This window comes from Cervus canadensis, chromosome 32 (assembly GCF_019320065.1).
Source record: "Cervus canadensis isolate Bull #8, Minnesota chromosome 32, ASM1932006v1, whole genome shotgun sequence".
In the NCBI taxonomy this organism is placed as follows: Eukaryota; Metazoa; Chordata; class Mammalia; order Artiodactyla; family Cervidae; genus Cervus; species Cervus canadensis.
The window spans coordinates 13,753,568-13,875,463 of record NC_057417.1 but is presented as its reverse complement, the minus strand read 5'-3'; the positions used below and the strand labels follow the sequence as shown (position 1 = coordinate 13,875,463).

Here is a 121,896-nt window from a genome sequence, read left to right as displayed (position 1 = left end):
ACTGTGACCAATTATCTAATACCAGTTATTTTAGTATTAGACCAAAAAAATTACATTAGAATATTTACTTTTAAAAAATCCTCAGATACTGTGCCAAACATATTTACCAGGTATGTATCAAATATCCACTCATTCATTCATGTTTATTTGCCTATCATAAATACCAGGTGCTAGGAATACAGCTCTCAAAGAAATTGAGGTCCTTATAAATTTAATCTGGACTAGCTATTTGCCGTGTTCAAAACACTTGAGTAGTCTGTACGCCACATAGGAAAATGGTTCTGTGCTTAAGCACAACATGCAAAGATCTGTGACAGTGATCCTATCCTCTAAATTATCAGGGAAAACGTTACTGGGGAGAGTGGCATTTAAAGAGAGACAACTGCTGACCCAAACCATCTGAACAGATAAGAACAGTAAAAGAAAAGATAAAAAGGAAAAGAAAAAAAAATGAGGGAAAAAAAAAAGAGGAAAGGAAATCATGTTATAGACCTAATATGTACTCTTATCAGAAAGGTATCTGGATATATTTTACATCATTGAGTAAGACAGTTGGACAATGAACAGTATTGCCTATCTAATTCCATTTATTAATATGTTTACATATGTACATTTAAATATACATTCACACTGGCATTTTCAACATAGGTAAAGATTCATTCCAAACTGAGCCACTTTCTCAGGGGTGGGGTTATGGGAGAAATTTTTGTTTTCTACTTGACATTTTTTTATTGTGTTGCTTGGAATTTTTACATGTGTACGTTATGGTGATTACTTTTGAAAGAAACATTTACATTTGAGAAAATTTGCTCAAAAGTCAAATGGGGTACACTGCCAGTAGTAAGCTTCCCATCAAAAGAGGTATTCAAGCAGGAGTCGGGGGAGCCTGAAGCAGAGGCTGTGATAGGGATTGGATTAGTCATCTCTGAGACCCAGAGGCTCACCTTGGGATTCCGGACTGAGTTTCACATCTAAAAATATTCTTACCTAGTGTCTGGGGAGCCAGTGGGCTTGAGTGTTGGTTTGTGATTTGGCTTTCTGTTGCTCCGAGTGGGACCCTGCTGCTCTGAGCTAATCTCATGCAGTTTCAATGGGCCCCAAGGTTAACCTCACTGGCAAAGTTTGCATCTCCTTTTCCAGCTTGCTTTGCTGAGCTCTGGGCACTGCTAGGAAGCCAGTGGGGCATGCCCAGGCCATGTTCTCCACATCAGGACTGACCTTTTAGGAAAGGAGATGGGGAGGGAGTGATGACGTGGGTCCCCACCACCCATGGTGATAAGAGTCCTTGTTCTTTCTCCTGCCCTTGAAGGACAGCCATGGAGCTGCGCTGGATGTCTCTCCTGCTGGTAGCCTCTTGTGTCGGCACTGTCCAGGGCTCACCAAAGATGAATGGCAAGAATGAGAGCATTGACATGTCCCAGCCCTTGCATATCCTTGTGGAGGAAAACTTGATGGTGCTAACACCTCCTGGCCTGACTCAGATGCTGAACGAGACGCGCTTCCTGATGGTGCTCTTCCGTGAGTGTCCCCCACTCCTGGGCAATGGGTGGTGGGTGGGCTGAGACCTGCCTCCCTTTCTTCTGGCAGCCAGAGGAATTTTAAGTATTGCTAAACAGGTGGCGCTGGTGGAAAAGAACCTGCCTGCCTGTGCAGGAGACATAAGTGACGTGGGTTCAATCCCTGGGTTGGGAAGATCCCCTGGAGAAGGAAATGGCAACCCACTCCAGTATTCTTGCCTGAAAAATCCCATGGGCAGAGGAGCCTGGCAGGCTACCGTCCATGGGGTCCACAAAGAGGTGGACACAACAGAAGCAACTTAGCACAAATACATGAGAACACATTTCAATAATAATTTTAAAAATAGCATCATCCTTAATTTCCAGATGAGAGTACTGAGGTCCAGAGAAATTAAGTCATTTGCAAGACACTATTTTGCCTCTTCGGTCTTGATTTGTATCTGGCTCCTCTGTTCCACTGAAGGCAAGAAGCCAGGATTTACCTTCAGGTGTCTTTACCATTCCGAACCTTAGTTTTCTCCTCTGTAAAATAGGTATAAACACAAGCGCCACATTGGATTATTGTAAAGACAAAATAAGTTGTTAAGTTGCTAAATAATATTGTAAGTTGCTGGGACACAGTTATGGGCACTGTGGAGATTTTTAGATCATCAGCTTTTTCATCTGAATTTTGCATGCCTACTTTTATTCTTCAGATTTTGCATCAGCAGGCATTTTGATGGAGGAAACAGACTTCTTTTTCCTGAGACATTGACACAGACCCATGTCTGTGCTCTGAGATAGGATGGAAGGGATGTTCATAACAACTTTCACATAGCAAGCACTTAGAGTGTGGCAGGAACTGTCCTTAGAGCCCCACTAAATGTTCTCACATACTCTTCATAATCACCCGGTGTACTGCCACTATTTGCCTCCCTATTTGGGGACATTTCATAATTGAAATTCAATTTACATCTGCTCTTGAAAAACCAAAAGATCTGGAAGCCCTGGCTTACATTCCTATAATGTGACAGTTGGCTGGAGCTGAGTGACAATTTCCCCCTTGTGATCAGAAAAAACACACTTGTCTGTTTGCCACATTCCTAGTCAGCCAGCCCCACATAGTCACACCCCTGCCTCACCCCTCTAGCATCTGAGTTTCTGTCTTCTGCCTGAAATTCAGGCCTCCCAGCCCCTTCCTCAACTACTGTCTCTTCTCATTTGATACATTCTCTCTGAGTTACACCACTTCAGTGGGGTGGTCTTTGCATCAGCAGGCATTTTGTGCCAGTGACAGTATCAGTAGCTCAGTTACCATGGATCCCATTGCTTCCTCAACTGACGTGTGCAGCCACTTCATAGCAACATACAACAAAAACATTCTTTTTGTGCCCTTAACCTTCGTAGTTCCCAGGAGAGAAAATCGAATTGGGTCATTTTGCCTCCTTCCAACTTTCACCCTTATGGCAGAAAGTGAAGAAGAACTAAAGAGCCTCTTGATGAAAGTGAAAGAGGAGAGTGAAAAAGTTGGCTTAAAGCTCAACATTCAGAAAACGAAGATCATGGCATCAGGTCCCATCACTTCATGGCAAATAGATGGGGAAACAGTGGAAACAGTGGCTGACTTTATTTTTCTGGGCTCCAAAATCACTGCAGATGGTGATTGCAGCCATGAAATTAAAAGACACTTACTCCTTGGAAGGAAAGTTATAACCAACCTAGACAGCACATTAAAAAGCAGAGACATTAGTTTGTCAACAAAGGTCCATCTAGTCAAGGCTATGGTTTTTCCAGTGGTCATGTATGGATGTGAGAGCTGGACCCATAAAGAAAGCTGAGCAAGAAGAATTGATGCTTTTGAACTGTGGTGTTGGAGAAGACTCTTGAGAGTCCCTTGGACTGCAAGGAGATCCAACCAGTCCATCCTAAAGGAGATCAGTCCTGGGGGTGTTCATTGGAAAGACTGATGTTGAAGCTGAAACTCCAGTATTTTGGCCACCTGATGCGAAGGGCTGACTCATTTGAAAAGACCCTGATGTTGGGAAAGATTGAAGGCAGGAGGAGAAGGGGACGACAGCGGATGAGATGGTTGGATGGCATCACTGACTAAATGGACATGAGTTTGGGTAAACTCTGGGAGTTGGTGATGGACAGGGAGGCCTGGTGTGCTGCGGTTCATGGGGTCGCAAAGAATCGGACACGGCTGAGCAACTGAACTGAACTGAACATGAAGTGTACCTATTGTGTAAAGTTCTATCAAAATAATTCCAAGCCTCTGACCTCCATCCAGTTCAGGCTGTTAATGGTTTGTTTCCTTCAAAGTGTCAGAATGCACACCTGATTTTGCTTCCAGCCCATGGAGCAAGACCTAGGTGAGATCCAGTTTGGACCATTTTCTTTATAGGAGCCTATGAGCAGGACATAATTTCCATCTTACTGAACTACTCCTCCAGCTGGTTCCCTACCTCCCTCATCCACATCAAGACTTGGGTCACCACTTGGACATTTGGTTCATGGTTCTTTTCTCAGGGAAGAATTGAGAACTCTACAGCTGCTCTACCTGCTGTGGCTTGTGAGTTAATGGTTTGCACAGGTCAGCCGTCTAAGCCATCTTCTCTTTTTTGCTGCAAACTTAATCCCTGAATCCTGGACCACCAGTGGAGATATTGAAGGATTTAGAGCCACACACTTTGCATGCACACACCACAACACTCATTTATGCTTCCAAAATGACACAGCAGGTGGACAAGCCTGGGTAACCTATCCTATCTGTGTGAGAAGGCAGGACTCTGTCCATGACCACTCTGCTTTAATCAGGGCAGAAGGGCAAGTTCATGGTTCTTTGGGATGTTGACGTTTTATAACTTAGGGATTGACATTGCGCCTGGGGCTATGAAGGGAGCCAATCCATTTTATATTCTTTAATTTTACCTAATAACAACCAATTTGAATACTTTAAAGTCTTCCCACCAGCAGATATTTCAATTCGGTGAACACCGGCAGAGATGCTATCTAAAAGACACTCAAACTCATTTCATTTGAAAATTTGATTCCTTCAAATACGCAGTTTAAATAAAAATGAATTCTCAAAAGCTGGCAGACCCTTTAAAATGACCTTTGGAAAAACGAATCTCTTAGGACGAGCATTATAAAAGTGGTTTTTTGTTTTGTTTGTTTTGTTTTTTTCCAGGAGTAAATGGCTCTTTACAAAAAGGTCTTTCCAATATTGTCCCAGGGAAATACTGTCCTGGTAACTATCAAATCCTTAGCTGCTGCCCAGTTTCTCATTTCTCCAAGGACTTCAGGTTCAAGAACCAACACTCAGAGGCATCTTTTCTCTTGGATATCTCACACATCTCAATGTCACATGTGTCCAAAATAGACCTCAACATCTTTACTTGATTTGCTTTTTCTCACATCCTGGCTTGATTGACAGCATGACTATCTTTATAATGTCAAAGTCAGAAATCCTAGATCATTCTTGACTCCTTTCTAGTCTCATCTCTAATCTCTCACTGAGTCCTATTGAAACTACCTCCCGAAGCCCTCTGCAATTTCCAGTCCTCCCCATTCCCCCCGCTATAACTGCTATAGTTATGACCTCATCATTCTCTCCCTGAACCACTGTGGCATCTTCTAGATCAGGGGTAGGAACTGGGCCACACAGCAGGAGGTGAGTGGTGGGTGAGCAAGCAAAGCTTCATCTGTATTTACAGCCATTCCTCATTATTCACGTTACTGCCTGAGCTCTACCTTCTGTCATGTCACTGACGGCATTAGATTCTCATAGGAGCACAAACCCTACTGTGAATTGCACGTGCAAGGGGTCTAGGTTGTGTGTTCTGAGAATCTAATGCCTGATGAGCTGAGGCAGAGATCCTAATAAATCAATTGCTTGCAGACTCATCAAAACCCTATCAGTGAGTGGCAAGAGACAATTAAGCTGCATCTGGGGGCAGACTTTATAGTGGCAAGTGAGGTGAATTTCTTCAATTGTACAATTGCACCTTGGTGGCAGGTTTTAAGTCAGAATCCGACACTTATTTTAGTCCATGCATGGCCTGCCCATTTTATTTACCACTTCTGTCTCTGCCTCTTTTCCACACTGTGAGTTTATCTCAGTCACAGTTTTGGCAAACTCACAAGCTAATTCTAGCCAAAATGAGTAAAAAAATGAGTGTCACTGGGGAGCTTCTTTGAAAAGAGGGAAAGACTGAATTATGAGATAGCAGAATATTCTAAGACTGCCAACAAAAAGAAAGCCGCATTTACAAGAAAATATCAAGAGACTTATGTTACAGGCTCATTGCAACAGGTGATTTATATTCTCTAAGCTTACTTTATATGGTGACCAGCTATCCAACAAAGCCATGAAATCTTCAAAACTGCTTTGCCACACGGAGACTTAGCACGCTGCATTAAAAGACAAGCCTTTGGAGCCTTTCAAAAGAAAAAATGTGAACAGGAAGAACAGAAGTGATTATTGAAGGCCACTGCGCCTTCAAACATGTCTGCACTGACAACATCGTTCTTAGAGGCTAAAATGCACATCTGATTGGATCACTCCCTAATTGAAAATCCCAAAGTCTCCAAACTCCTTAACATAGCTACAGTGTCCTTTGCTTGATTTAACCCAGGCCTACTTTTCCATTCCACTTGAAGTCTGTGCTCTACACCCTGAGTGTGGCTACCAGGTTGGTCACACTGGCCCTGGCCTCCTGGCCTTTACACTTGAGGTTCACTCTACTTATAGTGTCCTTCCTGACCTTCTTCAGCTAGATTATGAGGTTTAAGTTCATGAAGTTGCCTTGTCAAGAGGCTGTGTTCACCTCCCTCCCACCTAGGCTCTGGCATGCTCACTCAGGGTTATGAAAACCCTGCTATTCATAACATTTGCCACACTGCTTTGAAACTGCTTTTAAACTTGTGAGTTCCACAGGGGACAAGGGTCAAAACTGATTCATCTCTTGATTGCTAACATCTAGGATTGTGCCTGGAGCACAGTAGGCGTTTGGAGATGTTGATAAATAAATGAGCTTTCCTTTGGCCCACAGTGTTCTCCATAAAGGAGACAAGAGAAAAGGAAAAGCTACATTTAGTGGAGGAGGCCAAAATGAAACTTAATAGGAGCTGTCTGTAGGTTCATTGATTAGTCTTCCCTAAGGCAGAGGTGGCAAGGGTCTGCCTTGGGAGCAGATTAGATGATGTAGATGGTATAGAAATGAGGATGGTGAAGAGGATGGCAATGATGGCGATAATGGGGCAATCATCATGATGAAAATGAGGAAGACCATTTACTCAGACCTGTATTCCAGGCACTGGGCTTGTTCTCATTGTCCCTGTCTTATATTATGAAGTAAATAAAGTCTCAGAAAGGTTTAGGATTTGCCCAAAATTATACAACTGGTAAGTGATGAGGCCTGGATTGCAGACCAGGTCTAACACTCAATTCTTCTTAAACAGTGCTGATAATTGAAACATTCATTCATTAAACATTTATTGAATATTTATTATATGCCAGATCTATTCTAGGCACTGAATGGTAAGCCAAACAGACACCCTTGCTTTACGGATCTTTTATCCTGGAGAGGGGAGTGAAAATGAAAGTGAAAGTTGCTCAGTTGTGTCCGACTCTCCGTGGACTATACGGTTCATGGAATTCTCCAGGCCAGAACACTGGAGTGGGTAGCCTTTCCCTTCTCCAGGGGATCCTTCCAACCCAGGGTTCGGACCCAGGTCTCCCGCATTGCAAGTGGATTCTTTACCAGCTGAGCCACAAGGGAAGCCCAAGAACACTGGAGCGGGTAGCCTATCCCTTCACCAGCAGATCTTCCCAACCTAGGAATCAAACCAAGGTCTCCTGCATTGCAGGTGGATTCTTTACCAGGTGAGCCACAAGAGAAGCTCAGAGAGAGGAGACTCAAGATAAAATGATGCAGAAATGAAAAATGTAGCATATCTTAAGGGTAGACGTACTATGGAGAAAAACAGAGCAGAGCCCTTAGGAAGTACAAAGAGTGGTGCAAGTGGGACTGTGGTTATGTACAGGGTAGCCAGAGAAGGCTTTCCTGTGAAGATGGAAATTGAACAAAGACGTGAAGGCAGTAAAACAGCAACCTGAGAAAATTTCAGGCAGAAGGAACAGCAAGTGCAAAGGCCCTGAGGTGGGAATGGGCAGAGTGGCTAAGCTGAGTTGCTGAAGAGAAAAGTAGTGGGAAATAAGATCAGAAGGGTAAGGAGCAGATCAGTAGAGTTTTGTAGGCCTTTTCAATGGTCAAAGAAACTTGCTGGCTGGACCCTGAGGAGCTGGGAGTTGGAGACCATCCTGAAGTCCTTATCACCTGTGAGCACTGTAAAGCATCCTATGGAATGGGGAGAGTATTGTACTCATGATCCTTTTCCATGCTTGATCTTGAACTCGGTCTAAAGTGGGGTTTCTCATCCTTAGCACTGTTGACATTTCTGCTGGCTAATTCTTAGCGCTGTCTCTCTATGTATGTGTGTGTGAGATGGGGGAGGAGGGTGTCTTGTGCACTGTGGGATATTTAGTAGCATCCCTTGCTTTTACCAACTCAGTGCTGGTAGCATTCCAGATGTGACAACCAATAATGTCTCCAGATAGCGCCCAATGTGCCCTGTTGAGAACCACAGTCTAAAGAAAGGCAGACTCCAGCTCCCTGTGCTGGGAGCTAATCTCCAGTCCCTACACTCACACCTTCCCCATCCATCAGCCCCTCTCCTGACCCACATCCACTGCTCCAAAAAGGGAGCATGGGGTTACCTAGTAAAGACCCAGGCAAACATTGATTCTAGGTCCATTAGCCATTAACACATTCACACACTAGGCCCACTGTCAAGAGCCACTGCCGACTCTAATGGGACCCTGGGTACAATTTGCTCAACCCCAAAACCCACGAGAGAGCCACAGAATAGGCCTCAGCCTTGTTTGGATGGCTTGTCACCCTTGTCTTCCTTTCCCCAGGAACCAGATTTGCTGAAAACCCTGATAACTACATAGGATCCTTCCTCCCCAGAGAACATCTGGTCAGAGCGAGACCATGAATTTCCCCCATGTTATCATAATGCTTAATGTTTATTGGGCACTTCTGTATCAGAGCTTTGCATACCTTGGCTTACTATGTAGGCTTATTCTAAGGTATGGAAACTATCACTATCCCCATTCTCTAGGTGAAGAAGCTAAGGTTCAGAGATGTTTAAAAAACACCTTTCCTGGACCACAGGTGCTGTAAGCCACCATAACTGTCTCTCATTTATGAAACCTAAGGAAATCATGTTCATTGAATATCTGGTATGTGCCAGACAATGGACCCTAGTTAGAACCTGAAGAGGGCTAAAACTGAAGGAGCTCCCAGCAAAGGGCTCCCTGCCCATCCACAGTCCACTGGGCACTGCTTTGCCCAGGTTCCAATGTACAGCTGAATTGACTCCATGCCCCATGAGACATAGTCACCAAGACCTGAGGATGTATGCACTCATTTCAGCTTTACACGCTTGGCATTCAAGGATCCAGAGGTAAACATTGATTTGCAAATTTTAAAAAGATAGAAACTAGTAAACAGGACTGGACTTAAAAAGTAGATTTGTTTCTCCAGAGTCTATCTGCTCTGATATGAACCACCCAGAGCAGGGGAGATTGGAAACTCACCCCTCCAGGGAAAAAGAGTATTTTTTCTAGTCTGGCTTGCCTACAAGGTCAGTTAGAGCATGGAGTTTGGAGTCAGCCAGGCTTGGAGCTGAGTCTTGGCCTAATGCTTACTAGCTGTGAGACTTCTGGGTTTCTGTTTCCTCATCTAACATTCCTCACCTGTAATAGTAGATGACTCCTAGGCTTATTCTGAGGACTAATCAAGATAATGCACATAACATTTAGCAACGTACTTGGCATAGTAAGTGACCAATAAATGCTGTTATCTTGTTATCAATACTACCATCATCATCACAATGATTACCATCATCATCACTGTCATCATCCTTCTGGTTGCTCGGGTCAAAATGTCAGAGTCATCCTTGATTTCTTTCATTTACAATATTCCACCTCCAATCCATCAATAAATAAACCTTGTCAATTCCTCCTTCAAGACCCCTCAAGGCTCTGACCACTTCTCACCCCTTCCATTGCTACTCCCCTGATTCAAGCCATTAAACTTTCTCATCTGTATTATTACAGTGGTCTCCAGCTGGCCTCCTTTTTTCTCTGTGGTCCAATCTCCAGGTAACATTCAAAACAATCCAGTAAAAATGTAAGTCATCACATCTAACACGGCTCCAAACCCTCTAGTACATTTCCACAAGCTTCAGAGGAAAGACCAAAGTCTATTCAGTGATCTACAAGGCCTGTGTCAACTGACCTCATCCCAGTTCATTCTGCGCCAGACCCAGTGGACTTCTTGTCATCCCTCAGACATGTTGATGTTCTCTTACTTCAAGGCCTTTGTTCATATGGCTCCTTTGCCTGGAACTCTCTCTCTCTCCTGTGAGTGAGCACACAGCTTGCTCCCTCATCTTCTTCAATCTTTATTAAAATGTTCCATCCTCTTCTCAGTGACACCTCCTTTTACCTCCCAACTTAAACTCCATTCCCAGACACTCCCAACTTCCATATCTGTTTGTTTTTTCTCCATAGCACTTAGCTTCTAACATAGAATACAGCCTGTTTCTTTACTGTCTACCTTTTCCAATGAGAGCAGTGATTTTTACCAGTCTGTTCATTGTTAAGTCCCCAATACCTAAAATACTTCCTGGCACATGGGAGATTCTAAAAAAGATTTGTTAGATGAGTGAATGAATGAATCCCATTACTGTAACGAGTAGGTCCCATCCATCCAACTCTCACGCCCCAGTGGTTACAGTCTCTTTCTCTCACTTCCATGCTAGACACCAAAAAGCACTGGGCTATGGGTGGAACCTCAAAAACTCCACTGTTTGGGCAATCATTCCAAGTGTTTCTCTTGTCCCAAGCTTAGAAACTCAGATTTGGATGTTATGTCAATCAGCAGCCCTGAGCCAGGCATGGCCAAATCTGTGAGGAAGCCAGAGGAGAGGCCTGCAGGCCAGAGCTGCTGGCAACAGGCCCAACCCCTGCTGGTGGTGAGGGATGGGGTGTTGAAGGCAATGCGGGTGACAAAGCAGGCAGTGGACAGGCACTCTACAAGGGAGAAGAAAAGTCACACTTCCTGTCCATTGATTGAGAGTTTAATGAAAGTGACCATTCTCATTTGGGTTCCATCACCGGAGCAGTGTGCTGACTGGCAATGGGGCATGTGCCAGTTGTCCCAGGCCTGGCTTTCTGGGTTTTGCTTTACAAAAGCACTCTCTCTTGTACTTGGAACTTGCCCATGGCAGTGGAAGTGACTTGCACTGGTTTTAAATGCTCCAGATGGACAAAGGAGTTTGAGGAACATAAAGCATTCTGGCTTAAAAGGGAATCAATGACCCCCTGCCCTGGCTCAACCCACCTGCTGCAGACACTGGGCTGTGAGAGCCAGTGAGGGGCCCACAGTCTCATGACATTGTCAGGAGGAAGGGAGACAAACGTGATTGCCTTTCAGCCCCTCCCACTTAGGCCAGGAAGTCTACTGCTGCTGGGATAGCATGCTAGGCCCCCAGGGCTCTTTCCAGAAAAGGGCCCCTCACGTCTACTTCCAGCCCACCGCCTGGCAATGTGAGAGGCCAAGGAATCCTGATCAATAGTGTCAGATCTCTTCAACACGCCGGACCAAGGAGATGAGCTGGGTGGGTAGGGGGCCATCATAACCTCCCCCCACCCCCTTACCCTTCTCACATCTGGTCTCGTTTTCACAAGCATGTCCCCTGCCGTATTACATGTAGATACGGGCAAATGAAGGGGCAGAACCTGTTCTGTTAGATCCAGGAACTTCCACCAGGTGGTGCTCATTCTCCCTCTCTCTCCATGCCCCACCCACCCCCTTCTCTCTCTTTTTCTCTCCTCTCACCTCCCTCCTCCTCACTCTCTCTCTCCCTCTACTATGATTTCTGACAGAATTTTTACCCTAATAACAGTATTAATAAGAAGGCCTTATATACTGACCAAGTGCCAGGCCTGATGCTAAGGACAGGCCCAGTGGAGGTTAGAGAGCAAGCCCCCAAGCCAGAGCGAGTGAGTCCCATCCTGCTACTCCTCCTATTGCCATGCAGCTTTGGGCAAATAAGTCATTTCAATTATGCAACAGTTTCCTCCTCTATCACAGTGAGATAATAATAGCCATACCTACCACCATAGAAGCTTCTCTGGTGGCTCAGATGTAAAGAATCTGCCTGGAATGTGAGAGACCCAGGTTCGATCCCTGGGTTGGGAAGATCCCTTGGAGAAGGAAATGGCAACCCACCCCAGTATTCTTGCCTGGAGAATTATGTGGACGGGGGTGGGCTACAGTCCATGGGGTTTCAAAGAGTCAGACATGACTGAGTGCATCTAACACACACACACACACACACACACACACACACACCCCATAGGGGTACTAGGAGGATTCAGTGGCTTAATCCCCATAAACCTCTTAGAAAGTAATAAGCACTATATAATTGATTGTTAAATCTTTTGACTCAGCTTCACAAAGCAACCACTATTTCCCCACTTTATTGATGAGGCATGTGGGTCTTTAAGAAATTAAATTGCCCAAAGTTGTATTGTTTCCAGTGTTGCTGAACCCAAAAAAAACCTGATTCATATCTCCCAAACTGATCAGTTTCATGAACTGTGATATCCTGTCACATTTCTGAATCTACCCATTAGCAGTGGAGCATGAGAAAAACCCAGGAGTTAAGCAGGGCTTAACTTTAAAAAAAAGTCTTAACAAAGGCTTAAACTTAACAAAGCCTCCTCCTTGGGAGATGGGATGGAGGAGAGGTTCTAGTGAGTTCTGTCTTCTTATTGGCTCTTTCAGATAATCCATCCTCAAAGCAATCCAGGAGCTTAGCTGAGGAGCTGGGCAAAGCCGTGGAGATCATGGGCAAAGGCAAGAATGGGATTGGCTTTGGCAAAGTGGACATCACAGTTGAGAAGGAACTTCGGAAGGAGTTTGATGTCAAGAAGGCCCCAGAGTTGAAGCTGTTTTTTGAGGGCAACAGATCACAGCCCATCAGCTGCCAAGGTAATGGTATTTGTGTGTCAATCAAAGGAATGCTAACTATGGAAACACAAAAATCTATATTTCAGTGGTTTAACAGAATTACAAGTTTATGTCTTGCTTGCACCGAACCCAGTTGTAGCAAGGTTGGCTGTGGGGCTTCTGGTCTACACAATCTTTCAAGGACCCAAGTCCCTTTCAGCCTGTGGCACTATCCTCCCCTAGGACCTCCGATTCTCTGACTGTTTCCTCTGTGTCTGGCCAGAAGTTGGTGCTGGGAGGCAGAGGAGTGCCACCAGTGGGGTCCATAGCCCAGACCTGGAGGTGGTGAATATCACTTCTATTCTCATCCCATTGACCTGAATTCAGTTATGTGGCTCCATCCAACTGAAAGACTGGGAATTAAGGCCCCGCTCTATGACCATAAGGAAAAAAATAGATTTTGGTGGACATGTACTTACTTCCACCATATCTGAGCTGGTGGGCCCTGGAGGCACATGAGATGGTGCAGTGAGGTACATGGTTTCTAAACTAAAAAGACCAGAGTGAGTTCCCAGCTTAACTAACTCCCCACTCCCACTGCACTCTTCCACTTTAGAATGATCTTGATGCAGTCTCAGCCAAGGAAGCACTGACTGATCAAAAGGGAGACTGGGAGGTGCTAGACAAAGATGAGTATGGGACAGGGTGACTACTAAACTAGAAGCTAAAGCTTCTGTCACCATCCATTTCATTAACTCATCCACCCACTTATTCCATACCCTTTTTATTAAGAACCTAACATGTACCAAGCCCCACCTTTTAAAAATATTCATTTATTTTTATTTATTTGGCTGCACCGGATTTTAGTTGTGGCATGTGGAATCTAGTTCCCTGAACAGGGATTGAACCCAGGCTCCCTGCATTAGGAGCATAGAGTCTTAGCCCCTGGACCATCTGGGAAATCCCTCAAGCCCTATCTTAATGTCGGGGAATTTTGAAGAATTTTGTGTCTCAGTGTGACACATAGTAGGTCTTAATTTTTAAAAAGTGTTAAATATATGGAGAAGCTAAAGGTAAAGGGGAGAAAGGAAAGATATATCCATTTGAATGCAGAGTTCCCAAGAATAGCTAGGAGAAACAAGAAAGCCTTCCTAAATGAACAAAGCAAAGAAACAGAGGGAAAAAAATAGAATGGGAAAGACTAGAAATCTCTTCAAGAAAATTAGAGACACCAAGGGAATATTTCATGCAAAGATGGGCACAATAAAGGAGAGAAACTATATGGATCTAACAGAAGCAGAAGATAGTAAGAAGTGGCAAAAATACACAGAAGAACTATACAAAAAAGATCTTCATGACTCGGAAAACCACTATGGAGTGATCACTCACCTAGAGCCAGACATCCTGGAGTGTGAAGTCAAGTGGGCTTTAAGAAGCATCACTACGAACAAAGCAAGTGGAAGTGATGGAATTCCAGTTGAGCTATTTCAAATCCTAAAAGATGATGCTGTGAAAGTGCTGCACTCAACATGCCAACAAATTTGGAAAACTCAGCAGTGGCCTCAGGACTGGAAAAGGTCAGTTTTAATCCCAATCCCAAAGAAAGGCAATGCCAAAGAATGCTCAAACTACCACACAATTGCACTCATCTCACACGCTAGCAAAGTAATGCTCAAAATTCTCCAAGCCAGGTTTCAACAGTACGTGAACCGTGAACTTCCAGATGTTCAAGTTGGATTTAGAAAAGGCAGAGGAACCAGAGATCAAATTGCCAACATCTGTTGGATCATCAAAAAAGCAAGAGAGTTCCAGAAAAACATCTACTTTGTGTGGATCACAACAAACTGTGGAAAATTCTTAGAGATGGGAGTAGCAGACCACCTTACTTGCCTGCTTAGAAATCTGTATGCAGGTCAAGAAGCAACACTTAGAACTGGACATGGAACAACAGACTGGTTCCAAATTGGAGGAAGAGTACATCAAGGCTGTATATAGTCATCTTGCTTACTCAACTTATATGCAGAGTACATCATGCGAAATGCCAGGCTGGATGAGGCACAAGCTGGAATCAATATTGCCAGGAGAAATATCAATAACCTCAGATACGCAGATAACACCACCATAATGGCAGAAAGTGAAGAAGAACTAAAGAGCCTCTTGATCAAAGTGAAAGAAGAGAGTGAAATAGTTGGCTTAAAATTCAACATTCAACAAACTAAGATCATGGCATCCAGTCCCATCACTTCACGGCAAATAGATGGGAGGGAAACAACGGAAATAATGACAGACTTTATTTTGTTGGGCTCTAAAATCACAGCAGATGGTGACTGCAGCCGTGAAATTAAAAGATTCTTGCTCCTTGGAAGGAAAGTTATGACCAAACCAGACAGCGTATTAAAAAGCAGACATTACTTTGTCAATAAAGGTTCATCTAGTCAAGGCTATGGTTTTTCCAGTGGTCATATACGGATGTGAGAGTTGGACTATAAAGAAAGCTGAGTGCAGAAGAATTGATGCTTTTGAACTGTGGTGTTGGAGAAGACTCTTGAGAGTCTTCCTAAGGGAAATTGGTCCTGGGTGTTCATTGGAAGGACTGATGTTGAAGCTGAAACTCCAATACCTTGGTCACCTGATGCGAAGGGCTAATTCATTTGAAAAGACCCTGATGCTGGGAAAGATTGAGGGCAGGAGGAGAAGGGGATGACAGAAGATGAGATGGCTGAATGGCATCACCAACTCGATGGACATGAGTTTGGGTAGATTCTGGGAGTTGGTGATGGACAGGGAGACCTCGTGTGCTGTTGTTTATGGGGTCGCAAAGAGTCGGACATGACTGAGCAAGTGAACTGAACTGAATGTGTAGATAAATTGATAGATGGATGGAATAAAACTGATGAACACAGAAATGCCCAACACAACCCTTCCTATATTAGTAGAATGTTCCCATTGTGTATGTTGAATGATTGAATCACAGAAAACTGAGTCTGTCTTTTGCAGGGCCCAGCATTCAGCATGTTTGCAAAAATCCTATTTGAGAGTGGTTGCAAGAACCAAAGGGGAGGAGTGGAGAGGGCCACCATGTGCAGGGGCTGCAGGCTGCCTTGCGGTTCTCAGAACAGACGCAGAGTATGAGATGCCTCAGGGCAGATTGCATAAAAGACTTGGAGCCTCCTCCCAGCTGGTTTGTAGGAGGGTGGTGTGTGAGGGAGTAAGAGAAAGAGATGAGGAGAGAGGAAAGGAGTGAGAGAAAGGGTAAAGACTGCTGCTTCCTATGCATTGATAACCCTCCATGGCTACCCACTGACCTAAGTGAGGAGCCCTTTGTGATGTGTTGGTTCAGAGGAGGGCTGTGAAAAAAATAAAAGCCCGAAGTTACTTTGTCAAAGTACATATCTGCTCATGGAGTTACGCAGCCTCTTGGGATGCCCTCACATCCTAAAGGACAGGTGAGGTCCACTCCACTTAAGGGTAAAAAGGTTATAGCATAGCCACTTCCAGACTGTCTGAGCCCTCTTTGTGCTGGGAGCCAGTGCCTGGAACCTCCTCGTCATTCAGGAAGTGTCACCATCACCTCCTCCAGGAAGTCTCCCCTGATTGCCTGGGTCATGGTGCCTGCCCTGTTCCTGTGGTCCCACAGTAACTGTCCTTCCTTCTCAAAGATCTTACCTCTCACCTGAGAGCACAGGACAGAATCCAATCTCACTTCCTTTCCTGGGGTCTCTGAAAAGGCTACCAGAGCTGGTTGACACTGTGACTTCAAATCCTAACTATGTACCTGAGGAGCAGCCACTCCCTCCCATCGAATTCTGATTTCTTCATCTGTGAAGTGTGGATAGCAAAGATATCTACCTCAGAGGGTTCCTGGGAAGAAAGATAAGTGCACATGTCTGAAGCATTTGCTGTGTTACAGATACTGTTCTAGGCCCCTCTCAGATGTCATGACACAGTGTAGGAGGTGCTTTTACAGGTGGGGAAAATAAGGTGCAGAGAGTGGAATAACCCTCAAGGCTCCCCAGCTAATAAGCAGTGAGATTTGCAAACATTTTCTCTAAAGGACCAGAAAGTAAATATTTCAGGCTTTACAGGCCAGTCTCTGTTGCAACAATTTAACTCTGCTGATGCTCTGAAAAAGGAGCCATACACAAACAGATGTGGCTCTGTCCCAATAAAAATAACTTATAAAATTAGATGGCTGGTCAGATTTGGCCCATGGGCTATAGTTGACGGATCCTTCCTGCACATTGTTCTGTCCTCTAAGTAAATGGCAGGTGTGGTTATTATTGTTCAATCACTCAGTCGTGTCCAACTCTGTGACCCCATGGACTGCACTACACCAGGCTTCCCTGTCCATCACCAACTCCCGGAGCTTGCTCAAACTCATGTCCATTGAGTCAGCGATGCCATCCAATCACTTCATCCTTGGTCATCTCCTTCTCCTCCTGCCTTCAATCTTTACCCGCATCAGGGTCTTTTCTAATGACTTCGCTCTTCGCATCAGGTGGCCAAGGTAATGGAGCTTCAACTTCAGCATCAGTCCTCCCAATGAATATTCGGGGTTGATTTCTTTTAGGATTGACTGGTTTGATCTCCTTGCAGTCCAACGGACTCTCAAGAGTCTTCTCCAAAACCACAGTTTAAAGAATGTGGTTATTATTATCCTCAGACTGTTACTTTTCTGACCCTAGTCCAGGGCCTGGAATGCTTAGGTTTTTAATGCATATTTTGTGTTTGAATGGGGTGGTATTAGAAGGTCCCCACCGCAGCAGGCTTGGAGTAAAGAAGCCAGCTCTCATTTGTACTAGGCTTAACCATCTCCTTCTTTCTCAGTATGACCCTCAGCCATGGAAAGAGGCAATGGGATACTGGGATGCAGTCAGGGCCCAGATTTTAGGATGAGTACTAGCTGTGAAAACTTGAGGCAGCCTTGATCTGTCACTTCCTAAAAAGAATGATTTGTGCCAATTCTGCCACTTGACAGGCCTTCCTGAGCCAAGCGGGTGATGGTACTTTACCGGCCTCCTACACTGTGACTTCTATGAAAACTTCCCTCAGATGTAGGTTGGGTTTAGTCCTTGTTGAGTCAAATTCAGGTTCTCCTCTGGTCTCCAAGGACTGATGGTGGGAGACTTGGCTTTGACCATCTCCTTTGAGGGAGGGAGATTCAGGCTGCCTCCAGGCCCTCAATTAATGATGCATTCACAGCTTGTGCCTGGAAATATGCAGCAGAGTGACGGCCCCAGTTAATTATTGACACAACATTCACACCTCAGTTGTCACTGTGTCCTCTGGCTCAGAGCCGAGCAACAGGAGAGGCACCCGCATAGCAGGGACAGTGCCCGACACTCAAAAACAAACTGTTTGCCAGGTTCAGAGCTATCTCAGTCCCATGGGGCCCAGGGGGCCAAGTGGAGTTCATCCATCCTAGAGAAGAGGGTTCAAGATCAAGTTCCCTCAAACAGAGTTGTCTAATGATTCATTCACCTCGTTCATTCATTCCATGATTTCCTGAGCACCTACTATGAACCAGACATCACAAGATGTAGGGGGAGGAAAACTTTTCCTTTCTTCCCTTCGAGGTTCTTTGGGTGGTCTAATAATTAAATTTACATAAGAGAGATTAACGAAAGAAAAATTAATTTCATATGTACAGGAGTCCCAAAGATTTGAGGCTAAAAAGAAGTGATCAAAGTAGCTAGATTTTATATCTTTTAGACAAAGAAACAATAAAGTTGTGAACAATTGACAAGAAAAAGGGGTTGGAGCTTGGGGTAGAAAATTAGTGAGGAAGTAACCAGGTTTGTTTATATAGCCTTCTTGACCTTAAATCCCTATGAGTGGTAATAAGGATGTCATCTATCCTGCTAGTATTGGGATGGTACCGCCACATGGGAGATTTATTTCCTGCTTTCAGAGGGATAAAGAAGAGTCAGAACATCTTTTTTGCACAGGCTGTTTCTCAAGTACCTTTAATTCAAAATAATATGCCCAAGTAGTAGAATTTGAGGTGGCATATTCTGTTATCCCTCAGGAGCTACTGAGAAAGTTAGCAAAAACTCATAACCTCAGAAACAGATTCAGTGAAGAAAATACAACAGGTCATAATACAGAGAATGATTGAAAGGAGAGTAGGAAAAGACCAAACTGAGGATTAAATAGGCAGGATGAGATGCACTTGAGAGCTGAGAGGAAAGGACAGTCCAGGCAGAGGGACTGGTGGATCCCAAGTCCGGTGTGCTGGAAGACAAGGGTATGACTGGAGCGTGGACTCAGAGAGAGGGTAGCACAGAGGGAAATCAGAGCAAGGGTTCTGATGACCTGAAATGCAAACTCATTTGGAGGGATTTTATTCACCTTTTTTGGTATTTTCAGAATTTCTAAGCTAATTTCTTTCAGGTCACTTAAAAAAAATAACTTTTTCAGGCAAAGCCTTTAGGAGAAAGTTTTTTTTTTTTTTTTTCATGATGTGAGGCTCTATCTTCCTAAAAGATGGCTTGGACCACTGTGAAAATAGAATCTTAACCTTGGGCTGGTATCTGGGTTGGGGGGGGATGACTGCTGTGAGTCTAACCATGGTCTGAGGACGACATAATGCCTCCCCACCCACTCTGTTCCTTGAGACCACCACATCATCCTCTTATGAACTTTCAGAGGCCTGACTCACCGTGACTTTTTTAATGGCCTAATCTGTATCTACTGAAGCTGGACATTGTGTCCCCATGACCAGAAATTCTTCTCTTGGGCATGTACCCAACAGAAGTGCATATAATGTGCCCCTAGAGACATGCCCAAGAATTAATTCTTAACAGCCCCAACCTGTAAACAAACCAAATGCCCATTAATAAGGAATGGATAAATAAGTCATTCACACAACAGAGTGCTACACAGCAGTGGGAATGAATCTCAAAGTACAACATGGAGGAATCTCACATGTGCACTGAAGCCAGATCCTCAAACATATACTGTGTGACTCTGTTTATATGCAGTTCAAGAACAAGCTGTTAGAAGCTAGGATAATTGTCACTTATAGTTACCTCTAGGTGACAGTAGGGTAGAGGCTTGGAGGGGGCACATGGGGACTTCTAAGGGGCTGATAATTTTCTATTTCTTTATCTGGGTGGTATTTGCACATGTCTGTTCATTTTATGAACAGTCAAACTGTATATTATAATTTGTGTACCTTTCTCCACGTAAACATACTTCATTAGAAATTTTTTAAAGGCCTGATGTTCTTAGGAAAGGTAAGTAAAGACCCTCAGTGCCCTTTTCAGTCAATTTAACAATAATGTCTTTTTCAGACAATTTAGCAACTCAGTGTGCATTCCTCAAGCCCCAGGCTGCAATTCCTCCTGCCACAGGGCCTTTGCACAGCCTGTTTTCTCTGCCTTTCCTTCTCTAGCTGCTTCCTGTTAACTCCTATGTATCCTTCAGTTTTCAGCTCATAAGGGATTTCCTCCAGGATTTCCTCCTCAACTTCACAGTGTAGGTCATGTATCTTTTCTACTGGGCCACAGAATTTTGCTTTTCAATGCTAACTTTGGCTGTGATTACATACTTTTTTATGCAGTTATTTGACAATTATCTTCCTCAACAGAATGAGAGCTGCATAGCAGAGGCAAGGTCTTATTTCTGTTCACCATTTTATTCCCAGGACCAAACACAGCACTCTAACACAGCACTCCAATGCATATTTATCAAATGAATGAATGAGTGAGGGAATGAATCATGAGGGAATAAAGGCCTTTTTATGTCATACAAAGCAAATCACAACTAACATTGCTCTAGCTCATAAATTCATTTTAAATGATCCGTTCTATTCTATTAGTCTTTGACAGAAAATATTTTAATTACCTGCCATTATATAACATCCATGATCCTAGCAAGCACAGTCCATTTGTAGCCTTGTGTACATTTTGGCAGACTATTATGTCTCCCAGATATGGTAGATGTGTCTCAATTTTAGAAGCTTTCTGTATGCTTGGCATTTCCTATATGATAGCTGAGAAATGGAAGTCAGGATCGATGACCTTAGAGGACATCCATGTCTCAGCAAAGGAATGGGAGACACAGGGAGATAATGGAATTTTCCTGAGGGTGCAGAACTAGCTGGTCTTTTTATTTACCTTTAAAATTTTTATGTTTTAAAAAATAAATCCATCTCACTTTGAATGGTGAATAAAAAAACACGGCTGGGCATGCTTCCTCCTGGGTTTGATTCCCAGGTTCACTAGTGGGGTAGCCAACAGCAAGTTGAAACCTCAATATGTATCCCATAGGGTTACCATGGAGATGTAATACATGCAAAATGCTCAGCATAGTGCCTGGTCCTTGGTAAGTGTTCAGTAAAGTTTAGTTGTTATTAAAGTTTACATCCTTGGGCCTCAGGTTGAGGAAGAGAGGAAGAATTGACCTTGGCTTTCAAGGGGTGGGAATCTAAGGCAAGCAGTTGCTACTCATTTAACTTGGGGAAGATAGGCCTTGCTCCAGTTCAAGGGGAAACTTCTGTGGGATCCATTTAATTGTACCTCTCTCTCCAGGAGTGGTTGAATCTACTGCCTTGGTTGTTTGGTTGAGAAGACAAATTAGCCAGAAAGCATTTCTGTTCTCTGACAGCAGTGAGATAGCAGAATTTGTGAATTCCAGGCCCTTGGTCATCGTCGGTTTCTTCCAGGTACTGCATTCAAGAGGTGGGAGGGGGCTTCTTAGTTGCTAAGGATTCTGTGTCTGGGAGGGTGGGTGGGGTGAAGAGAGGTCTTCCATTTAGGTTAAATCCATGCCCATTCTTCCTTTTTCAATGAGTGGTTTTCTGGGAAAACTGGAAGGATAAAAAATAAACAAAAAGTGGAAGCTGAACAAGTGAAAGGCAGGAGGAGCTAACTACAAAGGCAGACAGTAATGGGAAGAGAGAAGAGGCGATTAATATATTTTGAACTAGTTTTGATAGTATAACTTATCTTTTTGAGGTCCACTTAGAACATCAACGAATAATAAATGATTTTCAAATTGCCCTTGCTTTTGGAGAATGAGTTTCTTATACATCTTTGTTCATTTCCTATAACTTTGATGACTCCTCCCTTTTTCTGAGTAGAAATCAGAACTTTGGGGTTATATTTATTTATACACGGGAAGAATTTGTACTTTTTTCTCTTCCATTTTACATTTTGACATTGTTTTTGGCTGCAATTTTCTTTCAAGCTAAAGAATGAAGGCTGAAACTACAGTCATATCTTAATATGAAGTTCATATTTGCTACTACACGTGATTAAATCAATGGCTTCTTCTGAAGGCAATTAAGGACTGTGTGTGCATGTGTGCTTAGTCACTCAGTTGTGTCCAACTCTTTGCAACCCCACTGACTATAGTCTGCCAGGCTCCTCTGTCCATGGGGATTCTCCAGGCAAGAATATTGGAGTAGGTTGCCATACCCTCCTCCAGGGGATCTTCCCAACCCAGGGATTGAAACCAGGTCTCCCACCTTGCAGGCAGATTCTTTACCATCTGAGCCACCAGGGAAGCCCATTTAAGGACTAAATGTTATTAATAAAGAGTCTCAACAACTGTGTTAGTACAGCCTTCACCCTCATACTTGGAAAAGGTCAAGTTTATCAATTCTCTCTGTTTATCTCTGTGGATTTGACTATTTTGGCCTTAGTCATAGCCATAGAGGAGAAGGCAATGACAACCCACTCCAGTACTCTTGCCTGGAGAATCCCATGGATGGAGGAGCCTGGTAGGCTGCAGCCTATGGGGTCGCACAGAGTCGGACACGACTGATGTGACTTAGCAGCAGCAGCAGCAGCAGTGTAGCCATAGAAGTATTCTGGGTATGAAACATCCATGAAGGTGGATTTAGGTAGCCTACCAAAACCACAGAACTTGGAAAGGTGAAGAGATGAGTTAGTCACCATTTTCACCCTGTCCTTAAAATTGCCAGACATTCTGCTTTCTGTTGAAGCCTCATCAAACATCTCTTCCCAAATAGGACTTAGAGGAAGAAGTAGCGGAGTTGTTCTATGATATGATCAAAGACTTTCCAGAGCTAACGTTTGGAGCGATATTGATTAGACATGCCATTGGGCGTTACCATGTCACCCTTGACAGTGTTATAGTGTTCAAAAAGGTAAGACTTGAGTTTTATTGCTAGTGAGGGGTCTCTAGTTCAAAATAATGAACCATGCATGGGCTTTGGGTGTAAATTCTGGTTCTGCACTTGTGAACTAAATGGCATTGACCAGTTGGTTTCTGGGAAATCAGTCTCTAGACGTCTCTCTGACCTTTCCAGCCATTTCCCATTGGGAGCTCCTCCTTTCCTTAACCAGTAAATGCCATTAATTAAGGCTTAGTCTTCTGCCCTGCATTTTCTTCTGGTCCATCCTAGCTTCCCCATCAATCCATATACCCATGATTTACAAATCTCCATCTCCAACCAGACTTCTCTGATCTCCAGGCTTTTAAATCCACCACCAGATGTCTCAACATGGTCAAGCCTAAAGTCATGATCTCCCTTCTAAATCCTCTTCTGGTATTCTCTTTCCCTTTTTGTGAATAGCAGAAACATTTATTCCACCCAGCAGTCACTGAAGAAAAGTGAAGTTCAAAAAAATTTCTTTTATTATCTTCTCAGTTATAAATAAAAATAGGCATTTTTATCAAAGAAGACATACACATGGCACATGAACACAATATAAATGTTCAACATCATGAATCCTAGGGAAATGTGATCATCTCATAGTGAGATGTCACCATCACTCCCAACTCCTCTGTAAACAAAATCAGAACACCTAGGCATCATTCTAACACCTCCCTCTTTTCCATCCCTCCTAACCAATCCATCAGCTCAATCCCATTGATTTTTAAATTTAAAATATTCCATGAATCTGTCCACTTCTTTCTACTGCTACCATCATAGATCAAGTGACCATTCATATCCCACAGCCTAGTGCCACATACATTCAACTGGTCTGCCACATTTTATCTCATCCTCTAAAGAGATATCTTTTCAAAATTAAAATCTGATTGTTATTTTTCTCCTTCTAATTGAAAGACCTTTAACAGCTTCCTGTAATTTTTAGGATAAATATGAGTCTTTGATGTGGCCCACAAGGCTTTCCACAGTCTAACCTTTATTACAAACTTTCCTCCTCTCCCTCTCTGGGATCTAGATCCGAGCCGCTCAATATAGCAACCACTAGTCACATGTGACTATTTACTTTAACATTAAAATTTTAGTTCTTCAATCAAACTAGCTATTAGTAGATAGTGGCTACTGTATTTAATATCATTGATTTATAGAGCAAATCCATCATCTCAGAAAACTCTACTGAAATGTCACTTTAGACTCTGTAGTTTGGTTCCTGGAATATGCATTATTCCCTCCCTACACAACACTAAATCCTTACAATAACCATATAACTTAAAGACATGGCTCAGAGAGGTTAGGTTACTTGCTCAAGGCCACACAGGAAGTAGATGAAAAGATCCAGATGCTGGTTGACTTCTCATAGGGAAGACTGTGAGCCACTGTGTTTTACTTAGGCCCATGGAAGTCACTGAAAGATTCCAAGCTAGAGAATAAAATAACCTGATTTGTGTTTTTGAATGGAGAGTCCAGACTCTTCCAACATAGAGTCCAGAAGTAGATCCAAATGCATACTGAAATTTAGTATTTAATAAAGATGATATTTTAGACTAGTAGGCAGACTATGTTATTCAGTGACTAGCATTGAGAGAATTGGGTAGCCATTTGAAAAAAGAAAGCTAAAGCTAAATCCATGTCATTCCTGCCACCAAATTAAATTTCAGATTGACCCTTAATTTAAAAATATAACAATGAAACTAGTTGAAAGACTAGAAATGCCATAAGAGAATTTGCTTTGTAACCTTGGAGGGAGGGGAAGAGTCCCTTTATGAAGCATGACAGAAACCCTAGAAAATAGGAAAAGAAACCACTGATAAATTTGGACCATACAAAAAAATGTTAAATTCTGAAGAATAAGTGAAGGTCACTCAGTCATGTCCAACTCTTTGCAACCCCGTGGACTACACAGTCCATGGAATTCTCCAGGCTAGAATACTGGAGTGGGTAGTTGTTCCCTTCTCCAGGGGATCTTCCCAACCCAGGGATCAAACCCAGGTCTCCCGCAGTGCAAGTAGTTTCTTTACAAGCTGAGCTACCAGGGAAGCCCTCTGCAGAACAAACCCAGTCACAAAATAAAAAACAAAACAGCAAAGTTGGCATTGCATTTAGGAGAGATTTGGTCTATGTTAATGGTTAAGAACATGGGCACTAGAGTCAGATTGCCTGAACTGGAATTTTGGCTCCACGTCTTACTTAGCTCCACATCTAGCTTAACAACCCCGGGCAAGTCACTTCACTCCTCTGTGCCTCAATTTTCTCAACTATAAAATGGGCAAAATAATAGTGTATGGCTCAATGAGATGTTATGAGGATTAAATGAGTTAATACATACAACATGTTTAGAACTGTGGCTGGTACAACTTGAGCTCTCCGTAAGTTTAATTAGTATTATTAAACTACTATTACGACCAGACAGGAGAGTAGGCTGTATCTAGAGGACAACAGGGCTTATGTTTAAGAAAGAGTCATGTTAATTTTATATCCTGCAACTTTACTATATTCATTGATTAGCTCTAGTAATTTTCTGGTAGAGTCTTTAGGGTTTTCTATGTAGAGGATCATGTCATCTGCAAACAGGGAGAGTTTCACTTCTTCTTTTCCTATCTGGATTCCTTTTACTTCTTTTTCTTCTCTGATTGCTGTGGCCAACACTTCCAAACTATGTTGAATAGTAGTGGTGAGAGTGGGCACCCTTGTCTTGTTCCTGATTTTAGGGGAAATGCTTTCAATTTTTCACCATTGAGGGTAATGCTTGCTGTGGGTTTGTCATATATAGATTTTAATATGTTGAGGTATGCTCCTTCTGTAAGCCAGAAAGATAAAGACCAATACAGTATACTAACACATATATATGGAATTTAGAAAGATGGTAACGATAACCCTATATGCAAAACAGAAAAAGAGACACAGATGTACAGAACAGACTTTTGGACTCTGTGGGAGAAGGCGAGGGTGGGATGTTCTGAGAGAACAGCATTGAAACAAGTATACTATCCAGGGTGAAACAGATTACCAGTCCAGGTTGGATGCATGAGACAAGTGCTCGGGGCTGGTGCACTGGGAAGACCCAGAGGGATGGGGTGGGGAGGGAGGTGGGGGTGGGGATCGGGATGGGGAATACGTGTAAATCCATGGCTGATTCATGTCAATGTATGGCAAAAACCACTACAATATTGTAAAGTAATTAGCCTCCAACTAATAAAAATAAATGGCGGGGGGGGGGGGGGGAAGAAAGAGTCGCATTTTAACAACATCACTCTGGCTGAACTTTAGGGGACAGATTGAAGGGAAGCAGGGGAATAAGTGGGAAGACTATTAGGAAACCATTGTAGGAACCCAGGGAATATGTATGGACTAGAGGTTGGAACTGGTATAGATGTAGAGAAGGAGATGGAGTAGAGAGAAATTAGGAGATGGCTACTTTTTTCTCCTTCCTCCACAGACTTTGATCCTGTGCTACAGAGAATTTATATAATTTCCTGTGTTAATCCAGGTCCTTCTGAGAAGCAGTCATTAAGCAGGATTAGTCATGCAAAAATTAGGGGAAATGCCTGTGAAGGAAAACAGAGAGGGAGCTGGGGAAACTTATCAGACCATGATGCAGATCTGACCCTTAGTAGGAAGGAAGGTGAAATGGAAGTCTTTGATTGCAGTGTAATCCTAAGAAAGTTCATCAAAGTCCTCCATAAGAAAAGTCCTGCAACTCCCAGAAATGGGCTTGCCTTGATATCCTTGAAAAATTCATTGGTTAGGAGCAGTGTGTGAAAAACTCCTCAGCATCAGCACAAATACATTGACAAGATTTCAGAGAAAGGCAGATGGGGCTGTCAGTCATCTATACTCCCTGCTCTGTAGACCAGAGGTTTTCATGGCTTCCCCATACCCATATTCCACCCTCAGGTTAGTCTGCTTGGATGTCTATATTTATTAAGTATCTAGATTATATGTCACACCTGTTACCATGGTGTTTCCCTTTTATCCAAGGTGAAAATTGTGCTATTTACATTTACTAAGTGGTTATGTCATGGATGCTACTGCCCTCTAATGTTTTTCTTCTTTTGTCCAAGGGAAGAATTGTGAACCGCCAGGAGCTTATTAATGACAATGTCAACAAACAAATCCTCAATAAACTCATAAAAGAACAACTCACAGATTTTGTCATTGAATACAACACTGAGGTCCGTGAGCAAAGGGTCTCAGGAGGAGGGTAGCTTCAGTAGCTGTGTGCACAGAATGACTTGTTTTCTTTTTAATTTCAGAATAGGGATTTGATTTACGAATTGAACATCCTGAATCACATGTTGCTCTTTGTCTCCAAAAGCTCCGAGTCATTTCGTATGATAATGCAGCATTACAAGTTGGCATCGAAGATATTCCAAAACAAGGTTTGTGGAAGTTGCCACTGCTTTTTAGGGTTCTTCGGATAGGAATCAAAGTCCTGTAGACCCTGATGCCATCCATCTGCTTTGCTGATTGTAAATGAATCTAAGAAGAATTGGCATATTCGTTTGCATACCACTCTCCTGATTTGCAGTCTTCTTTTGGCCCAGTGTCTCTTTCTTACCAAAGCTTTGCTTTTTCTTAAGAAGTCTACTATGGTAACACGATTGTTTCGGCTTTTTTTTTGATGGACCAAGCTCTGCTAAGAGTGGGTGACTGCACTGCTGCTAGAATTTGGCCTGGAGGAGAGGGGAAGTCAAGACCTGAGGTCAGGGACTGTGAAAAGCCTGAAGATGTGAAACAGTACAGACAGCAGTTGCTGGGGTTCTAGGATTCAGCATCAACAGGCTTCGGTCCAAATTCTCATCCTCTTACAAGTGATTTTGTCTTAGATGAGTTTAATGTCTCAGGCTCAGTCACTTTCAGTGAAAAACGGGGAATTAGAGCAAGAATTAGAAGTGTTTTATGTAAAGCAGTGAGCAAATGTACAATAAACAGTGCTTACTTTTATTATCATTAGAAACACATCAGTGTTTCCTAAGTATTATATCCATATTTATGTAGTTACCACCATCTGGATTATGGAGGCTATTTACTTCCTTTTCCTCTTTATTTTTATAAAGAAGTAAGGTAAGAAAATTATTCTGAAATTTAAACAAAACAATTAAAAACTTTGAAGACTCAAATGAACACATAATAAAGCCACTATGCACGCACATATTTAAAGTCCATGCTACACCCCACCTCATTATTCTCCAGGAAAGTTGTTCTAATTACAGAAACATCTGTTGTAAATACATTCCTCTGTGTGTGTGTATGTGTGTGTGTGTGTATGCATGCACACATACACATGTGCTTAGTCGTGTCCTACTCATTGCGACCCATGGACTGCAGCCCTCCAGGCTCCTCTGTCCATGGGATTTCACAGGCAAGAATGCTGGAGTGGCTTGCCAGTTCCTTCTCCAGGGAATCTTTCCAACCCAGGGATCCAACCTGCCTGTCTTATGTCTCCTGCATTGGCAGGTGGGTTCTTTATCCCTAGCACAACCTGAGAAGCAGTACATTCCTGGTTTATTCAATTTTAACTTAGATTTTTTATGTAATTAAATTGATTACAATCTGATTGCTTTTCCACTATTTTTGTTATAATGGTCAATTTGTTGTTGCTTAGTCACTAAGAGAAGTGAAAGACAAAGCAGAAAAAGAAAACATACCCATCTGATTGCAGAGTTTCAGAGAATAGCAAGGAGAGAGAAGAAAGCTTTCTTAAGTGAACAATGCAAAAAAAAAAAAAAAAAAAAATAGAAGAAAACAATAGAATGGGAAAGACTAGAGATCTCTTCAAGAAAATTATAGATACCAAAGGAACATTTCATGCAAAGATAGACACAATAAAGGACAGAAATGATATGGACCTAACAGAAGCAGAAGACAGTAAGAAGAAGTGGCAAGAATACACAAGATCTATGCAAAAAAGATCTTAATGACCCAGATAACTACGATGGTGTGATCACTCACCTAGAGCCAGACATGCTGGAGTGTGAAGTCAAGTGGGCCTTAGGAAGTATCACTGTGAACAAAGCTAGAGGAGGTGATGGAATTCCAGTTGAGCTATTTCAAATCCTAAAAGATGATGCTGGGAAAGTGCTGCACTCAACATGCCAGCAAATTTGGAAAACTCAGCAGTGGCCACAGGACTGGAAAATGTCAGTTTTCATTCCAATCCCAAAAAGGGCAATACCAAAGAATATTCAAACTGTTGCACAATGGCACTCATTTCACATACTAGCAAAGTAATGCTCAAAATCCTTCAAGGTAGGCTTCAACAATATGTGAACTGAGAACTTCTAGATGTTCAAGCTGGATTTAGAAAAGGCAGATTTACCAGAGATCGAACTTCCAACATCCTCTGGATCATAGAAAAAGCAAGAGAGTTCCAGAAAAACATCTATTCCTGTTTAATTAACTGTGCTAAATCTTTTGACTGTGTAGATCTCAACAAACAGTGGAAAATTCTTAAAAAGATGGGAATACCAGACCACCTGACCTACCTTGTGAGATACTTGTACGTAGGTCAAGGAGCAACAGTTAGACCTGTACATGGAACAACTGACTAGTTCAAAATTGAGAAAGGAGTACTTCAAGGCTGTATATTGTCACCCTGCTTATTTAACTTATATGCAGAGAGAGTGCATCATGAGAAATGCCAGGCTAGATGAAGCACAAGCCAGAATCAAGATTGCCAGGATAAATATCAACAACCTCAGATACAAAGATGACACCACCCTTATGGAAGAAAGTGAACAGGAAATAAAAAGCCTCTTGATGAAGGTGAAAGAGGAGAGTGGAAAAGCTAGCTTACAACTCAACATTCAGAAAACTAAAATCATGGCATCCGGTCCCATCACTTCATGGCAAATAGATGGGGAAACAATGGAAACAGTGACAGACTTTATTTTCTGGGCTCCAAAATCACTGTGGATAGTAACTGCAGCCATGAAACTAAAAGATGCTTGCTCCTTGGAAAAAAAGCAATGACAGACCTAGACAGTGTATTAAAAAAGTAGAGACATCACTTTGCTGACAAAGGTCCATATAGTCAAAGCTATGGTTTTTCCTGTAGTCATGTATGGATGTGAGAGCTGGACAATAAAAAAAGCTGAGCACCGATGAATTGATACTTTTGACCTGTGGTGTTGGAGAAGACTCTTGAGAGGCCCTTGAACAGCAAGGAGATCAAACCAGTCATTTCCAAAGGAACTCAACCCTAAATATTCATTGGAAGGACTGATGCTGAAACTGAAGCTCCAATACTCTGGCCACCTGATGTGAAGAGCTGATTCATAGATTCATTGAAAAGACCCTGATGCTGGGAAAGATTGAAGGCAGGAGGAGAAGGCAATGACAGAGGGTGAGATGGTTCAATGGCATGACTGATTAAATGGATATAAGTTTGAGCAAACTCCAGGAGATGGTGAAGGACAGGAAAGTCTGGTGTGCTGTAGTCCATGGGGTGGCAAAGAGTTGTGCATGACTGAGCAACAAGTCGCTGAGTCATATCGGACTCTCTTTTGACCCCATGGACTGTAGCCCCCCAGGCTTTTCTGTCCATGAACTCTCCCAGCAAAAATACTGAAGTAGGTTGCCATTTTCCTCTCCAGGGGAATCTTCCTGACCCAGGGGTTGAACGCCCATCTCCTGAATCATCAGGCAGATTCTTTACCACTGAGCCACCAGGGAAGCATAATTGCTTAGCCATAATTCTTCTAGATTAATTTTTTAATTTATCTCTTTAATCTAGATGGAATTTATTTTGGCATGTATCAAATGGATTGAGGTTGTTGATTGCCTTTATCCCATTTAGCAAGCTTGCTGAATGTCATTCATTGATTGTGCTCCATTTTCGAGGCAAAGAGATGCAGTTGCATACATATTATTCCAACAGGTCATGCCCCTTATCTTGTTCTCCTCTAACAAATGTCTATTGAAAATATACGTGGTTTTAATATGTCCACTTTGTTTTTCACTCTCTCCCCAGCACCTGGAAGACTGTCTGACACACAGTAGGACTCTTAATATTTTGAATCATGAATGACCTGAGAATGTCCAAATCCAGGATCTTCAAGCGCCTCTAAATGGTCTCCTTCTTCCACACTTCCTTCTTATCTACAACCCGAGTGGTCTTTTAAAATTATCACCATGTCACACTCTGGCTTATTATCCTCAGCAACTTCTCATCTCTTTCATATCAACCCCCGGCTCCTCACTGTAGATCTGACCTCATCTCTCACCATCTCCCATGACTCTCTCCCTTATGGTGCTGTAGCCACACTGGGCTGCCTATCTGTTCTAGAACACTCTAAGCATTCCCCATCCCCCCACCCAGGCCTTTTCAGTGACAGTTTTCACTGCTTAAATAAGTGCTCCCCTGACTAGTTACTCATCACTCAGATCCAAGCTCAGATGTCACCCCCTCAGATACGCTTCCTGACCTTCTTACAAAATATTGAGCCCCATGTCACCCTATCTGTGCAGTCACTCTCTCACCATGCCCTGTCTCATTATCCAGTTGGCACTCACTCATTGCTATCTAATCGACTAATTTCTTTACTCATTTCTTGCCTGTCTTCTCCACTAGAACGTGAGCTCCATGAAGGCATGAGTTTTGTCTACCTTGTATCCCCAGTACTTAGTAAAATTCCTAGTAGCCACTCCGCAAATAGGTGTAGAATGCATGGTTGAATGAGTTATGAATTTCCTAGATGGAAGAATAATTTACAGTAATAATGAGTTGACATGTACTGAGCAATTTCTACCTCCCAGTCACTGAACTAAGCCTTTTATATACAGTGTCCTATTTCCTTCTCACAGCAACCCTGTAATGCGGATACTATTATAATGATCATTTACAGATTAGAAAAACTGTAGCACATAGAGGGGAAGTTACTATGTTGCCCAAGGAATTGAGATGAAAGCTCAGGACCTCCTGACTTCCTGCAGTTGTATGAATGCTGTCTTGCACAAGGATGGTGAAACCAGGATGACAGCTCATGCCTGTCTATGCAGCGATGTTCAGGACTGCACCTGATGGAAAGGAGCCTTTACAGAGGTGCTCCATAGACACTGCTCTCTGCATTTCATTAAGTGCCTTTCCAGGCTTCCCTGGTGGCCCAGACAGCCAAGAATCTGCCTGCAATGCAGGGGACTCAGATTCTGTCTCTGGGTCAGGAAGACCCCCCGGAGAAGGGAATGGCTACCCACTCCAGTATTCTTGCCTGGAGAATTCCATGGACAGAGGAACCTGACGGGCTATAGTCCATGGGGTTACAAAGAGTCGGACACGACTGAGCAACTCAACTCAAACTACTGCTACTACAAGTGCCCTCCCGTAGCTCCCCACAGTTTCTCCCCCTCACCCTTTTCATACCTACAGTCCAGACAGACATGGGTTTCATTTGATTTGGCAGATCCTTTTCATCCTTGTGGATACAGATGTGCCCAGAAATAGACGTGTCTTCAAATACTTCCAGATCTCAGATGTCGATGTCCCATGTATCCAAATCCTAAACTTAAGCTCCGATGCGAGGTACAAAATGCCTTTCGAGGAAATAACCTACGAAAACCTCCAGCGTTTCGGCCAGAGCTTCCTGAGTAGAAAGGCTAAGGTAAGCCTGTCCTTGGATAACATTTATTCAGAACCTCACAATAATTCTTTTTTGGCTGTGCTGGGTCTTCATTGTTTCACTTAGGCTTTCTCTAGTTGTCAGTAAGCGGTGCCGACTCTTCATTGTGATGCTCAGGCTTCTCATTGTGTTGGCTTCTCTTATTTCCCGATATAGGTTCTTAGGCAAGCTTGGCTTCAGTAGTTGTGGTGCACAACCTTAGTTGCCCTGAAGCATGTGGAATCTTCCTTGACCAGTGATCGAACCCATGTCCCCTGCATTGGCAGGCAGATTCTTATCCACTGTGCCACCAGGGAGGTCCTCAAAATAATCATTTTTCTGTCAGTCTGCTGGCTTTGGTCATCTGAATGGAAAGGTCAATCTTACGGTTCCTGTGATGAAATACCTGCATCTCCCCATCTCAAATCTATTCAAATTTTCATGTGTCCTGACCTTATAATTCCACCATTAATTTGTTATTCTTAAAATCAAGACATTTTCTCTATAGGAATCTCCAGTTGAAATAAGCACTCCCAGCCTGGCATCCTCTCAAAGTAGGTTCTTATTCTTCTTTCAGACTCTAAAGTGAAAGATTTACTTGGGCACAGGGTAGATGCTTGCTTGGGGGAGAAGATGGGGTGGCATATATGGAGCAAACAGGACTTAACCTCAAAGAGCTTCAGGGACTCAGGAGGAGAGGCTTCAAAAAGAGGGCTACAAACACTATGTTGCCCCATTACATAACCACCTGCTATTTATTTAGCTCTTGCTATATCCTCAACCGCCCTTCTGAGTTACTTTCTGCTGAGTTAGGTGATCATATTATTTATTTTTCCAAATGCGGACACTTTTGAGAGTAACGGGAGCATTCTTTGGAAGTATTCTAAATGGCAGGAATAAATTGGGACACTGCAGGCAAACAGGAACGTATGATAACCATATTTTGGAAGGCTCCCTCTACTAATGTCCATCCCCCACAAACACTGCTTCCTCTGTATCCTTCTCAAATGAAAGCTGTCTTTTCTTTTATGTACAGCATTGTCACACACCAGTAGGTAAGACTGGTGTCCTCCATGCCACTTCTAAACCATTTCTCCTCCTCCTGCCTTTAAAAACCCCAAATTCTTTAGATTCCATGCCTTTGGACTTTAGACCACCAGCTCCTGCCTCCCGCGGCTGTTCTGATCACTTCCCTTTCACTTTCTGAGGATGCAGGCATGCCCTCCATCCCTATTCTGTCTTCACTTACAGAGCTGTCAATATCCAAAACCCTCATCTCTTCTCCAGTAATGGTGTGTCCATACCCTCTCAGCCACCTGCTCTTATGGCCATACTCTAGAGATGGCAGCCCCTCTGAAAGCCTGATTTCACCCTTCCTGTCCTCTCGGTTCCCATCTCTAGTAGCCACATGGCTACAACCCCTTACCCTTTTCATGGTTCCAGCCTCCTGATCTCATTTCTTAATCTCTTTAGTGCCCTTCTTTGTTAACTTGGATTCCATGTCCATCGCTCTGATGATGATTCCCTTAACTCCTCCATCCCTTCCACCTTCTACCTCCTCTACATCCTGTAGCATTTCCCAGGCAAAATCACAACTCCAGTTGAACCCACTTAACTTTCCTACTGTTTCCCGGCCAATCCTGGAGAAAAAGAACATCACCCTGAGGCAGGCTGGCTTCATGGAGTCACAAACCAAACCTCCTGTGGGCTCTTAGAAATGTTCTGACATTTATAGAAATTTCACTTAATGTGTTCATTCTCTTAATCTTGGAGTCTATTTCTCCTCAACCTCATTCCTCCTTTCAGTTTCAGTGTTCTAATATATCATTAAGAAAATAGAAGTTTTCAGACAGGGGCCCCTCATTTTCTATCACCATATCCGCAGATCTACTTGGAGCTCTGCCTGTCCTCTTTTTCTCATGCTGGTTATATCTCAGGAGGTGTTTGTCTTCCTCTCAAGGACCAGCACATCCTCTTGTGTTCTTGGAACAAAGAGTAGCATCTTTCATCTGACCTATAAGATGTCATGAGTCTGATCTGGCCCATTGCTAATTCTCCATCATTTTCTCTATTTCCCATCCCTCACATCCAGTCCCAATTCTTTTTATGCTCCCTCACAAGGAATCTTCAGGTCCTTTCCAGAGGTGGGGGTAGGGATGAGGGAAGCACATCCAGTCCCCATTCTTTTTATGCTCCCTCACAAGGAATCTTCAGGTGCTTTCCAGAGGTGGGGGTAGGGATGAGGGAAGCTATTGTAGGTGACAAGGCTGGTGAGTTGGGCAAAGACCACCCAGCAAGGACTTGTAAGCATATTAAGGATTTGGTATTCTAAGAGCAACGGGAAGCCACATTTGCCTGGTGAAAGTAGAACCTGCTTTTAGGAGAACAAAGGTGTGAAGAGGATTAGGAGGAGATAAAGAGAGGACACTGTAATAACAGTGACCTAGAGGAGAGATGAAAGCTACCTGGCCACAGCAGTAGCAGTGCAGACAGAAAGGTGTGAATTCAAGAGCTATTCAGAAAACAATGGTTGCAAAGAAAAATATATGTTCTGAGATTTTTCATCACCTCCTTCAAAGAGAAGCAAGAACTGAGTTCATTTTTTCATTTGTTCACGATATTGACTGAGGTCTCATGATGTGCCCATACTCAGCGGTACTCAGTGATAAGGGAAGAAAAGTCCTTTGTGACATTCCATCCACTGAGATAGGGACACATTAATCACATAACCATAAAATAAATATAAATGGTAAATAAGTGATACAGGAGAAGTACCAAGTATTATGAGAATTTATGAAAGCAGGGCTGTGACCTAGCCTGGGGGAGAGTCAGGGAAATCTTCCTTTGACGTCATTCTGAAAGACAAATCTGAGTTAGGGATAATTCTGATAGAGAAGGGAGCATGGGAATAAGAAAGTGGGAAGAAGGCTAGCCCTTTGAGTGAATAGACCAGTGTGGCTGAAGAAAGCAAGGGAAGAATGATGAGCATGGAGAAGGGGGCAGGATGCAAAGTATAATATATATTTTATAGGTGACATAAATGATCTTAGTTTGATTCTTGGGATAATTGAGGACAGCTATATTTATGGGAGAAGGGACATAGATTAGTTTAAATGTTAATGATGTGAAATCCACTCTCATCTAAGAATTCTAAGAATCATGTATTCGGAATTCTGGAATCCACCCTGGTTTGGGACTCTGCTGCCTCCTCAGCCCTCTGACTCCAGTGCCCTGGACAATCCAGGTTGCACATTTAGCTCATGACCTTTCTTAGCATTTCAAACGCTTTCCCAAGGCTGCTGTAAAAACAAGAGAGAATTTTCTATTGTTTCCAGCCAGGGTGGGGACCCCAATTGCCAACCTGTTTCTGGAGACTGTTAAAATGTCTCGTCTATTTCCTAGAAACATCTATCCAGTGAAGAAATTCCAAATTACTGGGACCAGGGGCCGGTTAAGCAGCTTGTTGGGAAGAACTTCAACGTTGTGGTGTTTGACAAGGAAAGGGACGTGTTTGTGATGTTCTGTGAGTATCTCTGCAGAGGCCACGAGGCACTGGCTCCAACGTTACTTTTTCAAGTGTAGGTTCCTGAATTCTTGGGTGCCCAAATCTCCAAATCCTATCAAAGCATCATGCCAAGAATGGTCTTCAGACATCCATCAAGATGCTATCAGCTACAAAGCAACGCTCCCCCCAGATCAAATTCTTGAAGTGTGTGGAATAGCTTTCACACAATCGAAGCCTGTGGCTATTTGTAACAACAGTAACACTGACGGCTGACGCTGATTGAATGCTAGACTGCACTGTCAGTCTCTATGCTATCTCACTCAATCCTCACACCTTGCTTTTGAAAGTAGCTACTTTATTGCTCTCACCTAACAGGTGAGTAAACAGAGTCCCAGGGAAGTGAAACTTTACTAAAGTTATGCAGCTAGTGGGTGACCTTAAGTAAGTAAGGGATTGAAACCTAGTCAGCCTGAATCCAGTGGCTACATGGGTAACTACTGTACCAGTATAAGTTAAGTAACATCAAATAGCCCATATTTAACATTACCTGAGTTGGAGCAACCAAAATGAAGACTCACGTCATGCATGTAAAAGACCTGGAACAGTGTCTGGCATCTTGTAAGCACATGATAAAAGGCAGGCACTATTGCCATTATTTTCCCTGTTACAATTATTTCCATAATCATATTATTGATTATTTTCATAATAATCATAATCATAATTTTGATTATTTTCATAGTCAAGAGGACTGTTGCTCTTCCTCCATTGTTTCTGATTTGCATGTGAAAGCCAAAGCCAAGGGATCTTCTCTTTCATCCTGAGACACAGAGAAGGGTGGTAATGCAGTGACTTCGGATCCCTCTTTTACTTAACAGGAGGAGTTAATATTTATTGAGCACTGATGAGTTTGCTGTTTATATACCTGTTCTCATTCCTCCTCTAACCAAGCCTCTTGGGAAGGTACAGTGGATTTCCCCATGATACAGATCAGAGAACCTAGCCTCAGAGAAATGAATTACTTTACCCCAGATCACATAGCAAGTAAGCTGCAAGACAAAAAATTCAAATCCAGGTCTGATGCCATCATTTCCTAGAGGGTGAAACAAGGATCAGGTTACATTATGCAGGCCTTTAAAACTCTCATTGAAATGGACATTCATCCACAGAGTCAGGTGTTTATAGTCTGCAGGAAGTCTTCACTTCCTGGGTGTACTCTCCATGGGACTGAAAGGGGTGTGATACAGTGGTCACAAGTCAAAGCAGCCTGCCTGCTAATCCCACTTCCTCTGCTTAAATCATTAAGTGACCTTGAGCTCTAAGCTTAACTGCTGTTGGAAAACTCTTGTGCTCTCTCTCACATACACAAATACACACACTTTTTGGCAGAACACAAATATTTTTTTCTTGGTTTGGTTTTCCTCTTCAGCTGGATGGAAGGAAATGTTAAAGGGAAATTAGAGAATGGAAGAAAATGTCCCAACATGTTAATGTCTGAGTGGAAGGGGACTAGGTTATTATTTTTTTTTCTAGTTTATATAGTGATGATCAGATACTATAGCTGAAATGTAAGATAACCTAAATGAAGTAAGTGAATGTTGCTCAGTTGTGTCTGACTCTTTGTGACCCCATGGACTATATTCTTTGTGACCCCATTCTCCAGGCCAGCATACTGGAGTGGGTAGCCATTCCCTTCTCCAGGGGATCGTCCCAACCCAGGGATCGAACCCTGGTATCCCACATTGCAGGTGGATTCTTTACCAGCTGAGCCACAAGGGAAGTCCAAGAATACTGGCAGTGGGTAGCCTATCCCTTCTCCAGGGGATCTTCCCAACCCAGGAATCAAATCAGGGTCTTCTGCATTGCAGGAGGTTTCTTTACCAACTGAGCTACCAGGGAAGCCCAAGATAACCTAACATACTTTAAAAGAGACAGGGAGTGCAATTTGCATGGCAGCAGACCATTAGTGGAGCACAGTGATGGTGTCTATGGGGGAGTGTGGCTTTCAGGGTCTTTATGAGTGTGAGCTTGAGTGATGGCTCTTCTTTTTCAGATGCACCCTGGTCCCAGAAGTGCATGGTGCTATTCCCAGTGTTGGAAGAGTTGGGCAGAAAGTATCAAAACCACTCCACAGTCACCATCGCCAAGATCGACATCACGGCAAATGATATTCAGCTGACGTACCAGGACCGGTACCCCTTCTTCAGACTCTTCCCCGCTGACTCTCAAAAAGTGAGGGGCTCTTGGGATTCACATAACTGGAAATGTTATATTATTGTCAAGGACTCAGTGTCTCTCAGTCTCCATCTCTACCTTTTACCAAATCAACTTCATTCTTAGCTCCAACTCCTATTAACTTTTCATATTCAAGTTAGAGAATAATTTCCACTAGCTTTCAGAAAATTCCCAACTCAGTCTGATTGGGTCCTCCTAACCCAATCATTGGGGCAAAGAGGATGTGGGTGTTTTGATGGTCAGGCCTAGGTCAAATGGTTCCCTCTGGTATTAGAGCTGAGCTTGACTCAGACTATATGGAATAAGGCAGGAGGAGTCACCATGTGAATATTGGGGGTGGGGTGGTACCAGAAGAAGGAAGACTGCATGATGGAGACAATTAAGTACTTTACACTTTGGCTTTAGAGCCATTGAACATCACCAGTGTTCATGGAACACATACTTCATGCTACTTTGATATGTGGGGAAGAACGTCAAAGAATCACAAGCCAAGGTCTCTGGTCCCAAGAAGAGTATGATTAAGTGTTGGGTAAAGTCATGGAATGTGAAGTCAAGTGGGCCTTAGGAAGTATCACTGTGAATGATACTTCACAGTGGCGGTGATGGAATTCCAGTTGAGCTATTTCAAATCCTAAAAGACGATGCTGGGAAAGTGCTGCACACAATATGTCAGCAAACTTGGAAAACTCAGCAGTGGCCACAGGACTGGAAAAGGTCAGTTTTCATTCCAATCCCAAAGAAAGGCAATCCCAAATAATGCTCAAACTACCGCACAATTGCACTCATCTCACACGCTAGCTAAGTAATACTCAAAATTCTCCAAGCCAGGCTTCAGCAATACGTGAACTATGAACTTCCAGATGTTCAAGCTGGTTTTAGAAAAGGCAGAGGAACCAGAGATCAAATTGCCAACATTCGCTGGATCATCATAAAAGCAAAAGAGTTCCAGAAAAACATCTATTTCTGCTTTATTGACTATGCCAAAACCTCTGACTGAGTGGATCACAATAAACTGTGGAAAATTCTTAAAGAGATGGGAATACCAGACCACCTGACTTGCTTCTTGAGAAACCTGTATGCAGGTCAGGAAGCAACAGTTAGAACTGGACATGGAACAACAGACTGGTTCCAAATAGAAAAAGGAGTATGTCAAGGCTGCATATTGTCACCCTGATTATTTAACTTATATGCAGAGTACATCATGAGAAATGCTGGGCTGGAAGAAGCACAAGCTGGAATCAAGACCACCAGGAGAAATATCAATAACCTCAGATATACAGATGACACCACCCTTATGGCAGAAAGTGAAGAAGAACTAAAGAGCCTCTTGATGAAAGTGAAAGAGGAGAGTGAAAAAGTTGGCTTAAAGCTCAACATTCAGAAAACAAAGATCATGGCATCACTTCATGGCAAATAGATGGGGAAACAGTGTAAACAATGGCTGACTTTATTTTTGGGGGCTCCAAAATCACTGCAGATGGTGATTGCAGCCATGAAATTAAAAGACAGTTTACTCCTTGGAAGGACAGTTATGACCAATATAGATAGCATATTAAAAAGTAGAGACATTACTTTGTCAACAAAGATCCATCTAGTCAAGGCTATGGTTTTTCCTGTGGTCATGTATGGATGTGAGAGTTGGACTATAAAGAAAGCTGAGTGTAGAATTGATGCTTTTGAACTGTGGTGTTGGAGAAGACTCTTGAGAGTCCCTTGGACTGCAAAGAGATCCAACCAATCCATCCTGGAGGAAATCAGTCCTGGGTGTTCATTGGAAGGACTGATGTTGAAGCTGAAACTCCAATATTTTGGTCACCTGATGCGAAGAGCTGACTCATTTGAAAAGACCCTGATGCTGGGAAAGATTGAAGGAGGGAGGAGAAGAGGACGACAGAGGATGAGATGGTTGGATGGCATCACCGACTCAATGGACATGAGTTTGGGTAAACTCCGGGAGTTGGTGATGGACAGGGAGGCCTGGCATGCTGCGGTTCATGGAGTCGCAAAGAGTTGGACACGACTGAGCGACTGAACTGAACTGAACTGAAAGTCATGGTATAGCCTCATCTCCAAATGCAACTGGCATTAAATAGGGCAGATTCGGGAGGGCAGATATGGCTGGAAGTCTTCATGAAAATATGACACTTTAAAGAATGGTAGGGATTTAAATCAGAAGTGTGTGAATTATAAGTAGGGAGCATATATAAACAAGAGGGCAGGCAGAAGGCTCACCACAGAACTTTGAAAGAGATGTCATCGTCCTGGTATAGAAGATGCACACGGAAAATGAGGCTAGATTGAAAGGTGGATGGAACTGGTTCAGATCTTCAGTTGTCTGAAAAGGAGTTTAGACAGCCAGAGGGCAGTAAGCAGTTTCCTAATCTTCTTAAAGACTGAAAAAGGAAAGGAAGCTAGTGATAGCTGAGCAAGAACATATGCCAGACACTTTGTAAAACAAATATTCTTAATCTTTAATAATAAAATAGCATATAGATATATATAGTGCTCCTATGAGTCAGGCATTGTTTTAAGTGCCTTTTGCATGTTGTTTGAGACCCCATGGACTGTAAGCCCACCAGGCTTCTCTGTCCATGAGATTTCCCAAACAAGAATACTGGAGTGGATTGCCATTTTTTTTTTCTCCAGGGGCTCTTCCCAGCCCAGGAATAGAACACAGGTCTCCTGCATTGAAGGCAGATTTACCTCTGAGCCACCAGGGAAGCCTCCTTTTCACATAGTAACTCGTTAAATCCATATAACAACACCGTGAGAGAGGGACTTCATGTTACAGTTAAGGAAACTGAGTCACAGAGTGTTTAAGCTTCCAGACAACACTGCAAAGTGATGAAGCCAGGGTTTGAGCCCCAACACTGTGGCCCCGTAGTTCTTGCTCTGAACAACTACATCACAGCCTTATGATGGAGGATATTTCCTTATTCTTATGGTAATGAAAGCTCAGAGAAGTTAAGGAACTTGCTCACTGCGCTCAGGTTGTTAAGAATTTGACTCCGGATTTGTCTGTAGAGCAATCCCTGAGTATCCTGCGGGAAGGGGCTACCATTTCAACTCTGCTCCATTTTCTTCCTAGGATGTACAGTATAACGGTGAATATACCCTGAAGGGCTTTTCTGACTTCCTGGAAAGTCAAATCAAGATCCAGATTGAGGATGAAGATGAGGTAAGGTGAAGCAGCAGTACCCTAGACCATTCTGTCCCACACAGAACCATCAAGAGCTCAATAGATTAGGAAAGAGGGTGCCAAGTGTTCTATAATCTTATGGGAGAGAATGGAGGCTGGATCCAGGTTGGATGGCTTTATTTCAAGGACACATGCTACTAGAAAGGCAGAAATGAGACACAGAGAAGGACAAGGTCTCACACAGCTCCTAGGCTGCTCCCCTAGGTCCACTATTCTCGAGAGCTTAACCACACGTCCTGATGGGCTCCGGTGCCCTGGCATCGTTCTACAATCTTCATTCCCTCCTAATTCTGGCCATGCCTCAGTAAGGCCGTCTGCTGGAAGGGGTCATCTGTGTTAGTTAGGACCCTTTCAGTTGCAAATGTCAGAAACTATAGCACTGTTTGGCTTAAGCAGCAATGGGAATTTATCCTCTATAACTGGGAGAACATCAAATGTGGGTGGATTCTGAAGCTCAGAGTCATTTTCTGTCTCCCCATCTCTCTTTTCCTGTTTGCTTCATTCCCAAGCAGGCACTTCCCCACGGAGGGGCAGTGACTGCTCCACAGCTCTCAGCTAACACCTTCTCAGCTTGCAAAGAAAGTATCATTAATAATACCAGGTCTTTAGTAGTCCTAGCACATGTCCTGGGACGAATCTCAGTAGCCAGGCCTGGGGCAGCGGCATTTCTGGGCTTAGAGCAGCGAAAGGCTGCTTGGCAGTACAATGACAATTACTGCATAATTCTTGCCTCTATTTTTCCTCCTCCAACCCTTTCTCCCTCCCACTCTTCTTTTCTTAAATAGCTACTCTCTATTGAGGAAAGTGAAGAGACAGAAAAGGAGGTATTAGCGGAGGAAAAGGAGGAAGCTTTTATGAAGAAAGAGCTACCAGAACGGAATTTGCCTGAGCTGGAGAATGTGACCAAATTCGAACGGGCAGCTGAGCAGAAAGAAAAGGCTGAGGAGGAGAAGGCAGCTGAGCCAAAGGAACCTCCATCACAGGGGAAGGAACCAAGAGTGAAGGAAGAACTGTAAGGCTCTCCAGAGCCAGGAAGAGAGGGTGCCCATTTTCCAGACCCTGGCATCATTTTCTGAGTGGATCTACCCCAAATAAAATTCTATATCATTGTGGTAGGTGGGTGGAGGCTGGGTAATAAAAGCCCCTGAATGTCTTTGGCCCCGTCTCACTCATTATCTCTTTTTTTCTGCTTGGTGTTGCCTTAGAAGAGCTGTTTGGCCTCGAATTCAGATAGAGCTGCAAGGGAAGCCATAATAGTAGCATTTAATGAGTGTTTACAACATGCTGGGCATTCGCTTAGTTCTCACAGCCTCACTGAGAGCTAGGTTTCATCATCCCCATTTTTCAGATGAGGAAACTGAGGCTAAGAGAGGTTGAACAACCAGGCAGGATCACAAGGCTAGAAAGCCCTTGAAAAATGATTCTGGGCAATCTCACTCCAAAGGTGGTGCACATATCACCATCACCACTACCACACTGGGATCCCCAGAGAGGGTGGCTGATGCTTTCAAAGAGGTGGAATGATCTTTTTATGCTTCACTATAGCACAGTAGGAAAGAGATTCGATCCAAAATCTCCCCCTAGTTTTTCACATCTCAAAATGACCCATTCTCGTAAGCAACCACATGCTAGGCTAACCCTCAAGTCCCTTCTTTCCTTTTATTACCGTAAAAGTAACTCCACCAAACCACATGACTCCTATTTCCTTCCAAGTTACTCCATCCACTATTTCCCATCTCCAACCACCAGTCTCAGCCACAGAAGTCTTCCAATTGGTCCCTCTACTACTGCTTTGTACCTCCAAGCCCCCCCCAACACACATACACACAATCCACATTCCCTAAAGCTGTTAAAGTGATCTTTTAAAAAGCCGTATCATGAGAGCTCACGGTACTATCCCATTTTTCTAGCTTCTAGTGGCGACCTGCCATTCATGATTTCTTCCTCAAAGAACTCTGACCATTTGCTTCCATCCTCACTTTTCTTGCTTCCTCTAATTCTTCCTGTATCTCTCTCATAAGCACCACTGTAATTGCACTGGGCCTGCCCAGATAATCTCATCTCAAGATGCCGATCTTAATTATACCCACAAAGTCCCTTTTGCCATGTAAGGTAACATTTACAGGTTCTGGGGATTAGGACATAAACATATTACGAGGTCATTCATATTCACGCTGCTGGTTTGTGACATTCACTTAATTCAGGTATAACAGACCTCCTCTTGGTAAAAGGAGGGCATAATATTTTAGGGACTAAGGTCTACACAAACCACCCGGGCCTCTCCACAGCCTTCCCATTATGTAATGCAAAGGCTGATTGTATTTTATCAGGCCTCAATAGCCAGTGCCCCAGTCTCTCCTTCCCCAAACCGGGCCTGTCCACATCCAGACCAAGCAGGGAACAGCCTGGGGCCCTGGAACTCACCTGAACCAGTTGCCCTGGCAGGAGCAGGTGTTAGTATTCAAGACACGATTTCAAGCTCACCTGCTTCAACCTTAAAGCCATGTGGCTGCCAGTTGAAGGAGGGGTCCCCGGGTGCTGCTAGGAAATCACGTGGAACTAAATCACATGGAACAGAGCTCCTGACTGGCCATGAGCCAGAAAATGGAGGTGCTACTTGCCTGTCCCCCAGATGCAGTGGGGCCTTAGGAAGTGGGGGCTCAGATGGGTAAATACAGTGTGGGTAGATGGGGCAGGTGATGACTCTGCTGGGAGGTCATTAGAGCATACAGGGAGAGAAAGACCTTTTACAGAAGGATATTGTCTCTATGAAAGGAGAAGGGGATGAGGAAGATGAGTCCAGAGGCAGGTAGATGGAGAAGATGTGGGAGGCATGGCTTAATGATTCCAATGAAGTATGCCATGTCATCAACATGTGTGTGGGGCGGGTGGCGGGGGGAGGAAGGGTGAGAAGAATAAAGAGTGGAAAAATAGCCAGTTAGAGAAATACCACAAGATGATCCAGTTGTGTTGAATGAAGGTGATATTTACTGTTTTAAAATACAGATTTTATTATAATTCAGGTATGACAAAGGCAACAGATCAGGAGATAACTGTCATCAAAAGATAGTTTATTATACTCTCGGATCCTAAGAGGAGGGTATATGTCATGCCATGAGGGGGGCACATAGGAAAGTGTTAGGGTTGGTCAGAGGGCAGAGGAAGCAAGGGGAAAACCTGACTATAATCTGAAAATGTAGCCTTTATTGTGGTTTCCATAGGAAGGAACAGAAGAGGCAAGGTAAGCAGATTTAGGATTGGCTAGCTGGAATGATGTCAGTAGGCTCTGGGACTTGGAAAATTGTCCCTAGTTATCTGGTACCTGGTCCTGAGTGTGAGCCTGACAGAGGAGAGCTTGGGTGAAGGATCTAGACCGGCTGTTTTGCATATGAAAGGCATGCTCTCAGGAATATGATGTTCCTAGAGGTAGCGAGGTGTATCTCCAATGCTACCTCTAGTTCACCCTCAGTGGGGCAATCCCTCCAGAATCACCATAGGTTCAAGATGTAAAAGCATCAAACACAAAAGCTTAAATAATGTGGTTGGCTATTAGACTTAAGAATAGTCTCAGCCCAAACTCCCTATTTTCCTACCCGAGATCTCTGCTCAGACAACTTCAGGAGCTACCTGGAGCTCCATCTTTAATCCTTTAAAGACACCCAGACTTAGGTTTTGACAGAGCCTCATGTTCACCAACCAGAAATGACATTCACCATCTAGGATTGAGAAAAAAATATTAAGAACTTTTATTTTCTTCTTACGTTATAGCAAAGGGAAAAAAAAAAACATTCATATGGGGGGAAACGGGCAAAGGATACAAACAGTTCAGAAAAGAACAAATAGGAAGAAAATGAAAAGATAACTTCCTTTTTCATCAAAGAACTGCAAAAGTAAATAACAATGAGATATTTCTCACTTTTCCACAAAGAGGAAAGTTAATGCCCAGGGTGGCTGAGTACAGCACTGGGATTGTAAACTAATTGTCTGGGGTGCTATTTGGGAAGAAATATCAACGAAAACTGTGCTTCCTCTTTTCCTATGAAATTCCCCTGAGGAGGTGAGTGAGCCGCTGCTGATAGTCACCCAACCACTAAGCCAGACAGAAGGAGAAAGCCCTCAAAGAGTCAATGCTGTGGATCACTGTCATATTTCCTGCTCAGCTTGAGTTCACACTCACCTGATTTTTCTCAATATGGCATTATCATTAATGTGGAATTAGGTCAGGAGACATAAGGTTGAACCAAGCCCTGTCATCCTCTACCCCATGAGTGCACATCACCAAAGCAGCATTGGCAGTGACTCCCACAGATGGTACCATCGCTATATGCCTTAACTTGCATCATCTCCTTTAATGGACATAACAATCCTAGGACACAGGTATTCTTGTTTTAAAGATGATGAAAATTACCTCAGGAAGGAAAGAAGTGAGCCCACTGGCACACACACACACAAAAACGCTGATCAGGATTCAGATAGACTGACTCCAAAGTCAGTCTGTTCATTTACAAAATTATCTACTTCTCAAGGACCTTCCTTCATGGGAATTCAAATTTCTTGATTCACAGAGCATCTGGTCCAATGATGTCTGAATCGTCTTCTGTCTCTGACCTTCAGCCATTCTCAGCTCCTTTCCTGCTCACATCTGGACCCCAGGGGAGCTGGCTGAACCCGTGAGGATGGAATTTGCTTTGGAACTGAGTGGCCAAAAGTACACACCCCAGTGGGAACGATGAACTCCCCTTTGCTCCTGGAGCAGCCTGGCTTCAGATTCTGGCCTTTGCTTGGCTCCACCTTGTGCTTTTCAATGACCAAGAAAAGCCCAGGCCCTTGGAATTGTTTACCCAGTTAATTCCTAACTAAAGAACCTCTTGTTGCCAAAAGGTATAAAACAGAGCCCTTGTAATTGTGGGCACAACTGTGACCCCCAGTGTCAATCATTTGGGGTCTCTACCTATTAGGGAAAAGAACAACAACCACCTCACAGCCTAAAAAAGGAAAACACTGTGTCAAAGGGAAAAATATCCCACCCCCATTAAAATAATTAAGAAACAGCAGAGGATAATTGGAGGAGAGATTGCCAGTGGGGGACAGATGTATATATATATAGATATGAAAGTCACCTACTTGTTAAAGGATTAATTCTACCTTTCTGGTTTCAGGTAAGGCTGTCTGCAGCTCTCACTTCTCCTAGCCACTTCTCCCATCTAGTCTTTGCTGACTCCCATTCTGTTTGAGGGATGGGGGTCTGGAAATGAAGAGATTGGACACTTGAATCAAACCTAGGATAAGTCATTATTCGGCTGACTGTTGACTTTAAGGGCTTTGGCAAATCAACTTCCCTCTCTTTGATCTTGCACTTCCCTAGTAACAATGACTACAATTTTTCCATTTGTTCAATGTACATGAGTGAAGTTCCTGTTATATACCAGGCATTGGGGATGGATAGAGCAGTAAACAAGAGCATCTGCTCTGAACCTGCTTTGCATATATCATCTTTGTTAATACCGGGAAGACAATATGCAGTCCATTATTAGCCAAACTATAGTTCACAACCCGTTAGTGGATTACAGAATGATTTGTGGGTTACATTCAGAATTTTCTTTTAATTAGATGTGATAGGATATATCAGCAAGGAATGCACATAGTAATGGTAAGAATTGTTTTATAAAACATTTATTTCATGTGTGCATGTGTGTGTATGTGTACATGCAACTGTACTGGATCATGGAATAAAATATTTTCCTTATAGCAGATCGTGGTCACAAAGGTTTGTAAAACACTTTCCTAGGAAGCAGGTTCTTTAACTAACAGGAGACTTCACACTGAGCCTGATGCATTGTAGCCACTCAGTCTGTGCAAGCAATAATCTATTTCATAGATGAGGAAACTGAGTCTTAGTGAATTGAAATACACTGCCCAATGTCACATGTGAGTTTACCAATCATAGTGATTGGTAAAATAGGGGTTCAAATCCTTGTTGCAGCCTCCAGGTCCTATACCTTTAACCACTATGCTACCTTATTTTGCTGCTATAAAAATTGGGGGTATTAGTAGATTATTTTGCCGGGTGAGTGAAATAATATGTGAGCACTCTGGAAACATTAAAATACATTGTGAAGGTTAATCACCTCTCAAGCTGCTTATCTCAAGCCACTTCTTTACAATACGTGAATTGCATGAAGTCAGGGATCTTGTCTGTCATTTGGTTCATAGCTTCCTGTTTGGCACTACTCAATAAATATCTGTTGAATGAATAACTGCATCTAGGAAAGTTTAAAGTTTTCCATGAGGGGATCAGGAGTTGACTGTTAAAACCCAAGGGTGCGTCGAATAAAATGGTGAGTCCAGAACATCCCCCCCCAACCCCGCCCCATCTTGCAGGTTCCTGCTCCAGATGAGAGACTCAGCTCTTTCAAATGCACTGAGACTTGGGGAGCTGAGGCTGGGATGTGGTGGGAATTAAGAGTAAGGCCACAGAGGGGAAATCTTTACCAAAGCAAGGACCACAGCACTACGCACTTTTTGTGGTTCACATAAATGGCATCTCCTGGACTTGCACAGTGCACAACCAAAGCATTTTCCCAGCTGTGGGGAAGGGAGTTCCATCATGTATTTATCTCATTTGTCTCTGTTCACAGGACTTCAGGGATCAGGGGCGGGGAGGAAATCTCAAGAGGCCAGCCTTTCCTTGCCTTTGGGAAAGTCTTCCCAGAACAGAAGAAGCTGTGAGGAGCAGAAAGGATGAAGTGTCTTTTCTCTCCCATCTTGATGTGGATGGCAGTGGTGGTGACCTCTTGGGTCATCATACCTGCAGCAACTGATGCCTCATCGGCAAGTGAGTGTTGTGTGTGTAGAGAGCAGTGTTACCGTTAGCAGAGAAGTCTCAGTCCCTCTCCTTTTATACTTGGGATTTGCATAGTCTTTATTCTAAATTCATTTCTTATACTTTAATGTACATAGGACTCACCCAGGAATTTTACTAAAATGCAGATTCTGATTCAGTAGACCTGGGGTGGGGCCTGAGACTCTGCGTTCTAACAAGCTCCCAGATGATGCTGATGGTGTGATCCTTGGATCACATATTGAGAAACCAGAGTTTAGAACATCACTAAGCCCCCCTGGCACTTTACTGGAAGGTCAACATACTCAACCACACGAGAGATGTGAACATACCCAGGTGGTACCCAAAGACATCCCCTTTCATACATAAGTGACCCTTCCATTGGGTTGCACATTGCTGTTAGCTTTTTCTTGGAGAAGGGAGCTAGACACCTCTACACAAACCCCAACTGGAGTTCTCTGGAGCAGAGTAAATACCATTGTGTCATCATGGAGCACACACACTGTGGTCCTGCAACCTCGATTTGTGTCCTGGCTCTGCTGCTTACCAATGAAGCAAGTAGCTTAAACCTTCTGAATCTCAAGTTTCCTCACCTTTAAAATATGGCTAAATACAAAAATCATTTTCCAGGGCCACTGGAGAGGATTCTGTGAGACAATGGATAGAAAATGCCTATCCCAGTGTCTGGCATATCCTAAGTGCTTGATAGATGACATCTTTACTGTTATTATTGTCACAGAGGAACACACAAAGTGTGGGTACTATTGCTAGGTAGAGAGGGGGTCCAAGGGAAGGAGATCTGAGCAAGAGGCATAGAATATATCAAGTTGGGGAAGGGGTGACAGGGTTCCCTAAATCCTTACCGAAGTGTCAAGAACTCTGCCTTATTCCTCTGGGGGTGGAAAGGTGGATGTTTGAAAAGACGATACAGCTTGAATGCAGTGCTTAACACAAGAATGCAGGCGGGTGTTTAGACATCAGGGAAGGTTGATTTGTTTCTTTTGAAGGGGGTCTGCTATATCTTAAAGACCCCTAAGGACCATGGAAAGAGTCTCTTGGTGAACAGTGGCCTAGCGGCCCCCACTCTCAATCTGGGCTTTTCTGTCTGCAGAAAGCTGCTCTGAATGTCACGCCAACGCCACTTGTACGGTGGACGGGGCTGCCACGACCTGCGCCTGCCAGGAGGGCTTCTCTGGCGACGGCCTCGAGTGTGCGGATCTGGACGAATGCGCCATTCCGGGGGCACACAACTGCTCCACCAGCAGCAGCTGCGTGAACACGCTGGGCTCCTACACGTGCGTCTGCCCCGAAGGTTTCCTCCTGAGCCCGGAGCTCGGCTGCGTGGACGTGGACGAGTGTGCAGAACCAGGGCTCAGCCGCTGCCACGCCCTGGCCACCTGTGTCAATGGCGAGGGCAACTACTCGTGCGTGTGTCCCGCGGGCTACCGGGGGGACGGACGGCACTGTGAGTGTTCCCCGGGCTCCTGCGGGCCCGGGCTAGACTGCGTGCGGGAGGACGGCGAGCTCGTGTGTGCTGACCCGTGCCAGGCGCATCGCATTCTGGACGAATACTGGCGCAGCGCAGAGTACGGCCCCGGCTACGTCTGTGATGTCAGTCTGGGCGGCTGGTACCGCTTCGTGGGCCAGGGCGGCGTGCGCCTGCCCGAGACCTGCGTGCCCACCCTGCACTGCAACACGGCCGCGCCTATGTGGCTCAACGGCACGCACCCGTCGAGCGACGACGGCGTCGTGAACCGCGTGGCCTGCGCGCACTGGAGCGGCGACTGCTGTCTGTGGGACGCGCCCGTCCAAGTGAAGGCCTGTGCCGGCGGCTACTACGTGTACAATCTGACGGCGCCCCCTGAGTGCCATCTGGCTTACTGCACAGGTGAGCGGGTGTCTCCCAGCAGCCCCACCCTGGGCCCTGTGGGTGCCCCGAGAGCCTGGGGCTCATCCTTGTTGCCTGTATCTGTGGCCCCTGCAGACCCCAGCTCTGTGGAGGGGACGTGTGAGGAGTGCCGTGTGGACGAGGACTGCAAATCGGATAATGGCGAATGGCACTGCCAGTGCCAACAGGACTCCAACGTCACTGGTGAGGCCGGTGGGGAGGCGGGGTGGTGCTCAGAAATGCCAGGGACAGCTATTCCTGTGTGTAAATTGGGGGCCTGTGGGGATGACCCAAGGACTGCATCTTATCCAATCTGAGTGGAAAGTCAGGCCAGTAATACCCATTAAAATCAGCCAGAAGCTCTCTGGGTTCCTGGAGTCTCCCCTTGGTTGACCCATAAGTTCCCAGAGCTCGAGGAACAACCCCACCCCCAGGCTTGCTTCTGAGGCCCCCAACACCGGGATGGATAAGCAGGAGGTTGCCACCTGTTGGCCAAAGGCTAACCTGAGCTGTATTCCCACAGCACAAGAACACAGGCCTGGCCAGCAGTCTGGGGTTTCTTGGACTGGACCCTCCACTGACCAGCTGAGGACCCTGAGCAGAGCCTTGGCCATCTCTAAACCTGTTTCCCTGTATACATAATGATTGAAGCAGGCTAGTGTTTCCCAAATTTCAGTCTTGGTCTTAGTCACAACCTTCTTTTAAGTAAACTTGGGCTGTTGAAGTTCACTACTGTGACTTATCTGTGGCAAGTAACACCTTAGATAGGCAGTAGCTAATAATGAATACAATGAAAGTTGTTAAACTTCATTTACTACATAAACTACATAAACTATGTAATACTTTAATTTTAAAAATCTAACTGGATCTCTTTATATGCTGCAAATACTTAACCAGAGGTCTGCTCTCTGTGGTTTCAAGGAAAATTAGCAAGTGTATGGTGTTAATAATAAAAATATTAGCAAATCTTGGGGACCGTCCCCTTGATGCAGAAGGATGGAAAGAAATTGCCATTAACTTATTAGCTTTGTTTGCTTGTTATTTGTTTTGTTTTACTAGGATTCAATGTTATTTAATGCTGGGGCTGTGGAGTCTGGCAGGCTACAGTCTGTCCATAGAGTTGCAAAGAGTTGGACATGTCTGAATACACAGAGAGTAGTGAATGACCCAAATGTGTTACTTTTCTTTGCATACAGCCTATGCTTAGGGTAACATGAGCTGGGTGGTTAGTTACACGGATCCATCCAGTGATGCTGGGAACCCAGTCTCATGTCTTCACCTCTCTGAGAGGGGAGACCACAGCATGGCTCTGAGTACCCCCAGCTGGTGGCCAACCCGGCTAGCTGGACCCGGGCCCTGGGGATGTGCTGAACCCTGAACTGTGGTCACAGGCCTCCAATCCTGCCTTCCCTGACCGTTTCAGATCTCTCCCTCCTGGAGCGCAGGCTGGAATGTGGGGTTGATGACATTAAGTTGTCCCTGAGCAAGTGCCAGCTGAAGAGTCTGGGCTTTGAGAAGGTCTTCATGTACCTGCATGACAGCCAGTGCTCAGGCTTCCCTGAGAGGGGTGACCGGGACTGGATGTCTGTGGTGACCCCAGCCAGGGCTGGCCCCTGTGGGACAGTGATGACGGTATGTTCTGGCCGGTGTGGGGCAGGGTCGGAGCACTGCCTGGGTCAAGCCCAGCCCCACCACTTACTAGTTGTGTGAACTGGGTGAGTTATTTAACCTGGATGTGGCTCAGCTTCCTCTGCTGAAAATGGACTGATAGTAACTCCTTCACAGGGTTAGGAGAGTTAAAGGAGTTACTATGTGCAAAGTGATTAGGACAGTGACTGGCACAAAGTAAGTGCTCAATAAATGTCAGTTTCAAATAAAGAGGACAATCTATAGTGATAGTTCCCTGTTTGACAGATGGGAAAGGTAATGCCGCAACAGGGCAATTCTAAGCCAGTAGGTACAAGCACTGAGTTCAGAAGCAGATCTGTTTGTCTCTGATGGTTCCTGGGAGGCAGGGTCTGCACCTTCAGTGTTCAGAGAGCCAGGGCCTCAGCTACAGAAGCCTCCTCCAAAAAGACCCAGAGGTAAATATCTGTGTGAGTGGGTTCTGCTTCCTCGCATCTCCCTCATCCTGCACAGAGGAAAAAAAAAAAAGACACAAGAAACAAGGAAATAATTGTCATTTGCCAAATATGACTTTTTGACAATCTACCATTAATGATGACTCAGAATGTGATTTTCAGTCTTTTGGCATGTGCGAGAGGAGGCATGAGGTGATGGGAAGAGTCCAGGCTTCTTAGACCCCCTGTACCATGGATAAGTTACCCAGTTCCCATGAACTCCCATCTATATTAGGGAGGTGGTCATCCTGCCTTTCAGGGTCATTGAAGGATCCATGCAAAGGTGCAGTCAGGACGTTCAGCTTGGGCGGGGGGTGCCTAGCTCATGACTTGTGCTCATGGAAACTGGGAAGGCACTTTCAGCAATTACAATGCCTTTGGTTTTGAAACCTACTCAGATTATATGCCTTTTCCACCCTTCCTCCCCCCACCTTCCTACCCCAATACAGAGGAATGAGACCCACGCCACATACAGCAACACTCTCTACCTGGCAGATGAGATCATCATCCGTGACCTCAACATCAGAATCAACTTTGCGTGCTCCTATCCCCTGGACATGAAAGTCAGCCTGAAGACCTCGCTGCAGCCAATGGTCAGGTGCGGCCAGAGAGGGTCCCCAGTGTCCCTGGCCAACTCCACCCCACAAACCCTTGGCCACCAGGACCTCAGCTTCTCTGTCAGCTGCCACCAATAAGGAGTTGATTGGAGGCGGTCAGCTGGGAGGCAGTGTTGGACTCCAAAAAGAGTCCATGAGGAGCCCAGCTAGGAAATCTGGAGCCCACTTTCAAATCCTGGCTCTATCACACAAATGGCTTTGGGAAATTGATAGCCCTATTCTAGGCATCAGTCTTCTTGTATGTGAAATGGATTTAGCAGTAATGTACTGTCTTTCTTAGAAGCACAAAAGTGCTCTGCAGAGGTGAAACCAATATTAAGGTCCCTGGTTTATCTGAGGGGTAGGGTGGTTGGACCAGAGGAAAGAAGGGAGGCGTCTCAGTTCAGACCTGCTGTGGGACTGGGCAAATCGTACCCCATATTTGGACCTCAGTTTCTTTCTCTGTAAATAGGAGAACTTTGAATAAAGAGGGGTTTACAAATTATGCTTCTTGGAGTGTGAAGGTCTTTAAGGAGGTGATTTGGGGATGTGAACCAGAGAACTTTTTTAATTTTAGTTTTTTAATTGAAGTATAGTTGATTTACAGTGTTGTGTTAATTTTTATACATTCTTTTTTTTTATATTCTTTTCCATTATGGTTTATCATAGGTTATTGATTCTAGTTTCCAGTGCTATACAGTAGGACCTTACTATTTATCCATTCTGTGTATAATAGCTTAAATTTGCTAACCCCAACCCCCCCCCCCTCCATCCCCCCTTCCCCTGACAGCCACAAGTCTGTTCTATATATCTGTGGGTCTATTTCTGTTTCATAGATTGCTTCATTTGTGCCATATTTTAGATTCTACATGTAAGTGATATCATATAATATTTATCTTTCTCTTTCTGACTTTACTTAGTATGACAATCTCTAGTTTCTTCCATGTGCTGCAAATGGCATTATCCCATCCTTTTTTACAGCTGAGTAGTATTCCATTGTGTATATGTACCACATCTTCTCTATCAATTTTATTACTTAAAAAAATAAAAGGATCCTGTTGCTAAATAAACTTGAAAGTTTCTGAATAGGATGAATCACAAGCCAGTGATGCAGATACTGGGGAAAAAATAATGTTGTGATAATAGCAAGTGTTTATCAAGAGCTGACCATATGTCAGGCATTGTGCTAAGTGCTCTACATGGAACACCTCATTGAAATCTTAGCATGGCCTAGAAGGTGTTAGTATTGTTATTGAAATTGAAGTTCAAAGAAAGTTTGGTAACTTGTCCAAAGTGGTAGACGATAGTAAGTTACAGAGCTGGGATTCAAACCCAGGCCGTCAGGCATAGAGCCTCCACTCTACCATGACCTCTTCTTTGAAGCTTGTCCATGGGCACGTGTTTTCTGGGCCAGCCAGACTTGGGGAAGGGCACCTGATGCTGATGAAGGTGCTCGGCTGACTTGAAGGAAGACAGCTGCTCCTTGTCTGCCTCTGTGTGGAATATCACCTGGCCAAGAAGTGCTCTGGAGCAATGTGGCCATGTCCCAGACCTGATAGGTTCCAGGGAACAAAACATCTGTATGCAGATCTCTCTCTGGCTTAAGCTAGAAATCTCACCCCAGTTGAACACCAAGTCCAAATAAATAACCCAGTACTCACCTCTAAAATGGACTTCTGCATTACTGTTCTCAAGTACCCCCTTTCCTGGGGCATCAGTCTTTCAGTGTCCTTTGTAGAATAATCCCCATGGATTTGCCATCAGTGTGGCTGTTTTTAATGTGATTTAAAATAATGCATTTTAAAAATCCTAATCTTCTGCTGTAGGTGGAGCCAGAACTCTAAGGCCTATAGGACTCATAGCCCATCTTTTAAAACTGTTCTATATTAAGATTAAAAAAAAAAGGAATCTAGATGATTCCCTTGAGAATGCGTTTGCTGCACTTCTTGGATGCAAAGACCACCATGTGAGGGGGTGGACATGTTACAGAAAAATATGATCTCTGGATCAGAAGCAGCGGCATCACCTGGGAGCTTATTAGAAATGCAGAACCTTGAGCCCTATCCCAAAGCTACAGATCCAGAATCTGCATTTCAACAAGATCCCTAAGAGACCTGTGTGTGATTATTGTGTTTTGCAGAGCAATGGTTGGTGGATTCCAGTCCTGTTGCTGGATAAAAATCCAAATAACTGCCAGGGACTGCCCAGGAATGCAGATCAGAGAGAGTGGCCTATCTGTTGCTGTTTTTGGTTCTGGTTCTCTCACCAGCCTCTCTCCCCCTGCAGCGCCCTCAATATCAGCATGGGCGGGACCGGCACATTCACCGTGCGGATGGCACTTTTCCAGAGCCCTGCCTACACACAGCCCTACCAAGGCTCCTCCGTGACCCTGTCCACCGAGGCGTTTCTCTACGTCGGTACCATGCTGGACGGGGGCGACTTGTCCCGGTTTGTACTGCTCATGACCAACTGCTATGCCACGCCCAGCAGCAATGCCACAGACCCCTTGAAATACTTCATCATCCAGGACAGGTAAGGCCCGTCGGATGGAATTTGGGGCTGTGGAGGGTCTTTAGACTTGGATGGGTACAAAGTACATCTTCACATTCATTCACCTCTAGCTGAAATTTAGCACTGGCATTCAGTATGATATAGGCAACAAGCCAGAAAAGTATTAGCAGGACATTTGAAGACATTTATACAAGTTAGTCGGAGAAGGCAATGGCAACCCACTCCAGTACTCTTGCCTGGAGAACCCCATGGACGGAGGAGCCTGGTAGGTTACAGTCCATGGGGTCTCACAGAGTTGGACACGACTGACATGACTTAGCAGCAGCAGCATACAAGTCAGTATTTTTAGTTACTATATTATAGTATTAGAATTTCTACTAGATCTTATTATTTTATATATATCAAATATAGGTATTTGTAAATATGTAGATATCTATATCTAGATATGTAAATATATAATGCATTAAATTTAATATTTTAAGAATTATATTTAATTGGTTTTCTTTATTATCTAATGTAATTTACTGTATGCATTTAAAGCATTACTTTTGAGGAGGAATGCATGGGCTTCACCAGATGGCAGAGGGGGTCTAGGATTCAGAAAAGGATGAGGAACCTGATGGAAAGGCAGGCCCTGGACAGGAGCAGGCTGGCACTTGGCTGGGAGTACAGCAGAGGCATGGTTAGACAAGAGTCAGTTGAAACAGGGAGGACACAGATGGACTATTTTTGACTCAAGCACATTAGGGAAACAGGAACCACACTGCGAGAAAGTAGTTCACATTTTCATTCATAAATCGAACAGATATTTTTGGAAGCTCACTGGGTGCCAGGCTATGTGGATAACAGTGAATAGAAGAGACAAAAGTCTCTGCACCCTTATAGCTGATATTCTAAGTGGGGAGATCAACAATTAAACGAAAGTACCATCCATGGCATGTTAATGATGACGGGGCTTTAGAGAAAAAAATGAAGTAGGGAAAAGGGAGGGGATTTGCTGTTTTTAATAGTGCAGTCAGAGAAAGCATTCCCAGGAGACCCTGACCTATTTCTGTCTCAGTTTTTTTAGAATCCGCCTGGTCGCATTAAGGGGAAAAGGCTCAGTTGGGTGCTCATCTGGTGTTCACACTTCTGTTATTTGCTAATCTCCCTTTACAACAAAAGGAAAGAAGAACAGAAATCTTTTGGGGGTCTTTTACAATCAACAGTGTTGAAGTAAAATGTAATAGCAGTATCTGACTGTGTTTGTATGGTTGTGTTTTATTTATGGCAAGTAATGTGCTGTGTTCTCAGTCGTTCACTTCTTTGTGACCCCACGGACTGTAGCCTGCCAGGCTCCTCTGTCCACGTTAAGTCTGCAGGCAGGAGTACTGAAGTGGGTTGCCATTTCCTACTCCAGGGGATCTTCCTGACCTCAGGATGGAACCCTCATCTCTTGCATCTCCTGCATTGGCAGGTGGAGGTTCTTTTTTTTTTTTGCCACCTGGGAAGCCCTTGGTTTGCTATTTGTGGTCATGATCTTTTTAAAAAATAAATGTAGTTCAACAAAAACGTATGTAGATTTGAAGAAAGTAGTAATAATAATATAATAATGTAAAATAATAGTACAAATATTGGTAAACTGGAAAACATTCAGGGCGGTGGTTTCTGTATAAAGCTAAAAGAACTAAAATTTGAAAAATGCTGACGTGACCTTGACTGGGACATCACAGAGACTTGGGTTCATAGCATGGGTTTGCTGTTTCTTAGTTCAAGACACAAGTCAGCTCATCTGTCTATTTATGTTCTCATATGTGAAACAGGCATGAAGAAAACCTACTGTGCAGGGATTTTTAAGCTTTGTTTTTTTTCTTCTGAGTATAAAGGTAGAGCATGTGCATTGTGAAAAGCTTACAAAGTCTTGAAAACGAAGCATGAAGAAATGCTGGCTGTGGCCCTGTGTGTCTGCCGTGTCATGGGTGGGAGCCAGGCTGAGGACTGCCAGTCTGTGAGACACTCAGAATATCACAGGGGTGTAAGGAGGGGATGAATTGGGGAGGTGCTTAGGGGCTGGGGGAGACAAGTAGGCGCCTTTCTTGGGTTGACTGCCTGGGGCTGCCAAGGGCAGTGCTGGCTGCCACTCTCTCTGCTTTTTGGAAGGTGGGTTCCCTTAACTACAGGGCTTTTCTTTTGCCAAATGGAGTCAGATTTGAATTGTGGGGGACACAGAACAAAGTGAACACCATCCCGAGGAGTTCCCTTCTTGGTCTGACGCCTTCAGCCCCTTTTTTAAGTCCATTTTGAGCGGGTTGTGTCAAAGAGCAGACGGGGTGCCTGATTTGCCTGCTCAGGGTGCCTGCATGCCCTGATCCAGCCCAGTACACGTGAGTCTATGCACATGCAGTTTTGAGTTTCTATCTGTGTGTTTGGGTGCGCTGGGTAATAATGTATGCTGATGAGCAAACACACAGCCCAGTTTAGCCAGCGGCCTTCAGTGCTGAGATGTTTCCAATGTGAGAATTAACACCAGGCACTAGGAGGTAGCCAATAAATGGTAGGTAATGACTCCTGAATGCCATTTCCTGGGAAATCAGAAAGTGCTTACTTGAGGATAGTTTAAGCTCTGAACTGATTACATTTGTATTTTGGAGTCACATACACGTAGCACCTATTGTACGGCCCATGCTGACAATTTAACTCATTTAATTGTCGCAGCTATCTTTGTGATGCAAGCTAAAATTATTATTCTTCACACATAGATAGGGCAACAGGCTCAGGGAGACTGAGTAAATTGCCCATAGTCACACAGCTGATAAGTGATAGAGTGATATCGGAACCCAGGAAGCCTGGCCCCAGAGTGTTTGCACAACCAACCATGTTATATGATGTATGCTTCCCAGATGTCCACGCACTGCGGACTCAACCATCCAAGTGGAGGAGAATGGGGAGTCTCCTCAGGGCCGCTTTTCTGTTCAGATGTTCCGTTTTGCTGGAAACTACGATCTGGTGTACCTGCATTGTGAAGTGTATCTCTGTGACACCGTGAATGAAAAGTGCCGACCTGTGAGTCAGACCCCTCTTCCCTCAGTCTGCTTGCCACACCTCACACCCCACTGAAGACGCTTGGCCACAAGTTAAAAGAAAACAAACATCTCTGCCGTATTTTCATTTTAGTGCAGGGGTAGACAGAGCTATAAGATGAGGCTGGCCTGGCCAGACAGGAGACTAGGCTGTGGGGAAGCTGGGTGAGATCAGGGCGCTGCAATAGGCTGGTAAACCTCTCACTTATCTGCAAGCTTGTGTGCTAATAGCAGAAACTGACATTTTTAAGCACTGTGTACGACTTGCGTGTGTTAACTTTTTGATACTTCATGGCAACTCTATAAGGGAGGTATTTTACCAGCCCCTTTTCCATATGGGGAGAGAGGCTTGGAAAATGTAAGTGACTTTCCTAAGATCATACATCTAACAGATGGCAGAGCTGGGACAGGAACCCATGTATTCAGTTCTCCTAACAACCCCTGCCTCTACCATCCTCAAGTCCCAGCCTAAGGCAAGAGGTTGCTCTTACAAAGGGGGCACCCAGGTTTCCATGGCAGGGCCTCATTCAGTCTCTCTTGTGGAAAGGTTTCTTTGTCACCCTCTCTCTGCAGACCTGCCCTGAGACCAGATTCCGCAGTGGGAGCATCATAGACCAAACCCGGGTCCTGAACTTGGGTCCCATCACACGGAAGGGTAAGAAGGCCACTCCCCTCTCCATGTTCCCAGTGAGAAATGTTCTCTGGAGATGAGGAGAGCTGAGAGAACCTGGCACTTGGGATCTTACCGGGATCTGAAGAACTGGAGCAAGTAAATCCTGTGAGGCGAGGTAGTCTATAAGCTGCCTTCCTCCTGCAGTTCTCATTCATTGCACAGCTGTCTTCTCATGCCTGCCTTGTGCCAGGCCTTGTGTTAGTGGCTGGGGTCTCAGGATGAGCAGCGGTGGGTACAAGCCTGGCTCATGTGCCACTTATGGACTGGTAGAGAAGACATCATTTAAATAATCATGTGTCTCTGGAGTTGTGATAAGTGCAGGCGTGAAGATGGATCAGGAACTCTGAGCTCTTGCTGCAGGGGAAGCAGACCTAGTCTGGAGGATTGGGGGAAAAAGGAAGTAAGGTTTGGAAACTGAGAAAGGACTAAGTAACAGGGGTCAGGAGAAGCGGAAAAGAGGGAGGCATCCCAGGGAGAGAGTAGAGAATGAGCAAAAGGCCTGAGCAGAAGGGAACCCAGGATGCTAGAGGAGGAGGAGAGGTTGGTGTGGGCGAGCTGATGGAGGTGGGGGACCAGACCACGTGAGGCCTTATCAGTTCAGTTCAGTCGCTCAGTTGTGTCCGACTCTTTGCAACCTCATGAACCACAGCACACCAGGCCTCCCTGTCCATCACCAACTCCCGGAGTTTACCCAGACTCATGTCCGTTGAGTTGGTGATGCCATCCAATCATCTCATCCTCTGTTGTCCCCTTCTCCTCCTGCCCTCAATCTTTCCCAGCATCAGGGTCTTTTCAAATGAGTCAGCTCTTCACATGAGGTGGCCAAAGCATTGGAGTTTCAGCTTCAACATCAGTCCTTCCAATGATAGTACTTCTCTTTTTTCTTCTTCTCCTTCCCCTTCCCTTTCTCCTTCTTCTACTTGAACTATAGATGACATGTAGTTCTTGCTAAGGTTTTGGGCCCTTTCTCCTGAAAGTAGACGGCAGCTCCCGAGGGATCCAAGCAGCGGAGTGAGATGATCAGATTGGGGTTTCAAAAAGACCACACTCTAGCTGCAAGGAAGAGCAGATGGAAGGGGCTTCTTCCAGGCTTCCCGTGTGCTGATCCTTCTGTTTCCTCCCACAGGGGGCCAGGCTGCAGTGTCAAGGGCTGCTCCCAGTAGCTTGGGTAAGTTCAGATCCTCTTTGCACAGGGATTTGACCAAAACCTCTGTCTGGGGCTTTTATCTGTTGGCCTAGGGTGCCCTGGAGCGCCCGGCCTGCTTGGCCTAAGCTCTGAAGGGGTGACTGCGTTTGGGGAAGTCTTGGACCTGGGGCTGCGCATGTGCACACACACCTGTGCTGTCCCACGACAGTGCACAAGGACACAGGCACACACAGATGGGTGCACAAGAGCAGACATCACCTAGGCTTTTTCAGACACGCCCACGAGGTCACATGCATATAGTCACACTCGCACACAAACGTCATGACAGCTGCAGCTGCTTGTGTGTGAATCTGCAAATGCAGACATACGCATGCTTGTTACACACCTGGACGTAGTGGACAAGCACGCTGCATTGTGATCTGCATCTTGGGCGTTTCCTGAAGCTTCAAGATGTATCTCTAACGCCTTTGTCAGGATGTTTGGTGCCAGGATGAACACGGCAGACAAACAAAACACTCTGTTTTCTGCTTCTCTGCTCCTCTGACCACAAAGACCGGAGACCGGCAGCATTTTAATGGCCCTTGACTTTTATGGCCACTGAATGGTCTGAAAATCTGGATAAAAAGTGAATCTGTGTAACTGTTGCTCTGCTTGGCTCTTGGCACCTAGATCTGAGTGGGTTGTTACACCAGCCTAGTGTTTGACATGAGCTAGTTCATCCCAGTATCAGTGAGCCCAGTCCTGGAGAGGCAAGGTACCCCAAAAGGCTTGCCCTTTGTGACTATCCCTCAAGGTCACCAAGGTTGAGTAGTTTGGTCACTGCACAGGAGTACCCTTTTGAGTGGATACCAGCTAGTGCCTGCAGAAAGGCTGCCTTTTTCAGATTGGCCCATCTGGGAGGGCACCTTTTTCTAACTGGTTTTCAGGGCAGATAAAGAAAAAACTTCCTTTTTCTACACTTGATCTTAGCCAAAAGGCCGAGAAGCGATTAAAAACTTCCTTTTTCTAACTGACCCGCTCAGAGAACATGTCCTTTCCTAACTCGTCAGTTTAGAGGAGGCATTTTTTGTTAGTTTTGCACATTAAATGTGCACGCCAGTGCTAGGAGCAACCCTGTAATCTCTTTCTTTTCAGGGCTCCTGCAGGTCTGGCTGCCTCTGCTTCTGTCGGCCACTTTGACCCTGACGTCTCCGTGATCAGTGGCCAGAAATCCAGTACTCTGTGGCTACCAACTCACTTCCTACTGACTGGCGAGGCGATGCACGCTAGCACTCCACCCACAGATAAAGGAGCCAACACTTCAGTCAGTCTGCTCCTATTTTTCTCCCCTTTAATCTTTGCTACAGAAAAACAGCCTGTCTTTAAATGCTTTCTCTCAAAATGGGACTTGTGATATGTCTGTTCATAAGGTCCCTATCTCCTTGAAGGGTGTTGCAAAATAATAATTAAAACAAGCTCAGTCCGTGAGTCATTCATTCATTCAACAAGTATTTATTATGCTCCTGCTCCATGTCGGCACTGTCCGTGGTGCTAAGGATCTGATGGTGAGAAAAACCAGACTCCATTCCTGCCCTCATGGACTTCTTGGTCTGGTCACAGACTGGGTTCAGCTCTGATTTGATGAGCTTAAATAAAATGCACACTGTCTCTGAACTTTATCCATCCATCTATCCTTTCACTCAGTCAAGAAATATTTGCTGGTCACCTACTATGATCCAAGCAATGTACTGGGGATACAGCTGTAAACAATCTCTGCCTTCCCGGAGCTTAAGGCCTGCCAGGGGAAAAGAACTTGAACAAGTAATCATAAGTCTGTCAGGCATTGCAGAAATGGAGGGTATAACAGGAGGCTGCTGCTTCTATATTATGGGGATAATTGTGATACCCTCCCAGGGTTCATTCAGGATTCCAGAAACATTTATTTGAGCACCTAGTATGTGCCAGGAACTATGCTAGGTGCTAGGAAAGGATAGTCCTGAATAGAATAGACACAGTCCCAGGCTTTCTGGAGTGTCACAATCCTTATATAAGGGACTTAGATGGCATGTTCCGCCATCCTTTGCACTTCTCTCCCTGCCCAATGCAGGAGAGGTACACCTGTTTACAAGGACTTGGCAGCAAAAACAGAAAACAGACCATTAACTCCATTGAGAGAGGATGTTTTGCAAGGGAGACCTCTATGAGGTTCCTTGGAGGCACAGCTGGAGACCGCCCAGGAGACCCAGATATCTCAAGGGGCTCTGGACTTCTTTAACAAGTGGACCAAAGGAAGCTGATGCTCGTGGGAAATGTCCACCTTGATGCCAGCTGCTTCCCTGGACCCCAGCTGTGGCTTTCAGAAGAGACCAAGGCCCTGACCCATTTTTAGAACCTCTGATCCCAGGGAAAGCCACACGTGTGTATCAGCAAACAGGGGGCTGTGAGGTCAGCACATCTCAAGTTAAGGAACCTCTTATCACACACAGACGTGCACTGAATCCCCACGCCCGCTGCCTTTATGTCAGAGCTATGGGAGGACGTCCAGGGTCAGATGGGCCAGCTAGATGTGTGCACAATCTATACTTTGATTCCGGTACAAGACAACATAAAAAAATGAAAACAAGGGTCAACAGCCAGGAGGAAAAAATATATCAGAATTTATCCCTTTATCCCTCTGTTCCTTTTTCCCCCTTCCCTTTATGTTTCACTCTTGTTTGCTATCTAATAGTTGTTCAACTCAATATTTGACAAGTATTTTGAGCATAGATTCAAGACTTGACACTTTTATAGGTAGCAGGGAAATTACCAGTGATCAGAACAGAGCCCTTGCTGATAAGGACCTTATGTTTAAAGGGGGGATAAGTTTAAACAATAGCTATGTGATAAGCCACCTGGGGCTTCCCAGTTGGCACTAGTGGTAAAGAACCTGCCTGCCAGTGCAGGAGACATAAAGAGACGTAGCTTCGATCCCTGGGTCAGGAAGGTCCCCTGGAAGAGAGCATGGCAACCCACTCCAGTATTCTTGCCTGGAGAATCCCCATGCGCAGAGGAGCCTGGTGGGTCACAGTCCATAGGGTGGCAAAGAGTCAGACATGACTGAAGCAACTGACAGGGGGGCAGGGGGAAACAGCAGTAATAAGGCGAAGAAGGTGTTAGTTTACACAGGATGACTGGGGAAAGGTCTCACTGAGATGCAGAAACTGAGAGAAGAAAATGAATATCTGAGGAAGACTACCAGTGGTGGGCCAGCAAGTGCAAATGCCTTGAGGCCTTGTGTCTTTCTACCAAGCTTTCACTGAGACTTGGACACCTAAAGTTTGAGGCATCACTCACAGGAAAGGGTCTTAAACATACATACTGTCATTTTTGTCCATTTGCTAACTCAACTAGTACTTACTAGGTGCTCATTAGAACTGCAAAGATAAGATTGAAATCTGCAAAGACCTTACAACCTTCAGAGGAAGACAGATACATTAGTGGGTAATTGAGTGCAACTGCAATCAGCCCAGAGAGGCACAGGAACACAGATGAGCAGCTCCAGCCAACCTGTGGAATTTAGGAAAGACTTCCTGGGAGAGGCAAGCCTGAAGGTAAGCGGTAGCAAGAGGCTGGGCACAGAGTGATCCAAGCAAGCATATGGTATGCTGGGAGAAGCTGTAGATGAGGTGGGAGCTGTGAACAGGGGTCAGATCCCAGGATACTTCACATGCAATTGGTGGGGAATAATGCAGAGAGGTGATGCCGTGACATCTGGCTGCAGGGAGATAACAGAATCAAAGGGGAAAAGAACAAAAGAGACCCAGTAGGCAGCTGTTAAAATCACTCTTCTAAGAGATGATGGTGGCCTGACTTAAGGTTGATGAAATGGGCATGAAGAAGGAAAGATAGGTTCACAAATATTTGAGATATTAGCAATTACTGAAAATGTTAGACTGAGGGGTAAAGGCAGGAACCAGGTTTCTAGTTCAGGTGACCAGGTGAGCAGTGGTGCCGATTATTAAGATAGATGATGCAATGAGGAGAGCAGGATATAGGGGAAATGATGAGTTAGGATGTGGACCTGCTAAGGTTCAAGGTGCCTTGAGCATCTCAGTCCAAGTAAAGCAGTCCAGCAGGCACCTGGGAAGGTGGATCTGAAATTAAGGAAGTAGTCAGGGATGGAGGTACAGATTTGGAACTCATCAGCCTGTGGATGGTACTTGAAACCGTGAGATAACTTGACACCTCCCAGGGAGATTCCCTGGAGTAACAGAGATAAGACCCAGCAGCCCTCTCAAGGACAACTGGAGGAAGAAGGTAATTATCATGACAATGATCATGATAATTTTAGAGCACAAGTATCCAGATAGAGGAGAATAAAGAAAGCAATTGGTGCAGGGGAGTCAGGGAAACGCAGAGTGCCTAAAGGAAGCAGCAAAAAAATCCATTGACAAGAGGCCAGGGAAAATGCCCAGTGGACTTGCATAAGAGGGGACGTTTGCAAGGCAGTCTTAGCCATATGCCTCAAACAGTCCACGGGGTCGCAAAGAGTCAATCATGACTGAGCAACTTCACTTTCACTTTCAGATTGGAATGGAGAAGTCAGAGACAGGTGGAGGAACTGATTTTGAAAAGAGGAAAGATCACCTTATCAGAAGCTGGGGAGGAGGTGGAAAGTGGAGGTAGGTGTTTATGTTTCTAGAGGAAGGGGACACAAAGTTGAGCGAGGTCAAGTGTGATGGCCTACATTTTCTTGAAGTGGAACGTAAGACACCTGCTGAGAACAGAGAAAGGGGGAGAGTGAAGTGAGTAGGAATGGCCGCAGAGACTGTTTAAAAGAAAGAAGGTTGAGAGTGGCCACTGGGGAGACTAGGGTGGGTACCTGGTTTAAAGGAATGGACACGTGGGCTATTTTGTGGGCTCAGATGGATTTCTGAATCCAGCATTTGTAGTTGTTGTAAGTTCCACATTTAGGGGTTTCTTCTCCAAATGCACTATGTTTAAGAAGGTGGCTTGTCCATCTCTGCTTTGTCCATGTTGAGTTTTTGCTGGAAGGTGTTACCAAGGCAGGACCCCCAGCTCCCAGGACCCCCAGCTCCCTGACCCTGTAGCCTTGGCTCCTTGAAGAGTCCCAGAGTAACACAGAAAGGCAATGGCCATTGATTCTGCTGAAGCTTTGACTCTTTTGTTAATTCCATAATATCCACTTTCCTACAAAGCCAGGTTCAAGCTTGAAATTTAAAAGTCCAAGATCTTCAGCTTCCTCTCAGTTCTCTACCTCCCAGTCTCTGGGGTGGCCCACATATGGACAGGCTTTTCAGATGCTTATTTTGTCCAAGGGTCTAGGCTAGCCTTTGCTAGTCTGTGATTCACATGTCTCCAGATTGGCCTTTCCCAGACTTCTCAGCATGGAGCATCTGCAGTTGGGTAGATTCTATGGGCCAAAAACGAGAAACACCCATCCGCCCTTCTTTATTTAGTCCCTGGTCCTAACTGACTTCAAGTTGAGTGGTTCCAGACAGAAACAGAAGTGTTTTAAGGTGATTAGCTAGGAATGCAAGAAACAATTGGAAATCTATTGTGCAAACAAGTGCCTGTTTGATTTCTCTCCACTTCCCTTTGGATATTAAGCTTCCTTTTGATTAATGTTTGGTTTCCAGTAATAAACATGGTACTACTTTATGGTTTCATTGTGAGGATTAAATGTGAGAAATAATGGGTACAAAGCAGTGCTCAGGTGTGTTCAGCATTTAGTACATGCTGCTCTTGTTTATAGAGAAGCATTTGCATGGAGGAGAGACTGTTGGAAGGGTTACCTGCGGCGGGGCGGGGCGGGGGGGGGGGGCGGGGGCGCGGTGGGCAGGGGCTGTGGGAACAAAGGGGCCTTCCCTTCTCCACCCTTTCTGGTAAATTGTTTATCTTACCTGCACCCAACCAACCCAGTGTATGCCTGGGAAGCTAACATCTCTGCACCAATCCTAGAGAGCCACATGGGTGGGAAACAGCAATAAAAGGACGGTCCACAGCAGATGTGCATTTCCACAGTCAGAGAAGGAAGAACATTCCGCGTTCTCACCACCAGGTAAGTCCTGCTTCGAGCCCCAGAAGGCTTTCTCCCCAGCCTGGGGGCCTCCTCTGATACTTGACCCTTTCAGAACCCAGCAAGGAGTTTGGACCCTGGCCTTTATTGAAGACTCCAGATAGCACTGTATTTCCAGTTCAACTGTGCCTCCAGCTATATGCTGGCTGCTCCAGGGCAAAAAGTGCCCCCTTCCCTTGTCTCTGGACACTGCCTGCCCCCTACTCCCCAGGAAGACAGGCGTCTACTTAGGATTTCACCTCCAAGAATTACCAGTCCCGGGCACTCTCTCATAACATAGCCACGATATCCCTTCCAGAAACAAACTTCTATCTTCAATTGAAGTCTTTCAGAGGTTGTAGGACATTATCCAAAGAGTTTCCCATTTGAGAAAAGAATTTCCCAGAAGAGGAGATGTTATTTGTTTGAGTGTTGGCAGGCTCTTCACAGTTCCTTGTTTCTATCCACTCCCTCCTTGCTTCTTATTCACACATCCCTCAAATGTCTCCTGAGCACCTCTTGTGCTCTGGGCACCGTGTGAGGAGCCCATGATGGGCTCAGTCTGACATGGTCTCACCCTCACAGACATCTACATACACAGAGGACGCTTCAGGCTCTCTCAGCATGGTGCGTGATGCACAGAACCGAGAAAGGGGAGCGGCTACTTTTGTCTGCAGACATTCATAGCACGGTCACCCTCCCCTCCATCCAGTCTCCAAGAGCCTCTACCTTGATCCGAGTAGGAACTGCCCTGAGACCTTTTAGGACATTCAGTAGTCTTGGCTGGCTCTGTGCTTGCCTTTGGTTCTCTTGCTGTCAACCTCTGGTTCTCTTGTTGTCAACCTCACCCACTTGACAAATCTCCTGCTCCTGTTATAACATCTCTTTTCTGTAAGTCACAGAAAGGACTTGAAAACAATACAGGCTTTATGAAAGAAACCATCAGAACATTTCTGAGAAAATGGGCCTAAGCAACCTATTTCACTTCCAGCATAGTACTTGCACATAGGAGGAATTCAATAAATATTTCTGGGATTAATTTACTCTGTGTCGCAGCTATTTCATCTGTAAAATGGGAATGATAAATATACCTTCCTGGAGGGTGGTTTGGTGTCTTAAATGAGCTAAGGTGTGCAAGGGGCTTGGTACAAGTCATGTGCTATCTGATGTGAGTTCCCTAGTTCCCTTCTTACCCCTGCAGTCAGGGGAACAACCTCCGTCTCCCTGATCGTATCTGGGTCTCCCCACGACCACTGCATGGAGAGTCTGCAGGTTGCTGAGTGACCCGCATGTCTCAGCTCCTGGAAAGGATGACTTCTATCCTGTGGCTGGCCCTGGCCTCCTACATTCTGACCCTGTCATCTACAGAGCAGCAAGGTGAGTACTCTGTTCACCTGGCATCTCAGATGACCCGTGATACCTGGAGAGGCAGCAGGGGAGAGCAGAAAATGTGGTTCAGGGTCAGTGAGGAGACAGGGGCATGATAAAAACCTGAGGGAAACAAGATGAGAGAAACCGGGATCTAGTCACAGTCTCTCAAAGAGCCAAATCAGAAATTCCCCCTCAAGGGCAGTGAGAGCCAGCTAAAAGCTCCTATGCCGATATGGTGGCAATCAGAGTGCTGGGGTTCATGAGGACATGAAGCACCCAGTCCCTCTGTGCCTTGTTTTGGCAAGCATCTCTCTTTCCTCCAGATCAGTTTTCTTATCTGTAAAATGAAGAGACCAGGCTTAGTGATCTCTCTGTGGTCCCTCCAAAGATCCATGGATTGGGCATCTTAGACGCTTGTAGAAAGGGTTCTCAGGCTTTGCACAAGGGTGAAAATTTCTGCCTGTGTCCTGTGGAGGGGGCTGGAGGCACTGAGCTCATGGCCTCCGTTGGGAAAATAGTGTGTGCAGTAACCAATCCAAGAATAATAAGTGCAGTGACTTCTTTCCTTAAAACAAGCATGTACACAAGCAAGGCTTGAAAAGCTCTTTCCTTAAAAGTTCCTCTAATGTGATCCCAGCTTTGTGGGGATGGACTGAGCCCCAGTAATCAATGCATCAGTGCTGGGCACACGATCACCCATTAAATAGTTTAATGCATCAAAAGAAAAAAAGGAATGTGACCCTGGTAGAATATACTTAATTCATCATGAGGGCATTTGTACTATTCAGCATCTCAGAACTAGAGGAGAGAACTAGCTTGAACTACTAGGCTCCAGGGCTGTGCATGCCATTTTACACCTAGTACCTCATTTAACCTTCTAACAGCTTTTTAAAGGTTTATTCTCCCAAATGGGGCGTGCATATTCCGAAATGAGGTTGCATGGCAAACTCTTAACTGCAGGGGCAAGAGTTCACTTCTTGATTGGGAAACTAAGATCCCACATGCTTCAGGGTATAGCCAAAAAAAAAAAGAGAGAGAGAGAGAGAGAATTTTTGGTAGCTAAGCTATATGTACTTTTCTTCATGGGTATTAAATCATATAACTAATACATCATACCTATGGATACTATTCCTTAGGATGAAATGAATCTATAAAGAGAATCACTGAAAGAAACATATGAAATATATAATGACCTTGTTAATCACTCAATACAAAATAAAAGGTTTTTAAAAAATTTAAAAAGTAAACTACAGGCATCAGTGCATTTTATCTGTAAATATTTCAGCATGCAAATGATTAGTCTGAGTTCAATATTACTTTCAGTTGTTTTTTTTCTTTTTTGAGATAAACTTAAACACAATAAATGTACAAAATTTAAGTGTATAAATAAAGAGAAAAAAACACATGAGACAAATACAAGGACAACCATGACCTAAAGTATAGGAATGGATGATATTTGTATTAGCTTACAGGTGGTGTTTTGCAGAAGAGTCTCAGGGGAATTAAACCATCTGCCAAGGTCAGCCAGCCAGCAGGTGCAGAGCTGGATTTAAACCCAGACTGTCTGGCCTATGACTTCCTCCCTGTGTCCACCCCTGCTTTACTTCTCCAGATCTTTACATATCACAGTCCTTGAATCTGTTAAAAACCATGAGACCAGCAATGGGGAATGGCCCTATTAGACCCAGTGGTTCTCAGTTGGGGGTGATTTTGCTTTTCAGGGGACAATTGGCAATATCTGGAAACAACTTCAGGGAGGAGTACTCTTGGCATCTAGGAAGAAAACTCAAGGAAGCTGCTAAACATCCTACAGAGCACGGGACAGCGCCCATCCCCTCATAGAATTATCCAGCCTGAGTATCAGTAGAGCTGAGACTGAGAAATCACCATCTACTGATAAAGGAAAAATCTCTATGATATACTAAATAATAAATGCAAGTGGAAAGAAAGCTGTACAGTATTAAACCCATTTTTATTAAAAAAAAACAAAAACTGTGTTTTAAACATATGCATAGGAAGGGTCCGAAAACTGTATGACAAATTTATGGTTACGTCTGGGAATGGAATGCACTATGACAGGTGTCGTTTCTACTTTATTCAGTTTAATGACCTTTGAGTTTTCTCCCATGAGCCTGTACTGCATTTCCAATGGGGAAAACAAATACTGGCAGGCAGAACCACAGAGTGTGGTGGCAGAGGGGAGCCCTGCGCAGGTCCAGAGCCCGGATCAACACTGAGGCTCAGTATGGGTGACACCCTCCGGGGCTATGCAGAGAGGGTGGGGACTCTGATGTCCTTAATGCCTATAATATACCACACAAAGCCCTCACTGTTATTCTGACCCCAAGGCGATGAAGGCTGATGGGCAACTGACGGATCGGGTGCCTCTTGCCCTCACTGCATTCCCTAGCATTCCCAAAACAGAGCGTGTAGGGCACAAAAACCCTGTCGGCCCCAGGGTCTGCTCCGTAAACCCAAGCATACCCTCATTCTCCAGGTTACAGCAACTCCACTGACACCGGTTCCTATGAAGAGGACCTGGATTGCGGAGCCCCTGGCACCCCAGACGCCCAGTTCTGTTTTGACCCCTGCCAGAATTACACCCTCCTGAATGAACCCTTTCGAAGCACGGAGAACACAGAAGACCTCCAGGGCTGTGACAGTGACAAACACGGCTGGTACCGATTTGTGGGGGACGGAGGGGTCAGGATGCCGGAGTCCTGTGTCCCCGCATTCCGATGCCAGACGTCTGCGCCCCTGTGGCTGAATGGCACCCACCCCAGCCTTGGGGAGGGCATCGTCAGCCGCACCGCCTGTGCCCACTGGAGTGCCAACTGCTGCCTCTGGAAGACAGAGGTGCTGGTGAAGGCCTGCCCGGGCCCATACCACGTGTATCAGTTGGAGGGCACCCCTCAATGCAACCTGAGATACTGCACAGGTGAGTGGGGCGGGGCAGCCTGGTGAAGTGCCCAGGGTCAGTAAAGTGGGCGCAGCGGGGCAGGAGGAGACTGAACAGAACAGCCTCGATTCAGCGCCTGCAGTGGGCACAGACAGGTTAAGCCATTCTCCCAACATCACAGAGCTGGAAATGTGGCAGAACCAGATTTGAACCTAGCACCCCAGCTCCACGATCCACACGCTACCCCCACCCCCACGAGGTCTACACGTGAACTGAAAGAGTTCATGCGTGGAAAGTTCTGGGAACAGCACCTGCCCTGTAGTCAAAGCACCAGGATGGCAGCTCCAAGGTTCTCACCCCACCTGACCGGGAGTTGGGAAATTCAAGTTTGAGGCTTATCGCTTCCACCAAAGTTGGTGCAACCCTTGCCAAACATGGCAAATCTTCTGTAGAATGATAAGGTAGGCCTTGGTGGCCTCAAGTCCACCCTGCTATGCACCCTGATCTTCTTCCTCCATGCCTCATCCCAGACCCTACCACCTCGGAGGACAAGTGTGATAGGACCTGCCGCCCCGAGGAAGAGTGTCGCCTGGTCAGTGGCACCTGGGGCTGCTTCTGCAGAGAGGACCTCAACGTCTCCGGTGAGCGCTGGGACTGTGCTGACCCAGCGGGCAGGGCAGGAGGGAGGGAGCTCCCAAGGGTCAGGACTAGGTGTGGATCACAGTCAGTGGTGGTGGAACCGGGGTCCGCGGAGGAGACGTGCCCAGCCAGTGAGTTTGCAAGGATGCGGGCAAGGGTGGGGCACATTTCCAGGTCAGCCACTGGACTGCGGCCTCAGGAATGGGTGGGCTTGACTCACGAGGGACAAAGATACTGAGGATGAGGACTCTGCCGGTGTTGGAAGTTGTGTTCAGGTGTCGGCATGGTCTCCACGTGAGGAACAGGGGCAGTCTCCTGTCAGTCTTGGATTTGTCGGGTGGGGTCTGGGACCTGGGACCAGCCACTACCCTCTCTGAAACTTAATGTCCTTATCTGTAAAATGCAGTGAGATAATAATTAAAAAAAAAAAAAGAACCACCATGCAGGGCTTTTATGAGAATTTGGTAAGAACAGTCCAAATGGGCAGGCTCTGGAGGTGATGTTCTTGTCATCCCAGCAGGTAAGCAAGCATAGGCAGGTGACCCACGGCTACAGATGAGCCGTAAGCCCTGGGTGGGAGTTGGGGGAGCTTCCCAGTGAGACAATCTCCTTCCCTCCTAGACTCGAATGAGGGCCTCTGAGTCTTGCTTTGGGCACAAGCCTGCTTTCCTCTGTGCATACTCCTCACCCCTGAGGAGGAGAGAGTGTTCTATGTTGAGGGACAAGAAGGAGCCTGTCACCTATCCGTGGTGGCAAGTGTGTCCTTCTACTCCACATGCAGAGAGATCACCTTTCATATGGGAGAATCATTTTCTGTTTTCAGGGAAACAGAGAGGTGTGTCAGAGTGTGGCTCTTGCATTAGTTGCAACTTAAGTAACTTTAATTCAAAATAATCAATACACCATTTGGCATATTTTGAGATCATCTACTCTGGGTCCCAACGGGGACCAGATGTGAGAGCCTTCGCCAAGCCTGCACACAGCATGCTTGGAAATCTTGGCCCGGGGCATCTTGGCCAGCCTCACCTACCGCAAGCCTGAGTGTAAACCCCACGTGGGCCTCAGGCCCCTCTAGTCTCCCCAGCCTCCTTGTGGGCAAGGTGGTTTGCCAAAGGGCACAGTGTGCGAGCTCTGCCCACTCCTTCCAGACCCCTATCCACTCTACCTACCTTCCCCTCGACTTTCCAGATGTGCACAGTTTGCAGCCTCAGCTGGACTGTGGGGACAAGGAGATCAAAGTGTCACTGGACAAGTGTCTGCTGGGAAGCCTGGGTTTTGGAGATGAGGTCCATGCCTACCTGCGAGACGGGAACTGGAACTGCAGCAGCCTCGGGCAGAGTGAAGAGGAGAACTGGATATCCGTGACCAATCCCACCCAGGCTGGTGCCTGCGGAAACATTCTGGAGGTGAGTGATGTTTATATCCCTGCTGCCAGAGTGCAGGAGCTCGGCAGGGGAGGTCTGTCTCAGTAACTGTGAGTCCCTGGACAAGTCACTTAGCCTACACGGACCTCTAGGGGCATGTGAGATTACACATGTTGGTCCAGGAGGCAGCTTAGAATAGGCTTGATGCTTAAGCTCAGTAAATGAAAGCTATGATTATGATTCTTTCACTTAGGGATGATGTGGGAGGGGTTCACAAAGGAGCAAGCGTGGCAGTTCCTGACTGTTCCTGAAAGTCAGCAGTTTATTCTTCTAGTTTTCGATCTGGGGTCCTCATTCCCCTTCCAATAAAGTGCCAGTGCCCCTGGGGGAGGAGGCCCACTGCCCCCATGAGATCAGAGGACAGGGTTGTCCGCTTGATTGACAGCATCAGCTCTGGAGTCACACACACCTGAATCCCAGATACACTTGTACCTGCATCCATGTCGACATATATGTGGTCTTGTTTTTATGCCAAAGAGTAACCAGACCCATGCCATCTACAAAAACACCCTCTCCTTGGTCAATGATTTCATCATCAGAGACACCATCCTCAGCATCAGCTTCCAGTGTGCCTACCCACTGGACATGAAAGTGAGCCTTCAAACTGCCCTGCAGCCCATTGTAAGGTATGGCACTGATCTTTCCCCTTTGACCTATACCCCTGACTGACTTCACGCACATTTTATCATGTCCACAGGATGCTGCCCACCTCCCTCAGGAACTTCCATTCATTCCACAAATATTTGTTGATTATGTATTAGGATGTTTGGCATGAACAAATCAGGCATAGAATATTTTATGGATATTGAAGATTATTACTATGAAGCAATGCAACGACATGAAACAGTGTTAATTAAATAAGCTGAGGAACAGAAGAGCATGATGATTTCATTTATCTTGAGGTAGAAAGGCATTAAACAACTCGTTATATCAAAAATCATTTACAAGTGAGATGCAGGCAATGTAGAGGAGGCACAGGGTGCTGTGGGAGCAGGAAACAAGGGTCCCTGACCTCATCTTGGTTGGGGAGGAAAGCTGGGGGCAGGAAGCTTCCCTGCACATGTGGGATTTAAGCCAGACCAGCTTTGAATGGATAAACTCATCAAATATAGAACCAAATAGCAATTTGGGTGAAATTCAATTTGGGTAGGGGGTCTCGTCGTTTGTTCACTGCTATCTAACTGTGCCTGGAATGGTCCCTGTTGAAGGAATTCCTCGGCATTCCTAGATGTGCTAGGAGACTTTCTGGGGTATTAGAAACCCAGAGTGCCTGTCCCCATTACCTTTTTGTCTCCTGGGCTCACAGAATGGCAGAATCAGGATTAGAAATTTTGTTAGTTCAATTTCTAGTTTTCAGTCTGTAATATGTTGGGGCCCAAGGTTCATAAAAAAATAAATATTAAAGCTATTTTATTTATCTTGTTAAAATTGATGTTTCACTGAAAATTATGTTGCACTGAAAATTAGCCCAGTTCTACAGGTGAGAAGATGGAGGTGTTCTTTGAGTGAAGGAGGTATGCAGGAAAGACTGGTAGGAAACCTGAAGTCAGACATCCGTTTGTTGAGTTTAATGCCTAGAAGATAGTAAATGTTTGATATAAGTAAATGAATAGTGCATTTAGGAATCAAAGGTGTGCCTCTGGCTTCATAATCTTATGCAAGTGTGGGACTTGATTTTATTCTCACTGTTCAAAACCTCACTCTTGTGGTTTTTGTGTTCACAGTTCCCTGAACATCACTATGGATGGGGAGGGAGAGTTCACTGTCCGGATGGCCCTCTTTCAAGACCAGGACTACAGGTCTCCCTATGAAGGGACCGCAGTCGTTCTGTCTGTTGAATCCATGCTCTATGTGGGCGCCATCTTGGAGAGAGGGGACACGTCCCGATTTAACCTGGTGTTGAAGAACTGCTATGCCACGCCCACTGGAGACAAGACTGACCCTGTGAAATACTTCATCATCAGGAACAGGTAACTGGACAATCTGGGGTTATCTTTCGACTTCAATGAGGTTTGGGGTAGAGAACAGTGATCAGCTCATCCCTGCCTGGCAGATGTGTAAATCGGCTTGCCTCTTTTGGAAAACAATTCGGTATGACATGAGCAGACCCTTTGACTCAGAAATATCTCTCCTGAAATTGTAGCCTTAAAAGATTAATGCACAATAGATGGGCAAGGTAAAGAAGTGCCAGTTATTTTTCATTTCAGTATCTTTTATCATTTTGGCAGTAGGGTCATAGATCAAAGGGGACTTTTATACTGAGGCTAACACTGACTAAACAACATGAAAACAGTGTGTTATGGGACAAAATATTATTGGATATTGTTAACTGGCAAACACAAAGGAAAATGCCTATCTATAGATCATGATTCAAACTGTAGTAAAAATACTAGTGAGTATTTAGCATAGAGTTTAGCTGTGTGCCAAGCATTGTGCCAAGCAGAATACAAGGATTATCTCATTAAATGCTCACATCAACCCTAGGAAGTACATATTCCTGTCCCTACTTTTCAGAGAAGAAAACTGAGGTTCAGTAAAATTAAGTAATCAGCTCACGATCATTTAGTTAGAAAGTGGGTTGGGTTGAAATTTGAAATCAGTCTGTCTCATTCTGGGGACTGTAGGCCCCCAAATTTAAATCATGTGAGTTTATTGGTCACATTGTGGAGAAAACCAGGACGAATAGAAGTCTGTGCTATAGGTTGGAATAAACCTTGGTTGGGGGGTGGGGAGGCTCTTTATTTCTCTCCAATGTTGTTTTTACATTGGATGCAGATTAGAAATGCAATTAGAGCTCAGACCCCCTGAGTTTTCCTAGAAGCTAGATCCTTATCTCTGTCACCCTCCCAGTTGCCCAAATCAACATGATTCCACTATCTCCGTGGAAGAGAATGGGGTGTCAGCGGAAAGCCGGTTCTCAGTTCAGATGTTCAGGTTTGCTGGAAATTATGACCTAGTTTTCCTGCATTGCGAGGTTTCTCTCTGCGACTTCATTAAAGAAGAGTGCCAACCGGTGAGTATCTCTTCGGACTAAACTATCCAGTGCCTGAGATGGGGCCTGGTACCTCCATATATGTTTATTGGAATTATGGATGGATTGAAAGAAGAAAGGGTGGGAAGGAGAAAGGAAGGGAGGAAGGGAGAGAAAGAAAATCAGATAGATGATGAAAGGGAAAGATGGATGGATGGATGAATTAATGGAAGGGAGGGAAGAAGAAACAGAGAAAGAGAGGGAAGAAAGGATGAATGGATATAACTTAAGTCTCTAAAAGCTCATGTGTAAGTAATTAGAGTATCCCCAGGAATCATATTAGATGAAAGAGCGTGTCTACTACGTTTGCTTGGTACAGAACATTTTAAATGATTTTAATAATAGCTGACTTCTTTTAGTGCTTACTCTGTGTCAGATCAGTTCAGTTCAGTTGCTCAGTCGTGTCCGACTCTTTGTGACCCCATAGACTGTAGCACATCAGGCTTCCGTGTCCATCACCAACTCCCAGAGCTTGCTCAAACTCATGTTCATCAAGTCGGTGATGCCATCCAACCACCTCATCCTCTGTCGTCCCCTTCTCCTCCTGCCTTCAATCTTTCCCAGCATCAGGGTCTTTTCAAATGAGTCAGTTTTTCGCATCAGGTGGCCAAAGTTTTGGAGTTTCGGCTTCAGCATCAGTCCTTCCAAAGAATATTCAGGACAGATCTCCTTTAGGATGGACTGGTTGGATCTCCTTGCAGTCCAAGGGACTCTCAAGAGTCTTCTCCAACACCACAGTTCAAAAGCATCAGTTCTTTGGTTCTCAGCTTTCTTTATAGTCCAACTCTCACATCCATACATGACTACTGGAAAAATCATAGATTTGACTAGATGGACCTTTGTTGACAAACTAATGTCTCTTCTTTTTAATATGCTGTCTAGGTTGGTCATAACTTTTCTTCTAAGGAGCAAGCATTTTTTAATTTCATGGCTGCAATCACCATCTGCAGTGATTTTGGAGGCCAAGAAAATAAAGTCTGTCACTGTTTCCATTGTTTCCCCATCTATTTGCCATGAAGTGATGGGACAGGATGCCATGATCTTGGTTTTTTGAATGTTGAGTTTTAAGCCTGTGTCAAGCACCATTCTAAAACTTTTATATGCCTTATCCAATTTAATTCTCACAGCACACTTTTAAGTAGATTCTTTTATCAACCACATCTTACAGGTGAAGGAACTGAGCTCAGAGAGGTTACTTGCCTAAGGGTCTCAGAGCTAGAAAGTACCAGGGCTGAGTATGCTCTGGCTGAGGTGTGACTTACATGCCCATTTTCTTAACCCAGATTCAACACTGCCTACTAACAGTTGGCATTTCTTGAGTGCTTGCTGTGTGCCAGTATGTTGCACACATATTTCCTATTAAACTTCACAGCCAAGATATGATTTAATAATAGTAGAGAGGTATTGTCATTTATCCCAAGTTAGACAACTGGAAAAAAAGAGAGGAGATTCAAACCCAGGTTCATTTGACATGACTGAGAATTCTCTAGACTGAGAAAACCACAGCACCAGAGTCAGGATCATATCGTGGGTGGGGGCCCATTCCTGGGCCAGAGCTGTTCATGGCAGGAGCACTTTGGATAGGAACGTGCCTTTACATTTTGATATAATGAGAATTCTCCATCCCCACAGTCTTGCTCAAGAAGTCAACTCCGCAGTGAAGGAGTGGCTATTGACCCAGCCCGGGTTCTAGATCTGGGACCCATCACTCGCAAAGGTAAGAAGTAGCCAAGTCCTGCTGATGGCTCCAGCTGGCCAAGTGCTGACCATTAACCTCAGGTGCCTGGGGGTCACCAACTTAACAGCCCAGGTCCTTTTCTGCCTGCTCAGGAAACCCAGTGGTGAATGCATCTTTCCAGGAGATGTTCTGGGTAATGATAATAGCATTTGCCACTTGTGCTGGGCTTCCTGTGTGCTAGAGATCAGGCTAAGCTCTCAGAATGCACTGACTCAATCCTCCCCGACTGCATCCATTTTACAGGTGAGAAACTGAAGCTCAGAGAGATTAAGTGACTCACCTAAGATCACCCACTCATGAGCAGCTGGAGTTAGCGTTGAACACCGCTCAGGCTGATTCCCAAGCATGTGTCTTTTGTCGTTTTCCTCCAGCCAGGTGCCTATAACTCAATCCCTTTGAGGTCTAAGTGCTAAACCAACTTAGGTTTCTGAAGAATGACCATGTTTCTCAAAATCCAGTTATGGCGTTCTGGGGCATGACGTAGGAGAAGCTTTCCAAACGCTCCTTAAATTTTCATCTGTCTATCCCGCAGGTTAGCAGCACTCTCATGGCTTTTACTTGCACTGAATTGACAGAATCAAGAAATCCAAAAAACTGAAAGCATTTTTTCTGTCCTAGAGAAATTAAGGAGCAATAACATTAATAATGGGTTTCCCAGGTGGCCCTAGTGGGAAAGAACCCACCTGCCAATACGGAGACATAAAAGACCCTGGCTCAATTCCTAGAACAGGAAGATCCCCTGGAGGAGGGCATGGCAACCCACTCCAGTATTCTTGCCTGGAGAATCCCATGGACAGAGGAGCCTGGTGGGCTACAGTCCATAGGGTCGCAAAGAGTCGGAAACGACTAAAGCGACTTAGCACGCATGCAACATTAATAATATTAATAGTAGTAACATTAATAATAATACCTCCTGCCTGGCACCATATTGATATGCATCATCACATGGAATGTTCACAACAGTCTAGGGACATAAGCACTATTACCACTACCATTCTCCAGATAAGCAAACTGAGGCTGTCTCATGAAGAAGCCTCTGCCTCTAGTTATCTTGTTCTTTTATTGAATCTTCCACTAGAAGCTCATGTATTGTCACAGGGTGGATCAGGGAGGAGGGAGGAGGGATTGAGAACTTCCACTTTGTAAGCAGGTAGACTGGGGTTCGAATCCAAACTCTTCCACTTATTGGCAGACATTGCTGAGCCTCAGTCTTCTCATCTGTCAAATGGGAATGAGAACACTCTTCACAAATCTCTCAGGGGGATTAAGTTTCAAATGCCTGAAATGTGTTTTGAAAGGTACTTGCTAAATAATAGATGTTTCCACAATGTGGACTGCCAGTGACTGCGATGACCAGGTCCAGGAGGTCTTGGAGCAACTATGGCTACAGAGCCATAGCCAGCGGAGCATGACTGTGGAAACCCTCACCTTCTGATCTTGTCTCCAGGTGCCCAGGCTCTTGGTGTCATGAGTGGAACACCCAGCACTGCAGGTACATTATTTTCTCTCGCCTTTCCCACAGCCCTCCCTCCCAACTCTCCTTTTTAAATCAAGGCATATTTATTTAGCTTCTTCTATGTGCCAGGCCCCAAGAACTGTGCTAAGAACTATGAACCCTGAAATGAATCAAATCCTAGACTGGCTCTAGAGATGCTCACAGTGCAGCAGGAGCGCCATCATTAGACCAAAAAATGTTTATTGAGCACCAACTGTGTTAGGCATTGTTATTGGCGCTAAAGCTATAGTGGTGAATGGTACAGGTCAGTTGCCTGCCTTAATGGAGATTGTGTTCCAGTTTCAAAATAGATTAAAAAAAAGTTAAGAAGGCAGTTTAGAAATAGAAGAGAATGATGATGTGATAGAAAGTTACCAGCATGGGTAATACTGCCTTCAACAACACAGAAGTTGATTTCTCTCACACATAAATGAAGTCAATAAGGCAAGCAATCCAGGACTAGCAGGCCAGCATCATGAGGTCATCAAGAATCCAGACTCTCTTCTTGGGTTAGGGAAGGCTAGCTCCTAATCAAGAGAGCGAGGCTCTGAAGGCATTGGTTCAGGGATCACAATCCATAGGAGCCTCTATCCAGATGATCCCACCCCATGTTCCTCAGCCCCCAGGTTTTTCCAACCAGGGCTCTGACATTGTTGCAAAGCTGCCGAGACAGACCATTCAACCATCTTTTAAGCCTGGCAACTACAATGAGTCCAAATTTGCTCCTCAGGGGTATCCACTCTCCTAATGCTGGAGATAAGGGCCTCTTACAAAGTTACCTACCAAAGAGACACTCTGGCTCTCTCACTTGGCCCTAACTATTAAAACCCCTCCATTTCTCATCTTTCTGCAATAGGGCATTACTATAAAGCAGTAGTAATTAACTAAGTCCATTTCCCCTGTACTTAAAGGGGAATCATTGCACTGGACAGAGAATTCCCCTCCTCAATAGGAACGTTCTCTTGAGTCACTAACTGATGAAATTTTTTAGCAATGATTTTGCTACCTTATGATGGGGACTACTCATGCCACACATACTAGTTGGGATTGGGTTCTAAAAAAAAAACAAAAGAATCCAGGCTCCTTCCATTTCACCCCTCTACTATGTTTAGGATGTGGCCATCATACTCATGGTCCAAGATGGCAGACAGAACACCAATCTTTGTATCTAGGCCAGGATGGAGGGAACTTGGAAGAAGTCAATGACTTTTAAGAAACAATCCTGGAAGCTGACACCTTATATCTTCACTTACGTCTCATTGATCAGTGCTGAGTCACATGGCCACATCTGGCTGCAAAGGAAGTTGGGAAATAGTCTTTATCCTGGATGGTCACACACCCAACCAATGTTTGATGGATCTGTTAACAAGATAAGGAAGGAAGAATGAATATCAAAATGGATAAATAGTCAAAAAATATTTTGAAGGAGGTAATATTTGAACTAAATGAGAAAAAGGAGCCAGGTATGCAAATATTAGCAGAACAAGCCCTGTAGGAAAAATGCACAACTGTTGCAAAAATGAGATACTCATATAAGCAAATAAATCACAAGCAAGTAGATAGTGCAGAAGAGTAATTAATTGTATTGGATAAGATTAGAAGAGAATTTCAGCTGATGTTAACATCTGAATGTGGTTTTGATGAATGAATTGGAGTTCAGTAGGGAGACAAATCTAAGAAATATATTTTGGTCCAAAGGGAAAGCAATGCTATTAAGATTTCACTATCCCCCAAAATGGCCTATACTGGTCAACCCAGACATTAAAAAGTTCTGCCCATCCTCAAATCTCCAACTAGGTAACAGTCTAAATGTTTCCAAGTAACCTCAGTGCTAACATTCAGACAATGCTCAGAAAAGCAGTACTCATCGAAGATGGTTAGAGCTCAGACTGCAAGCAGCTTGAGGTCAGGGACCTCAATCTCATTCATTTCTTCCAGGCCTTTGGGTTAGCATAGTCCCTGGAACAGCCTGGCTTCACAATGGACTTTGCTAAATTGACTAATTTCTTGGTGGGTACTGGTTTCTGGAGACTTTTGAAAATGGAGGGAATCACTCCAACCTGATGTGGTAGCAGATTACCGCAAGAGTACACTCATGGTTTTCATAGTTTGCTATTTCCCACAGCCATTTATGACATTTTAGAATTAATTGAACATCAACCTATGTTTCGTAATTATAAACTGGTTGTCATATAATGATATATTTCTGAAAATTGTGATATTCTTCTCCCTCTCCCTCCTAAGGATATCAGCAAGTTATTTTGAAATTTAGGGCTTAGGGAGCCACTGTAATCTGGTATTGGGTGGAAGGGGCTTGCACATGCCTTTCCTAGGTCCTCTAATATGAGACAGCTATGATCCAGGAGACAAGCCCTTCTTTAACCCTTAGTATACAGTAATGTTCAGAAGAGATATGATTCCAACCTCCCAGATCTTAGAGTCTGATTTTCAAAACCAATACTTACCTGGTGTTTACCATGCGTCAGGCACTGTTCTAAATGTTTGCTATGAGTTCACTCATTCACCTTACAAAAATCTCATGTAGCAATAGCTGTTAGTAATGATCTTATTTTGCACACAAGGACTTTCAGGCACAGAGAGGTTCAATAACTCGCCTGGGCCTGCATAGCTAGTTGCAGAGCTGGGATTCTAAACTAAGTAGTCAGGCGTCAGAGGTAATGCTTTTTTAACCTCTCTCTCTGCCCTCAGTGTCTTTCTGCCTCTTCAGTATTAGAGTGAGTAATGCTAGCTACTGTGACAAGCGAGCCACAGCTTTCTGTGCTTTTATGCAACAGTTTATTTCCCATGAAATCACTGGAAGATGCAGCTCAGTGCCCTTTACAGTCATTAGGAACTGGAGTTCTTACCTTCTGGTAAATTCTGGGAACTCTGCTGTCCCTTGAAAGTCCCCTCTTGGAGCCTCTGCATCTGGTCCCTAGATGCTGGATGAGGGAGCATGGAAAATTATGTAGGAGGCTTTAAGAACCAGGTCTAAAAGCGGCACATGTGACTTCTACCCACATTCTACTGGTCAGATCTAGTCATACGGTCCTACCTACTGCAATGCATGTGGGAAAAAGTACCTTCCTGCGTGCCCACAGGGAAATGACGTGTTTGGTGGTGGTGAGTCAGCTTTGCCTCTACAACATGGCCCTTTGCCACCTCCCAGGGGCGGAAATCTAAAATGGATATTAAGGATACTCTGGCTTTGTCATCCTTGTCCAGCAGACGATAGGGATGCCTCATGTTGGCTGCTGAGTTCCAGAGCCCAGCACCCGACAGTCCTCTCTTGTGTTTCAGGGTTCCTGGTGGCCTGGTCCGTGGTTCTCCTGCCTGTCCTCCTGGCTGGGCTGCTCTGAGAGCTCAGCTGGGCATCTGGCCTTGAAGCTTGTGTTCTTCCCTCTGGCGATGGCTTCCAGTCACCCTGCCACTCTGCTGGTTCTGTCTTCAAACAAATCACGTAGTCTCCAGGCCTGACTAGTTTTGGAGAAAAAGAAGAGCTTCCCCTCATTTAACACTCTCAATGCCTTTATATTCCTCTTTTTCTCATGGTGGGGGCTCTGATACCTGGCCTGACTGACTTTTCTCATTCATTAGCAGGCTCTTGAAAGCAAACTTGCTAGGTGCTTGTGTGTCTACAAGTATAACATATGTTCACAGCTTCAGGGAAGAGGGGCTATGTCAATGAGGGGAAGGAGCAGGGGCAGAGCTTGTAAATGAGGTACCCTCCACGATCTGCTGAAGTACCTCCATTCTGACTGCCAATAAATTGAACAGACTGATGTTTGCTTTCACCTCACTTCCTCTGGTGTATTTCCATCATGGTTTCAACAATTTCTATGGAAACATGTTGTAACATGGCCAGTTTTGGAGAACTTGCACCAGAGAGGACTAGTCCCCATTGCTCTGCTGACCCCGCCACACTGCAGACCTGCTTTGACATACCTGGAACTATACAAACTCCTACCCCTGGGACCTGGATGCTAGAAGAACTGCTCAGTTTGGGTGCAGAGATGTTGTCTCCCAAGAGCACACCTCTAGTGATAAATAGTGATGCCCTTGCTCTGAAGGGTTCAGCAGGGAATCCCAGTATAAAATAATGCACCAATTCTGCCCTGAGGATATAGCAGCAGAGCCTGGAGGGTGAGCAAAATCCCTTTCTGGAAACCTTGAATGAACCTTCACAAAGATTCCACAAAGATGCCTCAGATAGAGAATGCTATGCTTGAGGCCCCTCCAAGCCAGCTTCAGGGAAAGGGCTTCAGGACAGGATTAAGGCTAGGAGATCAGCAGGAGTGCATGCATGGTCCTGTCCGACTCTTTGAGACCCCATGGATTGTAGCCGCCAGGTTTCTCTGTCCATGGAATTTTCCAGGCAAGAATACTGGAGTGAGTTGCCATTTCCTAGCCCAGAGGATCTTCCCAACCCAGGGACTAAACCTGCATCTCTTTCATCGCCTGCATTGGCAGGTGGATTCTTTACCACTGCGCCGCCTGGGAAGCCCATAAGTGACCAGGGGCAGAGCCTATTCGTCTGCCAGGAGGAGACTTTGCAAAATGCTGCATTGGTCAGAGATGATGTGTTTGCAAGAAAAAAAAAAACCCACTTCAATGGACTCAGACCAAAGGGGGATTAACTGTAAGGATAAAGGAGCACAAGGTCCAAGGACAAAAGATACAGCCTGACTGCACAAGGAGAACCACGAGAAACAGATTGTCTTCTTCCTCCTGTCAGTCTTCCTGAAATCACACCGCCTTTATACCTGCTTATTTTTGTGTGTCCCCTTCATTTCCCCTTCTCTCTGTGAAATTAACTTTTCCCATTCATTCATCATTATTGACTAAATATGGATATTGCAGCTTCACATCACTTCAGGGACTACAGAGACCAACTGGCATTTTGGTATCCCACATCCAAATTGTACCTAGGGAGTATGAGCTCCCTGCATGGGTCTGAGTGCTTCCCCTGGTCCAGCTGTTGAGGCCATGTGAGTGGGATCGTCTAGCACAGACAGAGCCAGTAGGGATGACCTGAGGGGGCAAGTCTCAGATAAATGGGGGTGCTCCTTGGACAGATCTCTCAGAAGACCACTATGATAGTGGCTTCTTTGAAAGGCGGGTTCCTGGGAGGAATTGCTTTCTGTTTCCCAGTAAGTGGGAGGATTCACAACTGCCACATTCCAAGGAAGGTGGTGTGCTAGGAAGGGATCTCAAAGGCGGTCAGAGGTCCAAATTTTTCCCCTCTCTGAGGCTCATCTTCTCCCTTTTGTAGGGAAAAGGGGCTTGGCTATTACAAGATTCACATTTATAGAGGAGCCTTTTTTTTCATAAATACAAGTCTGCCTGAGCATCCAATATATAGAAGTTAACAGACTCTTGTTGATGCCAGGGTTTACCTCTTCCATTCTGTGCTTCCCTCCTCGATCCCTCAGAGAAACTCCATAACCCACAGGGTTACCAGGGGCAAACTTTTGGAATTGCCTGGAACATACAACCTCTAATATCTCTTCCAGTATAAATTACACAGTATTCTACTTAACTAGACTCAATCCTATCTGTCTGTCTCCTGTCTATCTATCTATCTATCTATTTATCTATCTATCTATCCATCTAGTCCTACTCTCTCTTTCCCCCTCTGTCTGTCTGCCTATCACTGATGTACTTACAACCTTTTGTTTTCTATGAAGGGCATGCTGAATGAGTAACAGCCGCTGAATATTCAGTCTGTGTCATTCATTCAATCAACACTAATCTGCTGAGCAATTGCTATACTCCAAGTCTAAGGGCCTGGGTAAAATAATGAAGAAACACAGTCCCTGTCCCTAAGACATTCAAAACTGGTGGAATGCAAACATTCACAGAGGCACATGCATGCATATCACACTCACACACACTCACTTACCACTGACCCTCAGGCCTAGTCCTCACACCCATGCCAACATACACTTGCAACTGATATACACGTCAACTTTTTGTGCTCAAAGATGCATCTCATACACAGAGATCCTGACCTGGGCCCTCAAGCTCAGTCACTTACATATTTATTGCCATGAATAACTTAGTAACAGCCAACATTTTACCCTGTGCATCATTCTAGATGCACTCTGGACATTGTATCATTCCACCCTCACATTAGATACTGAAGATACATACTTTTATTACCCCTAGTTAGAGATGAGTAAACCAAGGAGTAAGGAATTACTCACTCAAGAGCTTATAGCTTTTAAATGCTGTATTCAGGGCTTGAACACAAGTAGCCTGAATTTGGAGCATTTGCTGTTAACTAGACACTCTATGCTTCCTCTATACACAGAGCACTCACACACACACACACACACACACACACACACACACACGCATACACAGACATACTCATATACCCACACGTGTATCACCATATATATAACATGCACCCACTCACATAAGACACGTGGGAATACATACATACACAGTGACACTCACATGTGGACAGACATATACATTTGCTTACACAGAGACCCTCACACATAGACAGGCATGAATATTAATGGACACACAGATGCTAAGGTGCACGCTGACTTATGTGTGGCCATGTAGATGCAGACACATACAACTTAGTACAGAAAAATAAAGCCAGAAACACATCTTATGATATATACACACCCATACAAATACTTACAGGTACACAAGCATATGCACACATACCTACAACACACAGGACCTGAATCCAGCTCCCCAGGAGCCAGGATTCCAACCATGTCTCCTCTCTCATTCATTTTCCTCTCCTCCATCCCCAGTCCTGCCCAGCTGAGCACTGAGATAAGAAGTCCATCCCAAGACACAGTGAAAATAGACTCTAGACTCAGCATCTGGAAGTCCTGGAGTAGAAGGATGAGAGAGACAGTGAGAAGGAACTTGACCTGTATCAGGAACACCGGTGTCTCCATCCTTGAGGGTGTGAGCATCTCCTCATAGCAGCGATTGAGGATGCAGAGAACAGGGCAGCCCTGCCCTCTAGGACCTTGGAGGCAACCTGGGGAAGCCAAGCATGCAAACTCCAGACAGCCCAAGCCAAGCAGTGTGAGAGTGACAAAGACACTGCTGCAACATAGAAAGGAAAACTCCATTTACCCTGGGAGAAGAGGCAAGGATCCCATCTCAGAGAACTTTTAGTTCCTTTATTTTCTGGGTGGAAACTGAGGTCCCCAAAAGAGAAACAAGCACATCCATTCTTAATCCTATAAGGGATCCTAGAAGATATATTGTAACCAGCTGGGTGGGGCAGGGAGAAAGTGGTCCCCTGCAAAGGGTCACCTGAAGGAAATTGGAATGAGGACCCTAAAGGATAAATTCCATCCACCTAAGTCATTTCATAATCTCTTCTCATCCTCTCCTTCTACTTCCACCTCTTTCTCTTACAAAGGACTGGAAGTCACCCTTTTCTTTTCCTTCCTCATCACAGTAGATTCTCCCTTCTAAAACACTAGTACATTCAGTCACTTTTCTTCCACTCCTCTGACCCAGATCTTCTCTGAGTTACTGCCCTCTCTCACCTCTATAGTAGTTCCTCAAGTGGCCTGTCTCCAGTCTCACCCCTCCTGATCCACTCTCTACTCTTCAGTGAGCCAGCATTTAAAGCAACTTTACTTCTCTCTTGAAACCCCTTCACCAGCTCTTTACCTTCTATGGGATGGGATTGGCCTCCTAGCTGGAAAAGTCCTCCACGGTCTGAACCCTGCCTGTCTCTTCAGCCTTAGATCTTATATGCATCTGTTTTATATCCTTGTTCTGGCTGCTTTGAATTTCCTGGATCTCTGACCTGTTCTACCTCACCTGTGCTGCCTTCACATGTGCTGGTCTCACTGCCTGGAAGACCCTTCCCATGCTGGGGATGTGACCCTGTGATCCTAATCAGCTTTAGGGTCATTTCTTCTGAGAAGCCTTCCTGACCCTGCTTCCCAGTCTAGAGCTGACCACATTCCACCCTGTGAGCCCTCCTCTACAGAACCTCATGTTCATGTGTGTTATCTGCCTCTAAAGTGATCTATTTACACTCATCCCCCACATCCCCCACCCTGGACTGCTGGGTTTTTTGAAGGCAGAGGCTTTGCCATATCCATACATTACTGACTGAATAAATGAAGACATAGGCTGCATCATGCTGTCATCTTCCAGGAGGGGAAGAAACAGCTTAACTCAAAAATAAAGAAGAACTTCTCACTTGGATAATTATGATAAAAGAACCAACTCAGAATGTGAATAGGAGCTCTGGGTTCAACCCCAAATGTGCACTCACATCCCAGGGTCAGCCAGTCTCACCGAGGATCAATTTTCTCTCCCTTTAGTTTCCATCTTCTCTGGCTTCAGGGGAAGTTGATTGGAAATCTGAGTATTTTCTTCCTCTTTTTCTCACTGAGAGGGGTTATAATGAAACTGATGAAGTGGTTATTGGTGGAGAGCAAATTGAGAGGGCTGAAGAGTGATTACTACTTAGCAGCAGTGGGGTAAACACACACAAAAGCCCACAAAAACCAAGCCCATAAGTGCTAGGGAGACTAAGCCCAGAACTGAATGCACACAGCAACTGGGTGGAAAAATAGCATTCCTTCTACCCTTAGAGGGCTTCCCTTGCAGCTCAGCCAGTAAAGAATCTGCCTGCAATTTAGAAGACCTGGGTTCTATTCCTGGGTCGGGAAGATTTCCCTGGAGAAGAAAATGGCAACTCACTCCAGTATTCTGGCCTGGAGAATCCCATGGACAGAGGAGCCTGGCAGGTTACAGTCCGTGGGGTCACAGGAGTCCGGCACAACTTAGCGACTAATCCACCACCACTACCCTTACAAGTGGAGGTTGAGACACATCCCCCACGCACACACGCATACACACACAGTAATAAAAGACAGATTAACAGGAGAAGAGCAAACAAACTTAATAACATGTCTACCTTAATAACATGTATACCTCCTGTATACAAGAGAGATGCCCAGGAAAACTGTGTAACTCCCTGAAATGGCCCAAGCCATCATCTTAAATATCATCTCCACCTAAAGGTGAAGGAAGATTTGGGGGAGCTGAGTGGGGAGGAGGTCAGTTACGGGCAGTCACCTGGTAAACAAGGGTTAAGTTGTTTTGCGGAATTAAGTTGTTATACAGATTTAAGTCTTTGCCTCTCCTTTGATAGAGGTTTCTAGAAGATTTGAGTCATCTTTCTCTTTCTGGTACAGAGGAGACACCCTTACAGATGGAGTTTCCCCTCATAAATGTGAATGTCTCTTACAAAAGATAACTTCTACTCAGGTTTCAGAGCGTCTCCTGTGTCTGCTATTTCTTAAAAATAACAGTTCAGAATGATCCTTATGCCCATGTATCATATTTTGTAGTGGTGAATTCTGTCCCCCTTGGCAGCCAATCAGCAAACAAGTCTTAGAAAATCACAGAGAGGAACTTTCAAACAGACAAGTATTAGAGAAAGTCTGTTGTGCACTCCAGCCACAATACCGGAATCTGGGAGCCCTTGTCTTCGAGAAAAATTAGCTTTGTTTCATAGAATACTTTGCATGTGAATTGGGTTGGCAAGGAGGCAGAGGGGCCTGGTTTGTACATAGCTTATTTCAGTGCCTAAACCTGGTTCTAAACTCATTGAGAAGAGCTACGATTTTTAAGGGCAGCACACTCGGACTCTGGGTCCCAAACAACCCATGCAAGTGCCCCCATTCCTTAAATGTAAAAATGGGAGTTGCAAGGTTGCCAGCGAAGTAAAGAAGATATAAGACATGAAGTCACTTTGCAAACATTCAGATGATGACTGCAGTACCACCAACATGACCAATCATCTATATCGTGGCTATTTCCCCATTGTAGTGTAGTAAGCTCCTTCTCACATCTCTCTTTGTCCTCCTAGCTTCTAGATGGGACCAAAAGAGATTGTTTTCCACAGTCTTTGTGTTTGCCAGCATGTGGAAGGGTATACTCCCTCCCTCAGACATGGAGTAATGCTTTATGAGAACTTAGTACATACAAACTGTTGTTTGTGTTGTCTGAGCACAGGTTGGAAAAAGAATTCCCTGACACAGAGAATTTCAGAAGGGAGTGAGTTTATTAAGGGCAGGAGCAGACATAATGAAGTCACAGCAAATGCAGTGGGCCGACCTCCTGACAGACCAGGGAGAGCTGATGCTTTTCATGGGTTAGTAGCTAATTTTTATAGCCTCAAGGTAAAGAACATTCCTGCTGGTAGGCTGGTATTAGGTGAATGGTTAGAACACTACAGAGAGTACCGGGGTGGGCATTTTTGCCTAATTTGGGGTCAAGAAGCTTGCTGGTGATGATCGGGGGGCTTTTGACAATGGTTACAGTGGGGCTCAGTCAGCTTCGAAAGTGACCTTGATTCTGGGCTCCGCTTCTGTGGCCTTGGTACGAGGCCCCACACCTGTGGCCTAGGGGCGGGACTCCATACAAACCAGTGTGCTGCACATTTTACATTTAGTACCTAACTTAATCCTCACAATAATCCTTTGAGATACGTGCTATTATGCCCACTTAACAGAGGAAGAAACTGAGGTATTGGGAGATGTAAGGGACTCATCATCACATGCATAGCACACACCCGTCATTTATGTACTGTGCTCGATGGGTCCGCAGTTCAGATTTCACATATTACAGAGGAGGAAGCTGAGATCCTGAAACACTAGTAACTTGCTCAAGGTTGCACGGTGAGGGAGTGACAGACTCCGAGGCTGGAACTCAGAGTTGCAGAAATTTAAAATATGTGCTCTTGCCTCCATATCACACTGGCCTCCCCGCATGAACCTTGATGCTCTGCAAAGACAGTGAAAAGCCTACCTCAGAACTATGGCAAAATGTGCACATGCATATGTGTGTGTGTGTATGCAAGCACACGGGCTTCCCAGGTGGTTCGGTGGGTAAAGAATCTGCCTGCAATGCAGGAGACACAGAGACGTGGGTTCGATCCCTGGGTTGGGAAGATCCCTTGGCAAAGGGCATGGCAACCCACTGGAGAAGCTCAAAGACAGAGGAGCCTGGCGGGTTACAGTCCAGAGGGTCGCAAAGAGTCAGACATGACTGAAGTGGCTGAGCACAGACACACACATGCACACACTTTTTCATGTATTTGTATGTGTATGCACGCATGTGTATGTGCATGTGCGTTTTGGCAGCCTCTAGATAACTAACTGTAAGCTGAATGATATAAAAACCACTTTTCCTGAGACATCCTTGAAACCCTTTCCCACTCAGTAGGAATTCCGAAGGCTCTTTGGACCTGGGAGACCTGAGGAGATTTACAGACGATCTAATCCTATCCACTCGTGTGTCCACAACTAAAGTAACACCCAAAATGCACTGGGGCAAAAATCAAGAAATTCAGATTTTAGACTGATATCTGCTGATGTGAGTTCAAGAATGCCACTCAACTTCCCTCAGGCCATCAGTAAATGAAAATAATGCTATCTCCTCTACTGCACTTAATGATCTTTGACTCTGCCATTGACAGGCGGTGGCTGTCACACGTTCTAGTCCCAGCACAGTCGTCTCTGTCTAGCCTGGGGCTATCTCAAGATACATTCTCCATGGTAAACTTGGCCTCAGAACCCTCTATTCGCCTCAGAACCTGGGAGAAGACTTCTCTGGTCCTGAAATGCTAGGCGGGAAGGCGGTTCAGTACTCAGAGACTGCTCCCTACCTTGATTCCTTCAAGCTCTTTCTGAAGAGTCCAGTAGGCCAGTTCTTGTGTTAGTCTTTCTTTGCTCTTCGGGGACTCCCTGGAACTGGTTTACTTTGCCAAGTGTCCCTTCCAGCTGAAACTTCTCAGGTGGAAAAATGGCACATAAAGCCTTTTTTGTCCTCAAAATAGTTGTGGCTGTGTTACATTGTGAACGACAGTAATGCAACTGTGATTGAAAAGGTGATGTCACTTTGTAGCCACAGAATGCTTTTACTGGTGTATAATACACATATCTGAGATCATGGCATCCGGTCCCATCACTTCATGGCAAATAGATGGGGAAACAATGGAAATAGTGACAGACTTTATTTTCTCGGGCTCCAAAATCACTGCAGACGGTGACTGCAGCCATGAAATTAAAAGACTCTTGCTCTTTAGAGGAAATGGAGAAGGGAAAGGCAACCCATTCCAGTATTCTTGCCTGGAGAATTCCATGAACGGGGGAGCCTGGTGGGCTGCAGTCCTTGGGGTTGCACAGTCAGACATGACTGAGCAACTAACACTTACATTGGAAGAAAAGTTATGACAAACCTAGACAGTATATTAAAAAGCAGAGACATCATTTTGCCAACAAAGGTCCATATAGTCAAAGCTATGGTTTTTCCAGTAGTCATGTATGGATGTGAGAGTTGAACCATAAAGAAGGCTGAGTTATGAAGAACTGATGCTTTTGAACTGTGGTGTTGGAGAAGATTTTGGAGAGTCCCTTGAACTGCGAAGAGATCAAACCAGTCAATCCTAAAGGAAATCTGTCCCAAATATTCATTGGAAGGACTGATGCTGAAACTGAACCTCCAATACTTTGGCCACCTGATATGAAGATCTGACACATTAGAAAAGACCCTGATGCTGGGAAAGACTGAAGGCAGGAGGAGAAGGGGATGACAGAGGACGAGATGGTTGGATAGCATTACTGACTCAACGGACATGAGTTTGAGCAAGTTCCGAGAGATGGTGAAGGATAGGGAGGTCTGGCATGCTGTAGTCCACGGGGTCCCAAAGGGTCGGACACGATTGAGTGACTGAACAACAATACACATGTGCATATCTCATGTATACGGTTTGATGAATTTTAACAAAGTGAGCACTCCAATGCAAACACTACCCAGTTCAAAAATAGAAGCCCCCTTCCTGTCCCCCTGGTTATTGCATCTCCCAAATGCAGCACCTGTACCAGCTTCCAGCACCACAGAGTAGCTCTGTCTGATTTTTAACTTTATCTAAGAGGAATCCTACAATGTCTCTTTTGAGCCTGGCTTCTTATAGTCAGTGCTATCTTTGTGAACTTGATCCATGTTGTTGTGTTAATTATAGTTTAACCGACATTATTCTATTCAAAGAATGCAACCTAAATTATGCATCACTTCTACTATTGACAAGCTTGTCAGTTGTTTCCAGTTTTCAGCTGTTCTGAAGTGTGCTGCCTCTTGTTCATCACTTTTGGTGAGCACAGGTACCCATTTCTGATGAAGTGTGTATATTCAACTACAGTATTAACAACTAGGGCCATTTTTCAAGGTGATTGTACTTATATCCTACCTGCTTCTTTTTAATTATTTTTAAACATCCCAAGATTCTTTATCCTCCAGTATCTAGTGATTATTGACTCTATTTTCTTCCATTCCTTGAGCACACCAAGACCCTTGCCTCCTTCAGGGCCTTTGCACATGCTATCCTCGTGGCCTGTCATAATCTTTCCAGGTGAAGGATAGACAAGTGCTCACCCTGTAGGTCTCATTACTGATGCGCCCCTTTCAAGCCTGTGACTGTTACGCTCACCACTTCATGCACTGCAACCAGCCCGGCCTGGTAAATAGCCAGCAGTAAGCAAATGTTAGTTAATACTGCTGTTGTTGCAATAAATAGTCTCTTTGCAAAAAGGAAAAAACGACCACGTTTCTCTCTCCGAAATTATGATTCCAGGAAGTCAGATTTCCTGACTCTTATTCTGATGTGCTGATCCATATGTACCCCCTAAGTGTCCTAAATCCTTTGGGGGTTGGGGGGGGGACAGTGGGGGGTTGGGGGAGCATTAGCAGGGGGAGATCTCCGCAGGCCTCCTATCTTCCGGGAGCTGCGCTTCCCGTTCAGGGAAGCTGAGCTTCCTGTTCTCTACGGAACGGCCAGCAGAGGGCACTGTGGGAACATGTCCAAGGAAGCAGGGAGCGGTCAGAGTCAGAGCCGGAAGGGATCTTCATTCTGCAGACCCAAACCATCATTTTACAGCTGAGCAAACAGACGCCTAGACAGGAGACGTGACTGACCCAAGGTCACCCTGCTTCTGCTCGGCGAGCAGAGGTGACTCTTCACCGGTTGGCGTTCTCCGCTCTGCTCTGGAGCTGCCAGCACCGAATCAGCCGGCCACCGGTGGGCGCTGCAGCCTTCAGCCGCCGAGACCCCATTTGCCAAGCCCCTCACAAGCCCCTTCCTTGCTCCCGTTGCATCAGAGACAAGATCTAGATTTTGGAAGCAGGGCAAAGCACATAACGCCCTTTTGATTCCACAATGATCTCTGAGGAAGTATTCTACTTTTCTTAATAATAGCTACCAATTGCTGGGAATTTTCTGGGTGCCAAATACTATGCATTACAGATTTCACCCTAAATCCAGGAATGCTTTGCGGGTTCAATTTTTCCGTCTCTTCTGGGAGTCCTTTCCTGATCATCACCCCACTGAAAGAGATCTCTCCCCGCACCCATTTCCTCCCCATCACAGTGCCTAGTTTATTCCTATACAGTTCTAACAATTATGTTTATAACAATTCTGGTTATTTACTTGTCTACTTATTTATTGTCTGTATCAACTCCTCTCCTCCTCCCAGTAGACTGTGAACTTAGTGAAAGAAGAAATCTGGAGCTAGACAGGGCTGAGTTCAAGTTCCAACTCATTAATTTACAAGCATTATGACAACCTTGCATTAGTCATTTAAACTGAGGCCCTTCAATCCCTGTATCCGGAAGATCCCCTGGAGTAGGAGATGGCAACCCACTCCAGTATTCCTGCCTGGAAAATTCCATAGAAAGAAGAGCCTGGTGGGCTACAGTCTATGCGGTTGCAAAGAGTCAGACATGACTGAGTGGCTGAGTGTGCAGCGCTCACCCTGTATTTGATTACCTTGGTGATGGAGAACGCTTTAAAAGGCAGCCCAGATAGGCATATCTGGGCGTTCCAAGGTCATTCATAGCTATGTAGCTTTGGGAAAGTCAGAAAACTTTTCTGAGCCTCAATTTCTTATTCTGTAAGGTGGAGATGCTGATGATAATACCCATTTCCCAGGGTTGCTATGAGGATGCAGTGAGACTGTGTATTGTGTACAAGGGGATGGCATCTGGCAGGTGCTAACTAAATGTTAGTTTCCTCACCTTGTTACTTAGATAGGGGGAAATGACTCTAAAAAGCACATCTTTTTAAACTCCATATATATGCGTTAGTATACTGTATTGGTGTTTATCTTTCTGGCTTACTTCACTCTGTATAATGGCCTCCAGATTCATGTTAATGTATGGCAAAAACCACTACAATATTGTAAAGTAATTAGCCTCCAACTAATAAAAATAAATGGGAAAAAAATTTAAAAAATAAAAATAAAAAGCACATCTTATGATAAGTGAAGTTTCTATAATTGATGGCATGACCTAGTGTCTAGGTATTATTCTTATATATATATATATATATATAGTGTCTTCTATAGTCAAAGTAATCTTAAATTCATTGATATCTGATAGTAGGTTCCAGAGACAATATTCAAATTCAGGTTTGCCTGACTCCCAAGGTCTGTTTCTGGGAAGAAGAGTCAGGTAATGGAGGACAGGGTTGGGAAGAAAATAGACAGTAGAAGTGTGTTCCAACTAAGGTTAATCTGAGCCCAGCTGTCCAGAATGCCCCCACTGCTCAGCTGATATATGAATTTGGAAATATTTTACCATGTAGGTCTGTCTGAATAAGACTCTCATAACCACTGGCTCCTCTGCAGCCCCAGCCCCATTCGTAGTCAAGGCAAATAAAAACTTAAAACTGTTAAGGGTCATATTAAAATGCTATGCTTATGTGTCTGGGGCAAGGAGAATCTGGGGCTGAATTAAACAAAGATGTCCATCATCTGCTATTGTCAATAGATAAGTCTGGAGATTGCACCTGTGGTTGCTTGAAAGGACATGACATTTATTGAGTTTCTACTGAGTTCAAGGCATTGGGCTTTGCATTTTGACAAAGGCAAACGAATCAGCTCCTCACCACAACCCTGTGAGGTAGGTGTTATTAATTAAGCTCATTTACATATAGGGTTAAGAGACTTGTCTAAGATCATACAACTAGAAAGTGGCAGAGCATGGACTGGAGTCCAGGGTTACTTGGGCACAGAACAGCAAGGAAATTGGTTGAAACTGCTAGTTATAAACCTTGAATGGCCCAACACTCATCCTGTTTCTTGGATCACAGGGATCCCCAAATTCTGACTGTGTTACCTTTGCAACATGTACCCTGTATTCAAGAAAAATTAGACAAAGGGATGAAAACCCCCATATATAAGCATCCATCTACTTCTCACTCTTCCAAGACTAGGTTTCTTTTTTGGGTGGACTTTGTAGCAGAATGCACCAGCTTGGCCCAAGTTTCATGTTACTCCTTTAGGCCCCAATAACCACATCTAAGGGAGGGTGATAACCCTTACTTTGTTGTGGGACAAGAGCCTAAAAAGACGCTCTGAAAGTTCAGGAGCAATGATCAAAGGAGAAGGTGTCAGCATTGACCCAGCTGGGGAGCCAAAACTTTGGGCACATGGATTTCCAGACCCAAATGGAACAGAAAAGAAAATTAGAAGATTTGAATCCAAGGAGGCAATATTCCAGGGTTCACCCTATCAATCATTATGTTATTTGCCTTTCTGATCCTCATTGATTCTGTCCTCTCAGTCTCTCTGCTCCACTAACTATGGGCCAGTCACTAAACTTCAACTACCTTATTCCAGGATTTCTCAAGCTCAGAGATGTTAAATTACTTGCACAGAGCTGAGTAGTTTGAAACAAGTCTGACTCCCAGACCCAAGTTTGTTCCACTACATATACTTTCTGCCCACTGGAGGCAGGCAGATGGACAGTCGTGGGCATGAGTGACAAGCTATTAGAAACAAGAAATAAGGTCATTGGGACAACCATTTCGAAGGAAGTAGATTCCCCCCAGACACAATACAGCACTTGATATCAGCGCATTCTATGGTTACATCCTGGTATGCAGTTCCTAGGTCTCAGCCCCATAGTCTAACCCTAAACTGAAAAACTAAGACAGGAACAATCTCCTTAACACACACATAGTGTTTATCATGTTGCAGGCACTGCCCCAAGCACCATAATAATATTAAGTCTTTTAATCCTAGCAAGGAAAGTATAATTGTATTCTCCTGTGAGATGGGAAACTAAGTCACAGACATTAAACAACTGCCAAGTCACATAGCTAGCAGACTGCAGTGGTAAGATTTGAATCCAGGCAGTTGGGTGGTAAAGCCTGCGTCATTCAACCATTATGCCTGTCTGAACCCATCTGCTTTCAGCCCCATGGCTTCTCTGCAACCAGAGCCTTGGCATCCTGGTTTGAAGGATTTGTTTTGTGCCTGGAGCAGAGACAGCCAGTCCTGCTCTCACTGACAGCCGCTGGAGTCCAGCCAATAAATTACCAATGGGCTGTCAACAAGAAGGCCTCAAACTCATGCAGAAAGACCCATAGGATAGATTCTTGGGATGGCTCCATACTTCCAAGTAGCCTCTGGGGTTTTTGTCTCTCCCCTAAACCTCCCCTTGTCTTGCTGTTGCCCCCGTATATGTTTATTTTACTCCGGCCTAGAAAAGCCCTCACTCTCAGCAGCCAGAGGGGTGAATCATACTGTGGCTTTTCACCTCCCGTCGGCAGTAGGCAAACAGATCACCACTGATAAGAGTCTCTTCCTACACCTCTTGGAACTCGCTGCTGTCACGGCCTGTTCCAAGCTGTGATGGGTTGCTTATGTGACTGTCTCTACCCGTCTAACTTGTGAACTCCTACAGAGAATGAACCATCTTATCCACCAGAACCATCTTCCACACCCTTAGTGTAGAACCTAACACTTAAAGAAACTTTATAAATATTGGTTGAATACATAGGTGGGTGGATGGGTCGGTGGATGGATGGACGGAAGATGGATGGATGGAAGGATGGATGGATGGAAAGATGGATGGATGGATGAATATACCAGATAACTCTCAGTGAGACCACTTTTCATCACTACCCCCATCAGTTCCTATTCAGATAGATATAATAGCTTCCTAGAAGTCTCTTCATCTCCACTTTGTCCCCCGCCCCTAAAATCCATTATTGATACAACAGCCAAAGGAACGCTGTAAAGATGCAGATCCGATCAGCCTTGACTCAACCTCTATCTAAAATATGCGAATGACTTCCCATTGCCCTTAGAATAAAATCCAAATTCCTTCCCAGGGCCTATGTGGACCTACAAGCTGTGGTATCTGCTGACCACCCCATCCTCATTCTGTGTCAGCCTCTTCCTCACTGATGACGTTTGGAAATCCTGACCATCTTTCATTTCCTAGAATGAGCCCAGCTCTTTCCTGCCTCAGGGGTTGTGTCTGAACTTGCTGTTCTCCGTGCCCTTCTTCTGACTTTTTGCATTGCTGGCTCCTTCTCTTTAAGGTTTCACTTTCTTTCTTTCTTTTTTTTTTTTGATTTATTTTTATTAGCTGGAGGCTAATTACTTTACAATATTGTAGTGGTTTTTGTCATACATTGACATGAATCAGCCATGGATTTACATGTATTCCCCATCCCGATCCCCCCTCCCACCTCCCTCTCTATCCGATCCCTCTGGGTCTTCCCAGTGCACCAGGCCCAAGCACTTGTCTCATGCATCCAACCTGGGCTGGTGATCTGTTTCACCCTAGATAGTATACATGTTTCGATGCTGTTCTCAAAACATCCCACCCTCGCCTTCTCCCACAGAGTCCAAAAGTCTGTTCTGTACATCTGTGTCTCTTTTTCTGTTTTGCATATAGGTTTCACTTTCAAAATAAACTCTTGGGGAAATTTTCTTTGTCTCCCCCATTGAAGTTGCACTGCCTGCATTTTCTTTAAGGCACTCATGTGTTACATCCACTTTCATTGCAGTACTTTGATGAACATTTTCAGCATTATTTGTTAATATCTGTCTTCTTAGCTGGGGGCTTCCCTGGTGGCTCAGACTATAAAGAATCTGCCTGCAACACAGGAGACCTGGATTTGATCACTGTGTCAGGAAGATCCCCTGGAGAAGGAAATGGCAACCCACTCTAGTATTCTTGCTTGAAGAATTCTATGGACAGAGCAGTCTGGCAGGCTACAGTCCATGGGGTTGCAAAGAGTTGGACACAACTGAGTGACTAACACTTTCATAGACATCTTCTTAGCTAAGCTGTAAACTCTAAGAGGACAAGGAGGGCAGGGACCACCCTGTCTTATTCACTGTTGTATCCTTCAGTTCAGTTCAGTCGCTCAGTTGTGTCCGACTCTTTGCGACCTTGTATCCTTAGTACTAAGCAAACGGTAGGTACCTGAAAATATTTTTAATAGTTATTGTAGGTGAATGGATGGACAGGCACAGGATATGTTCTGACATTTCTTCAGACTGAGGACACTTGGAGGACTTCATGAGGGTAATACACGGGCCTCTTTCCTTTCCCCTGAACATCACTGATAAGTATTAATAAGTTTAGGTTCAGAATCATGAAATCCAATAACGTTGGAGTTGAAATGAATATCTTTGATCATTTTGAATCATTAAGATGATAAATGAAATATCAATCTCATTTTCAATTTACAGAGATGGAGCCCAAAAGTGAAAGTCACTTGCCAGGGGTTACTGTAGTTGGAATTGCTAATCACCTGAGCAATATCATTCTCTTCTTTGTCCTTATAAGCAGAACCCAGATTTTGGTGGCAATGGTGATAAGCCCAGAAATGAATAAATAAGCAAATAAATACTATATTTATCAGCCTCATTTTCAGGGAGAGATGGTCATGTAATGGTTCTGACCAATGCGATGTAAGTGGACATGGTTGATGTGGCTTCTAGAACATCTTCTTAAAAGAGGGTCTAACAACAGATATCTGCTTTGTCTTTTCCCCCTTTCTTCTTCTGTAACACAAGGATGAAGGCCAGAGCTGAGGGGACTATTTTGTGCCCAAGAGGCAATCTTAGTGACAGAAACCAAAAGTATTGACCACATCTAGAACCTAGCCCTGGATCACTTACCTCTGCATTTTATGTCACTTGAGGCAAAAATAGACCCCCATTTTGTACAAGCCTTTGTTATTTGGGTTTTCTATTATACACAGCTAACTTAATCTGTAATGGATATGGTCACTGACAGAGCTAGGGGCACAGCCAGGATTTTAAGCCAGGGACCCTAATTCCATACCAGATGCCACGTACATAGGGACAGTGCAGTGCACCTAACCACATGCACATAATAAGCAAATGCCATCCTAGAGATATTACTGTGATATAGCCATTCCCAACTGGCCCCTAGACAAGCAGTATCAACATCACCTGGGAGCTTGACTGAAACTGCAAATTCTCAGACCCCACCCCAGATCTACTGAATCAGAAACTCTGGGATGAGGCCCATTGAGCTGTATTTTCACAGGTCTTCCAAATGAGTCTATAGCGTTCTAAAGATTGGGAACCACTACTAGGGTAATAATGTGTATATCTTACGGGAAGTACAAGTAAAGCAAATCATTTCTCAGCCTGGGGAGGCTTCTGTGGGATGGGAGCAGGGTGCAGAAGTCACTCCTAGCACGGAAAGGAGAGAGCTTTCTCCAAGTTCAGGGGTACATGGGCTCTCACAGACAGAATAGGCAGTTTTACTTGCTTTTTTATCCACTTGCTATGCAGAGTTTGGTCTGCAGATCAGCAGCACTTGCTTTACCAGGGACTTTGTTGGAATTGCAGAATCTCAGGCCTCACCAGACCTAGTGAATGAAAACCCACATTTTAATAATATTCCCCCATGGTGGTGCATACAGAGGTTAAAATTTGAGTGCCCAATTCACTCACTCAGCAAGGGCTGGAGATGGGAATGGGGTGGCCCAGGCCCTGATCCCTAGAAATACATGCAGATGTTTGTGGGAAGATGGCACCCCACCTGATGCCAAAGGAGACAGGGACACAAAGCTGACAATTAGCATAGTGGCCACATGGCACTTATTACCACCCACCCACCCACCAGCCCCTCCATCTTGCTGTCTCCACTTCCCCCTAACATTCCCCTAATGCTTCCTCTCCATCCTCAGCCTAATATTTATGAGAATCCTAGAGTCAGATCTGCCTTGATTTAACTTTACAACTTTGAGCTGTTTCATATCTCTGGGTCTTGGTACCAACTTGATGGAGCTGTCGTGGAGATTAAATTTCTAAAACACCTAGACCAGAGCTTCACAATCCTGGATCGCCTGAGGAGCTTTTAAAGCATGCTGATGGCTGGGCACCTAAGACCATTTAAATAAAAGTCTTCAGAAAAAAGGGCCCAGCATTCATATTAAAATAGATCAAGAACAAGCTTTCATAGGTCTTTCTAATGTGCAGCCAGGAGAAAGAATCACAGATGTAAAGCATCAGCAGGCACAGAGTAGATACTCCACAAATGTGGCTGTTGTTATTCACACCGATCGCCCTTCCTCACACACCCCCAGACTGTCATCATCGCAAAGCTTACTCCTTTGCCTCAAATGACCTGCCCCTCCAGAACTACCTGGCACACAGCTGTTTCTCTAAGATTCTGCAAATCTCAGCACCTTCAGGAAGCCTTTCCTGATTCCTCCAAAGAGTATGGATCACCTCCTCCCCCTGGCTCTGGTGTAACTGAGTTGATAATAAACTTACTGACTTAACCCTTTTATGGGGTATGAATTTATCCTGGGTGTTGTGCCGGGTCATGTGTACCTTCTCTTTCATGTCTCACAAATCTAGGAAGGTTCCGTTGAAAGCCCCATCGTGTGAGTGAGGAGACAAGGATCCAGAAGGGTGCATTCACAAGCCTAGAAGTGCCTGCTGATCCCTTCGACAGGTGGTGTTTGCACTCAGGCTTAGCGGCCCCAGGGCCTGGGCTCAAACCCCTGCACCACACTGCCTGCATCTGCATGTCTGTCTCCTGCTACAGCTTCTTAAACTTTTCAAGGGCAGGGATCGTGTGAAATTTATCATTGTATTTCTAACACCTGAGATATGTTGGGCACATAACAAATGATTTAATTAATTAGCTGTCAAGGTAGGATGTGATATATATCTGCCACCTACTGTGAGCCAGACAGTCTGCTTGCCGCTTTCCCAATACTGGGGACAAAAAGTACAGAGTTTGAACACAAGAACTGTGGTGGTGGTCTCACTGGGCTCGAAGACTGGCTGCCTACAGGACTCCACTGTGATGGTGACCTTGGCAAGTCACGTCATCTCTCACAGAACTAGCTCCTTGTCTGTGAGTGGGGACGGTGAATGTGGCCGCTTCGTGGGGTTGAGTTACCCACGTGACGTTCCTAGCCTGGTACCTGATACTCAGCCAGGGCTCATCAGTATGAGCGGCTATTGGCATCCCCTTTAATCCCCATAATAACTGGTTTAGACGGATGGTGTTACCACGCTTTTTTTTTTTTTTTTAGCGGAGGAAGTTGAGTCTCAGAGAAGTTGCTACTGCCAAAAGTCACACCTACTTTAAGGGGCAGAGAAGGGACTAGAACACAGTTTGGCCTGAGAGTAAGTCTGAGCTGCCTTCTAGGCTCACTCAGGCAGACAAAATGGTCTAGTGGCCTTGAGCTCTGCCCTGAAGGAGGTTGTAGGCGGGGAGCAGAGCGGGGAAGAGGCTGTCTGAAGCATCCCAGCTCAGAGATTCCTCCTGTCCCTGCGTCTCAGTGTGAGCCCAGGAGAGAGGCAGCCCCAAGGCCTGCGGGGGTGATGGCCGGTGGGCAGAGAGCAGGGGGAGGCCAATGAGGAGGGACCAAGTGCGGGAGAGGAAGGATGGGGAGGCCGGGACGAGAGGAGGGGGCAGGATGGGGGAGCATGACGGAGGGAGCGGGGTGGTGGCGGCCCAGGACGACTGTCAGGAGCAGATGGAAAGGGGACTAGGACGGTGTGCTGGGAACGGGGTGGTACGGGGGCTGAGGAGAGGGAGACATGGCCTGGGAAGAGGAGGGGGGGAGACTGAAGAAGGTCTCCTCTGTGGTGGCGAGCTGATCTCTTCCGAGTAGAAGAGCCGTTGCCATGACAACGCTGAGAGCCAGATCGATGCTTGGCGCTGGATGGAGCTCTCAGTCACTGCCAGCTCTCTCCGTCTCTCTCTCTCACCCCTGAAGTGGGGAGGTGGCGGGAGTGGGGGATCATTTCTCACTCCTCAGAGCCTTCCAGAGCAATGACCGGGGTCGCCAGAGCCCCTCGACCGGAGCACTGCACATCCTGTCCCAGAGAACGGGCCAAGTGGGCGATAAAAGGGGTGCTTCTTCCTCCCTCCCAGCTCCTTTGATGTTGGGGTGAGGAGGGAACACAGGGTTCCCTGAGATCTGGGGAGCCTCCTGGCTGCTGTCACTAAGGCTCACAGAAGCCAAGCGATAGCTCCTCCCCTCCATCTTGCAGAGAGACCTGCAGAGGGTATCACAAGGCCATGGGTTCAAATTCCTTTCTAGCCTTCCTGTTCAAAACGTGGAAAATGGCAGTAGATTTTTTCTGAGACTCCTTTCCGTCCTAAAAGCCACGACTTTTTTCCTTGTTAGCTTTCCGAGGTGGGGTCACCTGGCATGACTGCAGAACCCGGTGGAACCCCCTCCCACCGCAATACAGGCTTTTCCCTTGGCCGGTCAAGAAGGTCTGAAAGGTCATTAGAAGGTCTACTTCTTTGAACTGCTATAAAAGTGTGAGTTCTCCACGGCAGGGTCATGTGTTAGCTTCTTACCAGGCTCAGGTCCAGACCTGGGCTGCTCCCAGACCTTAGGTAAAATGCTGAGCCCTCCACGCACTGGCTGTTTGATCCTGGCAAACGACACAACTTCTCTGAAAGCAGTTCCTCCTCCAAAAAATACTGTTTGTGAAAATAATAATACAAAGGGGTATGGTGGGCATGGGTATAAGTGAGATGATAGAAATTAAAATATATTTAAAAGTAGAAATCATTATGTAACTATTTTAAATTATCATCAGTCATACCTGAGTGAGTCAGCCTGATAGAAAGAGGTTTTCGTGAGCATGGGGACCCGGGAATAAGCTTTGTGCAGTGCCAGGTACTCTTCTATACCATTTGATCTCAACAACGCTGGTGGGCCTCTTATTCCCATTTTTCAGTTAAAGAAACTGAGTCTCAGAGAGGTTAAATATATCACCAAGGTCACATTAAAGGTCAGAGACCATTCTGGGATTTGATCTCAGGACTCTCTGATTCCAAAGTCCTCAGCTATCCTCAGGAAGGATAGCTGTTGAGCTGAGTCTCTTGTCCAAGAAGGGCCAGGCTTAGGAGCTATCTTGTAAAGACATGAGAGATTTTGGCAAGAAAGGCAATGCAGTTGGTAAGGGACTGAAGATCGCATCTACCCACCCCCTCTGTGGGGTCCCAGAAGAATTTCTGAATGAGTTCAAGTTCAGAGGGTGCCTCAGGGCTGAGCAGTTTGTCTTTGATATCAGCTCAGGAAGGGAGATAGAAACCAAGGAGGGAAAAAGGGGGAGGAGAAGAGAAGGAAGAAGGGAGGGGAGGAAGGAATGGGGAGCAAGAAAGCCTGACTCCAAAGTAATGAAGTTCTCCTTTCTCTAGTCCCAGGGTGACAGGATTTCATAAAGGTCCCACCTAGACAGTCCAGACAAGCCCCACCCAGGCACTTCCAACTTTGCCAAAGTCTGGCCCCCTGGGTTTGTGGGGAGCAAGGAAGAGGAGTGCAGTTGTGCGGTAGTCTGAACATTCTTTGGCATTTCCCTTCTTTGGGATTGGAATGAAAACTGAGCTTTTCCAGTCCTGTGGCCACTGCTGAGTTTTCCAAATTTGCTGGCATGTTGAGTGCAGCACTTTCACAGCACCATTTGAAGATTTGAAATAGCTTAGCTGGAATTTCATCACCTCCACTAGCTTAGTTCATACTAATGCTCTCTAAGGCCCATTTGACTTCACATTCCAGGATGTCTGGCTCTAGGTGAGTGATCACACCATCACGGTTGTCTGAATCATTAAGACGTTTTCTGTATAGTTCTGTGTATTCTTGCCACCTCTTCTTAATATCTTCTGGTTCTGTTAGGTCCATACCATTTCTGTCCTTTATTGTGCCCATCTTTACATGAAATCTTCCCTTGGTATCTCTAATTTTCTTGAAGAGATCTCTGGTCTTTCCCATTCTATTGTTTTCCTCTATCTCTTTGCATTGTTTCCTGAAGAAGGCCTTCTTATTGTTCCTTCTTCTTTGGAAGTCTGCATTCAGATGGGTATATCTTTCCTTTTCTCCTTTGCTTTTCACTTCTCTTCCTTTCTCAGCTATTTGTAAGGCCTCCTCAGACAACAGTTTTGCTTTTTTGCATTTCTTTTTCTTGGAGATGATTTTGATCACCGCCTCCTGTACAATGGTACAAACTTCTGTCCATAATTCTTCAGGCACTCTTATCAGATCTAATCCCTTAAATCTACTTGTCACTTCCACTGTATAATTATAAGGGGTTTGATTTAGGTCATACCTGAATGGCCTATACCTGAATTTTCCCTACTTTATTCAATTGAAGTCTGAATTTTGCAATAAGGAGTTCATGATCTGAGCCACAGCTTCAGGTCTGGATTGTGCTGACTGTACAGAACTTCTCCATCTTCAGCAGCAAAGAATATAATCAACAAAAGCAGTTTGTCACTGATTCCAGTGAAAAGGGTGTTTACTATGACCAGCATATTCTCTTGACTCTGTTAGCTTTTGCCCTGCTTCATTTTGTACTCCAAGGCCAAACTTGCCTGTTACTCCAGGTATTTCTTGAATTCCTACTTTTGCGTTCCAGTCCCCTTTGATGAAAAAGGACTTTTTTTTTTTTTTTTTTTTGGTGTTAGTTATAGAAGGTCTTGTAGGTCTTCATAGAACTGTTCAACCTCAACTTCTTCAGCATTAGTGTTTGGGGCATAGACTTGGATTAATGTGATGTTGAAGGTTTGCCTTGGAAATGAACCGAGATCATACTGTCATTTTTGAGATTGCACCCAAGAATTGCATTTCGGACTCTTTTATTGACTATAGGGGCTACTCCATTTCCTCTAAGGGAATCTTGCTCACAGTAGTATATATAGAGGTCATCTGAATTAAATTCACCTATTCCAGTCCATTTTAGTTCACTGGCTCCTAAATTGTTGATGTTCACTCATGCCATCCCTCTTTGACCACTTCCAATTTACCTTGATTCATGGACCTAACATTCCAGGTTCCTATACAATATTGTTCTTTACAGCATCAGACTTTACTTTCACCACCAGACACCTCCACAACTGGTTATCATTTTTGCCATATATTTTTGCTTTTTTACCATTTCTGTCCTTTATCGAACCCATCTTTGCCTGAAATGTTCCCTTGATATCTCCAATTCTCTTGAAGAGATCTCTAGTCTTTCCCATTCTGTTGTTTTCCTCTATTTCTTTGCATTGATCACTGAGGAAAGTTTTCTTATCTCTCCTGGCTATTCTTTGGAACTCTGCATTCAAATGGGAATATCTTTCCTTTCCTCCTTTGCTTTTTGCTTCTCTTCATTTCATAGCAATTTGTAAGGCCTCCTCAGACAACCATTTTGCCTTTTTGCATTTCTTTTCCATGGGGATGGTCTTGATCCCTGTCTCCTATACAATGTCACGAACCTCCATCCATAGTTCACCAGGCTCTCTGTCTATCAGATCTAGTCCCTTAAATCTATTTCTCACTTCCACTGTATAGTCATAAGGGATTTGATTTAGGTCATACCTGAATGGTCTAGTGGTTTTCCCTACTTTCTTCAGTTTAAGTCTGAATTTGGCAATAAGGAGTTCATGATCTGAGCCACAGTCAGCTCCCGGTCTTGTTTTTGCTGACTGTATAGAGCTTCTCCATCTTTGGCCACAAAGAATATGATCAATTTGATTTCGGTGTTGACCATCTGGTGATGTCCATGTGTAGAGTCTTCTCCTGTGTTGTTGGAAGAGGGTGTTTGCTATGACCAGTGCGTTCTCTTGGCAAAACTCTATTAACCTTTGCCTTGCTTCATTCCATACTCCAAGGCCAAATTTGCCTGTTACTCCAGGTGTTTCTTGACTTCCTACTTTTGCATTCCAGTCCCCTATAATGAAAAGGACGTCTTTTTTGGGTGTTAGTTCTAAAAGGTCTTGTAGGTCTTCATAGAACTGTTCAACTTCAGCTTCTTCGGGGTTACTGGTTGGGGCATAGGCTTGGATTACTGTGATATTGAATGGTTTGCCTTGGGAACGAATAGAGATCATTCTGTTATTTTTGAGATTGCATCCAAGTACTGCATTTCGGACTCTTTTGTTGACCATGATGGCTACTCCATTTCTTCTAAGGGATTCCTGCCCACAGTAGTAGATATAATGGTCATCTGATAGGATCTACCCCACCTCCGAGGTCAGGGGTGGAGGCCGAGAGGAGCAACCCCACCTCCAAGGAGCAGCTGCTGCGGGGGCGCAGGAGGGCTGAGAGGAGCTACTCCACGTTCAAGGTCAGGAGGGGCGGCCGTGAGAAGATACCCCTCGTCCAAGGTAAGGAGCAGCGGGTATACTTTGCTGGAGCAGCTGTGAAGAGATACCCCACGTCTGAGGTAAGAGAAACCCAAGTGAGACGGTAGGTGTTGTGACAGGACATCCAAGGGCAGACACACTAAAACCATAATCACAGAAAACTAGCCAGTCTGATCACAGGACCACAGCCTTGTCTAACTCAATGAAACTAAGCCATGCCGTGTGGGGCCAAGATGGTCGGGTCATGGTGGAGAGGTCTGACAGAATGTGGTCCACTGGAGAAGGGAATGGCAAACCACTTCAGTATTCTTGCCTTGAGAACCCCGTGAACAGTATGAAAAGGCAAAATAATAGGATACTGAAAGAGGAACTCCCCAGGTCAGTAGGTGCCCAGTATGCTACTGGAGATCAGTGGAGAAATAACTCCAGAAAGAATGAAGGGATGGAGCCAAAGCAAAACAACACCCAGTTGTGGATGTGACTGGTGATAGAAGCACGGTCTGATGCTGTAAAGAGCAATATCACATAGGAACCTGGAATATTAGGTCCATGAATCAAGGCAAATTGGAAGCGGTCAAACAGGAGATGGCAAGAGTGAATGTCGACATTCTAGGAATCAGCAAACTAAAATGGACTGGAATGGGTGCCATGTTTAGTAAATCTTTAATCCAATTTCCTGCTGATGGGTGTTGCCTCCCTATAGTTTGTCCTGAGGCCAAACTATGGTCAGGGTAATGGTGGAAATGGGGACCTCCTCCCAAAGGACTTATGCCAGCATACTGCATCTCCCAGGACATGAGTTTGAGCAAACTCTGGGAGATAATGAAGGACAGGGAAGCCTGGTGTGCTGAGGTCCGTGGGGTCACAAAGAGCTGGACATGGCTGACTGAACAACAACAAAGAGAAGGGGAGCATTTCATAGTAAAGCAAGCAATTGACATGGAGAACATGGCTTTCCAAGAGAGGAGAGGGGAGGGTGGCAGGACCACAGGTGTCCTGCACAGTCAGGAGATTTCAAGAAACCCCCAGGCAACAAATGCCAGTCCGGCTCTCCAGCAGTCAGACCAGAGTCAGTGGCTGGGAGGCTGTGGGTGAGAGTCAGCCCTGCAGGGAGGGATGGGGTGGGGGGCTTAGGTGGAAGCAGCAGCTGAGAAGAGGGCAGTGAGCTCTGTTAACTAGCAACTGCGTACAGATGCCAACTTTCTGCTATCTGTTTTGGTTTGGATACTGGCTTTTTTTTTTTTTTTAAAGGAGTAAGTTTTGCTCTTACTTGGAAAGTGAACAGATTTTTCTGCACACAGTGATCAATTTGCTTATTAACAACATGGTCTCTGCTGTTAGGCAGTCCTGGGTTCTGCTCCTGTCCATCCCATGATGAACTGTACAACCTCCAAGGACCAGTGTATTTGGTGATGTCTAGCCTGGAGGCTGGCTGTAGGGATTAAATGAGATGATGTGTGAATGGAACTTAAAGGGCCCCTGTCTTCCAACTTCAGATGTGCAAAGGGACTAAGTGGGATTTCTCCTGGGAATTCAGGGTCCAGGGCAAGGGCTGGAATGAACTCTGAGGTCCTGAAGTGGACACATCGCTAAGGGTGTGAGGAAGCAGGTGTGTGAGGTCACAGGGCTGACGTGGGGTCCCGCAGGAGCAGAACGTTTGATCTTCACTGGGTGGGACACCATCAACCCCATTTTACAGATATGGGGCTGAGAAAGTTGACCTGGTCACCAAGTTCCACCAAGTGGTAGAACAGAAGGCAAGCCCAAGCCTTTCTCATCCTGTCCCCTGAGAGGGCAGCATTGGTGGCAGGAAGCCCTGGGTGCCAGCTTCACCTCTGCCACTGTAGGCAGAGGCCTTTGTCTCACTGAGCCTCAGTTTCCTCATCTGTAAAGTGAGGGTTATCTCTGATAATGTATTAAAAGAGCCCAGCAATTTCAGGTGAATGAAGATGCGTTGGGAAGACTGTTCTGAGGACCAGGAGTCCTGGGCTCTAGTCTTGCCTCTGCCTCTTGCTGTGTGACCTTGGGCAAATCCCACTCTCTCCGGACATTAGGGTTACCAGGGAAACTTTAAACACACAAGCATTTAGCCTGTCCTCTAGAGATTCTGATTCAGTTGGTCTGGACGCCGACATACCCAGTGCTGTGGCTATATAACCAGGATTGAGATGACAATGGTGCTTCTCAAATGTAGTCCTGAACCAGCAACATCCCTGGGAAACTTGCTAGAAATGCAAAATCTTAGCCCTACAGGGACCCACTGCATCAGAAACTTCAGAGGTGGCGCCCAGCAATCTGTTTTTATAAAACCAAGTCTGAGGGTCTCTGGGCTACAGGATCCAGCCCTAAGATCCTCCACTTTTCAGGTTGTGTGCATCAGAGGAGCAAAATGAAGGGTAAGAGTAGGAGAAAGCATGGGTGAGATCAGAAAAACAAAGAGAGATGGGAGAAGAGACCCAGAGAATCAAGAGGTGACCTCAGCCTTGTCCCTGGGTGTGTTGGCATCGCAGCTATGGAATCTGCTAAAAAATTTAAAAGCCTCCAAGGACATGTTTCTGAAAACAGCATGTGCAGTGTAGGTGGTGGAAGCCAGCAGAGGAAGATAACCATCTTCCTCCTGGAAAGTCAATTTACCAGAAGATGTTTTAGGGGGGGGAAAGTTAAATTATTTCATCAATGAGTAACTGAAAACAAGACTATTAGATTAAAGCAAACAGATATATTATGGCACAGAATACACTTCTAAGATAAAAGAAAAGCCCCCAAAACACATTGCGCTTATGTTCAGGAGCTTCAGACCCCAGTCTCAGGCCCCAGGAGGTCAGTTCTCTTTTCCTTGCCCTTTGGACAACTGCAGTAGAAGACAGCCATTAATGAATGAATTAATGGATTGACTGATTATACAAATGACTGAGCCCCTACCTTGTCCCAAGCTCTCTGCTAGACACCAGAGAATTACCAGTAGCAAAAATAGGCAGAGTTTCTGTCTTGCAAAAACTTACATGTAATGAGGGTGGGAGGGGTGGACACACACCAACATTAATCCAATTATCACACAAATAGATAATTACAATCTGTGATAAATGTTTTGAGGAGGGGAAAGGGAGAAAAAAGGAAAGGGAGCATGTGATAAGAGAGCAAAGTGACAGGGAGGTCAGGAAAGACTTCTCCCAGAAAGTAACACTGAACCCCAGCCCTAGAGTCAAGTGTGGGAAGCCTGTTCCAGGAGGTCTGGAAACAGCATGCCAAATCTTTGGTTTCCCCATCTGAAACTGTCTTTCTCCTGCATCAATTTAACCGCTAGATCAAGCCCAGCCCCCTCCAGGAAACATGGCCTGACCTGGACCAACTCTGATCATTTTGACCATGCTCTGAATCTCTATGCCCCATTTTTCCAGCATCTACTCTCATTTTTTTTGTCATTCAGATCCCACCTTCATGATATTCTCTGCTGCTGCTGCTGCTAAGTTGCTTCAGTCATGTCCCACTCTGTGTGACCCCATAGACAACAGCCTACCAGGCTCCCCCGTCCCTGGGATTCTCCAGGCAAGAACACTGGAGTGGGTTGCCGTTGCCTTCTCCAAGAGGTTCAAGAGACAGAAGGAAATGACTTAACTGTGTTCATCTAGGAAAAGGCAGAGCTCAGTCTGGAACCAGGCCTGGCCTTAAGTGTTCCTGGCCATGGCAGTGAGCTAGAGCATGTAGACCCAACAGGGTCATTCAAGCCTGACTCACAGGCATATGTTCTGATGAACAGTCTCACTTTGGGGGAGGGGCCCCTTCCCCTCAGATCCTTATGAAAATACAATGAGAACACAGACATGTAAGAGGGTGAAAGGAAAGACATGATGCCAAGTACTACAGACAACTGGCTAACTCTCCTCAACCGCCCTGCTCTTCTCTGCCTTCCCATTGCCTACACATGGGTCTCAAACACATGCCTTTCTTTTACTGCCATGATGATCTTTACCATAGAGATGACTTGCACTCCTTAATATTAAGTAATTGAGCTTAGAATGCAGTTATGTGGTTCAAAATGCAGAAATCATCAAAAAGTATACAGCAAAAATTCTCCTACCCACCATGTCAGTTAGGTTCCTTTTCCAAAGACGGCCACCATTGCTATGGTCTGAATGTGCATCTTCCCAAAATTTGTATGTTGGAATGCCAACTCCTATGTCATGGTGTTAGAAGGTGTGGCCTTCAGAAGGGGATTAGATCATGAGGTTGGAGCCCCCGTGAATGGATTAGTGCCCTTATGAAACAGACCCCAGAGAGTTCTTGTCCACCTTCCCTCCTGTGAGGACACAAGGAAAAGACTTCAGCTGTGAACCATGAAGAGGGTATCCTCCAGAAAGTGGCCATGCTGATTTTGTGACCTTGGACTTCTCAATCTCCAGAACTGTGAAAAATAAATTTGTTTTTTTATTTTTTAACTTTTTACACACATTTAATGTAAAACAATTTTTAAAATTACGAATCAATATGCATTCACTGTGGAAAGACCAAAATATAATACAGACAGATATAACTAATGTTAACACCTTGGAGGATTAGACATTTATCAGACATGTTTTCCTATAACTGTCCACATATTTTGTAATGAAACCAAACAGAATATCCTATTATAGACTATTGCATAATTTGTCATGAACATCTTTCCATGGCATTGAGTAGATGTCTAGATATTCTTATTAATGCTTCCTGCCATTTTCACAGATTTCTAGGTTCTGCCCCCTTCTTTTTGCATTTTTAGCATGACCACAAACAGGCTGGCACAAAAACTTTATTCATATCCATGATTATTTTCTTAGGATGAAACTCTGGGAGTAAAATCTCCTAGTCAATTGATCGATGTCAATTCTTTTGCCATCAGAGTCAAATTGCCCCACAGAAAGGCTAACATGCATCCGAAACAAATCAGTGTGCATAATTCTCGACAAATTAAAATTATTTTTAAAAACTTGATCAATGTAATGTGAGGAAATGAATCTCACTGTAAATTTTACATACATTTGTTTGGAGTCAAACGTGAAAGTTATTTTAAATGGCCCCAGGAATATCTTGGGTTAGTGAACAAATACTTTATTGGAAGTAAATAACACCTACTGGATCTTCAATCCTAAATTTTTAAACTTTCCACAGGTTATCAAAATATTTAATATTTAAGTTTAAATTTTCATTAATCAGCTATATATCTTGCTTGTGCTGAAATCCCTAAACGTTTGATAGTTTGAATGAAATAACTAGATAATGGAAGGAACTTTTCATTTTTCCATGTAGATGTTTTGATGTGGTTTGGATTTAGCCAAAGTTGCCTTTCAAAAACTTAACTGGTGATCTGTTTCACTATAGATAATATACATGTTTCGATGCTGTTCTCTTGAAACATCCCACCCTCGCCTTCTCCCACAGAGTCCAAAAGTCTGGGGGGAGCGGGATGGGGAATACATGTAAATCCATGGCTGATTCATGTCAATGTATGACAAAACTCACTACAGTATTGTAGAGTAATTAGCCTCCAACTAATAAAAATAAATGAAACTAAAAAAAAAAAACTTAATTGGTATTGAAGTCATATTTTCCCCATATTCAAAATTTCCCTGCATTTCAAGAATTATGGTGCTGGAATCACAGAGCTTTATTGGTACTAGTCACATTTAAATAATATTTTAAAACATCTTGCTGTTTGGCATCATGTAGATCCTTTCCCCTTTCTCAGTATCCCCCACTCCTCCAAAAAAGAAACATAACCACACAGTTACCTGTGGTAACCTATCTGCAGCAGACTGAACGGAGGTGCTAACATTGGCCAGCTTAATCCACATGAGGAATCAACACCTAAACCAGAGAGAAAAAGACTCTCGAAGCTTCATCTCCACACTAGTTTCACTATCCTGTCTAATCCTCTACAAGAAATATTCCTCAGATTGTTTGATATGCAATCCATTTTGTACTCAACGATATGCCAATGTTTGCAAAGGGGAGAGAGCATGGAGTTTAAGCGTTTGCTTCAAATTCCATTTTTCAGAAAATAACTCTTAGGAAAAATAAAGACTGATAAACCAATCAAATCAATTAACCAGAACTATAAACATTTTCTGCTTTGCCTGAAAATACTGAACTTGAGTTCTCAAGACTTCTCAAACTCCAGGACTGTGAGAAATAAATTCCTGTTGTTTTTAAGCTGTTCCCTTCTACCCAGGGATTGAATCCAGGTCTCCGGCATTGTAAGCAGATTCCTTACCAGCTGAGCCAACAGGGAAGCCCAAGAACACTGGAGTGGGTAGCCTATCCCTTCTCCAGCAGATCTTCCCAACCCAGGAGTCAAACTGGGGTTTCCTGCATTGCAAGCAGATTCTTTACCAGCTGAGCTACCAGGGAAACCCTTAAGCCACCCAGAGTATGATATTTTGTTATAGCAGCCTGAGCAGACTAAGACAACTGTTATTAGTTGCTTGTGTCCTTCTGGAGAAAATCCACTAATACATAAGCAAATAAACACACACAAACACACACAGACGCCTTTTAACACAAAAAAATCATATCAGACATAATGTTCTGCCAATTGCTTTTATGATTTAACACTGCACCTTAGAGCTTGTTCTAGATCAGAATACAAAAATCTTCTTCATTTTTAAAGGCTATTTTGTATTCACTTGCCCCATTCTTTGACCAACTGATGAACATTTAGGTGATCCCTAATATTTTCATATTGCAAACAATGCAACATGAATAATCCTCCAATTATATTATTAGTGATATAACATCTTTCTCTCAATGAACTATTTTTTTAAACTTTGCTCCCATACTAAGCAGTATCTATGAAATCATAGGTTTGATGGGCTGGTTGTTGTTCAGTCACTCAGCCATGTCCGACTTTTTGCGACCCCATGGATTGCAGCACACCAGGCCTCCCTATCCTTCACCATCTCCCAGAGCTTGCTCAAACTCATGTCCGTCAGTGATGCCATCCAACCGTCTTGTCCTCTGTCATTCCCTTCTCCTCCTGCCTTCAATCTTTCCCAGCATTTGGGTCTTTTCTTATGAGTCAGTTCTTCACATCAGGTGGCCAAAGTACTGGAGCTTCAGCTTCAGTATCAGTCTTTCCAAAGAATATTCAGGATTGATTTCCTTTAGGATTGACTGGTTTGATCTTGCAGTCCAAGGGACTCTCAAGAGACTTCTCCAACATCACAGTTCAAAAGCATCAATTCTTCGGTGCTCAGTCTTCTTTATGGTCCAACTCTCACATCCATACATGACAATTCGAAAAACCATAGCTTTGACTATATGCACTTTTGTTGGCAAAGTAATGTCTCTACTTTTTAATATGCTGTCTAGATTTGCCTTAGCTTTTCTTCCAAGCAGCAAGAGTCTTTTATTATCATGACCGCAGTCACCATCTGCAGTGATTTTGGAGCCCAAGAAAATAAAGTTTGTCACTGTTTCCATTGTTTCCCCATCTATTTGCCATGAAGTGATAGGACCAGATGCCATGATCTTCGTTTTTTGAATGCTGAATTTTAAGGCAGGTTTTTCACTCTCCTCTTTCACCCTCATCAAGAGGCTGTTTAGTTTCTCTTTACTTTCTGCCATAAGGGTGGTGTCATCTGCCTATCTGATGTTACTGATATTTCTCCCAGCAATCCTGACTCCAGCTTGAGCTTCCTTCAGCGTGGCATTTCTCATGATATACTCTGCATATAAGTTAACTAAGCAGGTTGACAATATACAGCCTTGACGTACTCCTTCTAATAATAATAGATATATTATATCTATTAATATAAATAGATAGGAAGTCCATAATCGTTTAAATGAGAGTGCTTGCTTATGTGCTACTTATAATTTGCTTGTACCATGCATTCACTATTTAGGGAAACACTGATCCCCCAGACATTACAAATTTCTTGGCCATGATCCAAACACTGCCTCCTCCAAACTCATTTCTCAGATATGCTATGCTCCAGCCTTCTGGGCTCATGTGTTCTTTTAGGCTTGTGCCTAGCTTGATCATGTCCAGTGACTGCACATGCTGCCCCAGCCAAGAAGAGCATCTGTACCCTGTTCCCTGGAGAACTCCCATTCCTCATTCAAGTCACAGTCCAAGCCCTCCTACTCCAGGAGGCCTTCTTCACCCCAAACCTGCATTCACACATTTTGTGCATGCTTTCACTAGCGCTCAGTGTCTAGAACTATAATAACTAAGTGATTAAGACAGTAGGGCCTGAACTGGGTAGCTGTAGGTTCAAATCACTGAAGATGGTGACTGCAGCATGAAATTCAAAGACGCTTACTCCTTGGGAGGAAAGTTATGACCAACCTAGATAGCATATTAAAAAGCAGAGACATTACTTTGCCAACAAAGGTCTATCTAGTCAAGGCTACGGTTTTTGCAGTGGTCATGTATGGATGTGAGAGTTGGACTGTGAAGAAAGCTGAGCGCCGAAGAATTGATACTTTTGAACTGTGGTGTTGGAGAAGATTCTTGAGAGTCCCCTGGACTTCAACGAGATCCAACCAGTCCATCCTAAAGGAGATCAGTCCTGGGTGTTCATTGGAAGCACTGATGCTAAAGCTGAAACTCCAGTACTTTGGCCACCTCATTCGAAGAGTTGACTCATTGGAACAGACCCTGATGCTGGGAGGGATTGGGGGCGGGAGGAGAAGGGGATAACAGAGGATGAGATGGCTGGATGGCATCACCGACTCAATGGACATGAGTTTGAGTAAACTCCAGGAGTTGGTGATGGACAGGGAGGCCTGGCGTGCTTCGATTCATGGGGTCGCAAAGAGTCGGACACGACTGAGCAATTGAACTGAACTGAACTGAGGTTCAAATCCCAGATCTACCATTTATTATCTGTTGTGAAATGAAAGTGAAAAAATGTGAAAGGGTTAGTCACTCAGTCATGTCTGACTCTTTGCAACCCCATGAACTGAAGCCCACCAGGCTCCTTTGTCCATGGAATTCCCCAGGCAAGAATATTGGAGTGAGTAGCCAATCCCTTCTCCAGGGGTTCCTCCTGACTCAGGGAATGAATCCAGGTCTCTTGCATTGAAGACAAACTCTTTACCATCTGAGCCACCAAGGAATGTGTGTGCTTGCGTGCTAAGTCGCTTCAGTTGTGTCCCACTCTTTGCAACCCTATGAACTGTAGCCCACCAGGCTCCTCTGTCCATAGGATTCTCCAGGCAAGAATATTGGAGTGCGTTGCCATGCCCTCCTCCAGGGGCTCTTCCCAACCCAGGGATCAAAGCAGCGTCTGTTATGTCTACCCGAATTGGCAGGCAGATTCTTTACCACTAATGCCACCTGGAAAGCCCCACCAGGGAATGGGAGACCTGTTCTCCCATATGTAAGATGGTGATAATCATAACATCTACCTCCTTGTTACAGTGAGGATTAAAAAGATGTGTTTAGCAGATAAGGTGTTCACTATAGCTATTGCCTTTACAGCTGTTTCCCCCACTGCATCACTAGCTCTTTTGAGCTTCTGAACTTTCTATTTGCAATCCTGTCAGGTTTATCTTCAAAACAGATCTCATTTCTCAGCACACCATAGCTCATCCACAGCGCCTGCCAAACAACCATCCTCTCCCACCTGGATATTAGCCTCCTACCAGACTCTGTGTACTGTGCTCACTCCCTCAGACTGTGCTTTACAACAGCCAGAGGGATCCTTCAACATAGAAGTCAGATTGGGCCTTATCCTGCTCTGAACCATCTAGTGGCTTCTCATCACTGCTAAGGTAAAATCCAAAGTGCCTACTGTGGCAAAAGTGGCCCATGGGACCTGGCCCTGCCTCCTCCTTCCTTGCACCCCCTTCTCCAGCCACGCCGGCCTCCTGTTCCTCTGTCTCTTGGAGCAAGAGCTTTGCACTGGCTGGTCGGTCCCGTGGTCTGCTGTCTCCACGGGAAGCTGCACTGCACAGCTGGATCTGTCATTTCATTCAGGTTGCTGCTCAACTGCTGTTTCCAGATCTTCTCAGACCCTACCCCAAATGACCATCACCACTCCTCTCCAGTCCTCTGTTCAAAGCATCACAGCTTCCAAATCTGACATTTAAATTATTCACTGCTGTCTCCCCACTCCCCATGCCAGTGCCTGGCACATAATAGACACTCAATAAATATCTGCAGAATGAGTGGATGAATGAATGACTTCAGTGCCTAGTACTGGGCCAGGCACATTTTGTGAGCAAATGTTTAGAGAGGAACAGAGAGAGGGAGAGAGAAAAGAAAGCAAGGAATAAAGGAAGGAGAGAAAGAAGTCCAGAGGATTCTTTTTAGTTGCCCTGTCTCCTTAGTGAGGTATACTTTGCATCCCATAAAAATTATCCATTGTAAGTGTACAGTTCAGTAAGTCTTAGTAAATTTCCACAGTTAGGAAACCATCCCCACAATCCCATTTTAGAATTCTTTTACCACTCTCCTTGCTCATTTGCTGCCAGTCCCTACTCAGAACTCCAGTCCCAAGCGACCACTGATCAACTCCCTCACTCTCTAATTTTTCCTGTTCTAGAAATTTCATATAAATGGAATCATACATTATGTAGTCTTTTCTGTCTGGCTTTCCCCACAAAGTTTCATAATTATTTTTAGGTTCGGCCATGTCAGGCATGCATCAGTAGTTTGTTCCTTTTTATTCTGGAGTAGCATTCTAGTCCATGGATATGCCACATTTTATAGTGGCACTAGCGGTAAAGAAGCCACCTGCCAAGCAAGAGACGTGGGTTCAACCCCTGGGTTGGGACGATCCCCTGGAGTAAGAAACAGCAAACAGCTCCCGTATTCTTGACTAGAAAATTACATGGAGAGATGAGCCTGGTGGGCTACAGTCCATGGGGCTGCAGAGAGTCAGACGTGACTCAGCACACACGCGCACAGACGCACACCCACACCCACCCACCCACCCCCACACACACACACACACACTTGTCAGTTGATGGATGTTTGTAGGGCTCCCATTTTTAGGCTGTTATGAAGGATGTGGTCATGATTTTCGTGAACGGGTTTTGGAATGGACATATACTTCCAAATGTCTGAGATGAATGACACCTAGGAGTAAAATTGCTGGGCCACACAGAAAGCTTGTGAGTCCAGAAGATTTCTGATGCCCTAAAACACAGCTTACTTTTGGAGTCTCCACCTAGGCTTGTAAGAAAATGACCCAAACATGGTAGAGAAAAATGCATGTAAAACTCAGTTTGAGCCGCCAGCTCAGCTCCAAGCCCTCAATTGCTGTTCTAAGTGCATGGCCAATTCATTACGCCTGTGTTTGAGGCCCATTTGTAACTGCATTTGATGTATTGTCTGTTGGGAGCTGGTGAAATTTGCCAGCCTCAAGACTAACAACAGAGCCTTATTTTTCACCCAGTGATTCTAAAGAAGTCTCTTCTTGGCAGAGGTTTGAGAGAGAAACAGTTGATGAAATTGATTGTGGCACAATGATGTGGGAAGAAGTCACACATTCTTTTATCACTGAAAGGCACAAATAAGAGGTGAAGTGAACACAGGTGAACAAAGACGTGTGGAAGCTTCTCTGGCCCCTATTAGATTTTGGCCCCTTCCAGGTGTCCTGGAATCCCTGTCACCATTTCCAACTGTAGATTCCAACTGTAGATGTCCCTAGCACCGAGATCTCAAGTCCTGCCAGGTACATCCTTGCTTTGGGTTTTAAACTATATCTACTATGATAATGAGGCTGCAGGTAGCATTTACACAAAGCTTTGAGGTTTTCATCTCCCACCTTGCCACTGATACCGCACTTCGCTCTACTGTACTTCAAAGACTTCACCCAGTGAAGGAGTTGACCTCCAGGTAGACACTTCAAGGGCTGGATCCTGTTGCTTCCTGTCCCACTGAGAAAAACGAAAAGCCCACTTACCTCTCATTAGTGATCTTTTGGAGCATAAAATCAGAGTTGGTCCTAGGATAGAATTTTGGCTTCAAAGTCAACTTCTGATGTTCATGATTGAAAAATGGTTGAACATGATTGAACAATGCCCATTCAAAAGAAGATGAAAAAGGCAGACTAAAAGCAGAAGTTCTCAGAGCCTTGGGTAAATAAATATCCTTTCTGATGGGTTTCGGCCTCCCTGAAGAGAAGACACTGACAAAATGATGAGTCAGGGGAGAGGATGTCATAGGAATTTTTGTTGCCTGATGTAACAGGGGTTCTGTCTGAGAAAATGGGAATTCAAGCTATTTTGCAGGTCAGACAAGTTGGGGGGTCAGCATCCCCAAGACAATCCATGTGCAGGTGTTGATGGACATGGAATAAAAATGTGGGGATCTCACTGGCCGCAGGGATGGTGTCCGAGCCCCGAAGAGAGAGATGCTGAAGGAACACCTCTGAGCCTCAAGCTCAGACAGTTTTGGAGACCAGGGGACCAGGCGGGGGGTAGGTGCAGGGCAGGGTGGCACTTGACTCACATCAATACAGCGTGGCTTCCACTCAGGAAAGACTGGGAATTTGGTCTTCCCCAGTGGGGCAGACTTCAGGCTCTGGACAGACCACCTGGGTTCAAACTCTGGCTCTGTTTCTTTCTAACTAACTTTGGGCAAGTTGCTTCTCCTGTTTGAGCCTTGTTTTTCTCATCTGTAAAATGGGTATATGAATTAATAATGACAGCCTCCTAAGTCTGATGTGAGGAATATGTAAGTTCCCACATGGAGAGTGCTTATCTGGGAATACAGAGAGTGTTTGCTAAATGCTGGATAGTTTTTTGATGTTGCTCTTGTTAAGGAATTCCAGCTTTGAGAAGCACTGGGTGACACCACCCTAATGTGTATATCAATGCTGTCAAGGTGGTTCCAGGAGGAGCTGGTGAGAGGTAGCCACTGGAGAGGGGCCTGGGGCAAACACACCTTCAACAAATTATTTTAGAGCTAGTGCGAAACCCCTCTGGGACTCGCAGCAAAATCTGGGTGAGACCTCACCTGGAAGGGGAGAACCCAAAGTGCTGTCAAACAGTGAAATAATGGTGACCCACTGTCAGTAATGACCTGTGAGATTCTCAGCTTCGGGGTCACGAGACTATCCAGGTTACCCCCAAAAGAGACAGGTACAACCATAGAGGAAATAACTGCTGAATAGTTAACAGCTGAGAGCATAGCCGTCCACATTCCCTGGACTCAAATTCTAGATCTGTCACTTCCTATCTATGTGTTCTGAGCAAGTTTAATTTCTTTGTGCCTCAGTTTCCTCAACTGCAAAGTGGGAATAAAACTGATAGTCCATAGTTCATAAGTTATTTGTTAGGCTTCAAAGAGATCATTAAAATAAAACACTTGACGTGGTATGCTGCTGCTAAGTCATGTCAGTCGTGTCCAACCCTGTGCAACCCCATAGATGCCAGCCCACCAGGCTCCCGTCCCTGGGATTCTCCAGGCAAGAATACTGGAGTGGGTTGCCATTTCCTTCTCCAGTGCATGAAAGTGAAAAGTGAAAGTGAAGTCGCTCAGTCGTGTCCGACTCTTCGCGACCCCATGGATTGTGGCCTACCAGGCTCCTCTGTCCATGGGATTTCCCAGGCAAGAGTACTGGAGTGGGTTGCCATTGCCTTCTCCATGGTATAGTGCCCAGTAAACCTTAGTGAGTCAAGCTAGCAGATAAGAAGGGCGAAATTCCCATGTGCAAAGGCCCAGAGGTGCAGGAGGCAAGGTCTGAGGCCGTTCTAGGCTCACAAGGCTTCTCGTCACAAGTAAAGTCATGATGAGCAAGAAAGGAATTTCTGGGGGATCAGTCAATGACCCTGTGTGCGTGTGTGTGTCACCATCTGAACCGTAAGCCTTTGACAGCGGCAAACTTGATTTCTCTTCTTTGTTCTCAGAGCATCTACCACCACACCCAGCAGAAGTGAGTGCTAAGTTGGCATTTTCAAGATGTTAAAAAGCACTGGAGAAAGCTCCAGACCAGGATTCTGGTCCACCTTGGCCTTTACTGATTTTCTTTGGGCCTATGGCCACATCATACCATTGATGTCCAGGTTTTGCTGGGCCAACAGAGATCATAGAAAGGATTTTATTTTCTATATTTTTTTATCATCCAAAAACTGTCTATTATTTATTTTATCAACACTTGCTGCCAAATAAAAGGTGCTTCCCCAGGTGGCACAGTGGTAAAGAATCTGCCTGCCAGTGCAGGAGATGGAAGAGACTCAGGTTTGGTCCTGGAGTCAGGAAGATCCCCTGGAGTAGGACATAGCAACCCATTCCAGTATTCTCGCCTGGGAAATTCCAAGGACAGAGCAGCCTGGTGGGCTACAGTTCACGGGGTTACAAAGGAGTCTGACACGACTGAGCGCATAGCATGAGCACAAAGCATTGAATGTTAACTCCCAAGAAGTTAGGTGAGGCTCTTCTTTTCTCCTGGAAGGAATTTTAGAGATGAGGAAATGAAGGCCCAGAGGACAGCAAGTACACAGTTAATGTAGACACTGAAATAGCAATAGAGTCGGGCCTGGAAGCCACTGGCTCTGCTAAGTCTAGTGCCCATTCCCACTTGATTTCTCACAGGGCAGATCAATGGCAGATTTTGCTGTGTAGTTGAACTTCATAGCCTCTATCTAGCTTGCATATTTATTTTCAGTGAGCTGATCAATTCATCCTGAAACTATTCTTTGAAACAAAGTTAGGGATTAATAATATGCAGTTAAAACAGTGGTATGAAGAAATAGTATGAATCCTATGTTACAAATGAGGACAGTCAGCCTCAAGAAAGCTGAACTGACTTGTCTAGGTTCTCACACCTGGTTGGGAAGTTGCAGAGTGCACATTCAACTCAGATCTCTCTGAAGCCAAAGCCCAGGCACTTACCTACTGAGAGCAAATTCCAGGTATAGTTAAGGAACTTTGCCTGGGCTCAAGGGTTCTACTGGAAGTCTGGGGTTCTGCCTGCCCCACTAAGAAAGGCCTCTAGGATAGAAGGCTATAGTATGGGGTGATGGCTCAGCTATTCAGGAGGTTCAATGTCCTCTTGATGTGCTTGGCTATTTCGGTAAACCAGCTAAAATCTCTATCCCTCCTTAATTCTCTCCCTTTTTCCTTCCCTGGGGGGCATTGAGCCTGAAGAAAAGTCTTCACTCTCGCATGCCAATTTCCCAAACTGAAAACAGAGGTCAAGTATAAATGTAGCTTCATAATTTGCAACTAATGGGAGAGAGCAGGGAATGCTCTGAGCAATGGTATTAGATACAGCACAAAGGATGTGGGTCACCTTCAAGTTAAACAGCCTCCAGAGACTCCACAAGTTTCTCCCTCCTAGCCCTAATCCTCTTTAAGAGAATCAATGTTTTCGCCGTACTTTAACTGAAATTAATATTTAAATCCCCATTACCACATAAAATGTCTTGTGCATTCCCACAGATTTACCAAATGTCTTTTGCATTTATTTTTTTTTTTCATAAAGATCTATCTTAATCCAATATTGCTCCATCTCCATTAAGGCACCTCCTTTAAAGGCTATCCCCATAAGAATGCTCCTTAAGTGGCTGAAGTTTCACCCCCACTGTCAGCTGGAGAATTCTAAAGCTACAATTTTGTGAGCACTTACTATGTGCCATCCCTTTTACACAATGATAGATTATATAATTTAAGTTATAATTTTGGTTACTAAAACTGAAATCCCCAAATTGCAATGGTTAAATGATATTAAATTTTATTTCTCTCTCATTTACTAGTCAAGGAGTAAGATGTCCAGGGCTG

At 44.7% G+C, this 121,896-nt stretch overlaps 3 protein-coding genes and 1 long non-coding RNA gene across 7 annotated transcripts; 3 read left to right on the top strand and 1 right to left on the bottom strand.

The window, feature by feature from the left end:
• The first annotated feature begins 1,316 nt into the window (after positions 1–1,316).
• On the top strand, positions 1,317–42,417 carry PDILT (protein disulfide isomerase like, testis expressed). The gene is made up of 11 exons (XM_043456179.1): positions 1,317–1,518; positions 12,422–12,628; positions 21,121–21,254; positions 22,566–22,703; positions 26,789–26,899; positions 26,981–27,106; positions 32,129–32,326; positions 35,726–35,846; positions 37,879–38,057; positions 41,149–41,238; positions 42,045–42,417. The coding sequence occupies exons 1-11, from the start codon at positions 1,317–1,319 to the stop codon at positions 42,273–42,275; spliced, it is 1,737 nt and encodes a 578-aa protein (XP_043312114.1). The 3' UTR covers positions 42,276–42,417.
• LOC122433343 lies at positions 21,279–36,834 on the bottom strand. The gene is made up of 3 exons (XR_006267081.1): positions 36,751–36,834; positions 36,376–36,471; positions 21,279–21,398 (listed from the first exon to the last, which is right to left on the bottom strand). It is a non-coding gene; the product is annotated as an uncharacterized LOC122433343 (long non-coding RNA).
• A 3,885-nt stretch (positions 42,418–46,302) lies between the features above and the next one.
• On the top strand, positions 46,303–61,561 carry UMOD (uromodulin). Its single transcript, XM_043456460.1, has 11 exons — positions 46,303–46,418; positions 47,898–48,094; positions 49,212–49,988; positions 50,085–50,192; positions 51,412–51,620; positions 52,558–52,706; positions 54,991–55,236; positions 58,095–58,257; positions 58,848–58,929; positions 60,074–60,115; positions 61,229–61,561. Exons 2-11 carry the CDS (start codon positions 48,001–48,003, stop codon positions 61,288–61,290), a joined length of 1,932 nt encoding a protein of 643 aa, XP_043312395.1. The 5' UTR covers positions 46,303–46,418; positions 47,898–48,000; the 3' UTR covers positions 61,291–61,561.
• A 1,551-nt stretch (positions 61,562–63,112) lies between these two features.
• Positions 63,113–82,511, top strand: GP2 (glycoprotein 2). Of its 4 annotated transcripts, none has more exons than XM_043456473.1 (12): positions 63,113–64,734; positions 66,035–66,134; positions 67,333–67,508; positions 70,000–70,440; positions 70,932–71,042; positions 72,229–72,446; positions 72,942–73,090; positions 74,189–74,434; positions 75,315–75,477; positions 77,128–77,212; positions 78,681–78,725; positions 82,029–82,511. In XM_043456473.1, the coding sequence occupies exons 3-12, from the start codon at positions 67,421–67,423 to the stop codon at positions 82,085–82,087; spliced, it is 1,605 nt and encodes a 534-aa protein (XP_043312408.1). In that variant the 5' UTR covers positions 63,113–64,734; positions 66,035–66,134; positions 67,333–67,420; the 3' UTR covers positions 82,088–82,511. The 4 variants fall into 4 exon arrangements, with proteins under 4 accessions (XP_043312408.1, XP_043312409.1, XP_043312411.1 ...); XM_043456474.1 differs by having other exon boundaries at positions 67,313–67,508; XM_043456476.1 differs by having other exon boundaries at positions 63,114–64,734; positions 67,337–67,508.
• The last annotated feature ends 39,385 nt before the right edge of the window (positions 82,512–121,896 follow it).

Bases quoted from the DNA above. Each gene is read 5' to 3' on its own strand.
- PDILT (XM_043456179.1), top strand. From the start codon at position 1,317: ATGGAGCTGCGCTGGATGTCTCTCCTGCTGGTAGCCTCTTGTGTCGGC. The intron at 32,327-35,725 runs GTAAGCCTGTCC...TCTATTTCCTAG, and splicing joins TCCTGAGTAGAAAGGCTAAG to AAACATCTATCCAGTGAAGA. The intron at 38,058-41,148 runs GTGAGGGGCTCT...TTTTCTTCCTAG, and splicing joins TCCCCGCTGACTCTCAAAAA to GATGTACAGTATAACGGTGA.
- UMOD (XM_043456460.1), top strand. From the start codon at position 48,001: ATGAAGTGTCTTTTCTCTCCCATCTTGATGTGGATGGCAGTGGTGGTG. The intron at 50,193-51,411 runs GTGAGGCCGGTG...TGACCGTTTCAG, and splicing joins ACAGGACTCCAACGTCACTG to ATCTCTCCCTCCTGGAGCGC. The intron at 58,930-60,073 runs GTAAGAAGGCCA...TTCCTCCCACAG, and splicing joins GGGTCCCATCACACGGAAGG to GGGGCCAGGCTGCAGTGTCA.
- GP2 (XM_043456473.1), top strand. From the start codon at position 67,421: ATGTCTCAGCTCCTGGAAAGGATGACTTCTATCCTGTGGCTGGCCCTG. The intron at 67,509-69,999 runs GTGAGTACTCTG...CTCATTCTCCAG, and splicing joins GTCATCTACAGAGCAGCAAG to GTTACAGCAACTCCACTGAC. The intron at 75,478-77,127 runs GTGAGTATCTCT...CCATCCCCACAG, and splicing joins TTAAAGAAGAGTGCCAACCG to TCTTGCTCAAGAAGTCAACT.